This window comes from Balaenoptera acutorostrata, chromosome 5, assembly GCF_949987535.1.
Source record: "Balaenoptera acutorostrata chromosome 5, mBalAcu1.1, whole genome shotgun sequence".
In the NCBI taxonomy this organism is placed as follows: domain Eukaryota; kingdom Metazoa; phylum Chordata; class Mammalia; order Artiodactyla; family Balaenopteridae; genus Balaenoptera; species Balaenoptera acutorostrata.
Window position 1 is genome coordinate 137,576,826 of NC_080068.1, and position 144,179 is coordinate 137,721,004.

Sequence of the window (144,179 nt, forward strand, 5' to 3'; positions counted from 1 at the left end):
GGCTGGCTGCATCTCAGGATCGTTGTAAAAATAAGTTATGGTGAACTCAGGCCTGAGTCAAAGGCTATAGCCACAGAGGGCAGGATAATGGCTGAGTGCTGAGGGTCACATTCCATTCCCATCGCTATGAAAATAGAAAGCAAATATGAAGAATGAAGCTTTGGTGTTCACAGAGAATGGCAGGCAGTTCAGTCACAGAACAGAAGGTTTGCTCTTTTCTCACCAAGAAAGGATATATAAAACAGTGTATATTTTTCTTCAAATTCCTAAAACATGAATGCTACTAATAACATCATGATAATATCCTTGCCCTGTGCAATCGTTTTTTTACGTAAATGAATACAAACAGAGTGAATTACAATATTAAAAACGTTACTTCCTTGTAATATGTATTTTACAAGGCAGAAGTTCCTTTAATCTTGAATGGCCAAAGTTTGAAAATAAGTTTTAATTTGGCGATCAAATGTAATGCAACTTCCAAACAATAATCTTTAATGCATACTGTAGCTTTTCAAATCTTCAAACCTCACATAACACTTTTTTTCTAAATGTAGTTCATAACCAGTTGACTATCTCAATATAGTAATGTTCCTTTAATGTTTACATAATTTTAAAGCCTATAATTTGCTATTGGCCACTGCATTTCCTGTTTATTGGTAATTTTCTACATCAGTCTTTGAGGTTAACTTTCATTGTTTTATGAAGGCAATTTAGCTGAGAATCTAAATAAAATAAATCATGTATAGACCTCAGTACTTGAATGTAAGCCATCAATTACTAATTTCCTACTTTGAATCAAATCATTATAAATAATGTAACCATTGGAGAATTATTCTCTGGAGACTAATTTTCAACACAGAGAATCTTTAAAATGATAATATTTTAGGACCATAAAGAAATCTTACTGAAATATTGTCTAGTGTAATTCCCATGCATAGATAAGGAAACTGAACTTCAAATTACAGTAATCTGCCCAGATCACATAGTGACAGAATTAAGAGCCAAGTGGATTTCTAGCAGGTTATAAACTCTTTGAGAGAAGGGCACTTTTTTTTACCCTTTAAAGTATGCAGAGCACATAGTACAGAGCCTTGCACATATAACCACAAGGTAATATTTAATGAATGAAATATACTTTAGAGCTTTCTTCAAGCTGAAAACTGGGGATGACCTATGTATGTCTACAAAGTCAAGACTGAACATTTCATCTCACCAAAATTTAAACTTCTCAAGTATATAGATAGAGGTAATATCACATTTACTGTATATGTCTCAGAACAAAGCACAGTACCTAGTGCATAGTAAATGTTGAATAAAAAAGAGTTAGTGAATGTAAAATGTAATATTTTATTTATTGGTTGTATTAATCAATACTGATTAATTACTATTAATATCAATAGTTGAATTAATGAATATAAACATATATTATATCTAATATATCTAAAATATATCTCACTTTAAATGAAAGCAAACTATAAAAACAGATAACCAGATGTTATGGTTAGTTTTATGTATCAACTTGGCAAGACAGTAGTTTCCAATTATTTGTAGTTTCCAATTAGTATTTGATTAAATACTGATCTAGGCGGTGCCACGAAGGCATTCTGTAGACGTAGCTCACACCTACCGTCAGTGACTTTAAGTAAAGGAAATTACCCTGGGTAATATGAATGGGCCTCATCCCATCCGCTGAAGACATTAAGAGCAAAAATTGAGGTCTCTTGAAGAAGGAATTCTGCCTCAAGACTGTACCATGGAAAACCCTGTCTGAGTTTCCAGCCTGTCAGCCTGCCCTACAGATTTCAGATTTGCCAGCCCTCACAGCCACATGAGCCTAGTACTTAATATGATAATAAACACAGACACACACACACACGAGGGAGAGAGAGTATCTAGAATATCTATATATCTATATCTATATATTATTGGTTCAGTTTCTCTGGAGAACTCCAACTGATACACTGGAATTATCAATTCAACTTGGAAAATATTTAGCACCTCCTGTTACCAGTTTTGTTAGAAAATTACTGTCATTCTTAATATTAGAGTATTTAAACTGTTTACCAATACACGATCAAAATCCGGAAAATAATTTAATATTTTGCAGATTAGCTGGCCAAAAATGTGTATCTCATTTATTTATTTTCTCTTTCCTGAACAAAGCATTCAGACTCTCAGCCAGGGCTTTCTGTGAGGTCATGATTTTCACGAAGATATTAGGATCTTCTGTAAACAAATGCAGTTTAAATATTCCTACTCTGTGACCTGCTTTGTATTCAATTCCTTGAATGTAATCACCTACTTCTCTATTGTTTGGCTAAAACATGTCACATTACAAAACAATATTTTATGTTATGTTGCACCCAAATATTGAAATATCTTAAATTAACCGATTTATGTTTTTTAAAAAATAACAAATTTATAAAACCAGACACCTGAACTGGTTGGTGTACCCTGGCGGAGTGTTTTGAGAAAAGTTTAACTGAAACCATTTGTTGATGAGTCATTCACTGTTGAATCATCTAAGACATTTTTTTTACCAATTTGTACCAATGTCCAACAAAATGCCTTCCAAACTTTCTGAATTACCATTTTCCACTAAGAAAAGAAAGTCAACCAAAGAAGTAAGTAAAGAAATAAATGAATTAGTGAAGCTTTTCCTGCAATTGATATGATCATGAGAATTCCTTCATTAGTCTGTTTTTCCCTCTGTGGAGTTTTATTTTTTATTTTTTCTAGCTTTATTGAGGTACAACTGACACATAACCTTAAGTGTAAGTTTAAGATATACAAAGTGTTCATTTGATACAGTTATAAATTGTAAAATGATTACCACCATAGTATTAGCTACCACTTCCATCCCATCAGACAGCTACCATTTCTTTTTTGTAATGAGAACATTAATGATCTATTCTTTTAGCAACATTCAAATCTATGATACAGTATTATTAGCTATAATCACCATGCTGTACACTAGATTTCCCAAACTTATTAATCTTATAACTAGAAATTTGTACCCTTTGACCAGTATCTCCCCATTTCCCCCACCCCTAGCCCCTGGTAACCATCACTCTACTCTCTGTTTCTCTGAGTTTGTCATTTTTAGATTCCACATATAGGTGATAACATACAGTACTTGTCTTTCTCTGTCTGACTTATTTCACTTAGCCCAATGCCCTCAAGGTCCATCCAAATTGTCACAATGGCAACATTTCCTTCTTTATCATGGCTGAATAATATTTCACTCATATATATATATATATATATATATATATATATATCATCTTTATTCATTCATCTATTGATAGACAATTAGTTTATTTCCACATCCATACTGTTTTTGTAGCAATTGTACCAATTTACATGCCCACCAACAGTGCACTAGGGTTTCCTTTTCTCCACTTTCAGTCAGCACTTGGTATCTCTTGCCTGTTTGATGATAGCCATTCTAACTGGTATAAGGGGATATCTCATTGTGGTTATGATTTGCATTTCCTTGATGATTAGTAACGTTGAGAGATGATTAGTGATGTTGAGCACCTTTTCATATACCTGTTGGCCGTTTATATGTCTTCTTTGGAAACTGTCTATTCAGTTCCTCTGCCCATTTCTTGTCTTTTAGGTTTTTTGCTGTAAAGTTGTATGTGTTCTATATATTTTCATGGTGTTATTGCTGCTGCGGGCAGCTTTCTGTGACCATGGAGCAGCCAGAGCTGGAAGCAGCACTGGAAGGATATTGAGGCCTCGTGGGACAGGGGGGAAAAAACTGAAGCTTCAGGGACAGAGGGGAGGAAATAGAAGCCTCAGGAAACCGCAATCATGAGGTGGCAACAGAAGTAACAGATTTCAAAACTAAGGCCAGGAGCAGAGTTTTAGTAAACTATTTGGTCAATAATTTGAAGTAGATGACATTCCTTTTTCTGTAAGAGATAGAACTAATAGAAATCAAAAAGGATATAGAAGAATAAACAACACCATCAACCAACTGGAACTAATTAATATCTATAGAACATTACAGCGGGATATACAGACTTTTCAAGTGCAGGTGGAACATTCACCAAGGTAGACCATTTGGGGAGTTATAAAAACCACTTCAACAAATTGAAAAGAAATAATACCAAGTATGTCCTTTAAATACAATGGAATTAAAGTAGACTAATAACAAAAAGATAACAGAAAAATCTTCCAACATCTGAAAATTAAACAGTACATTTCTAAATAATTCATGGGTCAAAAAGGAAGTCTCAAGAAAAAAACAGAAAATACTGAGAACTGAATGAAAACAATAATATATCAAAATTTGTGACCACAGCAGTTCTTAGAGAGAAAGCACTAAAGCAATGCTAAAGCAATGCTAAGGGTGAAGTTTATAAATGCTCATGTTAGAGCAGAAGAAGTCTCAAGTTAATAGTTTAAATTTCCACCTTAAGAAAGTAAAATTTAAAAATCTAAATAAACCTAAACCAAGCAGAAGGAAAGAACTAATAAAGAGCCGAAATCAATGAAATTGAAAACAGACCTTTAGCATATACCTACATTTAGAAATGGGGTAAATCAGTGAAAGACTAAGGAGTTATAAGATAGGAAAGAAAAAAAAAAAAAGAGAGAGATAACTTTCTTTGGATTTTAGGGAGAATTTTCAAGAGAAATATGCTGGTCAGTGATGTTAATACCGCAAATATCCAGCAGGAATATCAAAAGCAGTGGATTAAGTGTGACAATTAGGGAGTCATTCCTGATTTTTAATACAATGATAAAATCAAGGTGGTGTAGAGGTGAGATTTCAATTATCTGAATGGTAAGAGATAAAGATATGGAAATAACTTTGTTGACTCTCTTGAGGAGTGAGTGGGAGCTTGATCGGGTGCAGGATGAAAGAAAGGTGTTTTAGTATATGATCGGGTGCAGGATGAAAGAAAGGTGTTTTAGTATATTTTACAACTGACCATGATTGAAGGTCTTAGCAAAGAGCCACAGAGAAGGAGTAAATAGCAGACAAATAATTAGAAGATGAAAGAATAGAAGAGGAAATGATCAATAGAACAAGATTAAGGGAATGTAGGTGTGATGGGTCATCAGAATAGGCTGGAGGTGTCATGGTTGGGGAGGGCCGGAAGAGGTTAATTTGGAAAAGGGGAATGGCAATTCATCCTTTGAAAAGAGAAATGATTAGCAAATCATGGAAAATGTAGAGAGATTTTTACAGAGATGGATAGCAACCTTAAGTTCATATTAGAGTGTTGTTATTTGTAAATTAAGAGGCGAAGTTAACTCACTCTTTTAGTGGGAGGGTCAGAATGGCCTTATGGCCTTCAGAGTGGTGAAAATGCTGCAATATCTAGAATTAAGACATGTATAAGGATTTATTTATGTATGAATAAAAAGAACACTGTTTAGCACAGAAGACCCAACTGAAGTTAGATGCAGTGAATTTTAATGAAACAAGGAAGCATGACTAAATAATTTCTCCAAAATCTAGTGGCAAAACATCTCCCCCACTTTTATGGTATAAGAGGAAAAGGATTGGAACCTGACAAGGAGATGGACTTTGGATATCAATTAATGGGTACCTGAAATTTACAACCTTTCTATGACAATAATTGAGTTATGAAAGTAATAGGAGACATTTACTATTTCTGAAAATCTAACATAATGCAAAAAATACTTTTAATACTTTCACTCGTATTATAATCTGCCATCTTAGCTCAGTTATTTTCAGTTATTTTTATTTCTCTCCTGTATTTTCCTGGACTTCTTTATTTCTTTTTCTCTCCCGTAGTTTTACCTGTCTCTTTATTCCACCACTTTCCTTTCTTTTTATTATAGATTTATAATAAAATTATAAATTTTATTTATAATTCTCTCTCTCCTCATTCCTCCATCTAACTCTCCTAGAAATCTATATTTTACCTTATTTAAATGTCGGTATTTTCTCCACACTTTAAAAAGTTGAACGCTCTAAGAAAAGAAATACTTATAAAGCTATGATTTTAAAAATTAAGCAATACTCTTTAATATTATAGCAATCTAATTATACAATATTAATTTTTAACCCATACTCAGATTTTCTGTAAAATCTAATAAAAAAAGCCAAAATCATGAGAGCAGGACAAGTTTATCAAAATAATCAATAGTAATAAGTGTCCTTTTCTCCATATTTGATTATTACTTGACATATCATTTTTATCATTTTTATCCACATCCATTAAATCTAGAACTTTTCAAGGAAAAGAGGAAAGCACTTTACTTGAAGTTTTTTTGTTTTTTTAACTTTACTTGAAGTTTTAATTTTTAATCATAAATATTGGTAGCAATGCAGTTAACAAAAAAGACAAATTCAGCCTTGCATATGAGCAGAGATAATTTCTTGTGCCACAAAGTTCTACTAGATTTTCAGAATTTTACTATTGTCTAAGGCGTGATGAATCTGATGGTAATAAGAATCCGTATCAGAACAATGTTAATACTTTGATTCCCATTTTCAATTTAATTAAAATTCTTCCCTCTCTTTAGATTGTTTTCCTTTATATCTGAAGTAAAATCCCTTTGTATCCTCTGCCTGTGAGCCCAAACTGATTTATGTAGCTGCACTGGTGGACAGTTCAAAAACATGCTTAGAATAGTTTATTCCATTTTCGCTGTTTTGATTTAAATACATGCTTCAAACATCAAGGGCAATCACTTCCTGAGGCCTATAGGAAAATTGTACAAAGTTTCTTTCTAGTTTCCTCAGTAATTGTGGTAGTACTAAACCCACTAGCATGCCTAAGCTGTTATGGAACAATTATAACTAGAAATGACATCAAACAAAGCTGAAAAGCATAGCCTGTGAGACATATTTTTCACAGAAATGAGGGCTCAGGCTTATAAAACCTTGCTGAAACTCTTGGACTTGCACTCAAGTTCAATTGAAATGAAGGTGCAAATATAACATTTTAATTTATAAATTGTATAGCCAATTCTGTTAGTAGCAGAGAAGATTACAAAAATGTCATCTCCAATTAAAAGGCAAAGAATCTGAAGGGCACACAAGAAAACAGTAATAAATATTATTCTCTTCATAATTGTATGTTGTGAAGAAGACATTTATTCCTCAAGGTCAAATCATAATCTTTGGAATCAAGTATTCCTCCATGTTCAAAATATAAGAACTAGAAATGTACAAAGATTGATAAATTGTTTAGTGTGGAAAATCTGACGTGTTCATTTAGCCTACCATGGACGATAACACTTTTATATAAAACTATATTTCTCAGTGGCCAATAATACTGCAGTTAATTATGGACTCTTTAACACAAACACACAAACACAGAACAAATGAGTAGTTTTAGAGAAGTACCCTACAAATTATATAGTGAATTCCCCAACATCAACTCCTTTATTTATTTATTAAACCCTTATCCGGTTTCCATGTGCCAAGCACTCTTTTAAGCACTTTATGAATACAGGCAGACCTCAGGGATATTGCCTGTTCAATTCCAGACCACCACAATAAACCAAATATTGCAATAAAGTGAGTCACATGAATTTTTTAGTTTCCCAGTGAATGTAAAATTTATGCTTACACTACACTGTAGTCTATTAAGTGTGCAATAGCATTATGTCTGAAAAAACAATGTATATACCTTAACTAAAAAATACTTTATTGCTAAAAATTGCTAACCAACATCTGACAATGCAGGGCTGCCACGAACCTTCAATTTTTAAAAAACATAGTATCAGCAAGATGCTATAAAGTGCAAAAAAATGAGGTATGCCTGTACAAAGTTATTTACTGTTCATAAAAATCCTAAAGTTATACACTGTTAGTGCCACAATTTTACATATGAGGAAACTGAAGCACAAAGGGGTGAGTAAATTGCTAAAGGTACTAAGTGTCAGAGCCAGATTGTAAACAGCTTCTAAGATGGGATTCAAATCCATGTACTCTATGTATTTCCTTTAGCAGTGGCTATGTCAGCTACTGCTAAAAGCAAATTTAGGGCCACAGTTCTCTACATATTATCCACATTTATCGATCTTGAATAATTAAACATTCTCATCAAGGTACCCATCATCTGCTTTTCTTCCTTCCTCCCTCTTCCACTCATCACCTTTTTCTCTTCCTTCTTTATTCTTTCAATGCTGAATGAGCAACAGGCATTTTGCCAAGGCTCTGAGGATACAAAAACAACAAGCTCTCAAAATGCTGAAAACAAATACAATGCACAGATAGGCACATAGACTAGTGTGATCTGTACATAGGTGCTCACATCATATTAAGAGGCACACAGGATGAAAAACCTTACTGCCCTGGATGTAGGACCTTACTAGATTTCCTGAAAGTGAAAACTAAAGGGGGCTTTGTAAAAAAGTGGTGATAAAATAAACAGCAGGGGGCTGGATAGCAAAGAGCAAATGATACAAAGACGAGAGCGCATGAACAGTTCTGGGAACTGCAAGTAGTATATTATAGAATCAGAAAGTTAAGCGGGAATTAGAGCATTAAGACACAAGTTGAGAAGGTAAGATTTTATTCTCCAGATTGCACAAGATATTGAAGAATTTCAATTAGGGAAGGATCTAAATTCTGTGTAGTAATAAGATCATCCTAGAAAATTCACCAGTTAAACATGAGGATACATTTAATCATTCACATGTGAAATTCCTAATGCAGACAACTTGACCAGAGCAGGAAAATGAAGAGGAACCATATGCAGAAAACACCAAAAAGTTGGTGACAAGTATAGTTTAGGATGTTTATTTTTTGAGGTAACTATCGGGCATTCAGGCAGTGGTGTAGAGTGATATTAAAATAGCAATTAAAGAAAGCCCTAGACTCAAGGTAGACCTCTTGGAGTCTCCAGCTTATGGAGGAGAGTTGAAGTCACTGGAAATGGTAAGAATTCTCAGAAAGATTGCATCTAATGGAAAGAAAAAAGGGCTAAAGATCGAACTGCAGAATGCCCTAATATTTAAAGAGTGGGCTTCAGGTGAGAAACTCAGGAAGAAGATTGAGAAAGATTGGGTAGGTAAGAGGGAAATGAGAACAGACCGGGCCATGGAAACCAAGATGACAGAGATTGTTTGAAGTATGGAGAGCTAAAAAGCTTTCAAATGATACAGCAATAATAAGAATGGACTAAGTAAATTTGGCAACAAATATGTAATAAGCAACAGAAGCAAAAATAGTTTTGGTGACTGGTCGGAGTGATAGATATTGTAGCGATGTGAATACTGAATAAGTAAAGAAGAGGAGACAAAAGCAAGTATGTCATACTTTTCCAGAAAGCTTAGCCACACAGTTCCTCGGCTTCCTCACTCCAATAAAGCTCCTCCTCCCTTCACGTTCATTCTTCCCCAAAGTCTTCCGGCCACAGCTGAGACTTACCATTAAGGGAAATTTCTTCACCCCCCCAACCACAGTGTACTATCCACAAGCTCTGTCACACACTATGTCCAGGCTTCCACTCCTGCCCTCACTGCTTCTCAACTCTGTAATGACCTTTCTCTGTCAATTCATAATCTCGCTGTATAGCTTAACGTGATCAGGCTATTCAGTGATACTCCCTTAAGTACCATAGGATTCATTTTTCTGTGCATTAGTCAGGCTCTTGGGGTTGCAAGTGACCAAAATCCAACTCAAACTGGATTCAGCATAAAAGAAAATTTATTGGCCCATGTAACTGAAAAGCCTATGTGTACACCAGCTTTAGGCACAGCTGGACTCAGGTGATCAACCCATACAATTATGAATACATCTCTCCATTTCTTGGCTCTGCTTTCTTCCGTGTTGCAGTAATTCTCAGACGGATGTTCTTAATATGTTGGTGAGGAGAAGGATTCTCAGAAGTGCCAGACCTATATAATTGTCATGGCTTGTGTGATATTGTGACATCAAAAGAAATATATATCTGGTCTTCATCCACTATTCCTGGCACAGAGCTCCTAAAACCTGTGAAAATGAGTAAAGGAAACCTCACTTAACACGGAGTCAGGAAGCCCTGAAGGGGGAGCTCTCACCCACATGACACTCACCGCAGCTTACAGACCCCCAGCAGGAGGACAGATCTTCTGATCCAACAACAATAGGCTGCCCTCCTTCTGCAGCCAGTGAAGAACCACCACAGTCCTCCCTAATTTCCTCCTTTCCTCTAGAAGAGCAAGCCCTTCTCCTCTGTTCTCTGGACTTGACTATGGTTCCTCACAGTTTGCTTGTCCTGAATCGCAATTCTCTGCCATTACCAAATAAACTCATTTTGCTGGTAAAATAACCGGCTCTTCTGTTTTTTAGAGGTCAGCAAACCCTTGGAGTTTTCAAAGTGAGAAGAAGGAGATCAATAAAGATATCTTCTGTTATGTTAATGAGGTGACTTTTGGAAAGACCCTAAGGACAGAGCATGGTTACTAGGAGAACCAACCCTGTGATTAGAGGGTTGGAACTTGCAGTACCAACCTCTGGCCTCCAAGGAGGACAGAGGTGCTGGAGGTTGAATTTAATCATTAATGGCCAATAATTTTTATCAGTCCTGCCTATGTAAGGAAGCCTGCATTAAAAACCCGAAAGGACAGGGTTTGGAGAGCCCCTGGGTTGGCAAGCACATGGAGATTCAGGGAGGCTAGTGTGTTCAGACAGGGCATGGAAGCCCCATGCCCTTTCCCCATACCTTGCCCTATGCATCTCTTCAATCTGGCTATTCCTTAGTTATATCCTATTATTATAAGCCAATAGTCTAGTAAGTAAAATGTTTCTCTGAGTTCTGTGAGCCACTCTAGCAAATTAGTCGAACCTGAGGAGGGGGTTATTAGAACCTCCAATCTATAGCCAGTCAGTCAGAAGCACACACCTGTGCTTGTGATTGGGTCTGAAGCTGGGGGTTGGGGGGTGGTACAGTTTTGTAGGACTGAACCCTTAACCTGTGATCTGATGCTGTCTCCCAGTAGATGGTGTCAGAGTGGAATTAAGTTGTAGGACACCAATCTGGTGTTGCAGAGAATTGCTTGGTGGTGTGGGGAAAAACCTCCACACACAGTGGAATTGTGATCAGAATTGTAGCTTGCAGCTCAGGTGGGTCGGGGACTTTTTATTATGATTCTGATAGGCCCACTAGCCTGTCCTTAAAGTTAGGGAATAGGATCAGTCCCTGTAATGCACATAGGATGAGAATGGGGAAAAGTGGTGTCTGAAGGAAAGAGAAACTTTAAAAAAAAAGATGGAGGGATACCACCTGGAAAATAAAGCTAAATAAAGCTAATGTCCACAGCAAAACACTAACCATACTTTCCTACTTGCCTTTTCAGTACCTAAAACTGATTTCTTCATTTCTCCAATATAGTATATTGGGAAACTCACAGGTTTGAATCAGGTATACCCAGCAAAGATTAACTTGACAACCTGAGTTCTGTCAGACAGTCTGTCATAAAACGTTTTAGCCTTATGTAAATCTCCATGGAAACGCACTAGGTCCTAGTGCCTAAGGCAGTCGTTCCGGGTCCCCGAATCCACGATCATGCCTGGGGAGATGCTGGCCTATGAGGCATTCTGTCACTACCTTGCCACATCATAAAGCTGCAATTACAAGACTTGGAATAAGCTCCCTAATCACACCAAGGAATGAGCTGATTCTCTCACAATTCATAGCCACAAATCCTGAATGGGCAGGAGAGGGCTGGAGAAAAGGTTCTGTCAAGGCCTGTTGCTCCTGTACCCTGACTGGTGATCAAGCCATGGGAGGAGCCAGCGTTTTTCAATCATGCAGTTTACAAAATCCAGAACCCATGGTCATGTTTCCTCTCCCAGAGTCTGAGCCTGAATCTGCTGGACCTCTGTGCACAGGCCTAGAACGGACAACAGGCAGTGAAGGACCCACACCCCAGTTTCTAAACTCCATGCTGTCTTCCTTGAGAAACTATGCTCCTGCAAACTTGCTATGTGTGTGGTCCTGCATTGGACTTTGTCCAACGGCAGAATATCTATTTCACATCAAAGTCATTGTTTTTCTTTAGAACGATTACTTACCCAAATGTATCCTTGATTATGGAGCAAAAGAATATTTTTTAAAGCTTAATCATTCACTTCCTTGTGTATTCTAAAATTTCCTAAATTTACTCACATTTGGCTGATTTTCCAAGATCTCAGATGAAGAAATCTCCTTTTTGCTTTCCATGCTTAAATCTCACATCTACGTTCTTGATCATATAATTGCTACAACAAAAAAAACTTTCTACAAATTTAATTTTTTGGTTTATGTTTACAACATATATTATTATTATTATGACACTCAGAAAAAAGGCACAAAACTTAAACAATGCTATGAATTAGCCAGTGTAAAAACCCAAATAACTAAAACCAAGGTCAAAAAATATAACATTGCCATAAATCTAAAAGCACCCCCAATTCTTTTCCCCAATCATCGGACTGCCCCACCACTCCACACTGGAAAACTTCTTCCCTTTTACAGTAATCATTTCCTTGTTTATTTGTATGTTTCTTTGTTAAGAATAAATAATAACAATAAAATAACAGCTGAAAATTAAACATAGTGTTTAGGTCTGTTATTATTTTGATGATTTTGCTGTTCTTATAAAAACTCAATGGTAAAATATTTCTTTGGGGCTTTGTTATTTCTTTCACAACATCTTATTTTTTTATTTAAAACATTTTTTATTAATTTTTTCCTTTTTATTTATTGAAATATAGTTTCATATAATATTATGTCAGTTTCAGGTGTACAACATAGTGATTATACATTTATATACACTGTGAACTGATCACCATGATAAGTCTAATAACCATCTGTCACCATACAAACTTATTGCAATATTATTGACTATATTCCCCATGCTTTACATTATGTACCTGGGACTTACTATTTATTTTATAACTTCAAGTTTGTACCTAATAATCGCCTTCACCTATTTTACCCAACCTTCCCAGCCCCCTCCTCTCTGGTGACCACCACTTTGTTCTCAGTATCTGAGTCAGTTTCTTTTTGTTTGTTTGTTCTGTTTTTTAGTTTCCACAAAAAAGTAAAACCATACAGTATTTATCTTTCTCTGTTTTGACTTATTTCACTTAGCATAATACCCTCTAGGTCCATCCATGTTGTCCCAGATATATATATATATATATATATACATACACATATATATCTACATCTTCTTAATCCATTCATCTATCAATGGACAGTTAGGTTGCTTCCATATCTCAGCTATTGTAAGTGCTGCTGTGAACATTATGATGCATATATCTTTTCAAATTACTGTTTTCATTTTCTCCAGGTAAATATCCAGAAATGGAATGGCTGGGTTGTATGGTCATTCCATGTGTAATTTTTGAGGAACCCTTACACTGTTTTCCATAGTGGCTGCATCAACTTACATTCCCACCAGAAGTGTACTAGGGTTCCCTTTACTCCACACCCTCTCCAGCATTTGTTATTTGTAGACTTTTTAATGATGGACATTCTGACCAGAGTGAGGTGGTACCTCATTGTAGTTTTGATCTGCATTTCTCTAATAATTAGCAATGTTGAGCATCTTTTCATGTTCCTGTTGGCCATTTGAATGTCTTCTTCTCTTCAGGTTCTCTGCCCATCTTGTAAGATTGTTTTTTTCATATTGAGTTCTGTGGGTTCTTTATATATTTTGGATATTAACCCCTTATCAGACATATCATTTGCAAATATCTTTTCCCATTCAGTAGGTTGCCTTTTTATCTTGTTGATAATTTTCTTTCACTGTGCAAATGTTTTCAGTTTGATATAGTCCCACTTGTTTATTTTTGCTTGTTGCCTTTGTCTGAGGAGACAGATCCAAAAAAAAAATAATGTTAAGAGTAATGTCAAGGAGCATACTGCTTAGGTTTTCTTCTAGGAGTTTTATGGTTTCAGGTCTTACATTTAAGTCTTTAATCCATTTTTGAGTTTACTTTTCATACAGTGTGGGAAAGTAGTCCACTTTCATTCTTTTGCATGTAGCTGTCCACTTTTCCCAACACCATTTATTTAAGAGACTGTCTCTTCCCTACTGTATATTCTTGGCTTGTTTGTCATAGATTAATTGCCCATATAAGCCTGGGTTTATTTCTGGGCTCTCTATTCTGTTTGATTAATCTATATGTCTCTTTCTGTGGCAGTAACACACTGTGTGATGGCTGTAGCTTTGTAGTATAGTTTGAAATCAGGGAGCATGATACCTCTTTCTTCTTCTCCCTTAAGATTGCTTTGGCTATTTGGGGTTTTTTGAGTTTCTATACAAATTTTAGGATTATTTGTCCTAGTTCCATGTAAAATGCCATTGGTATTTTGATAGGGATTGCATTGAATCTGTAGACTACTTTGGATACTATTAATGGACATTCTATCAATATTAATTTTTTAACACATGAGCACGGTGTATCTTTCCATTTATTTGTGTCATCTTTAATTTCTTTAACAATGTCTTATTTTTCAAAGTACAGGTCTATCCCTCCTTGGTTAAATTTATTACTAGGTATTTTATTCTTTTTGATGCATTGTAATTGGGATTGTTTTCCTTATTTCTCTTTCTGATAGTTTGTTATTAACGTATAAAAAAGAAATATATTTCTGTGCATTGATCTTGTATCCTGCAAATTTAGTGAATTCATTTATTAGTTCTAATAGTTTTTTGGTGGATTCTTTAGGGTTTTCTATATAGATAGTAGCATGTAATCTGCAAATAGTGACAGTTTTACTTCTTCCTTTCCAATTAGGATGCATTTTATCTCTTTTTCTTGTCTGATTGCCATGGCTAGGACTTCCAATACTATGTTGAATGAAAGTGGTGAGAGTGGGCATCCTTGTCTTATTCCTGATCTTAGAGGAACAGCTTTCAGCTGTTTACAATTGAGTATGGTATTGGCTGTGGGCTTATCATATATGGCCTTTATTCTGTTGAGTTATGTTCCCTCTACCCACCTTGTTGAGAATTTTTATTATGAATGGATGTTGAATTTTGTCACATGCTTTTTCTGCATTTATTCAGGTGATTATATGATGTTTATTCTTTATTTTGTTAAAATGATATATCACATTTATTGATTTGCAGATGTTGAACCATCTTTGCATCCCTGGAATAAATCCCACTTGATGATGGTATATGATCCTTTTAATGTATTGTTGAATTGGGTTTGCTAATATTTTGTTGAAGATTTTTGCATCTATGTTTATCAAAGATACCGGCCTGAATTTTTATGTGTGTGTGTGTGTGTGATATCTTTATCTTGTTTTGGTATTAGGGTAATACTGGCCTTATAGAATGAGTTCAGAAATGTTCCTTCTCCTTTAAAGGTTTGAAATAGCTTGAGAAAGGTAGGTATTAGGTCTTCTTTAAATGTTTGGTAGAATTCACTTGTGAAGCCCTCTGGTCCTGGACTTTTGTTTGTTGGGTGTTTTCTTGTGTTATTTTTTAAAATTTATTTATTTATTCATTTTTGGCTGTGTTGTGTCTTCATTGCTGTGCACGGGCTTTCTCTAGTTGTGGCAAGAGGGGGCTACTCTTTTTTGCAGTGCATGGGCTTCTCACTGCGGTGGCCTCTCTTGTTGTGGAGCATAGGCTGTAGGTGCACAGGCTTCAGTAGTTGTGGCACTCAGGCTCAGTAGTTGTGTCTCGTGGGCTCTAGAGCGCAGGCTCAGTAGTTGTGGCACACGAGCTTAGTTGCTCTGCAGCATGTGGGATCTTCCCAGAACAGGGCTCGAACCTGTGTCCCCTGCATTGGCAGGAGGATTCTTAACCACTGCGCCACCAGGGAAGTCCCTGTTGGGAGTTTTTTGATTAATTAATCAATTATATTACTAGTAATCAGCCAGTTCAGACTTTCTATTTCTCCCCAATTCAGTCTTGGGAGATAATATTTTTCTAGGAATTTATCCATTTCTTCTAGGTTGTCCAATTTGTTGGTGTATAAGTGTTCATAGTAGTCTCTTATGTCTACTTTTCCTGTGGTGTCCTCTTGTAACTTCTCTTCCATTTCTGATTTTATTTACTTGCCCCTCCCCCTCCCTTTTTTCTTAAATAGTCTGGCTAAAGGATCATCAATTTTGTTTATCTTTCCAAGGAATCAGCTTTTAGTTTCCTTGATATTTTCTTTTGATTTTTAGTCTCTATATTATTTATTTCTGCTCTGATCTTTATCATTTCCTTCCTTCTACTACCTTTGAGCTTTGTCCTTCCTTTTCTAGTTCCTTTAATTGTAAGATTAGATTTGAGATTTTTCTTATTTTCTGAGGTAGGCCTATATCTCTATAAACTTCTCTCTTTGAACTGCTTTTGTTGCATTCCATAGATTTTGGAATGTTGTGTTTCTATTTCATTTGTCCCCAAGTATTTTTTATTTCCTGTTTGATTTCTTCAGTGATCTTCAGGTTGTTTAGTAGCATGTTGGTTAGCCTCCATAGTTTGTGGTTATTTTTTCCAATTTTCTTCTTGTAATTGATTTCTAATTTCATACTGTTATGACTGGAAAAGGTAATTGATATGACTTCAATTTTTTTATATTTATTGAAATTTGTTTTGTGGCCTAATATGTGATCTATCCTGAAGAATGTTCCATATGCACTTGAAAAGGTTGTGTATTCTGCTATTTTGGGGTGGGATGTTCTGCTTATATCTATCTATTAAGTCCTTTGTTGTAGTGTCATTTAGGATTAAAATCAAAATCTTACAGATTTTCAGTCTGGATGATTTGTTTATTAATGTAAGTGTGTGTTAAAATCCCCTACTATTATTGTGTTCTGTGTCAATTTCTCCCTTTATGTTCATTAATATTTGCTTTATGTGTTTAGGTGCTCCTATGTTGGGTGCATAGATATTTATAATATTTATAGTTATATAAATAGATATTTATAGTTACATCTTCTTTTTGGATCAATCCCTTTTTTCTTATGTAATGTTTTTTTCTCGTTATGGTCTTTGTTTTAAAGACCTTAACTTCTATCTGTTTTGTCTGATATAAATATTGCTACCCCAGCTTTCTTTTCATTTCCATCTGCATGATATACCATTTTCCTTCCTTTCATTTTCAGTCTGTGTGTTTCTTTAGATCTAAAGTGAGTCTCTTGTGGGCATCATTTAGATGGGTCTTATTTTTTTTTTAATCTATTCAGCTACACTATGACTTCCTTTTTTTTTTTAGTTTTTAAATTATTTATTTATTTATTTATTTTTGGCTGTGTTGGGTCTTCGTTGCTTTGCGTGGGCTTTCTCTAGTTGCAGCAAACGGGGGCTACTCTTTGTTGCAGTGCAAGGGCTTCTCACTGCGGTGGCTTCTCTTGTTGCAGAGCACAGGCTCTAGGCTCGTGGGCTTCAGTAGTTGTGGTACACAGGCTCGGTAGTTGTGGAGCATGGGCTTTATTGTCCTGTGGCATGTGGGATCTTCCCGGACCAGGGCTTGAACCCGTGTCCCCTGTGTTGGCAGGTGTATTCTTTTTTTAATTTTTAATTTTTTTAAATTTTTGGCTGTGTTGGGTCTTCACTGCTGTGCGCGGGCTTTTTCTAGTTGTGGCTAGTGGGGGCTACTCTTCGTTGTGGTGTGCAGGCTTCTCATTGTGGTGGCTTCTCTTGTTGCAGAGCACAGGCTCTAGGCACACGGGCTTCAGTAGTTGTGGCACACGGGCTTAGTTGCTCCGCGGTATGTGGGATCTTCCCAGACCAGGGCTCGAACCGTGCCCCCTGCATTGGCAGGCAGATTCTTAACCACTGTGCCACCAGGGAAGTCCCTACCCTATGACTTTCTATTTTGGCATTTAGTCCATTTACATTTAAAGTAATTATTCACAGATACATACTTATTGCCATTTTGTTAATTGTTTTCTGGTTGTTTTGTAGTTCATCTCTGTTCCTTTCTTCTTGTCTTGTTCTCTTCCCTTGTGATTTGTTAAATTTCTTAAGTGTAATGTTTTTATTTCTTCCTATTTATTTTTTGTGTATCTATTATAGATTTTGGTTTGTGGTTACCATGAGGTTCATGTATAACAACCTACATATATAGCAGTCTATTTTAAGTTAATGGTCACTTAAGTTTGAGCACATTTTAAAAGCACTGCATTTTTTATATACTGATCCCCATTTATTATGTTTCAACATCATTTAATTTTTTTTGTATTGCATACAAATTATTTTAGATACAAATGATTTTACTACTTTTGTCTTTTAACCATCATATTAGTTGTATAGGTGGTTGATCCACTACTTTTACTATACGTTTGCCTTTACCAGTGAAATATTTTCTTCATAATTTCCTTGTGTCTGGTGATGGCAATTTATTTTCCACTTATAGAAGATTCTATAACATTTCTTGTAAGGCTGGTTTAGAGGTGATGAACTCCTTTAGGTTTTGCTTGTCTGGGAAACCCTTTATCTATCCTTCAATTCTGAAAAATAAACTTGCTGGGTAGAACATTCTTGGTTTTGATTTTTTCCTTTCCACTATTGTGACTATTATTGTGCCTATAGTGTTCCAGTCTCTTCTGGTATGTAAAGTTTCTGCTGAAAAATCAGCTGGTAGTCTTATGGGGGTTCCTTTGCATGTAACTAGGTGTTTTTCTCTTGCTGCTCTTAAGATGCTCTCTTTAACTTTTGACATTTCCATTAGAATGTGTCTTGGTGTGTTTCTCTTTGGGTTCATCTTGTTTGGGATCTCTGTGCTTCCTGGACATAGGTATCTCTTTCCTTTGCCAGGTTAGGAAAATTTTTAGCCATTATTTCTTCAAAGACAGGTTTTCTGTCTCTTTCTCTCTCTCTCTCTCTCTCTCTCTCTTCTCTTTCTGGTACCCTTATAATATGAACATTAGTCCATTTGATGTTGTCCCAGAGGTATCACAAATTATCTTCATTTAAAAAAATTTATTTTTTTCTTTTTGCTGTTCTCATGATTTCCACTACCCTGTTTTCCAGATCACTGATCTGTTCTTCTGCATCCTCTAATCTGTTGTTGATTCCCTCTGGTGTATTTTTCATTTCAGTTATTGTATTCTTCAGTTCTGATTGTTCTTTTTATATTTTCTATCGCTGTTGAAGGGCTCGCTGAGTTCATCCATTCTTCTTCCAAGTTTGGTGAACATCTTTGGGACTATTACTTTGAAATCTTTACCTGGTAAATTGCTTATCTCCGTTTCATCTAGTTATTTTACGGCACTTTTGTCTTGCTCTGTCATTTAGAAAGTATTCCTTTGTCTCTTCATTTTGTCTAACTCTCTGTGTTTGTTTCAGGCATATGAGTTACTTCTCCTGGTTTTGAAAGAGTGGCCTTATGTAGAAGATGTCCTATGGGGCCCAGTGGCACAATCCCCCCTGGTCACCAGAGCCATGTGCTCCAGGGGTGTCCTCTGTGGGGGTTGCATGCACCCTCCTTTTGTGGTTGGGCTGTGTTTGCTGTTGGCATGCTGGTGGAAGGACTGGCTTTGCCCTGCCTGTCTTTGAGGCCCAGCTGCAACTGCTGTGGTTGTACAATGTGTGTGGCTGGTCCCCTGGAACAGGAACTGATTTGGATGAGTGCCAGTGCTGGCCAGGGCCACCCACCAGGTGGGGTAAGGTAGAAGCCACTTTGAGGGGTGCCACTGCCAACCAGGGTGTCGTGGGGTGGAAAGGCAGCCACTTTGGAGTGATTGGCTAGGACCACTGGGTTGGGCAGGGCTAGTCCTCAGGGGAATGCTGTGAGGGGGTACATGGTACTATCTAGTTTAATAGATAGTGACAGAAATAGTGCCCATCACAATGGGGCCAGCTAGGTAGAAGAAGAATAAAAAATGATGGCACTTTCCAGTGCTTCCATCCTTGGAGGAAGTTCCACCAAATTCCTGCCCCTCTGGCACACACTCTAAAATTAGTCAATGAATCTCCTCATACGGCCCAAGCACTTTTAAAGCTGCTGCCTCTGCTCTGGGACTTGAAGTGAGTGAGTTCATGTTCAGGCTCTTCAAGAGCAAAGTCTTGTTTTCCCATAGCCCTATGGCTCTCCCAATGTAAACCCCACTGGTTTTCAAAGTCAGGCATTTTGGGGGCTCATCTTCCTTGGTACATGTCCCCCAGGCTGTGGAGCCTGTTGTGGGCCTCAGACCCCTCACTCTTCAGGGGAGGAACTCCACAATTGTGATATCCCATTTGTGGGTTGCTGGATTGAGGGTGTGGGTTCTAACCAGACCATGTCTCTGATCCTCTTACCATCTCAACATGGCCTTTTCTTTATATCCTTAGTTGTAGGAAATCTATTCTGCTATTCTTCAGGGTGTTCTCATAGATAGTTGTTCTATATTAGCGATAGTTTTGATGGGAGGAGGTGTGGACAGCATCTTCCTATTCCACCATCTTGACCTGGACCTCTCAACTTCTCAACATCTTCTTTTTTAGATGCATCCACGTGGTTGCAAGTATCTGTAATTAATTTACTTTCATTTAACTTTTGTATAGTAAGCCATGGGTGATGCCAAGGACCAATGATACATTCTTATAAATATCCCTTAGTGCACATGTATGTGCATTTCTGTGGGACAGAAGCCTAGGAATGAAATGGCCAGGCCTATCTTCAACCCTACTAGACAATGCAAAATAGTTTTCCAAAGTGGTGTAACAGTTTTCATTCCCACCTGCAGGGTATTAGAGTTTCTGTTACCGCACATCTTATCACTGGCATTGTCAGTCTTTTTAAAATTTATCCATTCTGGTGGTTGTCTAGTGGTATTACACTGTGGTTTTAAATTGCATTGCCTTGACTTTCATCCAGGTTGAAAAACTTTTATTATATTTATTGGGCATTTGGCAATCCCCATATGGGGTTGTCTGTTTTTTTCTTATTGACCGTTTGGAGTTCCTGGTATATTCTGTATTGATCATTTTGTTAGTTATATGCGTTACAAATATGTTAATCCCACCTGCAGCTTCCTTTACATTCTTTTAATGGTCATTTTAGTGTTTTACTAACCAACTTTGATAAAGATGAATGGCTTAGATTAAGAGTAGTGTACACCCAAGGGAAATGTGAAATATTTTACACACCAATTAACTAATACATGAAACCACAGAAACGAGTCACTCTCTAGGAAACACAATATTTAAATATAAATATTTTTAAGTTAAGCATAGACACACTAACACAAACAAATCATCAAAGTTCATTGATTAAACAATTGTGTTATCAATTTCACGGTCAAGAAATAAATATTATTAGCAATCCAGAAGCCTCTCTTGTTCTCTCCTAATTACTAGCCTTACTTCCTCTTTAGAGATCATTTCTGCTCTGAGTTCTAAACCAAAGTCTAGTTTTGGGGGTTTTTGCATTTCATTTACATAGAATCATTCCTATGTGTTTTTCTTTTTCTCTCAATTTTACATTTGTCAGATTCATCCATTTTAATACATGTAACATAGTGCCTTATTTTTGTTGCTGTACAGTGTTTCTTTGTATGAATGTGTCATGCTTTATTTACTCTTTCTAATCTTGCATTACACTTAAGTTGTTTCCAGTTTCAAGTGTTAAAAATCAAAATTCAACTGAGTAAATTTGAAGATCTAATTGGCTTTTCTTTCAGTTATTCATGAATTCATGAATGGAGGCATCCTAAGTAGAAAATAGAAAAACACACCAAAGAGCTGGAGAAAAGGAGAGGTTTTTAGATAGAAGAAAAGGAGTAGAACAAAAAAGTCATTAACAAAGAAAAGAGTATTGCAGGCAAGGTCACCTTTCATTGCAGAAAAGCAGGGGTCCATCAGGCAGCTTACCTCCCTAATGCTGACCAGGAAATTCTAGACTAACAGGTTAAGATTATGTTCCTAGGAGAGGCTGAAACTGCAATAGCTTAGGTATTAAGTCTTGGTTTGCTGACATGGGGCTTTGCATAAGTGACTCCATTTTGGACCTGTTGTCTCATTTTCAACAGGGGATATTCTAAATAACACTGCTATGAGCATTCATTATTTACATACATCACATACACACAAAATTCTGTTGGATATACACTTAGGAGTAGAATTTGCCAGGTCCTAAGGTACACATATTCTAACTTTTGCTGAAAGTGCCAATCAGATTCCCCAAATGATTGTACAAATATACATTTCCTTCAGCATTGCATAAGTGTTTCATGTGCTTGACGTCCTCATCAATACTTGGTATAATCAGTTTATTCATTTTAGCTATTCTTATTGGAACGTGGGGGTATCTATTTGTGATTTTAATGTTCATTTACCAGATGAGATTAAATATATTTCTATAAATGTATTGACCATTTGGATATTCTCTTTTCTTAAAATAAATGTTCAGTTTATTTGTCCATTTTTCTATATTTTTATTGACTTGTAGGAGTTATCTGTATGCATTTTGGATATGAGAATTTTTTTTTTTTTTGGTCACACATCTGCCTTTATTGTGAGCAGCAGGTGGGACACTTCCAACATAGCAACAACAAAAAAAATGAATTTACAAAAGCAGGGATTCAGTTAAGCCGCCTGGTTGGAACCCTTGGGAGTTCATATTGTAGATGCCAACCCAGAGCAGCAGGAAGAGGACTCCAAAGCCCATGAAGAGGGAGGCCACCAAGGAGATGAGGAGCTCCTTGTAGATATCCCGAGTGTGTTTGGTGGAGGTGACCTCATAAACGAAGAACCAGGCAGTGAAGAACATGCCAGTGGCCAACAGCCCCATGGTCAGACGTGGAAAGACAGCCGGGTTCACTGGGCTGGTGTATCTTCTCATGGCCTCAAGCTCCGTTTTGCCAGGCACAGGGTAATCCGCTGCTCCTGAGAACTTTTAATTTATTAAAAACTTTAAATTTTTATTTGGATTTGGGCCAGAGAAATCTTTTTCCACTCTCTTAATTTTCTTCAGTTTTACTCCCTTAATAATGCCTTTTGATGAAAAGAAGTCCTTAAATTTTATATGGTTCAATTCATTAGTCATTTCCTTTATGTTTAGTGCTTTATATATATTTGTCTCAGAAATCTTTCTCAACCAAAATTGCATGATGGTATTGGTTTTGATCTGTATACATTCAACAAGTATTTTATTGAGTACCTAATACTTAGCCACTACACATTAATTGATCTCTTGTAGATAATTGAATTTCTACACCTAGTTGGTAATTCAAAACCCATTAAAAACATGGAACTCCAGTAAAACCTGCTCAGTCCTACCTTTTGAATTATCTATAGTTCTGACCATTTGGGTAACTCTTTTCAATTTGATTTGCAGTATATGAATAATTATCCTTTGTTTAATCTTCTTACTTCCTCAATTCTTTTTCTCTTGCTGTGTTTTCTAAAGCTTTATTTATGGTCCCATTATGTGTCTTTCTTTGTAGTTTTGAAGTACAAAATTATTATTAGTTGATTTTGGAAGAAGTCTGATTCCCTCCATAATGCCCTGCAAAATGTTGTTTTCCTATGGCAATTATCAATGAAACACCTGCATAGCACTCTTCAGCTATGCCTCTCCAACATAATGCCATTTGTTTATGTTTACTGTCAAATACGACTCTTGAGTGTTCTGTTGTAATAGGGAAAAAAAGACTTTTAGATCCCTTTTTGGAGGTAAGAGTTACTTTCTGATGGATTCTAAGCTATAAATGACTTTGTCATATTTTCTGCATTACCTCCTCCCACAAAGAGAAAGGAATAGTCTAAGTACCATTATTATTTAATCATTCCATGCACAGTGTTATATAGATCTATAATTTCCAAAGCTGATTGATTTTTGGAATAGTTTTTTAAGAATACTGAACCCCATGATGCAACCTAGGCCTACTGAAAGAGAACTCCTGAGGATAGAACCTGACAACTTCTTGTTATAATTTTGTTTTGTTTGGGTCAAAACCCTCCTTTGATAACTGTGATAATCAGCCAGGATTGGGATCTGCTGCATTAGTCTGCTTATATCTCTCAAATCAAATCTCCTAGCCAAAAAACTTAACACTTCAGTCTTCACTTATCTCTTGCCACATCCTGGTATGTCTCTACTTAAATCCATATTTTTACTAATTATTTTACCATTCCTATCCACCTAGGACTGTAATAACAAGCCTATCATTGACTTTTGTTTCTCTCCTGCTTTTGCCTCTCCAATTTTCATCCAGTCTCCAAGACATATTGATTTTATTTCCACAATATTTCTCTCATCTGTTTTCTCGTTTACATTTCCAGTGCAACTACTCTAATTCAACTCCCATTTCTCTTGCTAAGACTTTTTAGAAAGCCTATTCTCCCTGACTCCAAGATCAATGCCACATAATCCATCCTACACCCTAGTCTCAAAGACTATACCTTGACCTTGATGTGACTTTTTCAAACATTTTTCATAGCTCTTCATTTTCTACAATGTAAAGTGCATATTTATAGGCTGGCATTCAATACCTACTATTACCTGGTCACTATATATACCATTTTACTTTGTCTCCCTTTTTCCCCTTTATGCAGCTACTTGTTTGTCTCTTTCTCCCAAACCTGCTCTATACTTTTCAGCTTTACCTGTTTGCTTTTACCTGGTTTAGTAACCCGTTCATCTGATTTGTCCTTCCTCCTTCCCTATCTGTTCAAATATAATTTATATATCAAGCTAAAGTTCAAATGCCATCTTCTTCTTCAAATCTTACTTGATTTCACATGATTGCAGTGATCCATTTATCTTCACAATCTTATTTCCTTATGTTACCATATTTTGCATGGAGGTTTTCTGCCTTCATTGTTTGTAAGCTCACTGAAAGTTGAAACTGTAAATTATTCAACTTTCTCTGCTCTAGAATGCCTGGCACAATGCCGTGCCCACAATTAGGGCTCAGTAATTTATGGAATAAAGTGGTGGGTGTATGAATAAATGGCTATACTGAGAATCACAAAATAGCAGTAAAATGACTATCCAGGCATCACTAAAATCTGCTTACAAGATTCTAATGGGAGAAATTGAGAGTAACAGAGCAATGAACATTAATATTTTCTAAGAATTATTTCCCTTTAATGAGATGAATAAGTGATTATCTCTGCCTGAACGTATGGTGACAGAGTATGTAGAAAGCTCTACTTAGTGATTATTTAAAATGAACTTATTTCCATCATAATATTTAGGTAAATGAATTTCAGGTATAAAATATTACATAGACTCAGGCAAGATATTTTTCGTTTCTATTTTTAAATAATTCTTATCTGGAAAAAATAACTATTTTTAAGATTAGGTAGTAAATATTTATAAACATTTCTGAAAGCAAATTACCCAATACATTTGTGACAGTTTCGGGCAAAAATAAGTACTTATCTCTGCATTTATTATATTAGACCACCAGTAACTTGCTCTTCAAAGTAGTTGTCATTTATTGAGGAAAAACTTGCCTCTAATGGAGTTTGGTTTTACCTATCTTAGACTATGATACTAAAGACATTTTGTTCTTTAGAGGTAGTAATATATACATGCTATTTAAATACAAACGATTTGGTTTGCATATTGTCAAGAGTTTATGTTTATCAGCAGTGAATAACAATTATTATACAAGTGCTCTGCAATAGACCTTCAGATAATAGGAAATCTATTCTAAAAAATGCAATTCATTGTTCATGGTTTAGATTTTAAGGAAATATTGTTGAATATTAGTTTAAATAAATAAATGATCTCTGAGGGTCTTCATAGAATTCATGTTAAAGTAACTTGAGGCAAATGATTACAATCTTAGATTTTCCCTTATGTTTCATTCCTTTCTGCTCATGCTCTCTTAATAACAACTCCGGTTACTATCATTCCTCCTCAGGCTGCCAGAAACTGCTAATGGACTACGCTCATTCTTTTTTGATCCCTAGATGTTGTTCCCTTGGTGTTATTAGTTTATTTGTTTGGTTTTGAAGACATTATAATATCCCTTAAAAAAAACAACTATTGATTGCTGTGAAAGGTCTGGCTTCTTTATCATGCTACTAAAGTTAGTCCCCTCCATGTCACAAAATAAACTCATTCTGTGGTGCTTCTTTTCCCTCCATTTAAAAATGTTCCCATAACTATAAAAAGAAGATATGTAATAAAGACATCAGTCCTTAGTAAAAAAATAAAGTGTTATGCTTTTATTTGTTTTTTTTTCTGACATTCTACCTATTTGATGTGCAATTACATAGCATGAACTACATGACTATATAGGGTGATAGTTTTCATGTGCCTAGGAGCAAGCAAGAATTTAATCCACTGAAACTGGAAAGACAGGTAATTTTATTCATTTTTTTGTAGGCATCAAGTTAGCTGAGATCCTTTTGTTTACAAGAAACAAAAATCTATCTCAAAATAGATTAAACACCATAAAAGGAAGTTATCGGATTATATAGCTACACTCTAGGATAGACGTGGCTTTAAGTTGGGCTGGATTCCAGGACACAAAGGATGCCATTAGGATGCCAGGTCCTTTCATTTTCTCTTTCCTATGACTAAGTTTCCTTCAGAAATGTAGCTGTAGCTCGCATTCTCTTTATGATTTGTGATCCTAGAAAACATAGTGGTATTTTCTGATAGCACCAGTAACCCAGGTACAGCTCTGGTTCAGCAAAATGTTGACAGAATGGACAGCATGATTGGTAGATTTACCAAGTGGGAGGGTAAGTTTCCAAGAATAAAACCATGCAGGGATGACAACAAGCATCTAATATTGACGATAGGTAGGTGTCAATCAGCAACTCTAAAGGTGCAATAATAGGTAAACATCTGAGGAAAGAGTCACCAAAAATGGACCACCTGCTAAAATACTCTAAATACTCTAAAATAGAACGAAGTCTTATTGGAAAGACTAGAGACATTGAGAATTAGATTTTGCCAATAAGTGCTAATTTCTTTTCTTCTCTGCGATGAAACATCAACTTCCTTGCATAATGTCTTTTTGACCAGGATATAGTTCATATTCTTTTTTTCTAATACTCCCTTTTCTTCTGAGAAAATACAGTCTTCACATGTGTTTACACTTGTATCTACAGTAATAGCTAACTGGAGGGGCTTTCTGTATCTTTTCCACCTACCTTTCTTTACTTAACTCATCTATCACTATCTTATCTTTTAAATGTGTCTTGAGTACATTATCATCACTCTACGTGTCATGACACTAATTAAGGCTGCCATCATAGAGAACCTCCACTATTGAAATTATCTCTAAAGTATTCTCAATGCCTTCATGTTTTCCCTTCTTACATATGGTCACAGGGTGAGGGTGCTAAAAAGCATATCTAAAGCATATCTAATCAAGTGACTGGCCTACCTTAAGTCTGTAGATGGATAGGTGGCTCCCATCAACTACATTCATGATTTGGCAAATACTCAATTGCAATAACTTCCCTAACCTGTTGTTATCACACTCCAGTGGTATAGAAGTACTTGTATTTCCCTCAGTACGCTATGGTATTAGGTAACTCCATGTAGTGATTGCTCCAATGCAAACATAGTTAATACCTCTCCCTTCAGTTCCACTTTCCTATATATATTTCTGTCATTGCATTTACACAGAGTAACATCTGTCTACATGCCTCACTTTCATTACCCATATTGGGCTCTGTTTCTTGTAGGTATAATCTATGACCTTGCTATTCAGAGTGGTATTCTGTGGACCAGGAATATTGGGTTCAACCTTTGAGCTGTTTAGAAATGAAGAATTTTGTGCCTCATCCTAAGCTTATTGAATCAGAATATGAATTTTAACAAAACGTTCAAGCAATTCAAATGTTCTTTAAATTTTGAGGAACACTGATTTATGACATATTCCTTGAATGTTAAAACCAAGCATCTACCAAATTGGTACTTGGTATATAGTAAATTATGTATACATTTTGGGTTTAATTGAAATAAGTTTATTTACATCATGATTTTTTTTTTTGAGCCTCAGTAAAAAATCCTCGCTCTTCCTAGGGTGTTTTGCCTCCTAAGAAAATAAAGATCCTGTGATTATGTCATATTCTCAGACTACAGATTTGATATTTGGCTACATCTCTTCCTTCAAACCCCAGAAAAATTTTCCCTATTTCCTCTAAGCTCGCCAGTTACCCCTGAAATAGAAAGCAGTGGTAAGGAAATATATTAGTAAGAGTCGAAGCTGAGGTGCAGCCCGTTGCAGGAGATGAATTGCATTACTGGCCTTCAATTTTATAGCATTTGGTCATGCCCTCCCATACTGACTCTGAGCTTGAGCACGTGATTGCTTTAGCTAATGGAACAAGGACACATTTGATGTGAGCAGAGCTTGTGCACTGCCATTTCCTTCTTACTCTTTGCCTTCATTATTAGAACAAGGAACAGAGCCCAGTAGGCATAGTTGTACCAGTCGAGGCCTAGACATGACAGGAGGCTTAGCCAAGATCAGAAAAGCCAACCTGTAGCTGATGAACAGCTGACTACAGACAGGAGTGAACCCCATGATCTCAGGTTAGGTCAGCGGGACTGTCCAGCTGACACACAGAACCATGAGCAAAAATATTTATTACAATATTGTTGCATGTCACAGAGGTTTTGTGGTTGCTTTTTTGCAACATTATTGGGATAATAGATAACTGCTACAGCAGTTGGAAGTATAACTGTTCAAGTACACTCAGTTTCCTTTGAGGTTCATTCATAACTTGAATAATTTTTATAGTGCTTAAACTTGAAAATGAACAAAAAGTGTTCTCTATACTTAAAATCTTAGTTATAAATCTCAATAACAGGAATAAAAAGAGAACTTGTTTACAGATATGATAAAACTGTTCTCAAAAGTCTTTGAATCTCTGTAGGAACTGGGGTAAGCGTTCTTTATTTTCTTCTAGTTAGAGGATCCCTACCTCTGGGTTCAGAAGGTCAGATAAGATTGCTTACCTAACTATTGGGTAAGAGTTGCTGAAAATTACAGACATATAACGTAGATACAGCAAGAAATTTGTTAAAATTGGAAATGAGGTAGTTGTATGACTAGATACTTCTACGAAAGGAAGGACAGAGGGAAGTTTTGCTATTTAAACGCATTTCTTATTAGGGGGTCTCATAATTCTTAATTGGGAAGTCTATTATTTAGATTGTACTTCTGCTAATTAATCTTTTGTCTTTCAGATGGTTTGAATTATATTTATTAAAGAAAAAAATCAAAGATTTTTGTGAAATCTAGTGGCTGTACTTGTTTCTTAATGATACTTAAGCAACAAATGGCTAAAGTATTCACACAGCAATGAGGATACAATGAAAATTACTTTTGAATAAAATTATATGTTAACTCAGTCAAAGCGTTTCAGTCAGCCATTGGCCAAAGCCTGGAGATGGGAGTAGTAAGGTGGGGTAGGCAGCAGCTGGGAGTTATCTGCCAATACTCACAGCAGCTGTGGAATGGGTTTATCACTAGTGAAGGCGATCTGGGCAGATCTGGGAGTTTCAATTTTCCTGATTATAAATCTGAAGTTTTCATTCCTGCATATTTTCCTACTCAGTCTCCTTTTATGCAATCAAGTATTCCTTGCTCCCGATGCTTCAGAGGATTGTGAACTGTGTTTACATCTCTTCCCCAGATGTAAACCAAAATATCATTATTTCCCATCCAGTCTGCCTAGGTGAGGTGCCATAAGAACAAACAAAATGAGTCTCTGATTTTCAGGCAAAATTCTACCACAGTGCCTAGGAATTACTGGTGATTTTTCGTCTCTCATATTCTTAGGCTGTTCTGTAACATGCATTGTATGGTATGCATTTATCACTTTCAGCTTGGCCTGAGTCTACTCTTTACTCCCAATTTTTCCAAAATTAGATTATAGCAATTGTAATCTAATCAGTGAAAAGTAAAGTACAGTTTTCTTCCTTAAACTAATGAAGGTTAAGTAAATTTTATTACTGGAGCTTATATAGTTTTAATTATAGAGCTACAAAATAGGTTTCATTTATCTCTTAGATATTTTTAATAACCACTTTTATAAAATAGAATAATTACGTTTTAGTTGTTCTTCTTTAATTGGATCTTCTAGTACATCTGTGTAAATAAATCAAGGAAGAAATGTGAGAGTACTTTTTACGTTTTTTGTTTCCTCTACATCCCTATAAGCTAAATATCTGTGCTGCAAGAAGCTTGCTAATATTTCAGAGGAACAATGTAAAGTGGAGGTTGATTTACTCTTTCCTTTAAATGTGATAACTATTTACTAAAGACTATGTGTCTTATGTGTAGGAGATTAGAGGTCTCAAGATTGCATTAAGCAAAATCTAAAAGAAACATAGTATTGATACTTACAAAATGACGACACCAATCATGGAATATTACCTGTTACAACTCTATTAAGTCATTACTTAGAGATTAATCCATTTTCATTCTAAAATATGTAGGCAGGGACTTCCCTGGTGCGCAGTGGTTAAGAATCCACCTACCAACGCAGGGGACACGGGTTCAAGCCCTGGTCCGTGAAGATACCACATGCTGCAGGGCAGCTAAGCCCGTGCACCACAACTACTGAGCCTGCGCTCTAGAGCCCACGAGCCACAACTCTGAGCCTGCCTGCCACAACTACAGAAGCCCGCGCACCCCCAGAGCCTGTGCTCTGCAACAAGAGAAGCCACCGCAATGAGAAGCCTGCGCAGTGAAATGAAGAGTAGCCCCCGCTCGGCGCAACTAGAGAAAGCCCGTGCGCAGCAACGAAGACCCAACACAGCCAAAAATAAATAAATTAATTAATTTAAAAAAATTATGTAGGCATATTATTAAAAGAAAAGATGTATTCTGAAAGTTGTATAGAATTAAGTATTTCAGAAATGTTGTTTTGTGTCAATACAATGGTTGACTTCTATTGTCCAATTTCAGTTTTGAGAAAACTTCTAAAAGAATCAATATTTCATTTGCTGTTTTTAGGAGTTTAGTATCTTTGACTACTTTATCACTCATATCCACTTATGTAATGTTCATCCACTGTTCAGATGAGTGGAATATCCCTAATATTCTTCCTACTTTAATAGCTGAGGAAAACCAATAAATTTCTTAGCCTATCTACAGAAGGTACACAGAGTCTTAGGCAGACCAATAGTCTAAGAACGTGAAAGTGACAGAATTCTCATCCAGTCAGTTGCTCTGCCTCTACTCAAGAATTGACCTATTTCATTACAAATTGTAAAATGCTATACCAGCCAGGTGAGTTGGATAATACAACAATTATCTTCTGATATAAAGAAAACTGGCCATCTGGAGAAATTAGGCACAAAAGCCAACCATACAACCAAAACAAACACAAAAACAAAAAATAAAACACACGCAAAAAATCAGCCTAAGTATTACACTTTCTTACCTAAAGTATTTGTTTCATTGAAGCATCAATTTTCATATATATATTATTGTATTTTCATGTATATCTCTACTTAACATGCTGATAACATAATAGTTGTGTTCATATAACAAAAAAAGGATAAATAGTATACGATTCCTGTTTTTCCCTTGAAATGTTTATGCAACTATGGAAACTAAACAATACATTTCAAATATATTGTTAATCTTGGTCCCAAATAAGTAACAGCTAAATATAGAGTATCAACACAATCACTTAAGATGTCACTAATAAAAATTTATTGAATATTTTATGCTAGCCATTGTTTTCACAGAATTTGCTTCATCTTGCATCTTTGTGTTTCATAATTTCAGAAATCAATACGATAAATCTACAAAATAAAATTTTACCTTTTGATAGAAATTAAATGCTTGACTCCCCCAAATAAAAGTGTTTTGAAAGAAATGGCCAAAAAGTGCTAGTATGCTGAGGATATATATTAAGACTCAAAATAATCTGTTCATAGTTTTAAAAAAAGTTGTTCCTGGAATTTTCTTCATAACAAGATGAACAGAATATAAAGTCCAACAGCGCCTCTTACTCATAAAAAAAAGTGCATCAGGAGGTGAAAAATGAAGTTATTCTCACACCATTATTTCTGGCATACTACATAATGCATATGCATTAGTGACAAAAATTGTTATGCTTCTTTCACACATGAATAAAAATACAAATAATTTTTCCAAATAAATTAGGTCAAAAGGAGAATGGCAAAAATATTATCTTATGCCTGAAAGATAAACAATCAAGGGATTGATGAAACAGGAAAATAAAGAGCTTTTAAAGGCCAACCACACAACTCTCCCTGCCAATAATCCTCTATTATCCAAGCTCAGGATCATGAGTTAGAATTGTCCTGCCAGTACAAAGATAAATTGTAGTCCAAAATTTCTATGCCAAGAAATATCCAGAGCTGAAATTGGAAATATCCCAGGAGGTTAAAAGAAGAACGCTTTCAAAGGCTTTTAAGCAGAGCAGCTGGTGTCATCACATGGTCAGAGAAATCTTAGGCGGCATGGTTGATACAACTTCATTGTTGGGTTCACCTGCTTCAGGGTTGATGGAATCTCTATCCTTAATGCTCCTTGTCTAGACTTCAATATATTAAAAAGTATTCTAACAATTCCAGTCAAAATCTTAGGTCTCTAAAAGAGATATACTAAAATATTTTACCAGTTTGTCAAACATCATTTTGCCATCATCTCACAGAAAGCAAATGTTCCAGTTATTCAATTCCTTTATTTTGGAATTTTCTTTATCCTTCACGTTTATGTTTTTCAAAGAGAAAATCAACAACTTAGGAGTTTAGATTCTCAGTTGACTAAAATGCTGTATTGCAGGGTCCTGCAGCTTGTGCCATTCCAAATCGGGTAGTAGATTTAGATAGTGAACTGCAAAGCTGCCACCTGTGATCTGATAAGTAGAGTAAATAATAACCACCTATCTAATCTAGAATGAGTAAGTATACATTTATAAGGTGTATCCTTATATATCATTACAAAAACAGAATAATGCTGACATGGAAATGAATTCTATTGGTAGCACAGGTAGATGGATGCCAAAATGGAGACCGTTTATTCTAGTGGGTAAGAACTCTTAATCCTGGCTTTACACCCAGTTCCATAGTTAGCATTAACCATGAGACCATGGAAAAGTTAATATCTCTAGGCTTTAAATTCCTCATATTTAAAATTAGGTTAATTTAAAATATTTAAAAATTTTAAATAATATTTAAATAATTTTAAATATCCCCTGACTCAGAGGATTGTTGAGAATATTAAAGAAGTTCCTGTGAGTTTAACATGCAGCACAATGCCTGGTGTATTATAGTATCATGCCAAAAAATAGACTATGCTCTATATCTGTTATATTTTATCATTTAGTGAGTACCTAATATATTCCAGACAAACTATTTTGTTCTTGAATTATTCCAAATCATTACAACAGTCCTATAGTTTGATATAATTAGCCCCATTATATAGATGTGGATCTTGAGGTCCAGAAAGGGTTTTATTGAACAAATTTATATGATTATTAAGTAGTTTCATGACAATCGGACCTATATCTGTCCAATTATTTTTTGTTCCACAGGTGTAACTGGAAGCAAGAGTTCTGATAGTAAAATACATCTCAATTGTATGTGACCTCAATAGAATGTGACCTTTTCAGACCTAGTTGGAACCTAGTTGTGGATCTGGTACCTCCTAAAGGCACCAGATGTGTAAAGGACATCTGCCTCTCGCTTCCAAATATTATTCCTATTTACAAGACACAATAAATTTTGCATCAGAAAATGTGATTCCTCTAAGTTAAACACGTGTTCTACAAATGTGTTTCTCTTTTAAAATACAAATATTCCCAAGGAGAGATAAGAGCTATAAGAAATTAAGAGATCTTAGTGTCTGTATTTTTTGTTTGTTTGTTTGTTTAAGAATTTTTTTCCTTGTTTTCATAATTTCCAGAGAAGATTTACAGCAATGGAAACCATACTGGGTGCCTAAAACAGTGAAAATGAAAACAACTTACATCACCAAAGATAAATTTCTAGTTTTAAAATGATATTCAATATCTGGCTTGTCTTTTAAAGCAATTCTGTATTACTCCAAATCCCTGTTGAGTCTTTGCTTCCTGAACATGAACTATTTAAAAATTTGTCTAGGGGGCAGGGGAGGGATAATTTAGGATTGTGGGATTTGCAGATACAAACTACTATACATAAAATAGATAAACAAGGTCCTACTGTATAGCACAGAGAACTATATTCAATATCTTGTAATAAACCATAATGGAAAAGAATGTGAAAAAGTTTATATATATATATATATATATAGACACACACACACACACACACACACACACACATATATGTATAGAACTGAATCACTTTGCACTATACCAAAAACTAACACAACATTGTAAATCAACTATACTTCAATTAAAGAAAATTTTTTTTGTCATGAAGGCAGCCAGAAAACTCTTAGACTCAAAGTGCTGCAGCAACCTTGAAGTCAATCAATACTCTACACCTCAAAACAACTTTCTATGCAACTCTTTTTATAAAAGAATACAAAGGATGCTTTTAAAGAATGTTCTGGTAAACACCAGATTTATCATCTCAAGTAGTTATGTCCCAAAGGATCATCTTATCTATCATAATGTATATTTAAATTTGTGGTGATGTAGATAAAAGCCCAGACTTTTAAACAGAGAGTATAGATACATAAAGAGATTTTCTGAAAAGGTTATGACAATAATAGTATTTAACCATTTCAAAATGGTTACCAGATAACCAAAGTATAAATTCAAAAGTGAGATATTCACAATCAGATATTTTACTAAAATTTTTAATCTTTTCCTAATAATATGTAATTATTAAAGATAATTCCATATTTTTCACTTGGAAGTCATTACAATCATAATTTTTCAAATAAAAATGCAGTTTTTAATAATATTCAGATGAAATCATAGTAAAATAAATAAACTAGGAAGTTTGCATCACTAAGGAATGGAAGCAGATTTTCAGAACTCTAGAAACTTTCAGTGACAAGCCTAGGATTTTAACTAGTTTAGCTGTTGAGAAGCTTGTTTCCTTCTTTACATCTTCTTGTCATCTCATTGAAAATGAGGCAGAAAAAATTTTAAGTCTCAAAACATCATACAAGGTAAGATTTTTATGACTCCTGTTGGGACCATACAAACCATCAAGTCATTATAGTACATTCTCCACAGATCAAGTAATGAGGTGAGAAGCAGCTTCATTTCTGCTTCCTCCAAGTTGGAAAACATGGAACAAAAATTGGACAGACACAAAGTGAGCCATGAGCCACATGCCGTTGTCTGAACTCTGAGAAAAAGAAGCATTACACATGCGCACATCTGCATAAGACCGTATGCTCCCCAGATTCCTGCTAAAGAAGAAACTAATTCTTCATGATTCAGGGGAACACAGCCGATCCCTAAGTACAGCTGCAGAGTGCGAACCATAGAGAAGGACCTACAGAGAATAAAGTCACAAAGAATTGCTAATAGCAATTGCACATTTCAAACGTGAAATTCTTTTTAATATATTTGCATTGTTTGAGAACAGTCACTCTTTCTACACCCCTGTATTTTTATTTCAGGTAGTATAATCCTTTCTTGAGCTTCATAATTGTAAACCACAGGGCCAAATGCCATGTGGTCTTAATAAAAATTAATCTGACCTTAAGCAGAAAAACCAGAGAAGACTGTTTGCTTTTAAATTCCTTTCTAATATCTTTCTCTCCTAAATATTTATAGTTATAAGTATCTGTTGCTTAAAATATATAATATTATGTTAATAATATTATATATATTATATAAATAGAACTCTTAGCTAGCCATTTAAAATTCTTAAATACTGTCTCCTCTGAAAACTTCATACAGGCTCAAAACTAACCTGCCTGCTGGCTGTAGTCAACAAAACACCTCGCCCATAGACCCGTGTAACAAGTGAGGACCGGATCTTCTTCCAACATCCAGATGCCAAGATGAATTTACACACTCAATTTCTTTCCTCCTGAAATAATGCAACTTGAAACTGACAAATATTTTTACAAATCATACAACTGGTTTCTCAAAAAAAAGTCACCAAGGAATTACCAAAAAGACAGAGCAGCACAGAATCTCTTGGAGTAATTTCCTTTGGACATCAGAAGATTTTTAGAGCAGCACTAATTCTTTTTTTTAAATTTTATTTATTTATTTATTTTTGGCTGCCTTGGGTCTTTGTGCTGCTCACGGGCTCTCTCTAGTTGCAGCGAGCGGGAGCTACTCTTTGTTGCAGTATGCGGGCCTCTCATTGCGGTGGCTTCTCTTGCTGCAGAGCATGGGCTCTAGGCCCACGGGCTTCAGTAGCTGTGGCACGTGGGCTCAGTAGTTGTGGCTCGTGGGCTCTAGAGCACAGGCTCAGTAGTTGTGGTGCACGGGCTTAGTTGCTCCGTGGCATGTAGGATCTTCCTGGACCAGGGCTCGAACCCGTGTCCCCTGCATTGGCAGGCAGATTCTTAACCACTGAGCCACCAGGGAAGTCCCAAGCAGCACTAATTTTATCTATTTAAATGCAAAGCTTTGCAGCAAGATTTTTTTAAAATACAGGGATATATATATTTCTTAAATTTTGGAAAATGCTGAGACATAAAAAACAACAAAACAACAAACACAGTCAGAGGACATTAAATGACTCGCCAAAGTCAAACAATGTATTAGTGATAGAGCTAAACTTACAACTCTACCCCACTGTCATGTAGACCACTCACATGTATCCATCTTTCTGACTTTTATCTACATTTTAAACATCCAAATAAAAAGATATAGTCTTATAGAATAATATTTTAGAGTTCAAATATACCTTGTTCTTAAAGTTTAAATATTTCAATTTAACAAATTGTTCAGAGATATGACTGTCTTTTCAAATATATTTCCTCCATTAATTTGTGTTTTTTTAGCACTGTTGTCACGTCTTTACAGCATGACAAAATGTCATTTCAAAACCCGTCCTTTAGATATATTCTAACTAGGCATTTAAAGCAATTTAGAAGAGTGCTATAACTGCCTCAATTGAGAAGCTTAAAGCAGAAGAACTAAAATAAAGTGATTTACAGACAAGAATTATTTGCAAAGTTTCAGAGTAAGATAAACTTCTAGAAAGCTGATGTCCCATACATATTTTAAGGTTCTGAAGTATTTTGTCCAATTAAAACTAAAGTACACTAGCAAACTGGACAGTCAGTTTACTTAAGCTTGAAAATTCCATGTCATTCAAATTGGATACAGTAGTTAAGTAAAACAATGGGCCTTCTATTTTCTGCCACATGTTATTTTTTTTAAAAACATATACAAGAGCTGTCATATGAGCAGCCGGTTTGCCTGCTCAGTGCAAGGTTTTATGTTTCTGAAAGGGCTCTACCCCCATCTCTTAATGCCGAAAATAAATCAATTTCATCTGTTGGTTGTTTTATTTCTAGGCTTTTTTTTTTTTTCCTGCTTCCTTTTAGGCCAGTTTCCACAAAGCCATATGGCAGCTGAGAGAAGGAAAGCAATGAGCTGTATTTTCAGACCTGAACAAAGGATCTGTGGTGTCAGAGCGACCCATGAATGCATGAGACACAGCCGTGAAGGGCCTCCAGCCCTGTCAGTGAGGACTAAAGGAAAGGCTGATGGAGCTGCCACTGCTTAAACAGAGAAATAGTGAGTGCTTTCCTTGCTCATGTCATCTGCTTTCATCTACCCGCACCTTTACCACATCCCTTCCCCGGCATTCTGGTGCCAAAATCCCATTAGCTATATTAATGACATATGGTTGGGGGAAGAAGTGTGTGGCTGGACAAGAAAGGCACAAGTTGAACATTCTTTCTATTTATTTCTGATATTTGTATCACAAGATGCAAGAATCCCAACAAAGATTGTACCCATCAAGTACTTAAGAGCTCAGAATGCACTACAGAAAAGAGCCCGTAAAGCACTGACTTGTCTCTCATCTACTCCAGTTGAACTCTTCTGTTCTCTCGTGATAGAAAAGATTAGGCAGACCTCTAAACATTGAAATAATATAGCACGTTTTTAGGCTTAAAGCTTTAAGTCATAAGTTTTGATATAGGATATTAGAAATTCCTGATCTCACTGAGTACCTACACACATACCCTCACTCACTTGCTTACTCATACATCTATGCTTTTGTAGTTTTAGACTATATATTTGTGTGTACATATATATACATATGTAAATATTAAAGCTACAAACTTTTTAAACAGTTAACTTCAAACCTTTTTAGACAACTTCATTGGTTAGCATTTAGAATAACAAGTCATTATGCACATAAGACAATGAACGAACATTTTCAAAGGAGTAAATAAATATATATGTTGTTCCCTCTCACACCAATCCCTTATACAGAACTTTACATTCGTATCAGCAGATGGTTAATAAGACAGAGAAAAGTTGGGTATGCATAATACTTATCCTTTCTAAAGTGAGAACATTGAAAGAGAGGAAAGGAAGAGAAGAAGAATAGCTTCTACCCATGGGTAGTATTCCTTTCATTTCTGTCATTTTATTTTTTTGTTTTTAATTTTTTTATTGAAGTACAGTTAACTTACTTTTTTTTTTTTTTCAATTTTTTTGGCCACGCTGCTCGGCATGTGGGATCTTAGTTCCCTGACCAGGGATCAAACCCACACCCCCTGCAGTGGAACGGCAGCGTCTTAACCACTGGACTGCCAGGGAAGTCCTCATTTCTGTCATTTTAAGACCACAACCAGACAAATTGGAATGTACAACTGCAACTGCTTCTAATTCTGCCCAGCCTCTCTGAATTCTTTACTCAGTAATTGGATATTAGAATTATTATTTAAAGAAGTAATACACATTGAGATATTTAGGTCATAAAAAATTAGACATATGGAGGGAGAGGTTAACGGATAATTAATTATCTACTACTAGAAAATATATGATGGCTGAGGGCAGGGAAAACTACCGGTCCTGGAACTTGAGCAATGATAATGATAATGATAATGTAAATAAAATGGCTCAGGATAAGTGCTTCAAAGTGGTACTCCACCTTAGATAGTTTGGGACAGGTGGACAAGTATATTGTGCTACACCAAATACACAAGTGAGATTATGAAATCATCCTAAAAGAAAAATGTACAAACATAGGTAACAATGCTAGTATAACTTGCAAAGAAATGGAAATTAGAGTGATGAAAAATGTATTGGGGGCTTCTGATACTGACAGTGTGAAGAGGGCTGGCAATTCCACCTAAAGGTAATAATTATACAAACTTCACCAAATCATTGCAAACAACCAAAATCAGGCAACAAATTGAGAAAACTTTTATTGAAAAAATACTACCCTATTGGGTAAGAGATGTGAGCATGTAGCTTTTAGCCGGGGTTCATTTTCCAACTCCAGTTCTGGTGAAGGAAACCCACTGCTTTACCAGTTCAAGGTGACAGATAAATTCAGGGAAGGCAAAGAAAAGCCACAGAATGGCTAAAATCAAAAATTGAATATAAACTATTTTCACATCTCTGGCTGACTAATGACTACACAGGCATGTGGTAAGTCCTTGACAGCATGATGTACAAGCCTGTAGAAACTAGGGAGAGTTCTACCCTTGAAAGACATACTTGCTCCCGGTGAGATTTCAGAGTTTGCTGCAACTTTGAGCATGTTCCTTACCTGAACACAGCATAGACATCAGCAAGCTAAAGCCTTTCTGGCTTGAGGTTAAGAAGCTGAACTCTGGGGTGACTGAGCAACCAGGAATTTAAAGGGGAACTATAGAATAAAGAGAATCACAGGAAAAGTCATCCTCAAAATCTGAGTACAAATTCTACCCAAATCCATGCCTGATCTCTAAACTATGCAAGCAGAGGGATGCCACCAGGTAGCCAGGCTAAAAATTAAGATGCAAAAATCTAAAAAAAAGTGGGCAGAGGTATCATTATGGACCACTGTGGGTAAACAAATTTCACATTTTAAATTCAGTCATCTGGGAGTTCCCTGGTCATGCAGTGGTTAAGAATCCGTCTGCCAATGCAGGGGACACGGGTTCGAGCCTTTGTCCGGGAAGATCCCACATGCTGCGGGGTAACTAAGCCCGTGAGCCACAACTACTGAGCCTGCGCTCTAGAGCCCTCGAGCCACAACTACTGAGCCTGGGCTCTAGAGCTCGCGAGCCACAACTACTGAAGCTTGCATGCCGTAACTACTGAAGCCCGCATGCCTAGAGCCTGTGCTCCGCAACAAGAGAAGCCACCGCAATGAGAAGCCTGCGCACTGCAGCGAAGAGTGGCCCCTGCTCGCCACAACTAAAGAAAGCCCGCGTGCATCAACGAAAACCCAACACAGCCAAAAATAAAAAGATTAATTAATTAATTAATTAAAAATAAATAAATTCAGTCATCTGCCTACTAGAATAAAAGTTAAACAGTCTCAGAAGAAAAAGTGAAAATCCACAGTCAAAAAACATATGTTGTAAAATGTCCAATTTTCAACAAAAAACTAATAGACATGTAAAGGAACAGACAAATATAACTCATACTTTAGGGAGGAAAAAAGAAGTTAATAGAAACTGACTCCAACTGGGTTAGATATTACATTTAGTCAACAGGACTTCAAATTAACTAGTAAAAATATGCCCCCAAATTGTAGAAAATCACATTAAAAAAAAATTATAGGACAGTGTGAGATCAATGAGTGAACAGAAACTCAACAACAACAAATAAAAACTGTTAAATAATAGAAAAATCCAGAGCTTAAAATTGAATAACTGAAAAATTTACTAGAGGATTCAACAGAATATTTAATATGACAGAAGAATACATTGAAAAAAGGCAAATAAAAATACATAAAGCTTAAAAAAATGAAAAACAGTGAAAATAAACTGCATCTAAGACACACTTAAAACATAAAGTGTAACAGATATAATGGAAGAAAATTGTAGATACATGAATATATGTCAAAGAAAAATGTGTATGTATACACATAATTGCTTAAATGACAAAGTTTATTGTTGGTCTTCAAAGTTCATTATGATTCTCCCCAATGTATTTTCCCCAATATTACCCCCAAATATCCTATCAATAAACTGTGCCACAAATATATACAGTACATTCTGTCCTACTTGAAATGTCATAGGTCCTCAGACCAGGTTCAGAATCCCTAGTACATGCTCACATGGGATTTTACAGTTGTTTTTTTTTTTCAGGACACTGATGACAGCTGCCCATTCAGCGTCCCTTTTTCTCTGTTACTACTAAGTCTCCGACACTCTTTAATATGGAATTTCACCCGTTTAAAAATATGTGATTCAGTTTTGGCAAAGGGGAGGTGAGAGGAATGCTACAAATTAGGGCTTTCATAAAAAAGCTTTCATATTGTTTTTCTGATCAGAAGAATAGATGCATCAGGCATACACTTTTTTTCTTCTTCTTTTAAATAAACACTTTTATAGTATTCATGTTTCTGGCATGATTCCAAATGCTTTGTCCTTATTCATATATTTCATACCTATAAGAACTCTATGAGGTAGCTACTATCATTAACCTCATTTAACTAATTTTGAAACTGAAACAAGACAGTCTAAATAACTCATGCAACATTTGCCCTTGATTTTATCCTCCCTCCTTTGTAGAGTGGGATGCATTCTAGAAATACAACAGCCACCTTATGAATATGAGCATAGAATCAACATGCTTAAAGTGGCAAAGCAAAAAGACAAGCAGCTCTAGAGAGTTAGTGTTTTTTTTTTAATTGTTTTTTGTTTGTTTTTGGTTTTTTTTGGTTATCTACGCCAGGTACAGTCCTCTGGATTTGATATTTGGTCGAAAATCATGTCTTAATGTTAGCATCTTTTTTTCTATCTAATCAGGCAGGAAATGAGAAACGACTACATTTTTTGAACCCAGCAAGTCCTGGTTCACTTTTATCTAATGGTTCTTTCTTTAGCCTAAAATTTTACTTTCTCATTTTATTACAGGCAGCTTGAAGGAGCTAGGTAGCATCTTCAACATTTTGCCTGGCTAAGGTCATTCAACAAATATGCTATTTTTCATGTTACTGTAGGTGACAGAATATCTAAACTTTCTACTACTACATAACAAGTGGTAGTAGAAAGTTTCCCCCTTTCCTCCCACTTACAATGATATTTTTCTTACTTTCCTTAAAGTTCCCACTGACAGCCTTTTAAGGGCCATGAGGCTTCTATTAATAGTCCCTCCCTTTCTGGCTTTTATTAACTCTCACTTCAAGATTTTTCAAGCTTCCTTTTGTCCACTTTCCACTAATTCCCAAAGATATATAAATACGTGTGTGTGTATATATAAATGTATACATATATATGTATACATTTATATATATAAATTTTGCTAGCTCCCCACTTAAAGGTATCAAAGTCTGTTCAAACAATTCCAAAACTTAGTGGTTTACACAATATTAATTCTAATTTCACTCACAAATCTGTAGTTTGGCCAGGGTCTGCCAGGGATGGCTCATCTCTGATCCATTTAGTGTCAGCTGGAGAGTTTGAAGACAGTATTGGAATCATCTGAAGACTCACTCAAATACCAGATGTTGATACCTACTGTTGACTGAGACTTCAGCTGGACCTGGGGCTGGGGCTGGCATGCCTACACATGGTTCTACATAGCATGGTAGCGGTTTTACAAAAGCAAGTGTAACCATAGGATGAGGCAAAAGTTTTATTTCCTTTTAAAATTTAGTCATGGAAGTCCCATGGTGTCATATTTACCATAGTAGAACCCTACCAAATTCAAAAGGAGAAAATATAAGATCTACCTCTAAATTGTAGGAAGAGCACTGAAGATAGAATATATTGGTGTGACCTTCTTTGAAAATTACAGTCTGTCACAACAGAACTTCCTTAATGTGAGACAATAAATCGCTATTTGATTAAGCCGTTAAAGTCAAATTCTTGTAACATGCATACATTGTTATGAATGCATATTGTATATGTTTTTGTTCCACGTTTAATATGTTTCTCCTACTAGACTATAAATTCCAGAAGAGCAGAGATTATTTCTATTATGTTTCCTGTTCTGTTCACACTGGCTGTTAATTTTAATAATCATTTGTTGAGATGAATAAATGGATTACACTGAGGCAATAAAGAGAAGGCTGAGAGCTTTGGGAGTTAAATGTTTTTCACTGAGGTTGAGTATGAAGTTCTATGTTGTGCTACACTCTGACTCACAGTGGCTTCAGGGCAAAGCCTCATGGACCCTATCTACTCTTGAGCCTTGAGGGTGAGCTTTGCTCTTAGAATGTTCAGGAATTCCAAGTAATTTGTGTGTGTGTGTGTGTGTGTGTGTGTGTGTGTGTGTGAGCAAAGACCCTGAAAACAAACAACAGAAAAATGAACAGAGTTCCTTGGCAATACCTTTCTAAGGACATTTTATTGGCAAGCAAGGTCTGCTCTAAAATTTTCTAATAGAAGCAATTTTTAAGTAACCTTGAACTTATACAGTACAACAAATTGGAAGAGGTGAGAATGTTTCTAATTCAAGAAGTATGGCATGAAAATGTTTGAATTTTACATGAGAGAGCATAAAAAACAATGTCAAACCTCTGAAATAATACACACAGAAAGCATGAAAAGAAATAGTAGCAGTAAGGTCATTCATTAGTCATTCTACGTTCACTAGAAATAAGACACTGTTACCACAATTATTAAATGTATTGTTTAAAGTAGTTTTGTACGATTTCGTGCATTGGTCTGCATAATATTTATATTCATGCTTCTCTCAAAGCTTAAATTCAGTGACTGGGGAAAAAAGTGTCTCACAGAAAAAATGGAAACTTCTTTTCTTCCCCTGTGACATATGTGATTACCTCACGCTCTAAGGAATGTATGTTGTAAATACTGGATTTATAGCAACACCTCAGGTAATTACACAGTTTTGAGCAAAGAAAGAATTGCTGACTGCCCAGACAATACCCTCTTTTATTCAGTATGAGCCTCAGAAGAATGTGACGGTATAGGTTAACTACGTTTATGTTGTCCTTAAGGAGAAGAAAGTTTATATTATTTTAGTGGGCAATATTCTTTTAACAAGCTAAGCCAGCCCATAGGAAAGAAATAAAGCCTTATAAAAATTGGAATAAATGTCTTCAAACCAATATGTTATTTGAAACACTATTTTACATGGTATGTTCATTTTTGTCTCACCCTCACATAACTCTGCAAATAGCTATTGAATTCAAGCTGTCTCAAGGGTAAAAGCATAAAGCTGAATGTTTCTGTTGGATTTAGTTGAGCTCAAAGAGCGTCTGGATTTGTTGGTCATGGCATTCCCTCTTAAACCCTTAAGTGTCTGTTCGAGCCCAGTTATACTAGAACAATTCAACAATTCAGGGTTTCCTTTTCTGTGTAAAAACATCTATTTACATGGTTTATATGTGAATGAATATGAGCATGTTATCATTTACTGAAAACAATGACAAGATGGTATACAGCTTTTGTACCTAGTAATCGCTATTCAAGTCATGCTTCAATACTTTCATAAATTGCAGGATGTGGTCTAACTCTCTTTGCTTTGAACTATTTCTAGTAGTAAATAGTTAACCAGAAGACATAGATTCAAAACCAATCTTTATGAAAACATTTTTAAAAAACCACTATTTGTTCTTTCTATTTAGTGTTAACATAAAATGTAAAGGAAAATACCTTATCAGAAACATTAGCATTGTTCATCCACTCGTGTATAGATCTACATAAAATTCAAATGGATAGAGAAAACAGATCATAAGATAATAACTTACTAGGTAGGTATATTTCTCTTTACTCAAAGGTTGTGCAACAATAACCATAACTACATAAACAGAAGAATGGAGTGTCAACAAATAGAGTAGGTTTAAAAAAAGAGGGAGATGTAGTTGATTTTTCTGTTTCCTCGGTATCTACCACTCCTTCTCCTACTTTGCAAATTCAGAGTTTGACCTTTCCAAAGTTGATGGATATAAAAGAAAGGAAGCAGGAAAGAACTGGAAAGTACTTACTTCACTTATACTGCTATGGTGTTAGAGCATTAGCAATATCTGGTTTTCAAAGGTATCTACGCCAAAAAAAAAAAAAATTAGCAAGACAACATCACTGCATTCTTGAGGTAGAGATATTTTGTGCAATCTGAATGCAAAAATAAACTGTCTTAAACTAATAATGTATCCTAGAGAGATGAACTCCTCTTCACTTGAGAGCACTACAAACAGCATGTCTACATAAACTGAAGAATGTAACAAGATGAAGCAATTCTGCTTCTGGACAGTTTTTGTGTGTTCTTTGGAAACTCTCTAACTCTGGGGATATCTGGCCTACAATTCCCTTGTTAAGGGTGCAAGAAATTTCATGGCTGGTCATTTGCAACCCCTTGGTAATCCCTTGGGCATCTTGTAGTTCAACCAGTTCTTTGGCCCAAGGTATTTTCACCCTTTCAGTTGACTGTGATAGAATCAAAGATGATCCTTTTATGGTTATCTTTCGTGAGTGAACCCATTTGGAGGATGTGGACTCACACACTGTTTTTTTTCTCTGCCGACACTGGAGTGCATGCTTACCTCCCAGGCAGCCATCACTTCTTCCCTTCTATTGTGAGGTCTCAATTCTGCTTTTGAGTGAATCCCAGGGGACATACATCAAGCTCTCTTCCTGGTCACTTTGAAGACTTCCTCTCTTTCCTTGAAGTGAGGGGCAAGGGCTTGCCTGTTCCAGCCCCTAATGCAGGAGTGGGGATGGGGGAGGGCAGCTCAGGACACAGAGTTCCTCATGTAAAATCTCTTTCTCACATTTAGCAAGACTTCTTTCTGCCTCATAATCTCTTCTATAAGCTGTTAAAGATAAAAGCCACTTTATTCAACTTAGTATTATCTAGACACTTCAGCTGAAGCTGAAAGTAAAAAATTGTATTTATAATCTTGTCGCATAATTACAAACACCCTATTTATGCTCTGATATAAACTAGGAGTTCTAGATAATCCACTGAGCGAAAGTGACTTGTCCAAAATAACAGAACATGAGATTATATTCCTACACTGACAATGGAGGAATTTTGCTGAGTCTTGAGTACACAACTGCTTTTATCTGTATATGGAAGGCAGAGTAACATTCATTGGACAGGGAAAGTAATATTTCTTGAGTATGTATTATATGGCAAATCCTGTGATAGGTACATCAGCACAATTTAATTGTATTTAATTACATCCTAATACCAATACAGGAGATAGTTAATATTTTTCTTATTTTACAAAGAAGTAAATTGACACATGGAAAGCTGATTTTTATTCCCAGAATGAGTTATTAAGTAACAGGGCAAAACTGTTTTATCCAAAGCTTATTGTTTCAGGGGACAGCTTGCTGCCTCTTCATGAAGTAGGAAGTTTTTATTTCCTACTACTATTTACTATGGTTTTAGAAATTTAGAATCGAGTCCTTTGGTACAAAAATGTGTGCCCACTGAACACTCTATTTTTCCACTAAAGCGTGTATTACATATCTACTTTGGCTATGCTCTTGCTAATATGCATATAATTTAGAATTTGCAGCAATAAATGGTAAAAGCAATTTTGGAAATCATGTAGCTAGGAACTCAGGGAAAATAAAACAGATAAAGAAGGAAAAAACCTGGAGTACAGTATTTCTAAATTATGTATTTTTGGTTAATCTAAAATAATTGTGCCAAAAATGTTCCAGTTAGGGGCTGGAGAAACAATCAGTTTCCAATGTAATAATAGGGCATGTTAAACAGTGGTCACAATGGAAAGGGTGGGAATGAAGAGACGAGTTTCCTACATCACAGGCCTGGTGATCAACTTTGGCCTGGTGAGCAATCTTTTGTTGTTTGAAAAACCTTCGATTTTAGAAATTACTAATCGTTTCTTATGATTTGATTTTGCTTAGTTGACATCTTTAGTAGCAAGCAGCAAAGACAGAATTTAGTGAGATGATTAGACTGAGTTTACACTTGAAATCTACAAAAAAATTATATTATTTTGTGGTTCATTTTATCCCACCGTTATCACTGTGGTCTGATGTGTCCCTTCAAATGTGTACATTGAAATGCCCAATATGATGTTAATAAGAGATGGGGCCTTTGGTAGATGGTTAGGCCATGAAGGTAGAGCCCTCATGAATGGGATCAATACCCTTACAAGAGACACTACAGAACTTCCTAGCCCCTTCCACCATGCGAGATCACAATGAGAAGTCTGCAACATGGAAGAGGGCCCTCACTTGACTATTCTGGCATTCTGATCTCAGACTTCCAGTCTCCAGAACTTTGAGAAGTAAATTTCTGCTGTTTATAAGCTACCTAGCCTGTAGTATTTTGTTATAGCAGCCTGAATGGACTAATACAGTTATAAACGTGAAAAAAAATTGTGCACTTTTTAATATGAAACTGTGAACATGGACTTCAACTTCTCATTATTTTCCCTAATGTCTTTTGTTGGCTTTAGTGTGTAAATGACACACTTCCTCATTTACGGTCAAATGCTACCTTTGGTTCTCCAAATTTTTCTTGCCTACAGCAGTTTCACCTGAATATATAACTTAAACTATAACTGATTTAGTTTAAAAATAAATTCCTAAATTATAAGTGATCTACAGTGACTTTTAAGTTGGTGATTGGTCTCAGTCAGTTATTCTGAATTGAGACCCGATCAATTTAGTGTTTTTAACCAAAGATCAATTTTTAAATTTAGTTTCTCAGGATAAAGATTTCATCAAAGAAAATAGTCCATGTGTCTGTCTTCCTTTCATCATTTGGATTAGCTAGGGAAGGGGAAGGTATTACTGTGAAGTGACATGCAAGTGAAGTTCATTGCCAGGGTTAAAAATAACTATTTTCTGAAAAAAAGAAATGGTACAATTCACAGGGGTATAAGTTTCTGTTAAAAAATAATAATAAAACTTTCTTTCAATGTATTTCCCTTCTCCTAGGTCCTAATTTCATAGACCATAATCAAAACTGCAAGTTTGGCATTTTAAGTCTCTGTGGCTGTAACAATTTTTCCCAGCTAGTAACAGATTCATTTCTGCTAAAATTCTATTACTCTAAGCAATTTCTCCCAAGGATTGTAACAATTCTTCTGAAAACAGATCAGCAGCTTTCAGTATAATCTTACTTCATCTAACTGGAACAAGGTCCACTTCTGGTAAATCCTGCAACTGGATGTGACAGGAATAGAAAAGTCTATTTCAGTACCTTGCAGAGTGTGGTGAAAGGCATTTGGAAGGTGGTTTGGATTGTTTTTTGTTTTGTGTTGTTTTCAATTCTTCTCTTAGAATTAGCTTTTGTTCTACTTTATTTTCAGTAATGCTTTAAAATGACAGTTTTTGTATTTTAAGAGAAATAAAGGGATAAGGTAGGGCTCTCTTTCAACTGTTCACTGAACATATAAAACAATGTAAACAAAGACTTTTTGGAAATATTTTGAAATTATTACATTATTACTTTACAACAGGTTCAGAAATAAACTGCTGAATTCTACACTCAGTTATACTCATTCATAAATAATTATACATACTTAAAGGCTGGTACTGAAGATACTGAAATTGAAAAGAAACAGAAACCAACTTTACTGAATGCATATTTGAGAAAGAAGAGGAAAGAGAGGGGAGAACATAAAGAAAACAAAAAGGGAGAAAGAAAGCAGCAGAGAGGGGAGAAAGAAAGAAATAGTGGAACTAAAATCATTTGAATTGTACTTTGACAATCTACAATAGCTTGATGAAAATATTTAAAGCTTAATTTGGTCAAGGAAGTTAATTTAAAGAAAGTTTAAGTGAAAGCTTAATTTAAATGAAAAAAACCTTGTGAAGAACATCTAAACCTTAAGATAGTTAAATTGGAGAGAGGTATGAATTATCACTTTGTAAAGAATCTAAATGATCTGCCCAAGGCTATAGAGCCAGAAAGGGATACAACCAGGTCTGTGGCAAATTAAAAAAAAAAAAGAAAGAAAGAAAGAAAAGAAACCCTATACTATATAATAGTCTAACATCTAAAGTTTCTGTTGATTGAAATGATACCAATTTTCTCAAATTCTTTAACATGTTTAACAATTCCTGAAGAAAAAAAAAAACCCTTTCTGGATGTATTCAAAATAACTCACTATAGCATTCATAATAAACTTTGTAAGGATTGCAGAGCGGTGAATATCCAGGTCTCTGGAGGCTTTTTGTGCCTTTCTCCTATTTCCTTTTTCCTCTTCCCTTTCCCCTTTTCCCCTTTTGCTGCGTCCATCTTCTCTTCCTCCTCCTCCTCAAAACAGCTAAATAAAAACCATTTATTTAGTACTTAGTAGCTTTACAAATGTTCTTCTCCAGTACTGAGTATTTACATATGCTATCGGGTCTCATCTCCAAAGCTATTCTATACTGTAACTTTTATTACTCGCGTTTATAAACAAGAACATTGGGACTGAGTTTGGAGAGCTAACTTCATTGCTGTGCTCTTTATGCCACATATTATCTTACAATATTTCACAACTGGAGTGAATGATTGCACAGAAGTCAATACATATAGTGTGCCAGAATAAACTAATGTTGATTTTTGTTTTAACTCTGAAAATTAGAGCTTGAGTTTGATAGTACACATGGCTAGGGTTTTACAAGGTAACAGGAGAAAAAAGTACAGGGTATTCCCTACACTACTTTAGCATCTGAGTAGGCAAATGTTATTTTGACTCTACAGATGGCTTCAAAATTGTGTTTTAATCATTTCCACTGACATAGTAAGAGGATAGATGAAAACCATGGTGGTTTGAAAGACTAATCAAAAGTGCTCTCTTTGCTTAGAATAATTGTGCTATATTAATCAGCAATATTTTATATGAATTAGCACCACACTGCATGAAGTTAAAATAAAAATGAACAATATGGGGATATTTAGAAAATCAATCTGAACAATTCCTGTCTCCAAACTGGGAGTTTTGAAAAATACATGTTAGGACATTAACTTTATTTTTTATTTTTATTTTATTTTTTTAGTCCTCAGAACAATATCTGTAAAGAAGGAGTTTTTTTTTTAATTTCTTTTAATTGAAGTATAGTTGATTTGCAATATTGTGTTAGGTTCTGGTATACAGGAAAGTGATTCAGATATACATATATATTATTTTTCATATTCTTTTCCATTATGGTTTATTATAGGAAATTGAATATAGTTCCCTGTGCTATACAGTAGGACCTCACTGTTTATCTATTTTATATATAGTTTTGTGTATCTGCTAATCCCAAACTCCTAACTTATCCCTCCCCAACCACCTTTCCCCTTTGGTAACCGCAAGTTTGTTTTCTAGAACATTAAATATTTTTACGCTCTATAAAAGTTAAAGGGGGAGTTTAAAATTATATACATATATGTATTTTTAGTTTCTGTTCAAATCTTTTATATTAGCTGCAAAAATGTTAACTCTCATAAAGTTTAATGGTTATAAAAATAACCAATTAGCAACGTGTAGCAAAAATATTTAAAGATACAATATATGGCCAATTAAACAAAATAGTCATAAAATAATAAGCCAGAAATGGAAGAAATCACTGGAGCTATGAAAGTCATCTGCTTTGTGTTGTTTGTTAAAGGACAGATCAGCCTGGGAGTGGGATATCGGAAGGTACTCCAGAGAGAAAAATAGCTTTGTTAAAGTGAGGTCTTCTGTAATGAAAGGCTGTGCAAACAGAGTTGGAAATCAGAACCAGGAACAGAAAACAACAAAGGGATCCCTATTAAAACCATGGACCAGGTACATGGAAGATAGTCCAGAACCAAGGGGTCATAAACTAAGAGAGCACAGAAGTAGAGGATTCAAAATTTCCAGATATGAAACCCATACAGTATTTCAGAGAAGACATGACGTAAGGAACCAGGGAGAACATTAACACCTAATTTAGGCAAGGAAAAGTGACAACAGCCAACAGGCAAGACTCAAGTAATAAATGGAAATTTTCAATTAAGTCAAGATAAAGTGCTTTAAGAACCAGGCAGGGCTTCCCTGGTGGCGCGGTGGTTGGGGGTCTACTGCCAATTCAGGGGACGCGGGTTCGAGCCCTGGTCTGGGAAGATCCCACATGCTGCGGAGCGACTGGGCCCCGTGAGCCACAACTGCTGAGCCTGCGCGTCTGGAGCCTGTGCTCCGCAGCGGGAGAGGCCGCGACAGTGAGAGGCCCGCGCACCGCGATGAAGAGTGGCCCCCGCTTGCCACAACTGGGGAAGGCCCTCGCGCAGCAATGAAGACCCAACACAGCCATAAATAAAATAAATTAAAAAAAAAAATTCACCTATACTGACTCCTGTCCCTTCCCTTCTTTCTTTAAGAAAAAAAAAAAAAAAAAAGAACCAGGCAAATACACAGTATTCAGAAATACACAAGTAGCGTTGAAGTAGGGTAGGAAAAAAGAGAAATCTAATAAGCAATTAGGGTAGGACACCAAAGCACTGGGCAGAATTAGACTTTGAATGTTAGATAAGCTCCATCTCAAAGATACGATTCCTGCTGGTGCAAGAGACAGTCTCTGGGTGAAGATAGGTCACTGTTTTTTTATTATTTATTTATTTATTTATTTGGTCATTGTTTTTTAGATCAGAAAAACATATTGTAGAGATTAGTAAGTGGGCACCACTGGGGGCAGTGAAAAATATGGGTCAGAACTTGTTAGATGTCAGCAAAAGCACATAACTGCAACTACAAAAGAGAATTGCAGGCTGAGAAGAAGCATCACCTAAAATAAATGAACTTCTATTACAAACAGACTCTAAAATGTAGATTGCTCGAACGCAACAGAAGTTTCTTTCTCACATAATGGCAGTGGGAAGCGCCACCCTCCATGCACTCCCTCAGGAACTCAGGCTGACAGAGTTTCTGCCATTTTCAACACGTGCCTTCCAAAGGGTTTATCTTCCTTCCAAAGAGGAGAAAAGCATTTCGGACTCTAGCAGTCAAGAAAATGCTCCTCCCCAATCTCTGACTACAGGGAGTGAAACTGACAGATGGTCCCAGCTGCCGTGCTCTGAAACCCAACACTGCCATTTGTGCCCAAGTCACACTTCCCGTAGCCAGGGACTGAGTGTAGCTAAAATACTAAGGCAGGCCTGTTCCTGGGAGACAAGCAGTCTTCCCATGTGCTTGGCTTGAAGTCTCCCCATCTGCCTTGAGGCAACTGTCTTAGAACCGCACTACAGTCTAAGCCTTTTCCTACACCATTTTCTTTGCTTTCTCCTTTCCTTCATAGGAATCAGACCTACATCAAGGTCTGAGTACTCTACCGACGTCTTCTGACTCCCCATTTTCCTCACAGATGATTTTCCACAAACAATGACTTGCATTTGTAAATCTGTTTAACATCTGTTTTCTCAGAGAACCCAAACTAATGCCAGGGGTGCCAGAAAGCAGGCAGTAAAATGGGATCAGGGACTAGGTCACTCACTGACTGGCAGGCAAAGAGCATGCTATTTTGAAGAATGCAGGGCACCGGTAATCCCTGGCACGTGGTATACTCTCATCACTAATGATTTCACCAGAGGTGACCTGGGAAACTATCCCGGTGGAGAGAAATTCCTTTACAGATTTCATAATTCAGGCATTTGAAAAATATCAGGGCAACACTGCTTAGATGGCATTGGAGCTTATTACTGCAAAGTCGAATTACTGTCCTGCAGAAGCATAATGTGAAGTTCAGGACTTAAAGACTATGTTTGAGAGCCAGAGGGCCTCTATGGAAGTTTACAGATAGCCCCTTATCCTGCAGTGGAAGAGGGGACACAGCTAAGCATCCAACTCCAATAATTAGAGCTGCAGAGTTACAGACATGTTTAAATGCTCCATTAAGGTGGGTATGCCATGCAAAAAATCAGGGCCTGGATTGGGACCCTAAAACCTGGAATGAGGACTTCTGAATGGACTCCTGTGAAGGAACTGTCTCTACAGACATTTGTGTGTCAAACCGTTAGAGTTCACACAGCTGACTACTTCTTAGTAAGAGTTAGCTGTCTTGCTGGAAGATGCAGAAGAGGCCCAACCCCTGCAAGATTACAGGGCTCCTCTCCGGAGTTGCCCTCAAATCCCTCTCTTGGCTACTAAGCCAATTACAAGGGTTAAATCCCAGGAGAGCTGGGCTGGGGAAACGCTCAGCTGAGAAGGAAGGAAAGGAATTATACCTAGAAGGAAACATAACAATTACTTACATGCCAGTAACATGAGCCAGGAGACTGCCCTTAGGATTGGATTTTCAGGGAACTTGATCAAAGGGACTAATATATATGACTGGATAAGCAATATTTCTTTGACCTCAGGGAACATTCTAGGATTGCAGGGATTTATCAGCCTAGCAAGGACCCCAGGGACTGGGACACTCTACTCACCACTAGAGTGACTATGACAGGCCTAAAAAAAGGGCTCTGACCAATGCTGAACAAAGTGGAAAAGCTTAAGCTGCTGTGAATGATGGCAGAGAAAGGAATAACAGGACCAGGTAAAGAGGGCGTGCTGGAATGGATAGATTATGTGAGGCCAAAAAAATCACCAGGTTATGCTCTCTGCGAAGCTCCAAAAATATGGTTTCAAGGCCATCAGGAACGTGCCGGCGAGAGGGGAACCAGTGCCACACAGAAAGTTCAGTCCAGGCCCTCCTCTGCGGTCACAGAGCTGCCTCTTTAACGTTCATAATAATGATGTACCGTGAAGTAATAGAGGTCAGGTGGCGGTATTTCACTGCTGGAAATCAAGAGGCCAAAAGTACCACATAAACAACAAGATTGGAGGAGCAGACAAAACGTTGACTGTCACGGCGCTTGGAGATAGCTCACAGACAACGGCATCCCTAGCGGCCAACAGACTAGTGGCTAATAAGGGTGTTGGTCAAATTTTACAATCCGAAAAAGGCAAAAATGGAGGGAAAGGAGGCTGAGAGCATTGTCCCACTGGGAAGTCATAATTACTCGCTCCGTTCTCAAACTTGAACCAATTTTCAGATCCAGAACTCACCAACTGAAGAAGTGGCCAGGTGTCTGAAAGGAAGTACTCTGCCATACTCTGGCAATGATCGCCCCAGTCCTTCCCCAGAAGGACCTACAGCCATTTATTCTGATGAGTACACAGGGAAAAGTGGAATAGCCAAACATTTCCTGGATCACCGAGCACCGGTCTGAGTTGACAGTGATACCCAGTGACCTAAAATACAGCATATGCAATAAATTAGAGATCTTGAGGTGGTGCTCTGTCTTCAATGGGAAGAATACGTGGGCCCAGAAACTAAGTAGTAAAACCAGGAGCAGCCCAATTACCATCTGTGGTGGTTAATTTCACGTGTCAACTTGGCTGCACCACAGTGTCCAGATATGTTGTCGAACATTATTCAGGATATCTCTGCAAAGGTGTTTTTCTTTTTCTTAAAATTAATTCTATAACCGTTCCTACCGTCCGTCCGTTCCCTCAGGAACTTGCACTCGTCCTGGACCACGAACTTGCAGAGGTGCAGCGGCGCGCAGACCCCCGCGCAGCCCGCCTTCCGGCGCCGGTGCGCGCGACTGCGCAGGAGCAGCATCCGGGCGGCCTTCAGCACGCGCTCGCTCGCCGGCCTCCCACCCCGCCTCCCAGCGCGAAGCCCCGGCGCCCCTGCAGCTGCGCAGCCAGCATGTCCCCGCAGACACCTGCCCGCAGGTGGCGCCGCAGCTCCTCCAGCCCCAGGGCGCCCCGGGCCTTGCACAGCGCCGTGGTCACTTCGCGGAGGAGCGCGGCCGGCGCCATGGCCCTCAGGCCGGGGACTGCAGGAAAGCCGCCCGCTCCCGCGGTGTCTGTAGATGAGATTAACCTTTACATTCATGGACCTCGAGTGGATTATCCTCCATTACCCTCCATGATGGGGATGGGCCTCATTCCATCAGTTGAAGGCCTTAAAAACAAAAGAGTTCCCCCCGAGCAAGGAGGAATTCTGCAGCAAACTCCCTTTGGACGCAAAAAGCAACTCTTCCCAGGGTCGGTCTCCAGCCTGCTAGCCTACCTCGTCAGATTGTGGACTCGCCGAGCCTCCAGAATCAGGTGAGCCAGGTCTTTAAAATAAATCTCTCTGTATATGTGCTCACACCCTATTGGTTCTGTGTCCCTGAGGAGCCCTGATTCATCCACCATCTTTCCCAAAGACCCACGGAGGGGCTCTGCTTCCACTCTACGCAACTCTGGTCTTTGCAGGGTTAGAGGGTTTCGTCCCCAAAGAGGGTGCCCTAAAGGCAAACAATAAGGGTTCTGTTGAAGTATGAACTATAGAGCATTCTACATCCTTACATCAGGGGACCAACAGGCGACAGACGGCGTCACCATGCTCTGTACTGTAGGCATAGGGAGGAATGTGTAACGCAGGTGATCCGTTTTGGTGCTCCTGGGGAATTTCATGTCGCGTTGTAACTGGCTCAGCTTGCTGTATTCCACAGCATGTGTTCTAGTTTGTTGCTACAAACTTCTGCAAGTATTTAATTTTTAAAAATTCTCTCTTCTGCTCACCAAATGTGCTATGCACGAGGGCGGGAACATTGTTGTTTTGTTTAATAAATTATCCACGGCATAGTAATCATCGCATAACAAGTATTCAATAAATGTCAGTTTAATCTATGATCAAATTTGCTTTTTGACAGTTTCTAATGAAACAGAGTTTTGCATGCTTTCTTAAATTTTTAATCTATTTAAGAAATGCCATTTTATATGTGGAAACGTGTTTTAAATTAATTTGTGTGAGGTCTTTCTTTAGTAGGGAAGTTGGCTTGTTGAGATATTCAGTACAAAATATTTCCTTACGACGTGTTATTTCATGTTGTAAAGTATTGTTTAAGGAGATTGTTCAGTTGGCCAGATACATGAAGAAATCTGTGGTTAATAGGTAATATATTTGACATCACAATGTAGGGATGTTATGTACATGAGTGTGACATTGTATTGTCTTCCAAAAGTGTAAATGGTCAAACTAAGAAGCTCAGTGGTAGTAAACGTCATTGGGAATGGAGTTTGTTTTTAATAAAACAGATTAGACAGTGAATAATCATGACAGGGGAGTAACCACAGGGTAAAGTTAAACAGATACATTGTAAATAAAGGTATAGAAAAGAATAGGCAAGCCTAGTGATGTGTTAAATGATGGGCAAAAAATTTACTTCCTCTCAAGAAACAAATAAATCAGGCAACCCTGTGTTGGCAATGTTATCTTATGCTCCTCCCCTTTATCTGTTTGAAGCTTATGTCGTTTGAAGGCGGGTGAATTTCATAGGCTGTAGACTAGTGTCATTGTGCTTCTGCTAAAAGTAGTTTTGAGTCTTTGTATAATATTGTATGGAAGTAACATTTTTAAACCTATAACTAAGGCAATACTTTGTTTTATCCACATATTAAAAATTCCTCAGTTGCCCAGAGTAGATATTTCCTGGGTTAATTTTATCTATATAGTTCTTCAAAGCTTGGAGAAATCTGATTGGTTGAAGAAAAAAATCAAATCAACTTAATAGAAATTGTCTATTTATACATCTATTTTCATCAACCAACCAAGTACCACTTGGAGTGTTCCTGGCATTGAGCTTCTGTTTGTGTGGCATGTGTCAGTTTAAAAGGTGAACTAGTCTCAGTCTTTGCTCTCAAAAGATTTAATAAGGATGGGAAAGGAAATACATTTTCATTTTTAACTCTGCTAAATGAGCACACTAAGCCTTGTATGTGCTTAGTGCCATTAGCAAGACATGAGCAAAATGCTGGAGGATCAATTAGAGCAAAATGCACCTCTAAGGTTTGTGAGTATCAAAAAAACAGACTCCAGGTGGTGGAGTATTTTGAGTACAACCTTCAGTGATGGGTGGAATTTCAAGACTTTTATATGAAAAGAAAAGAAATATGTTCCAAAAGAAGGAATAACATGATCAAAAGTTCAGATATGAAAAACAGAAGGCATGTGCATTGAAAGAGGAAGTTATTTGCTGGAATCTACTGGAGATGGAGGAGGTACATGGGAGGACAAACGGTTGCCCTAATTCTCTGAAGGGCAGCTGAGAGCTCTTGCTCAATTGTGAATCGGGGACTATGTTGATATGAGCTGTACTGCATCTAGGCTCACAATGATGTAGGATGTGTCTGAGTTGAGAGTAGTATGAAGGAAGAAAAAGATTTATTAAAATAGACTTGGATTAGTCTGAAATAAGGAGGAGTCAACATTGAAAAGAAATTTCTAACTGTGCAAAGCACTTTTCAAGTTAAATGTAGAATTTAGCAGCATATTGCTTAAGTGGACATTGTGTAGAAAGAGAAACACAAAAAAAGACAAAGTTGACCCAAAAGTTTGTAACCAAGTGAACCAGTGACATGCAGAGAAGTGGAGGAGGAAAGAGAAGGAGCTGATTGGTCCTTAAATAATTTTATCCATGTTTTAATAATCAGTAACCGAATCTACTGTGTGTCAGCTACTAGTTTATGTCAGCTACCCTGGATCCTGGAATGCTGTAGATTAAAAATGAAAATATAAAAAGTACAAGATTTGGTTTATAATCACATTGAATTTTAATCGTATGTCAGGCCCTGGTAGAGATGTCCAGATGGCAGGTGGAAATAAGACCTTGAAACTGGAAATTACACACTGAATATTTGTGTCCACGCAAAATTCATACATTGAAGCCCTAACCCCTAATGTAATCAAATTAGGAGGTGGGGGCCTTTGGGAGGTAATTAGGTTTATATGAGGTCACGAGGGTAGAACCCCCATGATGGGATTAGTGGCCTTACAAGTAGGTGAAGAGACACCAGAGCTGCTTCTCTCTGTCATAAGAGATATAGCTAGAAGGCAGCCGTCTGCAAGCCAGGAAGAGGGCCCTCACCAAGAACTGAATCTGCTGGGACTAGAATATAGGACTTCCCAGCCTCTAGAAATGTGAGAGATAAATGCCTATTGTTTAAGCACCCAATATATGGTATTTTGTTATAGCTGCCCAAGTGGACTAAAACACTGGGTTTGAGAAGGCTAGGCATCAGCAACAGCTAAAAATCCATGGATGTGACAAAGAATAAAATTTTAGGGGATGCCCACATTTAAGGGATCACAGAACAAAAGAGTGAGGAAAATGATAAACTTACTGGGTAAACAGTAATACTAGAAACTATGGACTCAGTAGTGTCATATCCCATTTCAGAGGTAAAGTACAAAGAAGGCTGAGAAAACTAAATAAACTTAGAAAAATGTTTGTCTTAAAAGAAAGTGGGAGAGATAAAGTGATTCCATAAGATACCAAACGTTTTTATTTAATTCAACATGCGTTAACGCAACTATCTTTAAGATGTTCTGAAAATCACTACAGATTCAGAAACAATGGAACAAGGTAGACACCATCTTCCCTTGTACAGGAGAAAATCAAAATAGTAAAATAATTTAAAAAATATAAATTGTAAAAGAAACACACAAGCTTTGTGATGGATAATAACAGAGCATCTACATTGTGTTCAGGAAAGAATATTTAAACTGAAATTTGAAGTATAAGTAGGAATCAACCATGAGAAGATTGGAGGGCTGAGCACCCCAGGCAGAGAAAAACACAATGTGCAAGGGCCCTCTGTGGGAATTTATTCAATTCCAGTAACTGAAAGAAAGCCAGTAAGACTGGAGCATAAAGAATAAGGAAGAGAGTAGATGGATGTGAGACGGGAGACGTAGGAAGGGGAAAGATCATGCAGTGCTTATTTATCAACAATAAGGAGTTTAAGATTTCTTTTCCTTTAAACAAATAATGTTTAATAGCCAAGGAGGCTCTCAGTTAAAAATGCATGGATATAACAACATTTGTGCCATGTACTATATTGTGACATTAATCTCCAATCATTCTTAAAGAGCCTCAAATTTACAGTATATAAAATATAAGTGTTGCAGGTCAAGGTGCCTGGGAAAAAGATTCTGAATCTTTGAGTTAATGAGGAAAGACTCAGAATCAACAATTGTGGCAGAGGAAAGGAAGCAGGATTGAGCATTTATATAGGATTGAAACCAATTTAGGGTAACAAAAGTAATTTTCAAAACAAGAACTAATTTGGAGAATGTACATTATCTGATTTCAAGACATGAAACTACAGTAATCAAAATGATATTAGTGAAAGCATAAACATATAGATCAATGGAATAGAATAGAGTCAGAAAATATACATCTATCCTCCTTGCTTTTAAATAAAAGTTCTAAGCAATTCAGTGAGGGAGAAAAAGTCTTCCAACATACAGTGCTGGAACAACTAAATATCTATATCTGTATAAGAGGAAAGTGAACATCAACACGTATCTCACACAATACACAAAAATGAAATTAAAATGGATCATGGATCTAAATGTGAACGTTAATAATATAGAACTTCTAGAAGAAAACTTCATAGAAAATGTGTAACATTTTGGAGTAGAGAAAGGTTTCTTAAACAGGACACCAAAAGCATGAGCCTGTATAAAATGAACAGAATTTTCTCAAAATTAAAAGCTTTACCTCTTTAAAGAGCACCATTATGAAAACTAAAAAAAAAAAAAATCAAGTTACAGAATGCAAATTAATATTTGCAATATATATTTCTCATAAAAGACTTGTGTTCAGATTATATAAAGAACGCTCATACCTCAATAATATGAAACCAACAGTGCTACAGGCAAAGAGTTCAACAGGCACTTCACCAAAGGATGCTAATGATCAATAAGTGCACGAGAAGATGTACTATATCACTAACTACCAGGGAAATCCAGAGTTCAAACACAATAAGATACCACTTCACACAAACTGTAATGGGGAAAATTAAAAAGACTTAACGTTGCCAAGTGTTGGAAAGGATTTTAAATGACTGTAATGCCAAAATGGTGTTTCTACGTCTCTGGGTGACATAGACCAAAGTTCAGTGAACAGAGGAGTCTAAGGTTCCTCTCCAGCTATAGCAAAGGAACTTATTTCAGGTCAGCTCTCCCTCTGAGATCTGAGAACCCCAAAGATGCACACCCTGGAAGTAGGGCTAACAGGAAATAAAATTCCTTCCAGGTACTGAATCTCAGTTTTAAAGCATCTTAGTCATTTATTAGATTAAATTTTTCTGCTCTTAATTAAACTATCTGCCAGAAATGAAACCACATGTCCTCAGGAGGAATATAAATTATACTGAGCATCAAATTAAGTCTAAATTTTTTTATTTACACCATCTGGCATTTGAGCAAAATTAACCTAGCATAAAAGTATGCAATAGCTGACAATAATCAAGATAAAAATTAGACAATAGAAACAGAGGCACAAGAGAGCCATATATTGGAGTTGTTTGAAGGAGGCTTTAAAATAATTGTGATTAAAATGTTCAAATTATTAAATGAAAACCAGGAAATTTCATCAGAGAACTAGAATTTATAAATATATCATACAGAAATTCTAGAACTGAAGAATCGCATACTAAAACGAATTAATAATTCAACAGATAGCACACAGACTAAAGAATAGAGACTGAAGGGCGGCATGTATGAAAAAAACATCAAAAACACACAGTAAAAGACATGTATTTACTAACAAGTATAATACTGATAGAAGAAATTTTCATATATTGAGCTATGGAGAAGACATTCTGGCTTATACATGATTTAACTAAAACTTTAGGCTAACCAAAACAGCCTGTTTATGGTCTATTAAACATGCCTTCTACATCTGCTTTAACCATTAAAGAAAAGAATGCATTTTTTTAAAAGTCAAAATGGAGTGACTGTGGTTTAGGCATTCAAATGGAGCTGATTGGCCATTGTGGACCTGGTTTCAGGTATGTTCCTGTATTACTGAGAACTTGAACTTTCTGAACTGTATCACAGTCAGGGACACCACCAGCCTTTCTCAAAATGATATCTGCTAGCTGCCGGCTGCAGCCTTATAGTCTCAAGGTCTCCCCTTGTAACTATGCAGTCATTTCAGACCCCAACCAATCCTTGCTTAATAAGCACCCTTAATTCTTGCCAGCTCCAGTTATAATCCTTAACAAACAATTTACATAATTTTGTGTTTTTTGCCTTTATAAGCCTCCCCCATTTTGTAGTCAGGCAGAATTCAAATGCTTCTTGAATCTCTGTCTCCCAGGCTATAGTCCTCAGTTTGGGCAAAATAAGACGCTTTTCTGTTCGTATTATAGATTGGTTTATTGCTTATTTCTGTTAACACTACACATTTAATTTGCAGTCCTGGAAGGATATGAGAAACTCAATTGTACAGAATCAATATTTGAAGTGTTAAGAGAATTCTCTATTATCAATGGAATTTAAGTAACAGATGTAAGAAACACTGTGAACCCCAAGTTTTAAGAGTGGTATTTCATGATAATGAAAGAGACGGTCCACCAAGAATATATAACAATTCCAAATTTGTGTGTACCTAGTAACCTAGCCTCAAAATATATAAAGCAAAAATTTATAGAACTAGTAGGAGAAACAGACATTTCTAAAATCAAAGTGGGAAATTTTAACATACCTCTATTAGTTATTGATAGGACATGCAGACAAAATATTAATTAGAATACAGGAGATTTAATATTATTCGTACAAGTTTGATCTGATTGATCTAATTTGATATATACATATATACATAGCCTTGCACCAAACAATTGCAGAAAGGAACATTTACCAGAGCAATCTCCTCTTCCAATTTATATAAAACCAATTACATTTGAGAAACGAATATTTTAAGCTTGTGGTTGATTATCTTCTTGATTCCTTATTTTTGGTTTCTGAGGCCATTTCAAACAACTACATAGTAAATAATATATATTGTTTTAATAAATTACAGACTTAAAACCGGAATTTTACCAGGAACAACATTTGCTTACTTGAGGGTACATGGACACAAACTTTCATTGTTTAAATATTGGCTTTCTGATTATTTTGACTCCAGATCAGAATCATGTCTTAACTTACCTCACACTCTTTCACCTATCTTTTAAAACTTTTTTAATTTTCATAAAGAAATTTTTAAAGTCAATAATCATATCAGTTTCTTTTGTATCAATATCTTTATTGAAATATAGTTGACTTACAATGTTGTGTTAATTTCTGCTGTACAGCAAAGTGATTCAGTTATACATATGTATACATTCTTTTTTTACATTTTGTCATTATGATTTATCATAAGGTATTGAATATAGTTCTCTGTACTATACTGTAGGATCTTGTTGTTTATCCATTCTATATATAAAAGCTTACATCTGCTAACCCCAACCTCCTACTTCATCCCTCCCCCACCCCCCTCCCTCTTGGCAACCACCAGTCTGTTCTCTATGTCCAGGATTCTGTTTCTATTTCATAGATAGGTTCATTTGTGTAGTATTTTAGATTCCACATATAAGTGAAATCACATGATATTTGTTTTTGTCTTTCTGACTTTCTCTTTCTGACTTCCTTCACTTAGTATGATAATCTCTAGTTGCATCCATGTTGCTGCAAATGGCATTATTTCGTTCTTATTTTGTCTGAGTAGTAGTCCATTGTATTCCACACACTCTCACCATACACAAAAATAAACTCAAAGTGGCTTAAAGACTTAAACATAAGACATGACCCCATAAAACTCCTAGAGGAGATCATAGGCAAAACATTCTCTGACATAAACTGTACCAATGTTTTCTTAGTCAGTTTCCTGAGGCAACAGAAATAAAAACAAAAATAAACAAACGGGACCTAATCAAACTTACAAGCTTTTGCACAGCAAAGGAAACCATAAACAAAATGAAAAGACAACCCACAGAATGGGAAAAAATATTTGCCAACAATTTGACCGACAAGGGCTTAATTTCCAAAATATACAAACAGCTCATACAACTCAACAACAAAAAGACAAACAACCCAATCAAACCATGGGCAGAAGACCTAAATAGACATTTCTCCACAGAAGAAATACAGATGGCCAATAGGCACATGAAAAGATGCTCAACATCGCTAATTATTAGAGAAATGCAAATCAAACTAAAATGAGGTACCACCTCACACCAGTCAGAATGGCCATCATTAAAAAGTCTACAGATAACAAATGCTGAAAAGGGTGTGGAGAAAAGGGAACGCTTCTACACTGTAGTTGGGAATGTAAGTTGGTGCAGCCGTTTTGTGGAAAACAGTATGGAGGTTCCTTAGAAAACTAAATATAGAATTACCATATGATCCAGCAATCCTACTCCTAGGCACATGTCTAGACAAAACTCTAAGTTAAAAAGATACATGTACCCCTATGTTCATAGCAGCGCTCTTCACAATAGCCAGGACATGGAAACAATCTAAATGTCCATCAACAGATGAATGGATAAAGAAGATGTGGTGCATATAAATAATCATATAAATTTCTGTGTTCCCAATAATACTGAACAGTTATATGTATCAGGGATTAGCAAACTACAGTGGGTATCCTGTTTTTGTAAATAAAGTTTTATTAGGACATAGCCATACCTCTTTATTTACATAGTGACTGTAGTGGCTTTCACACTGCAAAGGAAGATAGAAGTAGATATGAACAAGACCTTAATGCCCACGAGCCTGAAAAATTTACTTTCAGGCCCTTTAAGAAAAAAAGTTTGCCAATTCCTGATCCCTGATTTACATGTTTGAACAAGCAGAGGGTAATTTGAAGAAATTAAAACCATATGGCTATCCTAAGTCTATTACTCATTTATGTTTAAATATTTGCAAAAAGGTCAATTGTTGCATTGTTCTGATTGTTCAAGTATGAACCCTTCATATTAGAAATTGCTATATGTCTGTATGTAAGGCCCTGTGAACCTGTACTGGGAACTTTAATAATTGAGAACTAATATTACAAATATTTTAATATGGTATGAAAAATTTGTGTAAATGTATAGACTTATCACATCCTTCTTCGCAAATTGGAGTTAATTTGGGGGCAAGGGAATTTATTGAAATCTCAATACAAATATTCAGTACACTCTCAGGACCACCACACCATGAATTGGATAAATAACATTTTTAAAGCAGATAGAAAAGTGACACCTTATCATCTATAACTGTCTTCTGTCTTCCTCAGCATGTGCTTTTTTGTTGTTGTTCAATTTCTTTAGGAATATCATATGCATCCCAGACTCACTCCACCATATAGTTGTAACAAAAGAAAGGGGAGGGAAAAAAGAGGAAATGAAATCACATCTCTACCCTTCTGGAAAGAATCATGCTGTGTGAGTCAGACAGAGAGTCCGTGCTGTTTTGCCAGAATACCATGGTGTAACTCTACTGAAAAGCCGAACCAACACAAAAAGTAGTAAAAAGGAAAAACAAAAGGATAAGCGGTCAAAGTATATGCAGCCTCTATAGTTTGTTGCTGTGTGGATGGTCTTCATTTATGGCCAGGTATTGGAAGATCTGTTACGAAGAGTAGTGATTATACCTTGAAAATAAAAGACTGGCAGTAATTCCAGGACAGATATTATAACAACTCTGTGATTTAAAGGGAATCTTTAAAGCTTTAAGGCCACCTAGTGCCTGTCCTTCAAGATGTGGAACCATAGATTGTTTTTCAGTTTAATCACACCTATATTTTGTGCTCCAAGTATCCTGTAATAATTATAAATAATACTGTCCTAGGGATGCATATTGCTAAATTTTACATCCAACATATCTATTTTAATTCCACTATGCATTTTGTTAGTTTTTTTGCTTAACCATTAGACAAACATACTGATCAGGATAGAATAGATCTGAAAAACATGAGGTTATGGGTACATTTCTGGATATAAGCAATTTCTTTTATTTTATTGCTCCTCATTTTTGTCTAGTGGTGATAATATATCCTTGTTATATATGTATGTGTGTTTATACATAATTATTTATAATTATAATTTTATAAAAAAAGTAAGCAATGTGTCAGGCATTGTTGGAATACGTTTCTTTTTCTCTATGAAACCAGTGAGAAAAAAGTAACAAATTAGTGAAAAATATTGACAATTTGATATCTCATGTCAGATTAAGTTGTTCAGAGTTTCTGTAGTCTTCTTTAAGTCCATATGAAGAAAAACAGTGTATAGTTACGGCTATAAGTACTATCAAAATGAATAGCATAGGTGGATAGATAGATAGATAGGTGATAGATGATAGGTAGATGATAGATACGTGCATACATATATATTACCACATTACACACACACACACACACACACACAAACATGCACATATATATACACTATTGCACAACTTGAGACCACTTGGAATTTATGGTGATGGTCAGTAATGGATGTTTGCACAAGGCCTCTGAAAATTCTATTTTATTAATTTGATATTGTTCAACAAAATTGAGAATGACTTAAGTACTCAGTAAAGACATTAACGTTTTTCCTTTTAATAACACAGCAATTTCTATTATCTTTCAAATCAAAGAAAATCAAAGTTTAGTCTGACCAAATGACTAAACTAAGTTTTAGCAACATGCCATTTTATCTCTGTAAAGTCTGCAACATGATTAATTATATAGCCCCCATATTTCTTCTTCACCCCAAAGACTATGGATTATATAATAGTATTTGTACATATATTGATATCATTAACAATATATTGAAAAATTTATTCAGTTAAAAGAAGTTAACACATGTATAAATAAAATACCAAAGAATTGTGGGAGAACCAGACCAATTCCATTGTAATTTTGTTTATAAATGAAAGTAAAACATTTAATAATAATTCTTTATTGTTTTGAGAATTAATAGATTAGTTAAGACAAACATCAACTAAGTATATTTTTGACAAAATTATTTCTGTTATTTGAAATTTATTTAATTTTTCAATAATAGCACAAAGTAATATTGACAGGTGTCTATTGATAAAACTGATAAAAGGAGTTCATTCATTTATCAAATTTTCATTGTCTCCATATTAAGCTTCAAACAGTCTGTTAAATACTTAGAGCACGTAAATGAATGAAGCATTATCCCTACCTTAGCAGACTCCAGTCTAATGGGAAATGGTGACTTGAAAATATTCAACATTATGCATTAAGTGCTAAAAATAAAGACATATCCAAAGAGCCACATAACCCATAAAAATTTGTTTTCTCATACATTTTCTCCATTTACAAGTGTAAGGAATTTTTTAATGTTTCTTCTTTAGTATTACAAAGTCTTTGTCTTCCTGTCCTTAACTGTTGCTTTCTTTTGCAGTGTCTCCAGTAAATGCATTCTTATATCAACTGTCTGTCTGTTTGCTTTGTTTATGTCTAGAACAAGACAACCAAAATGAAATACTAAAGGTATTAGCCAAGTTATTTACATGAAATTTATTTTACCAAATGAAGTGTTCTGAAAATTGAAGATTTCTATATTTTGTTTTTCTAGTATGACTTACATAATTTTAGATACTCTGAAGAATAAATTCTAAAGCTTTGAATTTAACTACTGTATGAAAATATCAATACTTAATTCAAAATTTGAGCTAAAATTTGCTTTATCTTTATGTCATTTACCAGTGTTATAATAAAATAGTGGTAAGGGAACTAGGTTTGTCGTGGAAGCCCAGATAGTTTATTATCATGTTAGTATGGAAATTTTCTAACTTTCAATATGTACTTTTAAAAAAAGCATTAATCCTTCAAGAACAAGATAAAATCTATTGAAAAAGCTGTTAATGTGGAAATCATTTTGTTCTAGGAGCAAATGTGAAAAACGATGTAATCTTCAGACAATGAAACTGTGGTTGTTTTGAGGTCAAAATGATCAGTATTATTTCCTCTTGCGCAACACAGGAAGTAAAGGGGCTTTTTTGTTCATTCCATCTGGCTCACAGATGTCATTTATTGTGAAAATTGGTCATGTATGAAAACCTTATGGCAAATCTGTTTTGAAACAGATTCATTTTTATGGTGAGATAAAAGGCCTAGTACATACATATTGTAGACATGTTTAAAGAGAATATATTTACATATTAAAATCTAAAAAAACTATGTTACTAAATGGTAATGTTTTTTAACTCATGATTCTCATCAAAAATAATATTCAGCATTTTTGTCACTAGTCCAAAGAATGACTTTTGAATATAATATTTTTAAAGAAGTTTACTTCTGTTACTAAAGGATATATGGATATATGTAGTAAATATATTAGGGGAAAACTCTTATTCTTTTAATAATGTTCTTGGTAAGTTTTGGCTTATGAATCATTTCTTTGAAAATTCTGCTGCATTCTTTGTTTCCATTTAAATTTGATTTCTACGAAAACATTAGTTAATTTACAGTTATCTTTTAGAATGTATATACAATATAACATTTTAAAGATTTGGTTCTAAAAATACAGAAATAAGCCTTTAAAATGATGTCCATTGTCATAGTGCTAAATGTGTTAAAATATATATATATATAAATGGTTTTTATTCTGAATCCAGCTTTCTCACTAGGACTGTCTTATGCATTAAAAACAATCTGGCTGATAACATGGTGTGTATGTGAACTTTAATGTGGTACCTGATATTCTTCTGATACAGTCAATTATCATCCTGTGCCTGAATTACTGAATCTTACTTCCCTACTGTTCTTCCCACCGGGGCATAAATTCTCAAATGTGTCTAGAGTCCATGCAATTATAAAGTCATACTTCCTCCTGTGGGTCAGCTAAGAGGGAAGGGTTACAAGTTCAGAAAATACTGCTGAACCAAGCAGCTTATGCATTCACCTATAAGCTTATAGGCACACAAATATATTTTCTCAATATCACATAGAAAGACGTGAACCATTGCCTGTAGTTTCGGGTCACGCGTCTGTGCTGAGATGATAACACTAAAAGCCCAGTGAACACAGCATTACTGTGATATACAGGTTTCTTTTTAAACCAACAACAAGATTACACTTAATTATGGCCTCATCGAAGCTAAGTTAGATATGCCAATAGGCAAAAATAGAAGTGCGAAGGAAGAGTTAGAGGAGATGAATGCATGATAAAGAAAATGGTTATCTGTGCCTTTCCTGTGCCTTTACGACATGCGAAAACAACGTGAAATTTTGATTCCGTGAATACAGCCTACATTCTTTTCATTTCTTTACCAATATGTACTATATTTCCTAGACAAGGTGCATATCGCTGAAATGGCATCAGGAATTTCATTATTGGGTTTAGATTGGAGTAATTTAAATATGATGTCATAAAACTAAATGATAATTCGATGCAACCAGGATAACTTAATAGCTTCTCTGAGCATTTTGGTGCACACTTTAGGCAACAGCAGTCGCTTTTCCCATATATGAACACGGCTTTTGGAAAAAATGGATGGAAAGTAAGCAAACAGAATAGTAACCAAATGTATCCAAATTGCCTACCAAATCCATTCAGCTGAGGTTTAGAAGACCTTTGAAGTTACATGCAAGCTTTAAAGCTGTTCACATTACTACTTACCCAATGAGGCACTCTAAAAGCTAACAGTGCAAATGACTGCAATACTCAATACAACTTTCTGATATAATTACTTGGGGCTTCAGGCTCAGGAGAATTTTGAAACTAATTTTGAAACTAACAACTATGAAACTATTATAGTTGAAACTATAGTTGAAACTATTTCAACTATTTTGAAACTAACAACTTTGTTAACAACTAACAACAACTATGCAATCAACTTAAAATCAATAACAGTATTTGATTTTAGAATTCTGATAGGTACCATAATTTTGTAGTATTGATCAATATGCTATGCTCCATATCAATATAAAAAACACAAACATCAATTTCAGTTACTTGGAAAAGTTTATGAGAACTCATGAAAGCATTTCATCCATTTTAACATTCTCCACTACAGGAGTTAGCAAATCTATACTTTCTTTTGAGCATGTGGCTTTGCCTAGGAAGATCAAGTAATCAGGTACTATTCAAGTAAAATCACCCAGTTGGAAAAATGCCTGTTTAAGGGTTTTGTTGTTGTTTGCTTGTTTTCCAGTTTCTTGGCTGATCAGGGTATATTTATAATGGAAAATCTTTTGAATAAAATATGATTTGTTATTCAAAATGTGGATCTGGAGCAGATTTATCAGCTGTTTTTCAGTGTACACCTGCATAGTGCAATGGAATTATAGGTTTTAAAAAGAATACAGCATTAATTTTCTTCCATGTGGTGCGGGTCCTCACTTTTCCTGGTGTGTGTGTTCAGCTGGTTCTCCAAACCTTGGTCACAGTCTTGCTGACCTTGGTTGCCTAGTTACAAAATCCTCTTTGTGATTTGTGAGATTCTTGTCTTAATGGAGAGCAATGGATTTTTTTTTTTTTTCCTAAAGTAAACTTAAGAGAGTTTCTATTTCAGAGTAGAACATATTAAAACCAGTATATCTTGCCAAATTTAGAACTTGTACTTCTTAGGGACTAAAATTATGAACTGGAATTTTTCATGTCCAAATTCTATTTAATATTGCCAACATTTATTCCTGGTTCTAGAGAATAGCATCTCAGACAGCTAGAGTGGCAATATAAGCTCCTTAAAAAATGAGGCAACTTTATAAAACATGAAGTATAAATATAAGAATATGTTACAAGGGGCTTCCCTGGTGGCACAGTGGTTGAGAGGCTGCCTGCTAATGCAGGGGACACGGGTTCGAGCCCTGGTCTGGGAAGATCCCACATGCCGTGGAGCGGCTGGGCCCGTGAGCCACAACTACTGAGCCTGCGTGTCTGGAGCCTGTGCTCCGCAACAAGAGAGGACGCGATAGTAAGAGGCCCGCGCACCGCGATGAAGAGTGGCCCCCGCTTGCCGCAACTAGAGAAAGCCCTAGCACAGAAACGAAGACCCAACATAGCAATCAATCAATCAATAAATCTTTAAAAAAAAAAAAAAAGAATATGTTACAAAATGTCATTGTATGTTTTCGGAAGACAAATATTTTAAATGAATCAATAATGCAGTAGTATTGATCAATATGCTATGCTCCATATCAATATAAAAAACACTTAGTTTTTCCATCCTTTCTGTAAGTGAACTTGAGAAGAACTGTATTTCTAACAATCTTCGATGCTAGAAAAAATAATGTGATGTACATTTCATTATGTTCATTATCAAAGTATTTTTCTCTTTATAAAATTCCATATCCCTATGCTAGTGTCAAAATATAGTATGACTTGTCAGACAAATACTTGTTCAAGCTTTTATATCCAGTTTTCTGGGTTTTTTTCTCCAGAAAATAAGATCCACTGGTGTGTATATACAATTAGACAGTAATTTTATGAGCTTATAAAAAGCACACAAAAATAATAACGCTTGTTGTGAGAGTGTAGCTGTATAATTCTGGAGATTACTTTTAATAGAAGGCAGTGGGCAAACTGAGCACCAGCACCATGGTCAAGTTAGGAAATAACAAATTCATTATATCATAGATCCAGTTTGCTACTTGGACACTTGAGCGTGAAGTCCCACTGAAGTTAGGATAATTGGTACCAGCTGTTTAACTGTTGCTTTTTTTGGTTTTGTTTTGGACACAAGCCAACTTGACTTGAAAGCAATGCCACTAAAAAGAAGAGACTAAAGACTGATGCCAGTGTATATGTATGTATTTCTTTCAAGCCATTTTCCTCAAGTAGTTCATCTCGAGGCCATGATGATTCAAACACAATAATAGTGATAATGGGTTGCTTGACTGCTAAAAGGCAGCTGGACAGATTGAAGGCAAGATGAGTGGGGGAAAAATATTTCCCTTTTAAACTTTTTCCTTATGAAAGAATAATTTCCCCTCAACAATGTGGCAGAAGATTTATTTTCATCCTCCGAATGTTTTCTGTTACATAATCTCCCATAAGACTTATTTGTAACGAAGGTAACAAATGGGCCCTGAATCTCCAAATTTTTGTTTCTTCATAATTATTTTCCTTCATGAAAGTATTGAGCAAAAAGTATTTTTTGCTAGAATCCAACTATCAGATAATATTCTTTCTTCCCTCTAAATCACAGTGACATAAATCACTGTCTAAATGAGACATCTCTCAGATATACTCTAAGAGGTTTATCAAAATTCACACTATTTAATGTTAAAACCTGGGTTATCACTTAAAGTCTCTTAATTCCTAGCTAATGACAGTTCTACTCTATGACATACTAACATTCTTCCCTATTTTGCCAAATAGTGATTTTTTAAAATATGTAATAGTTTAAATAAAATGTAGAATTCCAAGCTAATTAGTGAAATCAAATTGATGAAACATAATTTGTAAAACTAAAAAGGTGAAAGTTTCATTTTTGACAACAGAACACCTTTAGGTGTGCTGAAAGTAGTAGAAAGTACACAGAGAGGCATGTTTAAAAGGAGTAATTTGGCGGCAAGTGGGTCAAACGAATGTTAATGTTAAAGACATGAGAAACAATCAGGAAACCAAGTCAAGGATGAATGTGTCTTCCTCAGAGTCACATTCAGAAGAGAAAGGAAGAAAAGAATGTGAGAAAAGCTATGAAGAAAGAAAAGCCTGGGCTTGAAACAATGGGATAAAAGAAAGGAGGGGTATTAATGCATTAAGGGAGAGTTCATGTTTTGGATGATGAACCATTTATTCATCTGACCAACCATTTACTGAGCACCTGCTAGCTGCCAAACACTCTTCTTTTTACTGTGATTAATGAAAGGATAGTCTGTCCCTGACAGAAGTGGACAAGACTGTAGTTACCATCTTTACCATTGCTCAACATCTTCGTCCTGAAACATATTTGTTTAGATGACCTTTTCACATTTCTTATGTCTGTGGAAGAACGTGGAGAGGAGTAAGTACCTAGTGTATAGAGTGATAACTAGAAGGGCCTCGTATTATAACACAGCGCTGTGCAAATAAGTAATTTGACACAACTGAAGGTAAAAATGGATGGCCCTGCATAGTTTATGAATTACTCTCTCTCCACTCTTCCCAGACTTCCTATAGCCACCTTCTACTTTCTCCACTATTGAGGATCTTAACGTCTTCTCTACTCATTCTGAAGGAACCCTGGGTCAACATTTGATTTATGGGTGGAGAGAACATAATGACTTGGTCACCTGAATACACTCCCATGAGTTAACTGAGCATTCTTGCCAAAACACTGTTAAAATAGAGAATAAGTTAGCTTCACAAAAAAGATGTATTTGCATTTGCTCATGTATCCTACGTCTAACTTCTCCCCCGTACTACTAAAGGAGGATATTTTTAAGGCCAGGTGAGAGTCGACTAGTGCTAGATACAATTAGGCTTTTCTTGGACCATAATTTTATCGGTAGGTGGGACCTCAACCTCAACTCGTTGTCAACTGGGAGAATACAATGGATCCGCTCAAAGTTCCACTCCCTTGGCACTATTGACATTTTGGGCCAGATAATTTTTTGTTGTGAGGGACTGTCTTATGCACAATAGGATTTTTAGCAGCATCCCTGGTCTCTACTCACTAGATACCAGTAGCATGCCCCTTCTCCCCTCAAACTGTGACAATCGCATGGCTCCAGACATTTCCAGTGTCCCCTGGAGGGAGCAAAAATCACCCCCAGTTGAGAGTCACTGGTCTAGCTGGACCACAGTCCATCATGCAAATACGCAGAAACAGTTCAGTTTATAGGGGTCATACCAAGTGACCTGTGCTCTCAGAACTCATACAGTGCCCGCCTCCATCTGTGGATCAAAAGCATGCCTTAAGGTCTTATATCAGAAATAAGTTCTTTCTTCTCTGTGGCTAAAATACTTTTAAGTCTATTCATTGGAAGCAGGGGCTGTATTCTTATTGGTTCTTACTTAATAAGATGAAGTTTATTAACACTAGAAACCAAAATACTTTCATAGTCAGTATTTGTCTGCCAGTAAGATGATTTTACTCCTTCTCTGTGATCCCACTGTATAAATTTTATAAAACAAACATAGGCTTGCTCTTTCATTCTCATATTCCAAATCCAGGTAATCACAAAGAGAACTTTAAATCAGTTGATCGGATTTACTTTGAAGGCTCAGAGTTATCAACCTGCTGACCCACACTTCTCACATATGCCCGTATCAATTTGGGGTTCTGTTTTGAACAACTCAGACTTTAATATTACGACGATCTCTGTATGTGTGCTTTATTAAATAATTGCTTGTGCATTTCACACAGTAGGTAAACATATTAAGCATAACTTTTAATTCTTTGGCCACAAGAGATAATATTTATGTTTTTCCATAAACATGTAAAATATCTGTTTAATGAAAAGAGTCCCATATATCATGTCTGCTCATCCTCAATCACCATTTAACAGGAACATGCATTCTCATCTGATCTTTATGTATGTTTAGATTTAATCAGGAAGAGAGCAAATTAAACCAAGTACTTAGGATAATTGGGACTATAAACAGAAGCAAAAACACTTGCCTGTTTTTTTTCCGTAAGCACTGAATAAACAGACATAAATCTCCTATTCTTTAATATGTTTCAGTGCTCTAATGCTTATCAAAGTCATTTTAATGCCATGACAACTCTGAAATTATTCTTTTGTAACAATGATTGGGTTTTAAGCTATAAAATAACTCATTGCCTATGTTATCAAGGGCCAAATTTGAATCATCTGTATTGTTTGTTTTTTCTCTTCCTTAACCTTTCTTCACTCAATTAGTCAATAACATGCACTGAATTTGCAGAGTAAAGCCTACAACTGATCAGTTTCTAATTGGAATTCATCCTTTGAAAATAATGTCCTAATAGCTAATGTTTAGAACAGAAAGAAAAGTTTTAAAGGCTTTTCAGTTTATAGTATTCTCTCATTTACTTGATATCCTTTTAAATGCTCTAACGATCCTGTTTGAAATTTATATAAATATTTTCACATAGTTTTGGAAGCCTGTATTGCCAAAAAGAACCTAACAGACTCCATGTATATGTCTTTTTCACCAACTATAAATATTATAATATTCGAGGTCATGAACTATCTCTTTGTATCCTGTATGGGACCTTGTGCACAGTAGGTGCTCAATTAATATTTGTTGATGGGTTACAACAAATTTGTGATTCATACATGTGACGGTTTTAAGACTCTAGCATTTGATTTTATGTTTCTCTAACACTGAATGACAGAAAAATGGAGAACTTACAGTAGTGAGATCAAGAGGTTTTATACTGTAGATGACCTAATTGCACCCATAGTTTCTAGGTACAAGGTATTCTTATATATTAATGTTAAATTTTAAGTGTGATGTATGTTACGTGGTAGGTAAACTGAAATCTCAAATGTGTTTAAGGTCCAACTTGGCATATGTTGAGCTTATTTATCCTATTTAATTAAGAAGTATATCAGGAAATATAAACATTTAATTCAGGAAATATAACCATTTCAAAATTTGGAAAACACACAAGAAGGAAATAGTTTTGCTTATGTTTTTGGCAATTGAAAATGAATTACATACCAATAATTTCCTCTAATTAGTTGACTTTAATATTTTAAGAAAATTGCCTTGAGTATTTCATAGTTTTATAAGATAGTTTGACTTCCAATTTAAAGCTATATTTGAGGAAGAAGAAAATGTATTATTTTATTTTCTCTGAAGATAATCTTTAATTTTTCATTGCTATAATTCTGCTATATGTGACTCCTTGCCCATTTCCACATAACACCATCCCTTTTTTAACTCCCTTGGTGAGACTTTGGTATTTCATCTAAAATGTTAGTAGAAGATTATTATCAATGTCAGAAATGACTCCTTATAAAGACCATATTGAAATTTGTGTAGATGGGTCCAACCTATTGTCAGAGAACCTGACACAAGCCCCAGTTAAGACCCCTTTAGTCATCCTGTGTCTGTGCTTCTGATTAATCATGTGGGCACAATGAAGAGTCAGGCATTTGTTTATTGACTCCTACTCAAAACTATAAGCATTTCAAATATAGGTGCATAGTCACAAATTAAAATTATTTCTAAGGGTACATTATTATTTATGTTAAATTATGTATTTTAACGCAAGAAAAAAGTTAGGAATCCTAACATTTACTGTACACTCATAATTTATAAAGTGCAATTAAAAAATAGGTATGAATGATTTTAAGCCTGTATCCTAGTAGTCACTTGGGAGTTTATAGTGCCAATCCTGTGATAGTCCCATCTTTTCAGGCATTCTGGAAAACCTCTTTAGGAAGTAGCTTTTTGTTTGTGGTCTATTTTATTGACTCATCTGGTAGTGCTGGACTTTTATACTTTAAATTAGGATTTCATGTGAGAAAAAAGATGGAGCTTATTTGGAACCAAAACTCATGAAAAATGTAAGTGATGGAATCAGGCCATGCCATTTTTAGCCCCCAAATAGTCTGTGTTTTTCATAGTTCTAAGATTGATTTTTGTTTCTGCATGACTCACATATTTGCAAGAAAATACAGTAAAAGAGGTTTTCCAAATTTTTTGGTGATGGAATAAATAGACCCTCTCCCAAGATATCCATTTTATAGAGCAGCTCTCCTTTGATGGAGTAAATTTAGGCATGTTTATTAAAAAAGCAATTATTGATAGTTACATTTTGTATTTTCACATAGGAAAAATAAGAGGCTATCAGATCGGGCTGGGGCATAATCTGGCTTCGAGGATTCCCCAGGGCTTGTCAGAGTTCTGCAAGACAACCAGAGGTGTTACCACAAAATTGTGGTTATCAATAGCCTTATTTATTTATTTTTTTTGGAAGCTATCTCTTGTGCTTTATTTCTGTACTATTTGTTTTAAAATTTTTATTGGAGTATAGTTGCTTTACAATGTTGTGTTAGTTTCTGCTGTACAACTAAGTGAATCAGCTATATGTAAACATATATCTCCTCCCTCTTGGACCGCCCTCCCCCCCATCCCCCATCCCACCCATCTAGGTCATCACAGAGCACTGAGCTGAGCTCCCTGTGCTATACAGTAGGTCCCCACTAGCTGTGTATTTTACACATGGTAGTATATTTATGTCAATCCTAATCTCCCAATTCGTCCCACGCTCCCCATCCCCCCTGTGTCCACATGTCTGTTTGTACTTCTGTGTCTCGTTCAGCTGTACCAAACCCTCTTGCACTGTTGGTGGGAATGTAAATTGATACAGCCACTATGGAGAACAGTATGGACATTCATTAAAAAACTAAATATAGAACTTCCATATCCATAGCTTTTAAAAAATTTTTTGGAAAGACAAAGTGCCTTTCCCTGTGATCTTCTAACTTGGTTCTTACCCTTATTAAATGAACTTTTACATTGTTACTTGGATTTTTTAGCCTGGGCTTAAACAATCAACATAAGCTAATAATTCCCTGTTTCCCTTACTATTTTAGTAGGCAAGAACTGGGCATTTGTCCAACAAAGAAAATGCTGATTATAAATCAAAAAACTGAAGAAATATGTCCCAATTTTTCAGTTGCTGTCTTAAATTGGGAGGGGGAACAACAAAAGTGACATCTTAAAATTGAGTCTAAATGTTTGTAGAACAAAAAGTGAGTTCCTCCTAGAGAGCCTGTGAAACCAGCTATAACTGGACAGCTATAATTTTGTGGAGTTTATTTCCATGGAAAGTTGGAACTTCTCTCGAAACCCTTTTTAATTACATGTCTTCAGGAAGGGCTTCTTTGTCTCTTGGGGCTGGGCCCATACAGACTTGAACTTGGAAGTTTCGAGTCATAGTTCCTTTTTAAGTGTTACTTAAGGTAGTTACTGATCCCCGTGTTTCTTTCTCTTTCTAAACTAATGTTTTAGTATAATAATTGAGGCTTCATGTAATGCATATGTTGTTAAAATCCTTAATAAATAAAATCAAATAAATGAGGCATCATTTCCAAATTCATACATTCGTTTAATATATATTTACTGAGTGTCTTTTTGGTTTGGACACAATGCTAAAAGTTAGAGCTATAACTGTAAAACAAAAATGAACAGACTTCATGCCCTGGTGGATCTCATAGTTTATCAAAGTCAAGAAATTATTTCAGAGAATTATGATCCTAGTGTAAGACATACATCTCAGGTTTACCTAAATTGTCATATATAGATAAAGAAAGCCAATGGTATTATCATCGATATTACCGTCTTTGAAATAGAAAAGCATACATGTAAAAATTAATTTTGAAGAATGATTTTCATTATCATTGTATATTATGATTGGATAACACTGTATGTAGTTTCGATAGGAACCAGCTCTATGACTTATCATTTCAGAAATTTAATTCATACCCGTAGTTTTTGCTTCTTTAAGCAAAAGAAAAAATACCTAGAGTATCGCCCATTTGTTTGTTTTGTTTTTCCCAATAGAAACAGGAAAAACTTTATTTTTACAAAATTGAAGCCAGCAGTTTACACTTAATTAATTGCTTCTTTGATAATCAAGATTCTAATTAATTACTTTTATTAACATTGTATGTGCATAGATACTACTTTTATTCCTACTGATATGCTCTATACTTCAGGCAAATATATTTTTCTTAACCATGTCTCTTGAAAACTAAGGATCCAGAAACCTCTGAAGCAAATCCAATTTTTAAACACCATAAGCATTAAGGATTAGGGAAGGTATCTAGTGAAACTGACTTGACCACTTTATTTATTTATTTTTATTTTTTTAGATTTTGTTTTATTATTGATTGATTTTATTTATTTTTGGCTGTGTCGGGTCTTTAGTTGTGGCACGTGGGATCTTTCATTGCAGTGCACTGGCTCTTCGTTTCCGCACGCAGGCTTCTCTCTAGGTGTGGAGTGAGGTTTTTTTCTCTTCTCTAGTTGTGGCAAAAAGGCTCCAGGGTGCGTGGGCTCTGCAGTTGTGGCGCGGGTTCCAGAACACGTGGGCTCTGTAGTTTGCAGCACTCAAGCTCTCTTGTTGAGGCGTGTGAGCTCAGTAGTTGTGGTGTATGGGCTTAGTTCCCCCGCGGCGTGTGGGATCTTAGTTCCCCGACTAGGGATGGAACCCACGTCCCCTGCATTGTAAGGTGGATTGTTTACCAATGGACCACCAGGGAAGTCCTTTGACCATTTTAAACAATAGATTAATATAAAATTATTGTGTTTAATAAAACCAGTTAGAACCTCATGTGAATTCCTTGTTTAATTTAACCAATGAAAAATATTTAACTGATAAGGAATATTTTTCTCATTGTACTTCCGATTTCATACAAACATAAAATTATAGTTTTTTTCCACACATTTTGTGTTTTAATCTGAATATGTTATGAGTTGTTTTTAGAAAGGAGCAAAGTTTTTGTAAAAATAAATCTTTTATCTTTTACACTTAAATCAGGGATTAGAGTTGATTTCAATATATAATGTTAAATATATTAAAGTTTATGAAGTTAGCAGTATATATAACATTTGTTAAATGAAAACATTTTTTGTTTGGCTTAATAAACAAAAAACATTTTTGTTTAGTTATTAGAACCACATTTAAACCACATTTAACCACATTTTAAATAAGATTTTTCAATTTAAAATAAATACTTCCTTATTTAATAATGTTATCTATGTATAGAGTTTCTTTCTTCAGTATCTATGAAAGCACTTTACTAATAATCTTTACATGCCAGAAAAATATCTAAAATGAAGATAGAGATCAGAAGAATATCATGATGAATGCCACGGAGCAACTAAGCCCGTGCACCACAACTTCTGAGCCTGCACTCTGGAGCCCGCGAGCCACAACTACTGAGCCCGTGTGCCACAACTACTGAAGCCTGCGTGCCTAGAGCCTGTGCTCCACAGCAAGAGAAGCCACCGCCATGAGAAGCCCGCGCACTGCAACAAAGAGTAGCCCCCGCTCGCCGCAACTAGAGAAAGCCCGCGTGCAGCAGCAAAAACCCAATGCAGCCAAAAATAAATAAATAAATAAATTTATTTTAAAAAATATCATGATGAATATTTTATGGAATATAGACTTGAGAAGCAGTATGTCACATCCAAATTTGTTTGACTTTATATGTATAGTTAGAAGTAGCATGACATTGACCATCAATACAAGAAGTATTGTGTGCTATTAGGTTCTTTAAGTGAAAATGCAATTTTTTTAGTTTTTATGAATGGCAGTGTAAGGGCTGATAAATACGAAACATGCTGATAGTGAATCATAAGCTCATGATGAAGGAATTATATGTTATGAATAGAAAATAAATATATTATTCTAGGAAATAAATGGTAATTCTAGATATGGCATTGTAGAAATAAATAGAAAAATAGATTATTTCCCCTGAAAAATTTGACTGATGAAAAAATAGATATGCTTTATCTCAAAATTATTTGATTATATAAATGGGATGACTGCTTTTCGTGAAAAGAAACAAGCACAACAAACCCATGTAAATAATGAATGGCAGTTAAAATGTATAATGTCTTTTTTTCCCTTGAATATATGATTCTAGAATAGTCAAAGGTATTTTCAGTGGTGATCTTGTGGATATAATTAGCATGTTGATAACTGACAAAATCCATCATCAAATCTACATTTTAGTTTTCATTGGTAACTATAATTAATAAATATATTTGCTAGGTTTTATGGAACTTCTTCTGTCAAGACATTTCCGAGGTGCCAACCTGGTATGATAGTGGTCATTGGATTAATAATTATGTCTGATTAAAAATGATTTGGGCCTGGATTCTGATTTACACAGTCGATATCTGGAAACGGATTAGGGTAAAACTGAAAAACATCATGAGAAAAATAAGATACTAGAAGATTTAAAGGAGGAAAGTTTGTTGTTATGGTTTGCTAATAAAAGTTATGATTCGGGGTATAGTATTTGCTTTGTCTTTGAAGAATAAAAAAGTATGCAATTGAAAATATGAAGCTAGAAATACACTTTTGAGAGTTGTCTTCGTTGAAGGCATAGTTAAAATCCCATGATTAGGAAATAATGGACCAAGAAGGGATAAAGGCAACTCTATCCAGGGTATGCAGCTTGCCTGCTGTATACAAGGCATGAAACTTGCCTTATTCCATTTCATTTTATCAGCTGGACTATGATAAAATGGTTCTATTTCCACTTATTACAGATGAGTAACCTGAGGCTCACACAGGCTATGTAATCTGTCAAAAATTCCAGTATTTATAATAGAGTGTAGATCAAGGAATTGATCTGATGGGACTGATTTTGAAAGTCCATACACTTAGGAAGAAGAGAAAACATGTATGTGGAAGATATAATAACAAGCAGGGCAAAAGCAGGGCCAAAGAAGATGCAGAAGATGCTACATATCTGCTATGTTCTGAACTTAATTATTTCCTTTTCTTGGGTAAATCTCATTTGCTACCAAGGAAGTATTTATTACAGGGACAAATATGACAGCCTAAAATTGAATCGTTTTCTTGAAGAGTAAGATCATTGCCCTTAGATTATATAGCATGAGTTAATCCTGTAGTATTGATAAATAGGAGCACCCACCTTGTTATTTACTAGTAATGATACCCTCAGTGAGTCATTCCTAACTCATTTCATGTTCTCCTTTCCCTTCAAACACCTCAGGTGAAACATTATATCAGCCATGTTTGTAGCATCGCCATGTCTGTGTTTGCAGGTAGGAGAAAACATGCTCCCTTTTAAGATAAAGGCACAAGAAGATCTCTAGGGAGAACTTTATCCTGAAGGGCAGAGTAGATGGTGATTAAGTCATGAGGCTTTGTACTACAGATTCAAATCTTTGTCAGCACTTACCAGAGAAATGACTTGGGAAATGGCTAACAGTTACATAATGATAGCTACCACTTACTGAGTTCCTGCTACTTGCTAAGCAATCCCATGCATACTGTACTCTGATTTTCTCGAATCCATACAACAACCCTTTAAAGTAGCTATTACACCTTTCATTTTGCAATGAGGGAAACTGATATTAACCAAAGTTTAAAGTAGGTCTGTTCAACTCCAGATTACTTACTGTTACTCACTGTTTCTGTCTTTTCTCCAAACTACGGCAAATTTGTTTCTTGATCCTTCTCATTCACTTACATTCCTTCCATCTTTATGAGAACCTGGCTCAATGGAATATCTGTCTCACCACTCTCGTGACCTCAGCATCTCCTTCTGGTTGCTTCCCGTCAACATCTAAGACTCAAGTCTTTTCTATCTCAGATGTTTCCTTTCATTCTTAGGCAAACTTTGTCGCTGTGTAGATTCCCTCAAAACTTGTTTACTCCTCAGACCTCAGTTGAATACAATCTGGTGTCTGCCCCCATCACTCCAGCTTATGCAAATTTCAAACAATGAGTTTTTACTAAATCATATAAACCCTAGAGTTTATTTCACTTGAATATTCTTCTTAGCGCATTTCACATTTTTGACCACACTCTTATCAATCTACACAGAACACTGGTTTACAGATGGGCATTGAATTTAGTTTACATGTGTTTGAATCTCTGTTCCATCTCTTAATTGTAAAATTCTGGACTATGTTTTAAATTTTTTTTTTCGGAAAATTCATAAGGATCTATTTGGAAGAGACAAAACGTATATACACAAAAATATGTTGGCACACGTGGAATTACAAATAAGAAGCAGTGGAAAGTGACTGGTGTCTACTTCAGATTGGATTCACAGGGAGGACTTTCCTGAAGAGGATGTACTTAGGCTGATACATGATAAGGAACCCTGGGGTGATAATCGCAGGCCAGTTAGAAGGAACAAGCTTGCTGTTTCTGAGGAATCAAAAGGCCTGTGTGTCTAGAGAAGACCCAGCAAATAAGAGAGTGATATGACATGAGTGGGAGAGATAAGCTGGTGTTAGAAGATGTAGGGCTTTCTAAACAAAGGTAAGGAGTCCATATTTTAGTCTAAATGTAAAAGAAAAAGAGTGCAGAGTTTTAAACAGAATAAAGAGCCTTAATTAGAGTTTTAAATGCTTGCCTTTGCTATGTATCTAACCAACTCTGTAGGAGCAGTTGATCAAAAAGACTCAGTAGGAAGCTGGGTTTCATTTGGTTATAAATCTGAAATTCTTGGGGGAGAGCAAGACTGGATATAGAGATCTCTATTTTATATCAAGGGAAAATCAAACAAAAAACACTTAGCTCAACCGTGAGTGAGCAACTAAAGCATTCAGTCCTGATGAATTCTGCTCTATCTACTATCTGCACTTATGAATTAAGATTGGAAGGTTGTAACCAGTTCCCCTGACCCAATGTTGGTGGGGATCCTCACCCCATTCATTGATGAAATTCTTTGAAATTCACCAATATTGGTGAATTCATTAATAAACAATTCAAAAAGTTTTCATGAATAGTTAAAAGGATTTTTCTCATAGTGATTTATGGTTGTTATAAGGATTAACATGAAAGCAGCTAGTGCAACATTTAGAACATAGTAGGTGCTTCTGGTATGGATAGATATAGATATAGACATATATTTATATCAATATTTATATATAGGTATATATTAGGTATATAAGATAGATATGTATTAGATATATATATTTATGTACATATAGATGATATAGATATACAGACATAACCATAGGCATAGACATATGCATAAAATAGAGATGGCCCAGGATTTTTTTTTTTTAATTTTTAAAATTTATTTATTTATTTATTTATTTTTGGCTGTGTTGGGTCTTCGTTTCTGTGAGGGCTTTCTCTAGTTGCGACAAGCGGGGGCCGCTCTTCATCGCGGTGTGCGGGCCTCTCACTATCGCGGCCTCTCTTGTTGCGGAGCACAGGCTCCAGACGCGCAGGCTCAGCAGTTGTGGCTCACGGGCCTAGTTGCTCCGCGGCATGTGGGATCCTCCCAGACCAGGGCCGGCACCCGTGTCCCCTGCATTGGCAGGCAGACTCTCAACCACTGCGCCACCAGGGAAGCCCCATGGCCCAGGATTTTAATTGAGATTCTTTTGCATTTTTTTCCATCTTTATTCTATCATAATTCAAGTTAGTTTTAGATCTCAACTTTATATAAGCTGAGAATTTGATCATAATTCTTGAAATTTCATATTGATTCATAGTGTTCACTTACCCAATCTTTTATCTCCAATAATACATGAAAATCTTACTATTTGTGTGCATTAATCCCATTTCACAGATAGCTTCTTATCTTGAAAAATCAAGGCCCTTGAAAGATGTGAAGATGTATGAATATGTCATTAGGGCTTTCTCTTGGCTGAAAAGGACCCTAACCAAGGAGAAAATGTAATATTGAATTTCCAGAATATGAACATGCTTTGTCTATTGTCAATCCAAAGTTCTGGAAAAATAAGTACAAGAAAGGGAGTTACAAAGTGGCTCTGAAACTTCCCCAAATTCACACAGCTGCACAGTGCTAACTCTAGAGCACACAAACATTTTTACAAATCTGATTGCCTCATATTTATAATGTTACAAGCATTTATTAAAAACCTTGAAAGATTAGAGATGGGTAAATCATTCAATGCAATATAGGTATCTCAGCTTCCATAAGCAAACTGGAAGGCATATGGCACTACATATATTTGTTTAATTGTATGGCAAAAAATACCCCAAACTAGTATATATATAGAAAAAGGTTAACTTGGGAAATACTTGCACAATGATAGACAAAGAATTAATGCTTACCATAAAAATAACAAATATGCACTTATGCTTATCATAAAAATAACAAATGCAAACTAATTAAAAGACAAATAACCAGTAATGTTGGCTAAAGTACATGGTGTTTCAAACAAGGGGAGTCTAAATGGCCAGCAGCATATGAAAAGATGCTTAATCTTAGTAATCAGAGAAATACAAATTAAATAAACTAATATAGCACGTTAGTTTGACAAAAATTTTAAAAAGGAATAACATGTACTGATGGGAGAATTCTCATTCTGATGGATGGAGTAGAAATTTGGGAGATCTTTGGAAGTAAACTGGGAATTGGCATAAAAAAATCTGTCAATAGCTTTTAAAATTTAAAATACCATAATATTTGACCCAGAAATCCCATATTTTAAAACGACCTTATAGAAATAAATAGCCAAAGCATAACATATATGCAATAATTTTTACTGCAAGGATTTTTATGTGTATGGATTTTGTTATATTTATAGCAGCAAAAAGAAAAAAATAACAATCATCAATGGCAGAGTTTAGTAATTATATCAAATCTGAATTAGATGCATATTAATTTAATGAGAAAAAAGGCCATTATATTTTTAAGCTCAGAAATTTATATAAATTATAAAAATTTATTCATAAATGTGTATAACAGCCTTTATTGTAAACAACTGTAACAATAAAGCATGCATACATGTGTACACATTTTTATGTATATCCATATGAGAATTCATAAAAGTATGGAAAAATACACTTCATGCTGTTATTGTTGGTTAATTCAGTATGGTGGAAGGAGATTAAGAACATTTGCCTTACACTTTGAATGAATTTGCTAGCTATATAAACGTGCTACTAAATAAACATGCTAAATAAACATGTGCTACTTTCATAATTTATATAGATAATACATTTTTAAAATAAAATATAAATTGTTTTTTAATGGAATAAATGCAGTAGTGTTACTCAATTTTTAGAAGAAATATTTTGGTATTGTTTTCTGTCTTTTCTAGCTGCAGCCTAAATTTCCAGTCTTGCTTTTTCAAACTCACTTTCATCATAAATTTTTTTTTGGATATTTCTCTGATCCATGGTATCTCGTTTCTAATTCAAGGTTAAAACAACTGAAGTATAGAGTTTATGCTCCACAGAGCCCTAATATGGCTTAGAATTAGAATATGTAGCCATTGGGCAGATGAAACAAACGCAAGCCTACTTTCTTTTTAAGAAATGAGAATTGTATCATTTCAATAGAAGACTTTTTTTTTTCTTTCAAGTTTCTCTGCTTTCTCTGAATATTACAAAACACTGCAACATAATCAAACAACCAAACAATGCTTTTTTATCTTCTTAATATACCAGTGCTCTACTAGCCAATGTACCAGAGAAATTAGGCAGCCATTATCACTTTATCCCTGCTGCTCAGAAACTAATAAAAACACATTAATAATAAAGTATAATTAAATATAAAGGGTCATGTAACAAGATAAAGCAATAGAAAAAGTAAACCCTATACAATTAAATACACACCTTCATAAATTCTCATCATTGAGACTGGTCTGGCTGCAGAAAGAGCCAAAGTTATGATTAGGGAAAAGAGAATGAATGAAGTTAAAATACAGCAAAGACATCTAGATTATATGGAGCTATGTAAGGATCTTCTATAAAATGATTGATTTTTTCTTTTTAATAAATTTATTTTTTTATTTTTGGTCTTCATTGCTGCGCGTGGGCTTTCTCTAGTTGCAGTGAGCAGGGGCTACTCTTCATTGCTGTGCGTGGGCTTCTCATTTTGGTGGCTTCTTTTCTTGCAGAGCATGGGCTCTAGGCGTGTGGGCTCAGTAGTTGTGGCTCGCAGGGTCTAGAGCGCAGGTTCAGTAGTTGTGGCGCATGGGCTTAGTTACTCCGCGGCATGTGGGATCTTCCTGGACCAGAGCTCGAACCCGTGTCCCCTGCATTGGCAGGAGGATTCTTAACCACTGTGCCACCAGGGAAGTCCCTAAATGATTGATTCTTACATAAAGAAATACGCTGAGGATGTCAACTCTTTAAAAAAACAAAGCAAAATAACCCACACACAAAAACTTCAGAAAGTAAATATATAAACAACACCTACATTCTCTGCGGGACAGAGTCAAGTAAACAGAATTAACCATTGTCTAAAAGTGTCCTAGTTGCCCTAGATTTTATAGATGGATGTATCCCTTGACAGCAAAAAAGACATATAACAGTAGGTAAGACCCCTTCTCTTGAGGTTAAAGGACTTGGAACCCTACGTTCAGTTAGAGGAATAAGGCAGGATGGCAAAAATCCCAGTCAGCTAGCAATTATTTGAAAATATCCAAGTCAAAATCCCACTGTTGTGAACCAATTCTCAATGGGTCTCACCTTTTTTTACATTTCTGTGAGCAGAATTGTTGATTGCTTTTGTTCCTCCCATTTTAAGTATGTTTGTATAGCAAAAAAGTCTTGAAGTTAAAGATAGTGTCTCCCTCTAGAGCAAAGAACAGGCATGCTTATTGTCTGGGATAATAAAGATAATAACTCCCATAAGAGGAAGTAAAGACTATTCCCTATTAAAGATTATTCCCTATTATGAAAGATCTCAGTTCCCTAAGTGTAGTGTTCCTTCCTCTAAGGACACCCATCGGGGTCCATTTATGTTTCCCTGTGGGACCTGGGACAAGGGAAACTGAGGCAGATATGCTGCTCTGCTGCTTGCTGTGCTCTGAGTAATAAGTCCTTTGTCTTTGACCCAGGAGTCTCATGTCTTCCCCCAGCCTCTATGAAATTTGGCAGGTTAACTTGTGAGCTTGCAAGGGTAAAATCTCCGACTCTTCACAGATTTTGATACTATTGGTGACAAGGACGGGGCAGTTACAGACATGGCTTTTTGAAAGAGGAAGGATGAGGGCATTGTCACACAAATAAGGGGATTCGATAGAAATTGGTGGGAATCAGTAGTGAACATCTTGTATTTTACAGAAGTATTTGTTTACAGTGGGTTGGAAACTTTAGAAAGAAAGAGAGAGAAAAGGGTGGGGGAAGAGAGGGTGGGAAGGAAGGAAGGGGGGAAGAGATGGAGGGAGAGAGGGTGGAGAGCCCTTTACCATTATGGTTTTTGATTCACAGCTTTAAGGAAGTCTTTTAAATTCGAAAATGTACGTAGATTGTTATAACAAGAAGATTTGGGGGTTTGATAAATCCAGTGCTGTTATAATTTTGGTTAATAAGTGGTTTGCTTAACGTATATGGTTTTAAGATTGTCTTTGCTTAAAATATTTTGACTCTACCAATTGATAGATGTGTAAGTTCAGCTTTAGGCTTTTCATTATTTCTAATTAACTGATTGACCTTGATAACCCTTCCCAACAAAATTTGACTTTTTATTTTACAATGTGTTAGCAAAGCCATTCAGTCTCTCAGCATATCATTTCAAATCTATATGATTTGCAGCCAACTCATATTATGTGGGCCCTTCTATGATCTTCTTTCTCTTTCTCTATAGGAAGTCCCAAATCAAGAGATTTATGGTAAGTTTAGGATGATAATTTAAAATAAATGGTGAAGAAGTCCTGACTTACTTAAGTAACAAATATATATGGAAAACTTGTTAATGTAAGCAATATTATTATAATTTTGCAGACCTTCTGTGACTTTATTGATTAAAGACTGGGAAATATCTTAAATGAGACATTTTGGTTCTTATAGTGTCAAAGGCTACATTTTAAAGGGGTCTCAGCAAAATCTGTCAAAAAAGTAAAGTACATGATTGAAAAGAACAGTGAACATATTAATGTGCTGGGTTTCATACTGAGTCTTTTCAAATTCTGTGACTTATTTGAGCTTCCTTTTTTTAAAAAGTGTTCTTTGGTTAAGATTCATTAGCTGTACCCTGCTGATAACAAGAAATAAATTTAATAGGCAGCTGGGTGAGTATGAATGTAGCAGAGTTGAAATTGCCCTGACTAGTGATCCAAAGACTTATTTTTCTATAGCACCACTACTTATTAAACATGTTACCAAATAAAGTGTATATTAAAATTCTCTTCAAATTCTTTTGTATTGTTATTGGGAGTCCAGTATCCCTGTGCACTGAAGTATTGGTTGGTAATACGTGTGTATACATATATATGCATGTATCTATACATATATTGTATATATGTGTGCATATAAATATACACATACATATACATGTATATAATGCACATACAAACACACAAAATCATTTATAACATTAATCGTTGGAGCTCAGTATTCAATCCATCAGCACTGAATTGATCTTAATCCATAATCTTATACTGGAAAAAATTGAGTGACATGGGAAAAAGTAAGTGTATTTAAAAACATGGTTTAAATAAAAATGCATGGTTTCCTAGCTTAGTTGAATTCATAGTACTATTTGTCAGTCCTCTCTGGTCAACATCAGGTCCCGTACTCTTTAGAGACTTTTCCAAACATTTGTTTCCTTATTAAAAAATTCTACAAATCTATCCACTTCATTCTTAAATCTGCATCTATATAATACTTTCCTCTTCTAATATCCTATAGTGAAGACTGAGGTGTATGTACACCATCCAATTCCCAGCTCACGAAAAGTATTCTATTTATCATATCCTCTTTTTCCTCTAATGGAATCACTACCTCTCTACCAGTTTCTTTCTGTTATACTGTAACCTATTCAAGTCTCTGGCTCTTAAATGATTTCTGATGCCTTTTTTCTTTCCATCTCAGGCACACATCTTGGAAGAATAGTTTTCATGTCCCCACCCACAATTCACAGGTCATTGCAGTCTAGCAACTACACCAACTCTTCTGGCACAGGCAGACAATGATCTGATTGCTAACTTCAGTGGGAAGTTCTCTTTGTCTTACTTGAAGTTTCAAGTGAGTTTGACACTCTTTCTTTTTAAATATTCTGAAGCCACAGATGCCATAACAGTATGTTCTGATTCTTCTCCTACTTCTCTTTTTATTCTCTCAGTTAAAAAAAAATTGATCCTCTTTGTCTTTCTCTTAGACATCAACGTCTTTGTGACCAATCCTTCAAAATATTTTTTATTTAGCATTAACAACCCTTCTATAATTTTGACCCAACCTTTTCAGTAATAGCTACTACATCTCTTTTTCTAACCCAGACCACTCATATTAATGTTTATGGAGCTTAGTAGGTACATATTAAATAATTCACTAAATATTGACCTAGATTTCTGAGAAACGTTTCAAGTACATCATTTTATGAATTCAACTAATCATATTTTCCCTGAATTTGTTATTTTTCTTGAGTGTTCTTTTCAGTGGCTCTTTCTAATTCCCAAACAGAAGCTTAAGAGTCATGTCAGAACCTTCCCCAATTAGTTTCCCTATGTCAAATTAATTATCGAGTCCTGTCAGTGACTCTTCCTTGCTATTTATCAAGTCTATTATTCTTTTCTTTTAAACGTTAACTCAGTCTCTCATCAACTGTCTTGCAAACTGTTTCATACCCTCCTGCTTCTAGCCTTGCCCTTTCCTTCTGCTTTATTCTTTCCATTGCCACCAAAGTGATTCCTCTAAACTACAAACCTTAGCCTGATTCTCCTACTTACAATGCCTATGACCCCTGATTTCTTACACTGTAAAAGCCTAAGTTAGCTTACAAAACCTGTTTTTGTTATGATCTCTATCTAAATCTCTTGCTTCATCTCTTTTAAACTTATTTTGTGTTTTAGTAGATATTTTATATACCCATTCCTTTCATCTAGGAATAGTTTCACACACACACACACACACACACACACACACACACACACACACTTTGTATTCCTCATCTGCCTGGCATGGATAGCTTGAAAAGCTTCTCCATATTCATCCATGGAGTTAATTATTACCATATTTGTGACAGTGCTATACACTGTACGTGTTTCTTACTATTGAATTTACTCTGTTGAACTGCCATGTATTTGTGGCCATATTTGTTTGATTACCATAGTGTTCTAGAAGCTGCTTCATGCAAAGAGCATCTTATTCTGTCATGCATCTTCAGTGACTGGTATGAAGGGACTCAAGAAATGTATGGTGAATAAATAAGTGGATAAGCCTTTATGTTTGTGAGGAATGATATGATACTTTACTAATGTAGGAAGGTGATGAATCATCATCCAAATATACACTAATACGATTTCATGAAGAGTTGTGAGCATACTCCAAAGAACCTGAACTCTCTTTGCTTCCAAATTAGTGTGTAGACATGCTTCCCAGTTGGCTCTGTCATATTATCTATGACAAAAATATCACATAAGACTCTCTGTAAATTAAAATATAAGGTGTCATTGAACACATAGACAATCCCCATATTATGAAAGGATTTTATTAAATTTTTTTCTTTTAATTCAGCCGTTTAGAACTCAGGAGCTTTTTACTATGGAAGTACTATTGTGAACTGTTAATTTTTCCAAGCTGGTCTCCAAAGGCAATTCTACCCATAAAATCTCTGATTATAATGGCGAGTTCTTTTTCAATTGTACTTAACCATTATTCTGAAACAAGTATGTTCAAAAACACACATTTCCCCCTTCTGAAGACTCTCCATCTCCCACCAAAGTGTTCTTTAATCAGAATACTGAATCTTAGGCAAAAAACAGGATGTGGATTTGAGGTTTTCATGTTTCAATAGATTATCTACATTTTTGTAATAGTGTTTTCATGCACTTGAAAAGGTAACCATCTAGCCTTAGCCCATGACATTTATACTGCCATTATATCCTGTACACTGCGGTAGATACTGTAGAAGAAACACAAAGGTCTAAGACACTGGCTAGGTTTTAAGGACATTAGAAAAAATAGGGAACTCAATATCCCCACTTTCCTGTCACATAAAAAACTCAGTAAGTATGGCTGGGGAAATGTGGGCTGAGGGTATTTCATATGGGTTCTTGAATGTCATGCTAAGAGGTTTACCCCCAAGTAGGATGCATTAAGATGTCATTAAAACCTTTGGATATGCACTTTAGGAGGTTTGGGATTGACATGTACACACTGTTATATTTAAAATGGATAACCAACAAGGACCTACTGTATAGCACAGGGAACTTTGCTCAATATTATCTAACAACCTAAATGGGAAAAGAATTTGAAAAAGAATAGATACAAGTATATGTGTAACTGAATCACTTTGCTGTACACCTGAAACTAACACAACATTGTTAATCAACTATACTCCAATGTAAATTAAAAAGTTAAAAAAAACCTGGCATATTATAAAACAATGTGCTTATAATGTATAAAGATATAATTTGTATAACAATATTATCATAAAGGAGGAAGGAATAAAGGGAGTTATATTGAAGCAAAAAAAAAGAAGCTTTGGACGCACACTTTAGGAAGTTTAGGAAGCAACAGGTTTGAAAGCTTAGTAGGAAGAGTGACTATTAGAGGACCAATTATGCTACTGCAGTGGTTCAGTCTCTTTCCTTAAAATTGAAGAACAGTGATCAAATGTCTCCAGTGTAGAGAAAAAAGCCTACATAGGCACAAAACTGCTCTGTGAAACTTTATGTATAACGATTTCATAAGATGAGTGTTACTAATTCTTAAAACATCAACACTTACAGGAATTATTACATTTAAGGTACGTAAGAAAGCACAAATATTTCACATTAGGTACCTTTATATTAGACACCTAACAGTAAATGACTATCATTTGAGAAAATATCTCCTTTTCTTAGTCTGTCACAATGGTGTATAATCAGGTTGTATGGAAATGTGCATCATGAGGGTGAAGTTGCTTTGAAATAATATCTGGTTTCCCATCTGTTATACAGAAAACATGAGTAATTGCATAAAATATTGTAGGTATGTCAACTCTGAAAGTCTGAAAATAATGCTCCCAACTAATAAGAAATTAAATTAACAAGAAAAGTAAAGTTCAAAAAACTGAAACTTTAACAGACGCTTAAAGAAATTCTGATATTAAGCATCTTGAGGCAACTCAAATTTTTTGGATCGCTGAGATCCCACTCTGCAGTGGCTGCTTACAAGAAAATACTAAGCTCCATGAAGAAATGTGATAATTAAAGAATTTAGTGGCAACATATATGCCATCACGCCCTGGCACATTCCTTTTCAAGATTCCACAGCAGAAGAAATTCAAGCATGTAATGGTTTATGACAACTGTCTTTTTCGATCAAAAGGAGAAAAACACTTTTTTTTTCTTCTTACATACACGTGCACACACACACAAGAAAAATGCCACCATTTATAGCTAGAACGTTATATTATACTTAAAGATATATATTTTAAAATCCAAACTGAAAACTTTGAAATTTTTTAAGGGAAATTTCTTTCGACATTGAGAAAACTCTCTGAATATGATGAGCTTACTAGGTCTCCCTTTCTTCACGAGTTGAAAGCTTGGATACTTAATCCTTGGTAAAGTATAACATTGAGATGTCTGCCGTTCCAATAATTTTCCTTTCAGGCCCTTGACCAGACAGTCAAGCCATTGGTCACTGCCAAAAATCTACACGTATTCGTACCTTAAGCCACTTTTTCTTCCACATAAACTAGATGGCCAAGTACACTACTCACGGTTCTGCCCAGTGGGAAGATATTTCCTGAATGTCTTTCAAAATCACCCCTGAATGTGACTGTCATGTAGCCTTCATTCATTCTTCACGTTTGCCTTCAAATCAAACTATCCTGTCCATAAATCAGAAATCGGGAATTTTCCATCTCTGTTAGCTACTGGTATGGACTTCCTACCCCCCAGTATGGGGAAGAGGCTCTGGTCCACTCTAGTGGGTGACCTGGGGTGTCTGGAATCCCTGCTCACTCAGCTCATCCACGTCCACTCTTCCTGCTCAATCTCAGCTATATCATTACTATTTCCATTTGAGGATGGACTGCTCTTTGGGCCCACCCAACCTTAATGACTTGGAGGGTGTCGAGTCTGTTGGAGCTGCTGTAACAAAATACCACTGGCTGGGTAGCTTATAAACAACAGAACTTTATTTATCGTAGTTCTGGAGACTGGAAGTCTGAGATCAGGGTGCCAGCATGGTTGGGTGAGGGCCCTCTTCCAGGTTACAGACCTCTCATCATATCCTTACATGGTTGAAGGGGCTGGGATCTCTCTGAAGCCTCTTTTATAAGATCACTAATCCCATTCATGAGGGTTCCACCCTCACGACCTAATCATCTCCCAAAGGCCTCACCTTGTAATATCATAACTTTCAGGAGTTAGGATTGTGACCTACGAATTCGGGGGAGACACAAACATGCAGACCATAGTAGAGGGTCTGACATAAACCAGATTATAGGAGCAGTCCTGTATACATGGTCAGTTTTTGGCCTATCATCTAGTGATCCGTCTCTACAAAATCCCAGCAACATGCCAAGAGCTACTTCTAGAAAGGTGAATACGTATCTGCTGAGGATGGGTTGGCTTTGTTCCAGAATCCCAGGGGACTTTGTTGTGATTTTTTTCACAGGGGCTTGACAAATATAACATACTGTATATTTTCCAATCACTGACATCTCTAGCACCGTAGGGCTTAAGGTGTCACATTGACCCAGTGGCAGAAAAGCTTGCCTTACAGCCAAGACCTGCTGTACAGTCCTTTTGTGCTTCAGGTGCCACTCAAAATTGGATAGCCTCTGGCACTCAGATCTGTGTCACCCAGCATGTCAGGCTGGAGCAGTATTCCCAGGTCTGGAACATGTTGCCTCAGGAACTCAAAGAGGCTATCAAGAGCCATGCTTCATTCATTTTGGTTAGGGGTTGACATGACCCTGAATAAAAACTGACTGAAGTGGCAGGTCATTGAATTTTAATAGAGTTTATTTTCCACAGCCTGGAACATATATATGGTACACCAAGGCTCTAAATAACTTAGCCACCTCTTGCTTATCCTGGCTGATCATCCCGATGTCATCGCTTTAATGGATCAATGTGAAATCCTGTGGACTAAGGTGGCCCACTGTGAGCTGGGCTTCAGCCAGGACTCCATTTACTACCTGGCCCCATAAATCTCCATTCTAAGAGTGGGAGCATGATGATACTTTTGAGTCTCCGGGTATCATTGCCAACTCGGACTTTATGTCCAATAATTATCAAAATGTATAGGAACCACTTTCTCCAGTGTCCCTGAGTAAATTGGCCATCATTTCCTTTGGGCAAGACCTAGAGGAATCATTAGTATCTATATTCACTGCAGTGTTGTAAGTTCCTCTGTAGAGGCCAGTTAGACCAATTAGAAACATAGAGACCAGTTTAGTCAATAGATTTCAAGTTTAAAAATTGGCTCAGGATGGAAACCTAAGCAGAAAATCATATTTTCAGTTTCTAGCTCCTCTAATTCTTGCCTTATTCTGAGTGTAGATGTTAAGTAATATCCTTTTTGGCTGCCCATCTGTTTTGTTTTCCAGAACACCCTATTTTGTGAACCATTTCCACAGTTCTTTGTGGGTCAGTCCTTTTTCTACCACTCCAACCACCTTGCTGCTTAAGACAATTTTAGATTCCTGGTCTAGTTTGTGGTTAAGTGATGCCACCTGGCCTCTGCTAATTCAGGGCCCAGTCATCCCCATGTGGAACTCAGCTCCGAGACTGACCTCCTTTCCTACTCTTAGTCCTTGTCTGCAGAACAAATGAACTTGATATTGATGCTGGTGCTCCTCCCAGCAACTCACTCCTCATGTGTCCTCTAGGCTCTCATGCCCAACAGAATCTTGCAGTGCTTTTTTTGACTTTACATAATGTATCCATTGCCACAAGCCCACTTCCTTAGACCTCTTTATGCTTTGCTCTACTCTCTGCCAGGTCAACTCAGTCATTTTGACCCCACTCAGCACTGACCGTTGCTTTTTCCAGGTCTCTAAAAGCCCCATCAGCAGTGAGTTTACCCCAGGGTGTTAGATCCTGTGTCCCAGGAAGTGCCCCAAAGTCACTGAATTCTTCCTTATCCTCTCTTATGTTCTGGATTACTTGATCAAATTCCAGTCTCAGAGGTAGTCTTCTGAATCTTGGACATGGTAGCTATTTTTTAAAGCTCCTTGGGCCTATACTCTCCTTCCTCCCCTGTCACCTATTGGTCCAGTGTCCAGGAGAGGAGGTGGGGACAGCTCCTTAGGAAGCTCCTCTACCTGTTGTCCTGAGAGGAGGAAACTTCTTCGGTGTCTTTAGCACAGATATGCCCTTACGAGGGAAGGGTGAGCACCTAGGCAAACCCTGAAGGCTCAGGAGGGTCTCCAGAGACAACATCCTTGGGACAAAAACTCAGATATTTCCACCTCATATCTCAGGGTCCAGAGTTCTTCCAACCAGGATTCTGACCATAGTGTAATAGATCTTTGGCAGAGCATTTAAATGTTCCTAGAGCTCTGTAACCTTCAGTTTTCTGCTCAGTTGTGGCTGTTCTTCCTCTGCAAGAAATAAAAGCCACTTTTTAAGCCACCAGAAAGCCACTCTGACTCTTAACTCTAGCCGTTAATTGCTGGTCTTCAGCTTCGCATTATCCCTCTGCAGGCTCTCAAGACAACTTGACAGTACTCAGCCAACTTCTCTGTTTTTGTAGGCTTTGTTCCCCTGTATCTTTCAAATGTCTAAATTATCTCACGTTCAAGACCTTTCCCCTTCACTGAAGCATTTTCCAAAGTCATTATTGGTGAATGCTTGGCAGTTGTGACCAACTTGTTCCAGGTACTATCTGTGCCTCACCTACCATTCAGATGGCCTTCACTTTGCCCACCAGATATTTGCTTGCACATTTTATGTGTAAATTCAACTACATCACAATGAGAAGATCTTACATCCCAGGTGTCCTCATTTAAATCTGTGTTCTGGGTATTCAAGGTCTTCTGTGATTCCATAAAAATTGTAGGATTGTTTTTCAATTTCTGTGAAAAATGCCTTTTGAATTTTGATAGGGATTATGTTGTACCTGTAGACTGCTTTGGGTAATATGAGCAATTTAACAATATTAATTTCTCCATTCCATGAACATGGGATATCTTTCCATTTATTTGTTTTGTCTTCAGTTTCTTTCATCATCAATATATTGTGGTCTTCAGTGAACAGGTCTTTCACTTCCTTGATTAAATTTATTTCTAGGTATTTTATTCTTTTTGATACTATTGTAAATGGGATTGTTTTCTTCATTTCTCTTTCTGATAGTTTGTTGCTGGTGTATAGAAACACAAGTAGTTTTTATATGTTGATTTGGTATCCTAAAACTTTACTGAAATTTTTTATTGGTTCTAACAGTTTTTGGTTTTCTATGTATAATTATATGTCACTTGCAAATGGAGGCAACTTTACTTCTTCCTTTCTGATTTGGAACAAAGCTGGAGGCATCAAACTTCCTGATTTAAAACTATATTACAAAGCTATAGTTATCAAAACAGTATAGTATTGGCATAAAAAACAGACACATAGATCAATGGAAAAGAATGGAGAGCTCAGAACTAAACCCATGCATATATAGTCAATTAATATTTGACAAAGGAGCCAAGAATATGCAATGGGGAAAGGATAGTCTCTTCAATAAATGGTATCAGGAAAACTGGATAGCCACAAGAAAAAATATGAAGCTGGACCTCCATCTTACACAAAAATCAAGTAAAATGGATTAAATACTTGAACATAAGAGCTGAATCCATAAAAATCCTATAAGAAAGCATGGGAAAACTCCTTGACATTGGCTTTGGCAATGATTATGTGGATTTGACACCAAAAGCAAAGGTAACAAAAGTGAAAATAAGGTGGGACTATATAGAACTGAAAAGCTTCTGCACAGCAAAGGAAGCCATCAACAAAATGAAAAATCAACTTATGGAATGGAAGAAAATATTTCCAAACCACATATCCAATAAAGGGTTAATATCTAAAATATACAAGGAACTCATTCAACTCAATAACATAAAAACAAATAACTCAATGAAAAAATGGGCAAAAGACCAAAGCAGACATTTTTCCAAGGAAGACATACAGGTGGCCAACAAGTACATGGAAGGTGTTCAGTATCAGTAATCATCAGGGAAATTTCAAACCAAAACCACAGTGAGATGTCACCTCACACCTGTTAGGATGTCTGTTATCAAAAGCTCCTAGAGATGGGCTTCCCTGGTGGCGCAGTGGTTAAGAATCTGCCTGCCAATGCAAGGGACACAGATTCGTGCCCTGGCCCCGGAAGATCCCACATGCTGCGGAGCAACTAAGCACGTGTGCCACAACTACTGAGCCTGAGCTCTACAGCCTGCAAGCCACAACTACTGAAGCATGCACGCCTAGAGCCCATGCTCCGCAACAAGAGAAGCCACGACAATGAGAAGCCCGTGCACTGCAACAAAGAGTAGCCCCCACTCACTGCAACTAGAGAAAGCCCACGCACAGCAATGAAGACCCAACACAGCCAAAAGATAAATTAATTAATTAATTAATTTAAAAAAATAAATAAAGTCCTAGAGATAACAAATGCTGAAGAGTATGTGGAGAAAGGGAACCCTTGTGTACTGTTGATGGGACTGTAAACTGGTACAGCCACTATGAAAAACACTGTGGTTCCTTAAGATATTAAAAATAGAACTACCATATGATCCAGCAATTCCACTTCTGGGTATTTATCGAAAGAAAACAAAAACACTAACTTGAAAGGCTGTATGCATATGTATGTTCATTGTAGCATTATTTACAATAACCAAGAAATGGAAGCAGTCTAAGCGGTGTTCATCAAAGGATGAATGGATAAAGAAAATGTGATATATATGAATATTATATGAATATTACTCAGCCATAACAATGAAGGAAACCTTGCCATTTTCAACAACATGGATGGACCTTGAGGGCATTATGCTAAGTGAGATAAGTCAGACAGAGAAAGGTAAATACGGTATGATCGCAATTATACGTGGAATTTAAAATGACAACAACGACAACAAAATGAACACACAGTTGCAGGGAACAGATTGATGGTTTCCAGAGGCAGAGAGTAGGGGATGGGTAAAACGGGCAAATGTGGTCAAAAGGAACAAACTTCCAGTTTTAAAATAAATAAGTCATGGTGATGTAACATAGAGCATGGTGACAAGACTTAATAATACTGTACAGTGTATTGTATATTTGCAAGTTGCTAAGAGAGTAGCTCTTAAAAGTTCTTATCAGAAGAAAAAAAATTTTGTTAACTATGTGTGGTGATCATTTCTCAATACTGTATATACAAGTATTATGTTGTATACCCAAAGCTAATATAATGTTATATGTCAATTAAATCTCAATTTAAAACAAGGAGAAATAGAACTACCATATGATCCAGCAATCCCAGTTTTGGGTATATATCCAAAGGAAAATAAGTCACTTTCTTGAAGAGATATCTGTACTCCCATGTTCATAGCGTCACTATTCACAACAGCCAAGGTATGGAAACAACTTATGTGTCTGTTGATGGATGAATGGATAAAGGAAATAGAATATATATACAATGAAATATTATTCAGCATTAAAAAAAGAAGGAAATTCTGTTATATCCTACAACACAAATGGACCTTAAGGGCATTATGTTAAGTGAAATAAGCCAGGCAGGGAAAGACAAATACTGCATGGTATCACTTGTATGTGGAAACTGGAAAAAGAAAAAGTATTAAAGTCACAGAAACACAGAGTAGAAAAGTGGTTGCTAGGAGCTTGGGGGAAATAGGAGAGATTGGCAAAAGGGTATAAATTTTCATTTATAAGTTGAATAGGGTCTGAGAGTTTAATGTATAACATTGTGACTGTAGTTGATAACACTGCATTGCATAGCTGATTAACTCGGAGGAATCCTTTCACAATGTATACATATATCAAATTATCAAATCATCATGTTATATACTTTAAATATCTTATAATTTTGTCAGTTATATCTCAGTAAAACTGGGAAAAAAACAATAATTAAAGTAAGTACCAGGAAATGCCAAAAGCAAAAGCAAAACACAAAACCTGTGATCTGGGCATTTTTGTTAATAGCACCCTCTTTCATTCTCAAGAGCCTACCTTGCGTGATAAATTTTATGGTCTTCCTGATTAGAGCGCAACTCGTCTGTATTTTACCCACATAACAGATGTACACACTTAACTCTGTTGGTGGTAAAGCTATAATTTGTTGAGCATTCTATGCCAGGGATAAATCCTTATCTTATTTAATCCAATAAATTATCATCTCTCGTTTCTGAAATGAGGAAACTAAATCTGAGAGAGATTAAATGAATTGCCAGATATTACCTAGCTGATAAGGAGTAGAAGCAGAATGTGAAACCGATGAGTCTGATTCCATAGCTTCTGTATTGTGACCCTTTCTATTCATCTCTATTGACACGTTCTTATAATAATTAACTGAAAATAGTTCCATTTCTGTCACTAATTTCATTGGGCCTTAGTTTTCTCATCTTTAAAAGGAAGAGGTTGGCTATATCATTTCAAATGTTTCTCTTAAATCTAAAATTCTATGATCTCAATTAAGAAGCTGGCTTTGTTACTATGGCTGTCAAAGCAGTTACAGTGGCCTGAATTTTGCAACCACGGGAGAAACATTCCCAATTAAAAATACAGTTGTATAGGATTCTTTTAAAAGCAGCAGCCAAACTTCCTGGAAAATTCAATTATTCTTTGAAAAATGACACTTCCGTAAGGGCAGCACCTTAGAGATAACCTAATACTGTTCGGTAATATCAAATATTGAGGCATAGCCATTCTTTTTCTTTAATTTAATTTTTACTTTTAACATAGTTTTCAGCAATCAAATAGATCTCTAAAGCCTGTTAAGAGCAATGGCAGTCACATGCCCTTATCCCATTCTTCCAGCTCTTTCTTTAGACATTTATCTTCATATCTATAAATAATATGCTTACAGTGGTACTCTGAAATTTTTAAGCCAACATATATTGGCTTCCTCCTATGAAAATTAAGGACTAAATTCTCTCTTGTTCTCCATGTTTCAAACCACTGTCTGCATGCACTCACACACACTAACTTCACACTTCTCCTCACCTCCTTCTCAAAATATGTTTATATTTAATTTCATTAGTTTAATTGATATTCATGGTTTAAATTACAGCAAATAAAGTTGTGAAGACTATGTAGCAGGATGGTGTTTATCTTTTCTTATAATTTGCTTAGCAATCTGAGAATTTATCAGTAACTTATTCTAAAATCTCTTCTGTTAGTATCAACCTCTCCTTAATACCCTCAAACACATCAGTTGACTGACTTGATCTCGTAGAGAAATCTCAGGGTGGCCAGAAGTCTCCAATCTGGGCTGACTGCTCTTGAGGCTTGTGACTCAAAGTTGTCCCACTTCAAGCACGTTTCTCTCTCATCCTCGAGATTCCTTTCTCCTCTTTTTGCATTAAATCTGCTTCCTACGCCACACAGGTTTCTTTTTTTCTCTCTTGATTTACTTCTTTATTTTGGTGGAGTCCCTCAACCCATCCACTTCCTGAGAAAAGAGATGATGAAGATAATTTTGAGATTATGCATGTCTGAAAAAAATGTTTTTCTACCATCATATTTGATTGATAGTTGATTGAATATACAATTATATTTTAGAAACAATTTCCTTCAGGACTTTGAAAGTGTTGCTTTCTATTTTCTCCTGGCTGCCTGTGCCACTATTGAGATATCTGCTGCCTTTCTGATTCCTGATCTTTTTCATGTGACCTCTACCTTCTTTCTCTCTGGAAGCTTTTAGGACCCTTTCTTTGTCAGACTTCAGTTTTCCAGTATTTCAGTGTGATATGCTTTGGTAGAGGTGGCACCGGACACCAGGTGGTTTCTTTGCATCTAGGAAACATGTTCTACTGTTTTGAGACATTTTCTTGAATGATTTCTTTGGTATTTTACACCTCTCCTTTTCTCTCTGTTTCATTTTGGAATACTGTTTTCAGGTAATGGAATACTGATCCTCTAATTTTCTTAACTTCTCTCAGCTATTTCTCATCAATTTTTAAATTTTCCAACTTTCTAGGAGAGTTCTTCCATTTTATTTTCCAACCTTTTAAATGAGTTTTTAAAAAAAATTTCTGAACATACACATACATACACACATATTTATGTTTTTTCCCCAACAGTTCTTTTTAGCTCTTTGAACACTCATTTTGTTTCATGGCTTATAATATCTTCTCTTATTTCGCTGAGTACATTAATAAATTATTTGAAATTTTTTTATCCCTGAATTGTTTCTGTTTTCTTAAAGATCCTTTTTACTTTTCCTGTTGTGTATTTTGGTCTCTAACTTTCCCGTGAGAGCGTTCCTCAAATTAATGATTCCTAATTATTCACTAATATTTATGATTAGTGCACTAAAAGGAGGATTGGAAATTCTCTAGGCATGGGGGCAACTTATGTACCTATGGGCTGGCAGAGCCTCCAGGAAAATTTCTCTCTCCTGTCTCTGAGAATTAAATTTATTCGCGAACATTCTGATGGCCAAGAGAAGAAGGAATCAGGAAGTCACAAGTCTTAGTATATGAACTTTCATGTAATCCTCTGTTTTTAAATGAAAGATAGATAGAAAATTTATCCTATTTCCTGTTTATTCAGATTATGCTCAAATTGTTAGGTATTTATCTAAAAGTTAAATATAAATGTCTTTTAGATAAGCATACTCAACATACAAATAAAAATATAAGGAAAATACTTTAGGATTTGTAGATAAAGATGTAAAGGCATACAACAAAAGATATAGTGTAGTTCATATAGAACATACCAAGTCATATTAGACAAAGTGTTCCAGTGAGTATCAGGATGGAGCACAAGACAACCATAGTTCTCCCAGGTACTGGGAGATGATACTCATCTGATGATGATGATACTATCCATCATTCTATTCTATAGCAGAGATGCCGTTAAACATCTTCAATCTGATTCTGGAGAAGAATTAGAATTCCTTAATAATTATATTCATTTGTACATGGACTCTACTGTGCATGGGGAACCATTGTTGATTTCTTCATGATAATAACATGAAGAGTCTTCACTAAGAATTAGAATTCTAGTCTCTGCCTCTTTATTTGGTAGTAAGCATATAATATCAAAATAGCTGTCTGTATTATTTCTTTTCTTATTACTCTTCAAGACTGAGATCAGAGATAAATCCTCACATAAAAAGATTCCCATCAGTATAATCATTTCAAATTTTCAGTGAAGATTGAGCTTTCAGGTTTGATTCTCTCCTCTCTTTAGATAAAATTCACAGATACTGTCATAGGATGTATGATGGGTGATGGGAGGAAGAGTTGGTGAATTTTAAAAGCTTTTTCAAGTTGGGGGAGGGTGGTTTATTATGTATATAAATCTTTATAGTGTTCTCCCTTGAGCCAGGGGTGGCATATGACAATGCCTACTTCTGTGCAGGTATCAGACCTCATAAAACCACATCTCATAAAATTCAGCAAGCCAGAGTATTTCTACCTTCTCTAAATTACGTGGGAATTTCATACAATGGAGTGATTGGGGCAATCCATGTAGCAGTAACTTTTGCTTCACCAATCAGTTGCAAATCTGCTACTATAATACAGGTTTTCTGATTCTACTAAACTTAATGGAATATACCTGAGCCCTAAAGCTGTGTGCTTTCACTGTAACACAAACGGTGAGATTTTAGAAAGTTTTGGTATGTGAGACAGCCCCTCATGACTGCATATGGCAGAGAAAATCTTTTTCTAGTCTTTCCCTACAGAGCCAACAGGCATTTGACTTCCATTATGTTCAGTACTTCAGAAGACTCCTTAGTATTCATCAACAGATGTACTCCTTTGTTTTCCCTAACTAGGCAGGGATATTTTACTACATATAGAAAATAACCTAACTTGTTTATCTCATCAGTTAATGCTGTACAGCAAGGAAAGATCCAGGTAGTAGGTGGATGAGGGGAACACTCTGAGTTCACTCCCCAAGGGCCCCAGCATCAATTGAGACTCTTCTTTTAAAACCTTTAGACTGATATAAACTACTGCATTTTTTACGAGGTGTCATTTGGGACAGCTTCTCTGTGAATATGAGAAATTAAACTATTTGTGTTTATACTATACTTGTCTGACATTAGTGTATTTACCACATCAAAATTCACTTTTATGGTCCAGGAAGATGTCTGCTGAAACTTATTACCACGTATAAAATAGCAACAACAACAACAATAAAAATTTTACTCATAAATGACGTTACCCAAAAAATTCATCAGCAGTATACATAGGAAAATAAGTTAAAACACACTTAATATTGATTTATATTGCAATAGTTCAGGCACTGATACTTAACCGAACTGAAAATTTTTAACACTGCATTTATTAATACTGATTTTGATACTTTAAGACAGGCTATAAAAAATGTTATGCACTTTGGCAACAATCTCTCCTGACAGAGGAGTAAAGTGAAAAGGAATAAATAACCAAATAAATAAAAGAGTGCATAAATAAGCCGGTACAGTCTACTGTAATATAAATTCTCCAAAATAGTTAAGCTTGGGGGAAAAAAAGTTTGTTCAATTTCCATAATTTTTTGCATCATACTTTTGCTGCAGTTTTTTTCTTAAGTTTATAAGGGACTGTGTTGGCAGTGATATCGAGTAGACAGAATCCTCCCTCAGTGGTTACACATTATCTGTTCACTTTGATATTTAAAGGTTATTACAGAAATGCACATTTTCCTTTAACCTCATTTTTTTAACTTATAGCACATTTCCAGAATTAAATGGAAGGATCCATATATCCTAAGTCAAAGTATATTTGAGAATCTATAATAGGTTGTATTTGGAAATACTCTAATTCTCTAATTGGTTTTACCTAAACTAATTTGGATTTGCTAAAATGCAAATAAGGTTAATTCAGTCACTTCTGCATTATTCAGTGTTATTGTCATAAAAAAACATTTATTAAAAATATATTTTCACTTAATCTAGTTTTGGTTGCTATGCATAAAATTTAATTAGATATAATTATTGGCTATTAATGACAAACTCTATGATAGTAATATACAGTAAATCAGAAATTTGTATTGCAGTTTTCCAATGGTTTATCAATGCAGGAAGATTATTTACACCAAAGTACTTATCCTCACATATGTAAAGCAAGGTTATTAAATTGTTGAATATTTGTTTTTATTCTTAATTCATATTTAACACAAATAATTCAAATAATCTATAAAGAATTAGAGTGTCGGGGTTCATTTGCCTCTCATTTATGTATTGTCGTATGTAGAAATGCTCTTATAAAAACAGGTGTCTAAAATCAGAATGTGATCTTGTGAAGAGATTTTTTAATTAGATCTAACATTCTACATTGCTTCCTACATTTTGAGATGCCTTTACAAATCCTCTGCCAACACCGTCACTTAGAGCATTTCAAATGAGAGATTTTCAAAATTAGCAAAGCAATAGTATAAAGAGAAATTTTTCTCCCTGAAAATAACTGAGTTTGTGAAAACTAATATGGAATGAGAAATACAAATAAAGCTCAAGGTAGGGAAAGGTTTTTAAATGAACATGAACTCAGAGAGAGGTCGTAATGTGATATATATACTCTGTGAACCCCCAGAGAGAAACAGCAATGTGGAATTACCATTAGTTTTCTGAGAATGTGGAAACTTTATTTCTCATGCCAGGATATGTGAAGCAAAGCCGAGTTCCCAAATGTGAAACTGTCTGGCAGGCAGAGTTTTATTTTTTTAAAATTTTACAACTGTTGGTTAAAACTTTAGCCATTTCGAGATACTGGATAGATTTTTTAAAAATCCTGTAACAAAAGTATTGATTTGTATTTATTCAAAGTTTGATACTATCCAGAAAAGTTAAAGAGAACCAAATTGCTAGATAACTCAGGAAAACACATTTGCTTTTGACAGGAAAACAAACAATAAAACCATTTGGTTTTTACATTTAAGTATATTTCAGTGCTCTTACTGAGTAAGCAATGAAATGACATTCTCAGAATAAGAATAGGGGTAGAAGAGGAGACAAATGCCTCAAGTAAACAATAAAACATCAGTGAACAATTTTGGCTGCAAATGTACCATCTTCTTAAATGAATATGCTAGTTTCCTTTTTTCCCCCCCCAAAACAATCAGTTTTTCCTGTTATAAAAATGAAAATATTTTCAAATGAACTGAAACATTACTCTCATAGAAATGTAATCTTCAGATTCCGCCATCATACATAGAAGATTTGAATGTGGAACAGTGTTTTAAAATAATAATCCTGCTCATATGGTCATTCCATTTTTATGTTTTAAAAAGCATTATATTAATTACAATGTTATTTTGAATATTTTTAACTCATTCTTATTTTTCCATATTTTATCCAGTTTGCCTTCATTTGTTTTTTCACATTAAATTTTTAAATATAGTAATCACAGAAAATATAATATTTTAAGAAATGATTATCAGTATGGAATCTATGATAATGAGGAGATTGTATTGACAATCAATGAGCAAAACAAGATGCACAGGGCTTCCCTGGTGGCGCAGTGGTTGAGAGTCTGCCTGCTAATGCAGGGGACACGGGTTCGAGCCCTGGTCTGGGAGGATCCCACATGCCGCGGAGCAACTAAGCCCGTGAGCCACAATTGCTGAGCCTGCGCGTCTGGAGCCTGTGCTCCGCAACAAGAGAGGCCGCGATAGTGAGAGGCCCGCGCACCGTGATGAAGAGTGGCCCCCGCTTGCCACAACTAGAGAGGGAGGGCCCTCGCACAGAAACGAAGACCCAACACAGCCATAAATAATAAATAAATAAATAAATAAAAATTAAAAAAAAAAAACCAAGATGCACAGAAGGTTTAGAAAATATAGAGTATTTTATTCTTGAATGCATTTATTCTTTGTGTTTATAATTTTATTTTAATGTCCGTATTTGGTCTTTAGAATGAAAAGACTCACTGCTAATATAGCTGGCATAATCAAGCATTTATGCAATTAATAGTCTCATAATCTCAGAAGTCACACATCACATATTCAAGAAACAAAGTTGGATTTTCCCCAAGATATGGAAATTCTTATGAAACAAACATACAGAAACACATTTTCATTGTTACTTAGATACCTGAAATTCTCTCATCTTTGGAATTTACCGGGATCTTTTCCCATTTGTAACTTCAACTCATTCAATTGCTGATACTGCTTTTAACTTTTTGTATGATCTGTTTCTATTATTTTATTTAATTTTATTTTTTCCTCTTTATGTCTTCATTTACCTCCAGGTCTGAAATTTCTTTCTTCCTTTCTTTCTTTTTTTAAATTAAGTTCTCATTTAGGAAACCAATCATTTTAAAATCAGCACTCTGCTCTGTAAACCTTGTCCTTGGCGTTCACCTCAGTGTTAGATACGTACTCTTTGGACTTCACAGTTTTTTATCCATGGGCAGTTGAACATATTCCTAACCTTGACTCATCCTGGGGCCCTTGCTCTACACACCAGTATCCTTGGATTCCTGCTTCGAGGCTTTCCTAGTGCCATCCTTTGTCTGCCATTCAAAAACTGAGATTTTCAAGTTTCACCTCCATGATACCATTAGCTAATCTCATCTCCAGATTAAATATGTAACACAAATCAAAAAAGACTTCTGCAGCATTCTTTAAACCTATGCAGCACAAAAGATAACATTGCTTTTAATATCTTTTTTCTCTCTTGTTGACCAATAAAACTCAATTGAGAGCTTATATGTCAGTGTTAATATCCACAATTATGGTATTTGGGAATTCTTCTTAAAATTTGGGTTCTTTTCACAAAATTAATCAGCGCTATTAAAAGCCTCTGTAAATACTACACAGTATCTTTATATTGTACACAGACCTTTATATCAGAAGCCTCCCCAGTTTGTGTGTAAACCAGTCATGTTAACTTCTATCTTCAAATTGTACTGCTCTATAAGCTCCACTGCACAGCCCCGGGGAGTCCAGTGTATTCCAACGAACTCCTTCCTACATACTTGCACGTGTCCAATATGCAACATTATTGTCCACAGACTCGGCTAGTGTATGGCTTAGTTTTGCTGCTGCTGCACTGGGACAGCTGAAGCCTGACCAGTCTACCAGGAAGCTGCCTAGAAATGGCAGTTCTACTCCTAACTTTTTTTTGCCTCCACTGCAGTTGCTGTGGCAGTTGGAATTCCACTTCATTCTTCTGAACTGAGAGGAAGGTGTCATTATCCATGATGGGGGAAGGGAGAAGATCTCATAATAAGGCTCTTCAAGACTCAGAAATCTATATTGCTGAGTTTTGCCCTCTCCGTTATGGCCAGCTAAGATGTCTTTCAAAGCCTGGGTTTTAACAAACAGGCTCTGAAAAAAATTTCTGCTGATAGAGATTTTACCGTGACAACTCTATCTGGCCACCATTGTCAGTGTTCTCACTGCCATTATTATTTCTGCCACTTCAGATATAACGAGAGAGCCTCTGAAATTACAATTGAGGATGCAATCTATGCTAGAAGTTTGCAGCAGGGACCGTACTCCGCTTTCTGCCTTCTTTTCATTGCTCTCCACTGCATTCAGAGTTGTTTGCTGTATTTGGTCCAATGTTTATAATTACTGTCCAAGGGAGGGGTAGTACAATGGAAGGTACAGTATCATTACTGGAAGAGGATCCTATATTGTATTTTGAATCTTCCTTCCCATTATGCTGTCATACACGTTCAGTAGATTATGCCATATTTAAGCTTATTGTGGGAAAATTCCTTTAGACTTAATACTTTTAAAGAGATCCAAGACTTATTTCCAATTGTTTTGCATGAAATGGTCTCAGTCTCTTTTTTATCTTTACAGTTTTTTGTTATTTCTGTTCAGTATGTTCTTACATCTCATTAATTTTCACACTAGCTGCATTCCTCCACTATTAAGAGCTGTCCAAGATTTTTTTTTCCTGTCTTAATTCTCGATACAAAGAGCATAAAAGAAGCACACATACAAGGGCAGGAACGACTGCATAGAACCACAATCCTAGTATGTTTTATACCATCTATTTCCAACTCTAAAATAACTGACTTTATTTCATATCAAATCTTTTTGAAACATGAATTGTATAAATAAATACCAGGAATGCAGTCTTAATTTTTCCATTTTCAACTCTCTCTTTGAAAAATTAAATATTTTAGACTTTCTTTTATTTTATCCAGATTAAAAATTCTATAACTTTATCTTTTTTGCTTCTTTCCTCCAATTATTCTACCCAATTTTAATACCATGCTTTATTTTTCTTTTCTTCCTTAGCTCATTTCCTCTACTGAAGTAGATTATACCAAAAACAGTGTATCGTTTAATCATGGAATTTTATGGGATTTTTCAAAGTTCCATTGTACTGTCTGTCTGTCCTTGACATGCACCACTCAGATCTCCCTTTGAGAAGACCCCTGTTTTAAGAAGACTGATACCCTCCAACTGGAACACCTTCAGATTCTCTACGGGGCTCAAGCTGAGACTATACTTTCTCCAGGCTGCCACCAGAGCATGACTGAGTATGTCAGGGGTCCTAAAGGTAGACCGTTTCTGCCCAATATGTCACTCCTTTAATGAGAAACCATCCTCAGGATCTCTCCATCAACTTGCTCAGAGCAGTTCTACAACATGAGCCGTTCCTATCTCATCCGTTTTCTTTCCCTCTCTCCTTTCACAGATGTCAGACCCGCCAGCATGTTGTAAAGCCTCTTTCCACCCCTCTTAAGCCCTCCTCCTTTACTTTAACAACCATTTACCACAATGAGTCTCTTTTATGTCTAATCGTATATTGATGTCTTCTTCTTAGATGACATGACAGAGAGAGTTGGTACTGAGAGCAGTTCAAGAAAAGAAGCATAAAGGTGGATTTGGGGACTGGTTCACTTGTTGCCTGGCTGGTAAAGAGAACCCAATCCTAAGAAAAAAAATGGAACAAAAAGTGGTGACCCAATTGCTTAATATTTCACTGGTAGTGACTTGGGGGAATTCCTTAGTGGAAGGGACTACCTCTGCTGGTGTGATGATCCAATAATTTGAATGATGGCTGTAGGGGTGGGGATTGGGATTGGGGCAATGCTATAAGGACAATGGGTTTACATGGGTATTCCTAAGTTCTATTGATGTACTGCAGAGGGAAAATGGTAAAGTGATGGACAATGAAAGTTAATTTGGCCATGTATAGTACAGAAAGTAAGAGTCAGATTGCTTCATTTTTGCATCCCCTATCACAAAAAAAAGAAGCATAATGTCTGGAAAGCCTCATAGAACTCTAAAGGCAACACATTCCACACTTAGAATTACTGCTTTGGCCCACATACTTGGAGACTCAGAAGACTGTTAGGCTTGAGTGGGTTTCTGAAAAAAATGAAAAAGAAAGAAAGAAAAAAGTGCTTCACAGCAGGTCCTGGCTGCCGTACAAGAAGCCCGTGACTTGTATCACAGTATCTGGCAGACTCTATGGGGCTGGAGATTTCAGTGTTGAAAAGATACAAGTGTTTACAAGATTCAGTGAGAATCATAGTGCAGTTCCTTGAGGCTTGAGTGCAGTGCAAGGCCATGTGATCTGCACTAGAAAATCATATACCTTTCAAGAAACAGCTCCTGAGGCGTTATTGAGCCTTGGTAGAGAGGGAAGGCTAAGGCTGTCTATGGGCAACAAATGAACATGCATCCATAAGTACCATAAGTACCCGTTATGCACAGGGTCTATCAGACAGGTCCAGTCATAAAGTCCGACAGGGCCAGCGGCAGTCCATTACTAGTTTAGGTCTAAGTGGGACATCAAGGATCAGTTCAAGAAGGATACGTGGGCATGAGTAAGCAGATAGCAGATAGCCCAGATTTCCATACCACCCACCCAGACTGCATCTGCACTCAACCTCAACCTGTACCTATGACCATATGGGCTGTACTTACGACTAGCTGAAAAGGAAGGGGAAAACCCTACCTTATCTTGGTGTGTGGATACAAGCAAGACTGGATGGTGGCTGCATTACAACTATTTTCAGGGAGCGAGTTGAAAGAGGACAGGGAAAATCTTCCAATAGGCAAATCTGCAAGTGATGCACCTGTCACACTTTCAGTGGAAGCAGAAGTAACCCTAGGTAAGACTATATTTAGATTCTTGTACAGTGGCAATGACCTCATTAGTTGGCCAGAATCTTGGAAGGAAAAAACTGTAAGATTGAATGAGGAAGTCTGGCATAGAGCCAAGTTGGTGGATGGATGGATATAGGCTCAAAGTGGGAAGATTTTTGTACACACATTAACACCTACCAGAGTGCATCCCTCATGGAAGAGGTAGAAAAACCAAGGAGAAAAATGACTTAGTAGATGTTAGCCAGATTTTGTCGATGGCCAACCCCAGAACTGGCCCAGTGGGCACCCGTACAGAGTGGACATGGTGGCGGAATTGGAGACTACACGTGGCCCAACAGTAAGTTCTCCTACTTACCCAGGCCTATTTGACACTGTCATCTATGAATTTCCTACCTGCCAGTAAAAGAGATCAAAATAGACCACCCCCACCAATATGTTATGATTTTTCAAGGAAACCGACTGGCCACTTGGTTGCAAGTTGAATACATTGGACCCTTTCTGTCTTGGAAGTACGGGTCTTATATTCCTACCTGCAGAGCCTCATCCAGCACCTCTAACTGGAGGCTGATGGAATGCCTGATCTATGGGTAAAGCAGTGGCTCTTTTCACATTTTCTTAGCCTCTTTCTTGCCAGCTTTAAAATTCAGCAAATGCTGATAAAATGTAAACAGTAACAACAATGTCCAGTTCACTTCCCTGTGCCTACCCTCTCTCTAGGATCTTGCCCCTCAAATCTCTGATGCTTTGGCAGCCCTGAGCTCAGATTTTTGTCTCTCCAGCCATTTGGCATTTCCAGTTGTTCTTCTAGCTTCTCTGTTTCTTGCCTATGGCCCTTTGCCTGTGTTTTCTTCTCACACAAAGGCAAGGATTGGCAAATGCCCTAAGAAGAAAAGCAGCTTGAAGAATGATGACTAATTTCCCCACAGTGTCCTTCTCATTGGAAACTTAACCTCTCTAGGCATGATTGTCTTGGCATCTTCCAAAAGTTTTCAAACAGGATATTGTGGTACTTCACTCAGATCTGGTTTTTCTCAGGGAGGGACATTATGATGCCACAAGATACGTCTTCCTAGCTGGAAGTAGGAGTGCTTTATAAGTGCTTAAAGGAAACCCCAAGGACCAAATGTCAACAGTTATTGCTGTACAGATTAACTATTTAGAAATGACATTTTTGATTTTTATAATATACCAATATCAGTATTCAGTTATCTACTAAATATTTCTTTTAATCATTTTACTTTTATACTTCCATAAATGAGAAACCAGTACCACCTGAAATCAACACAAAGTAATATGAGAAAAAAGTTTCAGTAATTAGCAATTTTGAGCTTATAATATTATGTGACATAACTTTTTGAGATTCTTTACATGAATAAATATTATCTCATTATAGTCTAATACCCTCAAAAGTAGGTATTATCATATATGAAGAAAACTGAAGCACAGAGAGGTTGAGAAAGTTACCTAAGGTCACCAAACCAGTAAGTAGTAGAGCCAGCAGCTGGACAAAGGTAGTCTGGCTTCAGAGCCCAAAGACTTAACAGATTTATTTGATTACAACAGTGAAAATATTTCAGTAGTACTAAATTTTAGTTAAATTCTGTCTCATGCCAAGAGAGAATGGAAGGTGTTAGAACAATGTTCAAGCATACTAGCAACAAACTGATTTTTCTCCTTGATGCATTAAAAAAGATTGAAAGAAAATTGCTAAAGAAATAGTTGTATGATTCAATGCTACTTTGTTCTATGCCTGTCTACCAGCTAAAACCATCTTATGTATACATTCTGGAAAACACTGTTCTAACCCATAAGTTTTAGCAAAAATGGTTGTAGCATTTGATTTGTCTAAGAAAATCAAGGGATGGTATGCTTTGTATAAAAAACTATTGTTAAAGTTCTATTAGATTCACTCAGATAAATTTATTATGTACTAAAAACTATAGAATATGAGCTTCCCACTATAAAAGTCTTCAAGGTTATTTGGTCAAAATGAACAAATTCTGATCTTTGTGGTTTTCAGAATGATGAGGATTGCCAATACAAGAAAAACTAACCAATTTTTAAATGTATCTGAATAATTGAGGCAAAATGGTAAAAAACGGAAGGGGTTGTTTTATATTTATTTTAGTTGAATTGTCTAGGTTGTATATAGTAATCAAAATAATTAGATAATTTATCAGATTTTCCAAATTTTTTTTCAGTGCCCCTTGTCCCCTCAGAAAAGTTGCCCTAAGACCATATTGGTTGAGTGCTACTAGATGCTGATTAAGAGCACCAATTAGTTAATATTCCTTTCTGACACACATCAGCTGACATATTGATTAGTTTTTTATTCATTTTCAGTGAAAGCAAATGATTGCAGCTCATTTCTCTTGAAATAAATTTTCTTGAAATCATTTATTCCCTTAATTTCCGCTACTCCAAAAAAGTCTTTACCCAGACATATCAAGTAACTGTTACTTATACCCGTTTCTTTTTCACTTAGAGGTGCTGTTTTTAGCCAGCTGCACACAGAACGGTTTGAGAAAATTAAAATATCAGTTAAGTTTTTGTATAAAATGCTGGAGAAGTATCATGTACTTTGTAATCTTGGGGCTAATGTTTTGGATCATTCAAGTAATGGGAAAATATCTGACATATAACCTAATTCCCAAAGCCAGGCCTGCTGTTAAACAAAATAGCAAGATCATGTTTACTTCCTGTTAGAAAAAGCCTGCCTTTTTTTTCCAATTTAAATAAACGCATCAACAACAATCTAACTTCGAATTCTAACGTTGGGATGCATAGATGATTAAATGATATTAGGTAGGTGACTGATAGATACATGGATAGATAAAGCACGGGGCCTTGCTGTGAGTTTGATGCCTAATGGCACAATGCTTTTTTTCCTCTGGGACAATGTATTATTTGACGAGAATTGAACCATGAATAAGTCGAGATCATTAAATGAAAGTCATTGCAGCAAAATCCAGAATTTATAACAGATTTACCTTTCTTTTGTAAGATGAGAGCATGGCAACTGTGAGAAGGGAGGTGGGAAAGAAGATGCCTGGTCAACCATCTCACCTGTTGGAAAGAATACAGGTGCCTCTACCTAGGAGATATTGCAGGTTCAGTTCCGGACTACCACAGTAAAGGGAATGTCTCATAAAATAAAGCAAGCCACACAATTTTTTTGGTTTCCCAGTGCATGCAGAAGTAATGTTTACACTATACTGTAGTCTATTGTGTGGAAGAGCCTTATGTCTGAAAACAATATACATCTTAAAGAAAAAATACTTTATTGCTAAAAAATGCTAAGCATCATCTGAGTCTTCAGCGAGTAATCATCTTTTTGCTCGTGTTGATGGCTGCTGACTAATTAGGGTGGTGGGTGCTGAGGCTGGGGTGGCCGTGGCACTTTATTAGGTTAAGACAACAGTGAAATCTGCCACATCAATTGCCTCTTCACATATTTCTCTGTGGCAGCCATGCTGTTCGGTAGCATTTTACTTAAAATAGAACTTTCAACATTGGAGTCAGTCCTCTCAAACCCTGCCATTGTTTCATCAGCTAAGTTTATATAATATTCTGAATCCTTTGTTGTCCTTTCAGCAGTCTTCAGAACATCTCCTCCAGGAGTAGTTTCCATCTCAAGAAACCATTTTCTTTGTTCATCCATTGGAAACAACTCCTCATCTGTTCAAGTTTTCTCATGAGATTGCAATAATTCGGTCACATCTTCAGGCTCCACTTCCAATTCTAGTTCTCTTGCTATTCCCACCACATCTGCAGATACTTCCTCCACTGAAGTCTTGAGCTCCTTAAAGTCATCCATTAGGGTTAGAATCAACTTCTTCCAACCTCCTGTGTACATTGATACTTTGACCTCTTTCCATGAATCATCAGTGTTCTTAATGGCATCTAGAATAGTGAATTCTTTCCAGAGGGTTTTTGATTGACTTTTTGCCCAGATCCATCAGAGAAACCACTATCTATAACAGCTATAGTCTTATGAAATTTATTTCTTAAATAAAAGCAACATTAATCTTATTGTACATCTTTATCAGAGATCTTGAGTAACCAGGTGCACTGTCAATGAGCAGTTATATTTGAAGGAAAAAACAAATTTTTTTTTGAGCAGTAGGTCCTAAGAGTGGGCTTAAAATGTTCACTAAACCTTGTTGTGCTCTCATTTAGGCTTTGTTGATGCTTTCGGAACACAGGCAGAGTAGATTTAGCATAATTCTTAAGGGTTCTAAGATTTTTGGAATGGTAAACGAGCATTGGCTTCAATATAAAGTCACCAACTGCATTAGCCCCTAACAAGAGAGTCAGCCTGTCCTTTGATTTGAAGCCAGGCATTGACTTCTCTCTAGCTATGAAAGTCCCAGATGGCATCTTTTTCCAATAGAAGGCTGTTTCATCTGCATTGGAAATCTGTTGTTTAGTGTAGCCACCTTCATTAATTATTTTGGCTACGTCTTCTGCATAACTTGCTGCAGCTTCTGCATTAGCACTGGCTACTCCACCTGGCACTTTAATGTTGTGGAGATGGTTTCTTTTCTTAAACCTCATGAACCAACCTCTGCTAGTTTCAGACTTTACTTCTGCAGCTTCCTCACCTCTCTCAGGCTTTATAGGATTGAAGAGAGTTAGGGCCTTGCTCTGGATTAGGCTTTGGCTGAAGGAATGTTATGGTTGGTTTGATCTTCTCTCCAGACCACTCAAAGTTTCTCCATATCAGCAACAAGGCTGTTTCACTTTCTTATCGTTCATGTTTTCACTAGAGTAGCACTTCTAATTTCCCCCTAGAACTTCTCCTTTGCATTCACACCTTGGCTGTTTGGCACAAGAGGCCTAGCTTTCTTCCCATTTTGGCTTCTGATATACCTTCCTCATTAAATTTAATAATCTCTATCTAGCTTTTGATTTAAAGTGAGAGACGTGCGACTCTTCCTTTCACTTGAACACATAGCATCCTTTGTAGGCTTATTAATTGGTCTAATTTCAATATTCTTGTGACTCAGGGAATAGGGAGGCCCAAGGAGAGGGAGAGAGACAGGGGAATGGCTGGTCAGTGTAGCAGTCAGAACATGCACAATATTTGTGGATTAAGTCTTATATGGGCTCATTTTGTGATGCCCCAAAATCATTATGATAGTAACATCGAAGATCACTGATCACAGATCACCATAACAAATAGAAAAATAATGAAAAAGTTTGAAATACCATGAGAATTACCAAAATCTAATTACGGAGACGTGAAGTGAGCAAATGCTGTTGGAAAAATGGCACAGATAGACTTGCTCGAATCAAGGTTGCCACAAACCTTCAATTTGTAAAAAACGCAATAGCTCTGAAGCACCATAAAGTGAAGCACAATAAAATGAGATATGCCAATACATACAGCGATTGAAAATCTGGAAACTGATTTCCTTAAAACTATCTGTCCCCATTTAGCATTTGGAAAATCTTCCTGACCCCCCAAGGGTATTCATATCCCAGTTTGATGATTGTTACTATAGATATTTTATATAACTTGTTTATACTTCAACTCTTTTGAGTAGTTTATATAATTAATTTAATTGTTTTAGGGAAAATCTTAAACACTGCATCCTATCATCAGGTATTATTTTTCATTTTGAGTTTAAAGTTGACTAACTGTATTTTCAGATACCCTAAAAACACCATCACATTTAGGACAACATTGAAGACATGCATTTATATAAGAAACCAGTCAGACAGCAGCAGCAGTCCCATTTCCCCAGCACACATGGGTGTTGTTTTCATTGTCTCTTTCAATTTTAAATATTTCCTTAGTGTAGTTAGTATGATATATCAGATATATTCAGATCTGTTTGTAGAATAATAGAATAAGTTATAACGTACCATCACTCCAAATTTGCTAAATGATTAATTTTATTTCACATAATAGAACAAAACAAGAGGAGACGTAGGCATAATTAAAATGGTGTTTTGAATATCGCTACACATGCCCAGCAATAGATTTTCAAGTGCATAGCAAACAGCCCTTTTATACTTTTTCTTTAAAAATTCCAAAGAGAACACATTTTCATTAGAATGTTTAATACATACAGGTTTTTCTGAAGAAGCCATTCAGTTTGACTCACAACAGGAGGAAAACATTCTAGATCAATGTTCCTACTTGGGATAGGACTCCTGTATTGTTTCTAAAATCCAAATAGGTCTTTAAGAGAGGTTACTAAAAATGAGATTGTATGGTAGTGGAGAAAATAAGGGACAGGAAACTTTAAAAAGCCATGAGCGGCGGAGTCCCAGGTATATGATGTTATAGCTAGGAGCACAGTTTTTAACTATGGTAAAGCTTTCCATGCGAGAGAGAATAACAATAGCAATGTTTTCAGGCCCCTTATAATGAAGTGGAATTTTAAGGAAAGTCTTTCTGGCTCTTGTTTTAACAAGGAAATTTTATAGAAATTCAAGAAATAGAAGTTAAAATTAAGTCCCCTAGACAGGTTTCAGGTGTATTGAACCCTATTTCATTGTTGCTGACTAGTTTCAGTATGGCTTTGAATAATTCATTTCTAGATTTATTTTTCAGGAAGCAGACTCGGTAAAGAAGCCTGTCCTGTTGCATTGCTGACTCACTTTATTCCTTCTTCCTTCCCACCTGACAAGTATATTTCTAATTGAAATGCATAGTAACATTTGCCTGCTCAGGAAAAGAAATGGAGAAAAATAGTTTATAGTTAATCTTATTTTAGTTTGGCTGCTTACATTCAAAATTAAATCCTTTTGAAGTCTTGAATAAAGGAAAAAAAATAAGGTCACATTTGTCAAACAACATACTTTGTAGACTTATTTAGAGCAAAAAATAGATTATTATTTCTGAAATAAATGCTTTCCATAATAGCACACTTTGTTTTATATCCCAGATGGATGGGTGAAAGAGCAACGCATTCTGTGTAGAATGCTAATAAAACCACATTGGGCATGCTGTACTATTAAGGAAACTCATATACTTCTTCATTATTTATAATGAAAAAATTGAAAAGTTCAAACAAATTCATTAAAACTCATTGCCAAGTGGTACAAGCTTTTGGAGTTTTCAGTGTTGTTCACAGTTTAATGGCACTGCTCCTCACACTGTACAGCTTTCCTCCGTTAACTGGCTTTTTCCATTACAGTTAATCATCTTCATTCCCCAAATAGCCTTTTTTTTAACATGCCTATTTCTGTCCGTGGCACCGTCAGCCTTCCAGTGACTGGGTCTCAACTCTCAGTATAATTTTTAACTCCTTTTCCTTCTTTGCCACCCACATGCATTGAGATAAGTGCTGTGTATGCCACTGCTATGATCTCCTTACAGCTATCCCTTCTTTTCCGTTGGCACTGCTATCAGTCATTTCAGACCTTTGTTAACTTTCACCTAACAAACTGTGGTCTCCAAGAAAAGCCCAGGCTTCTGTCTATTTTTTAAATAAGGCTTTATTGGAGCACAACCACATTCATTCATTTCACATCATCTATGGCTGCTTTCGCTCTTCGCCAACAGAGTTGAGTAGTTGTGACAGAGACCCTGTGGCCCTGCCAAGATGAAAATGTTTACTGTTTGGCCTTTCATAGAAAACTTTGTCATCCCCTGACCTAGAATATTGTTCTATGCATTCTAACTAGTCTCCTCATGCCCAGACTCTTCTAAAGTCAGTCCTGTTGGTTGAATCTTTTTAAAACATTAGCATTCATGACAGTTTCATGCTCACATCCCTCCAGGCTTCATCCATACTCATAGAAAAGACATATAATTCTGAATCTGCAAATAAAAGTCATACCTCTGCACCACATATACTGGTGTAAACTTTGTCTCCTGGGGAAATATACCCTTGCACATCCCAGTTCCACATGGAATACCCATCTGTCTTCTGTAGAAATACTGTGTGACATTACAAGCCCATCTAAAATAATACCTACTCTAGGAATCTCCCAATTAATCCAGCCACATGTGAACTTTCAAACTTTTCTCAAAGGATTTTCCTTAATCTTCTTTTTGCTATAGTGATTTGTTTTTCACTAAATTGCAGGCTTATCGAGGAATGGAACTTTGCCCTACTTCTCCTTTATCTGCTGTTGGTCATGGTTTGGTTCTTTGCATTTGTTTATTTATTTAATAGGCATTTGTTTTGCAACTTACTATATTCCAGGCACAATGCTAGTGAACGAGGATACAAAGAAAAGACAAATAGTCTCATCCCTCACAGAGTTTACTCTTTAATATTCGATTTTTAGAAGTAAAGAAAAAGTGTAATGAATTTAAAATAAGGGTATGCCCAAGAGGAAAATGAGACTCCTTAAGTCTGATTGCAAGATAAGGGAAGGAATCTCAGTGAACTTGGCAACTGATTGTCTGGAATAGAGGCTAGCCAAGTACAAAATAACAGAGGAGCATTTTGAAGAAAAACATATTCTGAAATAGCATAGGGGAAGTTCAGGGAACTATGACCATTTCTACAGATCTGTAGTTGAGCATGTGTTGTGAGTGAAAATATAAAGGGAAGAAGGAAACAAGTCCTAAAATTAGAGCCCTGAATGCCTTATTGGGGCAGTTAGACTTCATGCTGTAGGCAATGATTCAAAAGTAAGTTCTGAAGAATATTGGTATTGAAGGATGTTAGTAATTCTTAATAGGAGAAAAGAGAAGACTTGAAACCGAGCAGGACCCTGTGGGGCCTTCCGAGGGACAGCCCACCCCCCATATCCCCCGCCTTTTTTTTTTTTTTTTTTGTAGAAAACTTTGCCTCCTAAGCCTTCCCTGAGTTCCAAAGAGCAGATTTAATCAGTGAAGTGAGAAAATGCAGAAGCAAAGGAAAACAGTCAAGCAAGACAAAATAATAATAGTTTAGTTGTAAATCAAAGTCAAGGACCTTTAGTTCCTCCTCAAGGGTTATAGACAATATCTGGAGCCATATTCTTAAGTTGTTTTGCGGATACTGAAGTCCACACCAGGTGCAGGAAGTTGACTGAATGCTGACCACCACCATTTAGACCACAGACCAGTTGGAACCAGCAGGTTGATGATTGAGATTCCCAAAACATCATCCTGTTACCTCACCATTAACCAGTCAGAGAATTGAGTACGAGCTGATTATGCAGCCCACAACCCTCTTTCTAACACTGTCTTTTAAAACCCTTTCCTGAAAGCCATCAGGGAGTTAGAGTCTTTGAGCATGAGCTGCCCATTCTCCTTGCTTGGCCTTAAGATAAACATTGTACTTTTCTTTGCCACCATCTGGTGTCAGTAGATTGGCTTTGCTGCATGTACGGCAAGCAGACCCGAAATTGGTTTGGTAACAGACCAAGGTCAATTGACCTTGGGAAATACCTGATTAAACAAAAGTAATTAAAGTCTTTTCTGCAGGATTTGCACTGTTAAATACCAAATGGGGGATAGATTACAGAGTACTTCCCAAATTCATGTTGACCATGAAATCCTTTCTTCTCAAAACATCTCCATGGATTGATATACTTTAGGAAAATTTATAAACACTGCTGTGTGTAACAGAACAACGTTTAGTCATTTCCCCAAGGACAATGAGGAGATGCGTTCACAGAGGCAGAACAAAGGTAGGATACTGTTGCAGCAATTCATGTAAAAATGAGAAGGACAATGACAAAGAAAGAGGGGGAGAAATTCAAGGGATATTTAAGTGTTAATAGAGATAGATGTAATCGTTAACTATATGGAGGATGTTTTTAAAAACATTGATTATATCACCTCCTTGCCTAAAACCCAGAGATAGTTTACTGTTCCTCATAGAATCTTTATAGGGTCTCTTAGGATATGCATGTTCTGCTCCTTTATTCTCCTCCACCTTATCTGTCATCACACTTCCCCAGGCTTCTTTCCCTCCAGCAGCTCTGCCTTCCTTTAGCTGCTCTCACTAGCTGTGCTTTCTCTGACCTGACAGCCTTTATGCTTACAGCTCCCTACCTGGAAGTCTCTCTTTCCATCCCACAAATCAGTTAACTTCATACTTATAGTTCCGATCTTGGCTCAGGTTTCCCTTCCTCTAAGAAGCCTTCCCTGATCCTCCCTATTAGGTTGAGTGTTTCATTAGATGCTATCCAGGAATCTAGTACCTCTCATTCTAAGTTTTGTTTTGGTTTGGTTTGGTTTTTTATGGAAAGACATTTTATTTTAAATATAGCAGTCTAATATTTTAACATAGCTGTATTTTCATGGGATTTGTGTGTGTGTGAGAGAGAGAAAAAGAGAGAGAGAGGAAGGGGGGGAGAGAGAGAGAGAAAGAGGGAGAGCTTATCTGTTTAATATCTGCCTCATCACCTGGAGCAACATCTCCAGGAAGGCAGGGAGTGTTACGACTGAACCCTTAATGCAGAGAAGAGTTGCTGTTATATTAAAAACTCTATGATACTAATTTAGTATAATAAGGAAATAATTAATAAATGGGAAAGGAAGAAGTCAAAGATATCTCTAAGATGTGTGACTTGGCAGTGAGCACATGGTTGTATGTTTATTGAGTAGGAAACACAAAAGCATAAGAAACTATGGAAGATATGATTACACTTGGCTTTTGACATAATATTTTTGATATCCCTAAGCAGTTAGAATGTGAATCTGGAGATGAGGAGTAAAAGTCTGAGTTAGCAGTAGGCATTTGGAATCCCTCATTGTAGTTAATAAGATAACCCAAGAAGAATATGTCTAATGAAGTCTAATGAAGTGGGAAGTTCAAGAATGGCACCTTGAGAAATAACAGTGTACTGGTAAGACTACACAAGAGAGGTCTCTGAAAGAGATTTGATGGTACAGAGTGGTGGGAAGAAAACTAGGAAAGAGTATTTAGAAACCGGTAGGAGAACAAGTTTCCAATAAGGAGGAAACTTCACTGATGGACACTAGAGTGCTCCAAGTCTAACCAAACTCACTTGTGAGTTACATGTTTCAAAGGATGTACAGATGGAGATAAACAAGGTTGCGTTCATGGGTAGTATATACTATTTGGATATAATATAAGATTCTAGAACTTCTCCTCTAGAGAAGAGAAAAAAATTCAAGTCATCTGTTAATCACTGGGCTTCATTAAAGATGAGGATAGGAGCTCATACAGATTCAGGAGGTGGTTAGGGTGTAATGAACTTGGACTAGTAAGATCAAACCTTTTTAATTTTACTTCTATGACTCTGACTATATTCCTTTGGGTTCCACACATATACATTGGAGGTAATAATATATATTTTCAGAGTTATATGGTTTAAATAAAATATAAATGAAGATAGCTATTTCATAGTTTGGTCTATATTAGATATTTGTATGGAAACTAAATCTACTCTAATACTTTAAAGATTAAGAAAGGTAAAAATGCTGGCCTAACTTTTCCCTAACAGTAATATCCTAAAAACTGTTTAATGTACTTCTTAACAAAAAATACAGTTGGGGTACATTCCAAAAATATCCCATAGCCTTGGCAAAAATCTATGTAAAAAGTTCAACAGGGCTTCCCTGGTGGCGCAGTGGTTGAGAGTCTGCCTGCCAATGCAGGGTACACGGGTTCGAGCCCGGGTCTGGGAAGATCTCACATGCCGCGGAGCAACTGGGCCCGTGAGCCACAATTACTGAGCCTGCGCGTCTGGAGCCTGTGCTACGCAACGGGAGAGGCCGCGATAGTGAGAGGCCCGCGCACTGCGATGAAGAGTGGCCCCCGCTCGCCACAGCTGGAGAAAGCCCTCACACAGAAACGAAGACCCAACACACCCAAAAATGAATCAATTAATAAATAAATTTATTAAAAAAAAAAAAAAGTTCAACAGAATTCAGAAAATCCATTCTATAAGCTCTTTCATCTGCAGTATAAAAAAGTATTATAAAAAGAATCCAAATTCAAGTTAAATTCTAGATATTTAATTTCCTATAGCCATCCTAAAATAATGTGAATAATCGTTATCATCTAGCCCTATTTAAATCAGTCAATATTGTTTGTAAACAGCAGAAAATAAGACTCAAACTTACGGATGTCTGATAATTCTACTCAGCATTACAATATATCTACAGTAAAGTGTTTCATCTACTTCAGAATCATCCATAACACAATTTTTGCTTAATGAATAAATAATTTCTAGAAAGTTTTAAAAACTGGTTCTGCTCCAAAGAAATGTTTGTCAAATAGCATTTAGACAGTCAGTTCTTTCTTGTGGTGTTTGTTATGTGTTATCCTAGGACCAACTTGAAGAACTTAATCAAAAGTCATTGTAGATATGGAGTATGAGATAAATATATTAATAGAAAATCTATCCTGTCTTCTTCTTGAAACTACTCAATTTCCCAGTGTAATTCTGTATGCTTCCATATTTGATTTTACTCTAATATTTTCAATGCTACTTGATTATATACATAACATTATTTGAATTTCTTTCTTAAAAAGTTTTATAAATTACCATAATCATTTTAAAACATATATTAAGCTGGTTAAGGTCATGTATAAAGATCTGTGCAAAAAGTGAAATTTTCTTCACATTGTGTTTCTATCATAAGTGAAATGATTGATATTGTCCTTGAAAATTAAATGTTAAATTGTCTAGAAAAATAACATGCAGAAAATATTCAAACTGTCTTAAATTCTAGTTCCCAAGTTAAATAATATTTAAGTAATTTCTAACTACTTTTTAAATTCTATTTCAATGCCCTATATTTTACCTATTAATATAAATCTGATGGAATGCAGTAATTGTAATAGATATTTGCACATCAAATATATCTCCATTTCATTGTTAATAAAGATCTATCATTTTAAGATACATCTTTAATCATCATAAATTCTACAGAAGAAAATTTTTAAAAAATACACTCTTTAATAGCAAAAACACAGTCTACAAAAGATAATTTACTTTCTGAGAACGCTAAAACTGGGATGTTTTCTCATGAAGTAACAGAGTGGCAATGTCTCTATGTAATCTGATTAATAGTGTTAGCCAAAATGGATGATTCAGAACTTTATCCTATTGTCATTGTCTAGTACTAGTATATTCCTTTCAAACTTTTCCATGGATGATATACAAACATTTGTGAAAGTACTTTAAATAGGTTTATATAGTTTAATATACTCACTTTATATTTTTACTAATTAAATAAGATATATGATAAAGAAAATACACTAAGAAGATCATAAAAGTTAAGGAGAGGCAAGAATGGAATTGTAAGAAATGTATGCAATCATTTTGATTTAAGGACATGGTGCTAAAATAATCTAAATTTCAGTATTTTAAGGAAACATACATCAATGAAGCCTTTGGAAAATTTACCTTAGGGGAGTGTAATGGAAAGTGATAATGATGAAATATTTATGTTTAAAACCAAATATTTTTTTAGGGTGAGTATTGCCCAAAGTAATGGTGGCTGGCCAATTTTGATGTATGACACACTTTTCATCCATACAGAAACCAAAAAGAAAAGTCAAGTACAAAAATGTGATATTGGAATCATTTTGCTCAGTTTTGAAAGGAATGTGATTTTAGTATATCATACAGCAACTGGTGAATAACTGCATAGCAACAGAATCTGTCTCTGTCATTTCTCAATATTTCCAATACTGACAATAACTAAATGGTCATTAGCAAAAAGTCACATTCATTGTCACCCCTAAATAAGACATGAAATAAACAATTCGGAGGCCTTCAGCATGACAGATAATATCTATATGTGCGTTCAGAACCCAACAAATAGGTTACTCGGGATCCTAAAGAGACTTATGTTGCCATCAGACGAATTATTGTTCTACTGAAAAACATTAAGAACACAATCTCTTTAAAATAAAGTTTCCATTTAGGTGCAATCAGCAAGGCTTAATTAGAAAACATGAATAATTGAATGTGCTCCTGCCCTCTCTGAGCAACAAATGAAAGAGTGATGGAGAAGCAGATTCTTGTTAGACAAAAGGGCATGTTGTACTGAATCATTCTCTAATGTTTTCCCTGCTCTGACGGCAACCTTTTCAGTGATAATTCAAGTGAATACCCTCGGAGCAAACACTATAAATATGGGTCTTCAGTTGAAATAGAAAAAAACGAAACAAAACAAAAATTCCTGCAATCTCTACATAAGGCCAAGTTTCTGAAAATATAATAGGAAGAGAAGGGGGAGAGGAAAAGGGTATGGATTGAAAATCACTTAAAATATTGAAGTCTTCATAGAATTAATCTTCTGGCAACAGTATTAAAGACCAGGCTCCCAAGTATTCTCTACTGAAGCGCAATTTGAATTTAGGCACCTATTTCTCATTGTGTGTGAGTCCCTCCCTCATTGTTTGCTAATAGAGCAAATGCTCAATGCTTGCTTACTATCCCTGGTGGCTATTTCAGGTTCAGTATGTTTAGGGTCTCTTTAAAAAATCACAGAAGAATTAGTTGAGGTGATTAAGAATATATCCATTGTTAAGCAGTATATGAGTGAACTCAAAAGATGTGTAGGCACAAATATACGACAAAATCCAAATACCTAAAAACATTAACAAAAACAAAACCAACCAAATAAAATTAAAAAAATAAAACAGAAAGACAGGTGTTTAACTACCTAGCTAACCCCAGTAAGCACTGATTTCCCTGGGGCCATGCCCAACACTGCTCCGTTCTACGTCTTACTTTTGTTTTTATTCTCTTTTCCTGTTCAAAGCGATGTGTCGTCTTGTTGGATCCCCTGTTGATTTGGGAGAACTGGCCAGTGGAGCCTCACCTCTTTCTGTGTTTATTAGTTTGACTACTGTAATAAGGAATTACAACCCACTCCCTGAAAGATACAGCCACTGCTTCTGCTCTTGTGCATGCCCTCTCTGTAACCTTCCATATTACCTTTGCCTCTCTCAACTTAACTTCTCTTTCCATGTTCTGTGCTATGCCTCTGGACTCCTGGACCTGAAGAAGGAGACATCAAAGTACACCTTAAAAGACCAAGATTCAGGGAGGTCACAGGGCAGTTTTTTTCTCTTTGGTGATACTAACTTTGACCGAGCCCATCACAGTGAGACTAGTACACACTGACTGGTTCTTCTAGTTTTGCTTCCTTGGCTCTCTCAGCCCTTCCACTAGCTTCTCTCAGCATCCCCAGAACAGCCAACACAATATCTCCATTTGAAATAACTTTCCAGGGGCTTTGGTTTAGAAGGTAGCTCCTCACACAAGCCTCAGAGACCTACCCCTATCTCTGCAACTTGGTCTTCAAACTCTAGGATGCCAGGACTGTGCATTTCCACAAAGTTACTGCCTCGAAAAGACCTTGAAACATCTTTAAATTCCTATCCCAGAAATTTGAACCACACAAAAAAAATTCCTTAGCCCACTCCCATTTACTTACTGCCATCCTTAAACATTTTAAGCATGAAATTTAAAGAAGGATCATCCAAAATACCTCAATTTGGAGAGACAGAATACTGCAGGAGTTCAGAATGCCTACTGACCAGACTGCCCGAGATTCCAAACTCAAGGCTGCTACTTCCTCCCTAGATAACTATCATCAAGTCACTTTACCTCTCAATGCCTCAAGTTCTGCATTTGTAAATGGGACAATATTTCTCTTGAGGTTAGTGGGAGAAATAAATGTGCTAAATTATGTAACGTGCTTAGAAAATGCCTGCCACATAATAAGCACTATATCAAGTGTTAGCTATTATTATTATGACAGGTATTAATGGGAGACAGTTGGATGTTAATCTTTTCTTTTTTTGCTAATTCACTGAATAATTTTATAAGCATTTTAAGCTCTTTGCAGTGTATTTTACTATTTAAAAAAGAATTCCCAGCTCATATCGAAGATCTTTGCCAACATTAAATGTATAAATTACTCAGGAATTTGCTTGGGTAACTATAGTTTTGAAACTGAAGCAAAGTTTTTCTTAAAATATTTACGATTAAGAGTACTTAGGACTACCTTGTCCTTGAATTACCTACTGTCACAAGACAACCTCTTAGATATTATAGAATAAATACTTTTTAAAAAACTTTACTAACTATATGCATATTTTATAATGTCATTTCATTTTAAAACTATGTGAATAGATATTTTTCTCACATTACTTTTTTTTGGCCCTATTACTGCTACATGCAATGTTTATCTTGGAAAACTATTTACAGTTATTTCTCGGAAGAAGAAGAAAATGTTGAAATTTGTTGTTTCCTTTTTCACTAATGAAATTCTGTGTGGGTAGATGGATCTGAGATTTCTTCTCACTTCAATTCATTTCGCATGTAATATTACATAGCCTGAAGTTCAAATAAAAGCTAAAAATAAGAACACATATTCCTTAGCTTGTAAAAACCATGACATGTTTCCTGTAAAGAACAAATAACCCTACCAAGACAGCAGTTTCAGAAAGCAACCCCTCAAAAAGAAATTATTTAGAAAAAATACAATCTTAGATTTGGAAAAGAACTGAGAACGTCAAATATTCCACTCAGTATATCAACACCTGTAAAGCATCCTTTTTTTCTAACAGTCATTGACCTTGCTCAAAAATAGCTGGGGTTGGGAGCTCATTATTTAACAACGCACCCTATACCATTGCATTTCTGAAACATCCAAATTGAGTCAAAACTCACCTCTATGTCATTTCCCTCCACAAATCCTGCTTCTACCATCTGGAATAAGAAACAAGTGCATTATCTTAAGATACATCTTATGATGTCTAATTTTTCACTATTGTAATTCTCTAATCATATAATTCTTTGCTAGTTTCCCTCTGAAAATCTCAAAGCAATTTCACAATCCTTTCTCATTTTAGACATAAAACATATAAATTTAAATTTAATGAAACACACAAATGTGTTTAGGGCAGGGGGAAAATTTATTTTTTATCTTCCTATTTGGCTTCTTCCTATTCTGCTTCTTCAGCAGTTTCTTTAGAAAATAGTAGCAACAAATACATACATTTAGTCCAGAATTGAGAATGACCTGTTCTAGTATATCTTCCTATCTAAAGCAGACCATGAATCTCTTTGTTTTCCCTACTACCATCAAACACTATGTTACCAGTTTTGAAGTTCAGTCCACTACTTATCTATATTTATTTGTGGCTAAAATTAAATTCTCTGGACTTCCCATTATTGGGCAAATCAGTTCTAAACAGAGCAGTGAAAGTATTATGCCTTATTGTAAGATTAAGAAATAGGAAATGAACCCGATTAAACACATTTCTCAAAGTTGCAAATAACTAATAAACACAAAAGATTCTTGGCAACTTGTGAGAAATGGAGCATATATCTTTTCAAGGATAAAAAGAAGAAAAACTTCCTACAGTGACTCATCTCTGAATGGATAGGTGCATATCTGCTATCTTTATTCATCCTTAGTGGAATCCCAAGAGTAGATCGTATAAGTATAGGGATAAATATTTAAGAGATGATGTCACAAAGGCTGTCCCACTCAGGATTTCAGGTGATTGCTTTGTATCTGAGAGCATAATAATAGGGGCTACTCATCGACTTGTGGGGATTAGAGAGAAAGTGAAGAATGATTATAACCAAGAGGGAAAAGAAAATGTAAATATATGGCTTTTCAGAATTTGAAATAATTCATGAGCTAGCCAAGTTGATTTTTACAAAAATTGCATGAAAACACCAAAAATCAAATGGTATGAAGTTGCTGAACTGCTGCTAGCAATGGTGCTGGTGGGATTTGGGGGGAGGACGTGTTGTGTTTAAATAAAGTTAATATTGGTGAATCACAAAAATATGGGAAGAGAAATTGGCACTCTAATAATTTTGTACTTTGAAGTACATATTCTATGCATTTTTGAAAATGCATCCATAAATTAAACAATATATTAAAGCATGAGAGAAAAAGCAAACATTTTATTCAAACCAGTTGTGTTTCATTTCCCAGTTTTATTGTATACCATGGAAAAGTGATTTAAAATTCATAACTAAATCCTGTCTTGCATCAGAAAACAATGTTCTATTCCATTTTTTTTTTTTTTTTTTTAAAGCTAGTCTTTTTTTTTTAAGGATTTTCTTTTTAATTAATTAATTTATTTATTTTTGTCTGTATTGGGTCTTCGGTTCGTGCGAGGGCTTTCTCCAGTTGCGGCAAGCGGGGGCCACTCTTCATCGCGGTGCGGGGACCGCTCTTCATCGCGGTGCGCGGGCCTTTCACTATCGCGGCCCCTCCCGTTGCGGGGCACAGGCTCCAGACGCGCAGGCTCAGCAATTGTGGCTCACGGGCCCAGCTGCTCCGTGGCATGTGGGATCTTCCCAGACCAGGGCTCGAACCCGTGTCCCCTGCATTAGCAGGCAGATTCTCAACCACTGCGCCACCAGGGAAGCCCTCTATTCCATTTTTAAACTTATTTTTAAAGGGAAAAATGTGTATTTTACTGAGAGTGATTTTACATCTTGAATTAAACTTTGGCTCTTTATATAAACATTTTGGCCAGAGATCTTGAGCTTTATTCTGTGTACTTTCACTTATCTGATGCAACCTCACAATAATTCTGCAACAATTTAGGCAATACCAGTTAAAAAAAAAAAAAAAAAATTCAGTTGAAGCAAAAGCAAAGCTCTGCTGAGGGTTGTGACATCATTTGCAGTAATTTCCAAGTGAAACAGGCGAGTGCTAATGTTACCAACTCAAAGATGGTCAGGTACTGTACTCAATCAAGGCAACTATCACATGCAACTTGAAAACAATCCTAGGATTTAGTCTAGAATTTTCATGAGACCTGGGAGAGAATTTGATTCTAGCTTATGTCTGGGCACCTAGGAACAGATAAATAATTTAATTGCATATCTTAGAATTAGAGCTCAAAACTCTAATTCATGTGCTAGGAAAACACAACTGACTCAAAAAATAAATGGATATTTTAAACTTACATTGTATATGATATTGAATTGATCATCCTTTGCTAGTCATTGTCTATTTAGTATGCCATTCTGGTCAACTGAGTGTAATAACACTAAATTTGGCACTTTCAGGAGAAGTGTAATATGGCTTTTACTTTCTTCAATAAATAGCTGTCTTCCAAGAGGATCATTCAAAGCTGCCCTCGTGGTCTATAAATATAGCCCAGGTGTCCAATCACTAATAACCCTTATTCTCTGAACACTGTGAATGTGCAGTTTGCAATTTTTATCCTTATCTGTGCATTAGGTCTCTAGAATTTTGTATGAGCTATTATTTAACTTCTTCAGATAGAGACTGTTGATGTCTAACAAACACGTGGTGGAAAGAATACCACTAATCACTCACTCTGGGGAATTCATCTAAAGAAAATAATTCAACAAAGGAAAATTAAATTTATAAATATTAATTGCATATTGTTTATAATTGCAAGCCACTGTAAATATCCTGTGTCCAGCAACAGAGAAATACTTAAAGATTTTTGAACATCTATTTAGATAAATATTTTTAGCCATAAAATTGTATTTTTGAAGATAATTTGATGATAATTATGAAAATATATATGAAATAATGTGAACTGATAAAGGTACAACATGATAATGATACAAGAAATAAGTAGGCATGTGAAATTGGTTAGAAGGACAAATGGACTTAGTCTTGAGAGGATTTTTGTAATTGTAAATAGAATTTTTTCTTTAAAAATGTTCTGTACTAACATTACTGTTACATAGACATATGTATTTATATGATTTTATATTGCATAAATTCAGTCCGATCATCTGATTTGCAGTAAGACAAACTGCAGAATCCTAGCTTTATTGGAAAACTGTCCATGTCCTGTGCATGTCTAATTAAAATGATAAGAGTGATATATATTTGAATTTACTCTCTTCTAGGTAAGTATTGCACGGTATCAACTAGGAAATGAGATCTCTTGTGATATATGGAGGGAAAAGAGTCAAAAAATATATAAACAATGACATTCTATTCGAAACTGAGACATAAATGCTCACATAAATAATATTAATACTATTTTTGAGCCTGTAGATGCCCTTCACTATGCCTTACATTAATTATGTCACTTAATTGCCGACATTATGTTATATGATTGCCATTTATTATCAACTCTATTTCATAGATGAGGAAATCAGTTCCTGAAGAAATTAAATGACTAGCCTGAAATCATAGAGCAAGTAAATGGCCTAATCCAATTTAAAGCCAGCTCTGTCCAACCCAAGAGCCTTTGACTTTAATCCCCATATTGTACTGCCTCAACATTTACTCATTTACGCCGCAGAAAACCTGGATGTGTTGGGAGGTGGAGAGCCATAGTGGTTACAGTGTAGTTTTGTTGTCAGGTTCAAGTTGCTCTTTGTGAGCATAAGCCAGATGGTTTACTTCTGTCAGTTTCACTTTCCTCTTGGTAAAGTGAAAACAATAGGAATACTTTTCTTCCCCCAAAGGATTGTTGTGAGGTTTAAAGATATAAAACTTGTCATTTGCTCAGTTTATTCAGCCAATACTCATTAAACAGCTACTTTGAACCAAGCCTTCAGGGAGGGCCTAAAGATACAAAGATGAATCAGTGTAGGAAGAGAGAAAAACATTAATTAATACTTATGTAAATACTTATGTAAATCAGTGCATGATTACCAAAAGTGTTAAGTACCATGAAAAGGAAAATAAAAAGGGGGGAGGATCTTAAATAGTTCAGGGGGTAGAGAAGTCCTCCCCAAGAAAGTATTGCATCATCTGGTAATCTGAATTATGAGTAGATAATTAATAAACAGAACGTGTGAGGGAGATCTCCTGGCAAAGAGCAGCATGGGTTAAGACCCAGAAGCAGGAAGAAGTGTGTTTGAGGAATCAAAATAAGGCAAATAAGTGACATTTTGCCCCTGAAGCTGAGTAAAATGATACTTGAGAGAGAAGCAAGGGTTAGTTAATGAGGAGTCCTTTAGACCCTTTAAAAGATGTTGTTCTTTTGCCTAAGAGTAATGATAAGCTATTCAAAGGTTTTGAGTAGAGGAGGGACCTAATCAGAATTGGGTTTAAGAAGAGTTGAGAACTGTGGGAGATGGATATAGGGAGCTAAAATTGCAGACACAGGCGTTGAAATAAGAGATACAAGTAGCTTGGATTAAGGCTAAATTCTGAGGATTTCCAATATTTAAATGTTGGCTAGAGGAGAATGAGCCAAACAAGCCCCTTGACAAAGAGCAGCTGAGAGGTGAAGGAGCTTCAAGGCTGGCCAGGGTAGTGAAGCCAAGGGCAGGGTTTCAAGGAAGCAGTGGTTCATGCTGCCAACTGCAGTTTAAATGTCAAGTGAGATTGGAAATAAAAAGTGCCATTGGATTTAGGGATGTTGAACTTATTATAATGGAAGATGACTTCTTTGTTTTTATTATTCCCAAGGATTTAGGTTTTGGTTCTGTTAAAAGGTAAATGGATGCATAAAAAGTTTTAAATGTCTATTTCAGCAAACATCGATTCCAATCAGGCAGTGCCAAACTGTAAGTGGTTCGCAGCTCTCCAGCAACCAGAGTCAGGGGCAAGGTGTTTTAGAGAAGATGCAAAAGCAAAGAGAGGAAATTATTTGATTGGTTTTAGCTTAAGGAGTTGCATGATTCGGGAAAGCCTAGTGGGCTACTTGTGATTGGTTGTCCTTCTCAGCCTTGAGGCTTTTACAGGAATTGACTCTGGTTTAGGTTTCAGTTTGCTTACTCAGGGTACCAAAGTACTAGAGCCACCTCAGTCTAATGGCCTCCTTGTTAGATTACTTCAACAGTTCTGCTTCTGATCTAAGTTGTTTATTTCTTCCACACTTGTATTTTCCTTGTTAAATAACACTGGACTATCACCACTGAACTTTGGAGTAATTTACAAGGGCATTCCTTTTTGAGAACTTTTAAGCCTTTCAAGAAGTAATGAAAATAAAAGGCATTTGGCATTAGGAAAGGCAAATCAATTTCTACTGAGAGTTTGGATTTTCCCTGTATTTTGCCAGTTGGACACATTATTATTTTCAAGGATGACTAGCTATTTACTACTGTGGAAAGGGAATGTTGCCTGTCATTCCAGTAAATGAAGAATTTTGCCAGCCATTCCAGTCCTCCAATGATCAAGCCACCAGCCCCTGCAGCCTCCCCACTACTTCCCCAGGAGGGGCCCTGAGAGAAATTCAGAATGGAGAAAAACAGGAAGCATTCTGTGTTTTGGATACTGGCCCTAGATAGTTGAGATGCGTATCTAAGGAATAATTTCAGTGAACCCAGACTCTTGCATCTTCCCGTACATAGATAAAACCTTAAATCAGTAACTTGAGATGTCTGCTCCTTGTGATTAGCAGAAATCTTTTGATGTTCAACTACATTTTTTTTTTCCCCAGCAAAAAACTCCTATAAATCCTGGCTTCTCCCTTAACCCTGCAGAGCAGTTCCCCAAGACACCCCAAGACACATATTAATCAAACTATCAAAAATTAAACACAAAGAAAAAATATTAAAAGCAGCAAGGAAAAAAGAATAAATAACATATAAGGGAATCCCCATAAGGTTAACAGCTAATATTTTGGCAGAAACTCTGCAAGCCAGAAGGGAGTGGCAAGACATATATAGATGATAAAAGGGAAAAACCTACAACCGAGATTACTCTAACCAGCAAGGATCTCATTCAGATTAGGTGGAGAAATTAAAACCTTTACAGACAAGCAAAAGCTGAGAGAGTTAGGCACCACCAAACCAGCTTTACAACAAATGCTAAAGGAACTTCTCTAGGCAGGAAACACAGGAGAAGGAAAAGACCTACAATAACAAGCTCAAAACAATTAAGAAAACGGTAATAAGAACATACATATAGATAATTACCTTAAATGTAAATAGATTAAATGCTCCAACCATGAGACATAGACTGGCTGAATGGATATAAAAACAAGACCCATATATATGCTGTCTACAAGACACCCGCTTCAGACCTAGGGACACATACAGACTGAAAGTGAGGGGTGGTAAAAAGATATTCCATGCAAATGGAAATCAAAAGAAAGCTGGAGGAGCAATTCTCATATCAGACAAAATAGAGTTTAAAATAAAGAGTATTACAAGAGACAAAGAAAGACACTACATAATGATCAAGGGATCAATCCAAGAAGAAGATATAACAATTATAAATATTTATGCACCCAACGTAGGAGCACCTCAATACATAAGGCAAATGCTAACAGCCATAAAAGGGGAAATCGACAGTAACACAATCATAGTAGGGGACTTTAACATGCCACTTTCACCAATGGACAGATTATCCAAAATGAAAATAAATAAGGAAACACAAGCTTTAAATGATACATTAAACAAGATGGACTTAATTGATATTTATAGGACATTCCATCTAAAGACAACAGAATACAATTTCTTCTCAAGTGCTCATGGAACATTCTCCAGGATAGATCATATCTTGTGTCACAAATCAAGCCTTGGTAAATTTAAGAAAATTGAAAACGTATCAAGTATCTTTTCCGACCACAATGCTATGAGACTAGATATCAATTACAGGAAAAAATATGTAAAAAATATAAACACATGGAGGCTACACAATACACTACTTAATAACCAAGAGATCACTGAAGAAATCTAAGAGGAAATCAAATAATGCCTAGAAACAAATGACAATGAAAACACAATGACCCAAAACCTATGGGATGCAAAAGCAGTTCTAAGAGGGAAGTTTATAGCAATACAATCCTACCTCAAGAAACAGGAAACATCTCAAATAAACAACCTAACCTTACACCTAAAGCAATTAGAGAAAGAAGAACAAAAAAAAACCCCAAAAGGTAGCAGAAGGAAAGAAATCATAAAGATCAGGTCAGAAATAAATGAAAAAGAAATGAAGGAAACAATAACAAAGATCAGTAAAACTAAAAGTTGGCTCTTTGAGAAGATAAACAAAATTGATAAACCATTAACCAGACTCATCAAGGAAAAAGGGAGAAGACTCAAATCAATAGAATTAGAAATGAAAAAGGAGAAGTAACAACTGACACTGCAGAAATACAAAGGATCATGAGAGATTACTACAAGCAACTATATGCCAGTAAAATGGACAACCTGGAAGAAATGGACAAATTCTTAGAAAAGCACAATGCTCCGAGACTGAACCAGGAAGAAATAGAAAATATAAACAGACCAATCACAAGCACTGAAATTAAGACTGTGATTAAAAATCTTCGAACAAACAAAAGCCCAGGACCAGATGGCTTCACAGGCAAATTCTATCAAATATTTAGAGAAGAACTAACACCTATCCTTCTCAAACTCTTCCAAAATATAGCAGAGGGAGGAACACTCCCATACTCATTCTACGAGGCCACCATCACCCTGATACCAAAACCAGATAAAGATGTCACAAAGAAAGAAAACTACAGGCCAATATCACTGATGAACATAGATGCAAAAATCCTCAACAAAATACTAGCAAACAGAATCCAACAGCATATTAAAAGGATCATACACCATGATCAAGTGGGGTTTATCCCAGGAATGCAAGGATTCTTCAATATACGGACATCAATCAATGTGATAAACCATATTAACTAATTGAAGGAGAAAAACCGTATGATCATCTCGATAGATGCCGAAAAAGCTTTCAACAAAATTCAACACCCATTTATGATAAAAACCCTCCAGAAAGTAGGCATAGAGGGAACTTACCTCAACATAATAAAGGCCATATATGACAAACCCACAGCCAACATCGTTCTCAATGGGGAAAAACTGAAACCATTTCCACTAAGATCAGGAACAAGACAAGGTTGCCCACTCTCACCACTATTATTCAACATAGTTTTGGAAGTTTTAGCCACAGCAATCCGTGAAGGCAAAGAAATAAAAGGAATCCAAATCAGAAAAGAAGAAGTAAAGCTGTCACTGTTTGCAGATGACATGATACTATACATAGAGAATCCTAAAGACACTACCAGAAAACTACTAGAGGTAATCAATGAATTTGGTAAAGTAGCAGGATACAAAATTAATGCACAGAAATCCCTTGCATTCCTATACACTAATGATGAAAAATCTGAAAGAGAAACTAAGGAAACACTCCCATTTACCACTGCATCAAAAAGAATAAAATACCTAGGAAAACACCTACCTAAGGAGACAAAAGATGTATATGCAGAAAACTATAAGACACTGATGAAAGAAATTAAAGATGACACAAACAGATGGAGAGATATACCAGGTTCTTGGATTGGAGGAATGAACATTGTGAAAATGACTGTATTACCCAAAACAATCTACAGATTCAATGCTTTCCTATCAAACTACCACTGGCATTTTTCACAGAACAAGAACAAAAAATTTCAGAATTTGTATGGAAACACAAAAGACCCCGAATAGCCAAAGCAATCTTGAGAAAGAAGAGCAGAGCTGGAGGAATCAGGCTCCTGGACTTCAGACTATACTACAAAGCTACAGTAATCAAGACAGTATGATACTGGCACAAAAACAGAAATATAGTTCAACGGAACAGGATAGAAAGCCCAGAGATAAACCCACACACATATGGTCACCTTATTTTTGATAAAGGAGGCAAGAATATACAATGGAGAAAAACAGCCTCTTTAATAAGTGGTGCTGGGAAAACTGGACAGCTACATGTAAAAGAATGATATTAGAACACTCCTGAACACCATACACAAAAATAAACTCAAAATGGATTAAAAACCTAAATGTATGGCCAGACACTGTAAAACTCTTAGAGGGAAAACACAGGCAGAACACTCTTTGACATAAGTCACAGCAAGATCCTTTTTGACCCGCCTTCTAGAGAAATGGAAATAAAAACAAAAATAAACAAATGGGACCTTATGAAACTTAAAAGCTTTTGCACAGCAAAGGAAACCATAAACAAGACGAAAAGACAACCCTCAGAATATGAGAAAATATTTGCAAATGAAGCAACTGTCAAAGGATTAATCTCCAAAATTTATAAGCAGCTCATGCAGCTCAATATCAAAAAAAACAAACAACCCAATCCAAAAATGGGCTGAAGACCTAAATAGACGTTTCTCCAAAGAAGATATACAGATTGCCAACAAGCACATGAAAGGATGCTCAACATCCTTAATCATTAGAGAAATGCAAATCAAAGCTACAATGAGGTATCACTTCACACCAGTCAGAATGGCCATCATCAAAAAATCTACAAACAATAAATGCTGGAGAGGGTGTGGAGGAAAGGGAACTCTCTTGCACTGTTCGTGGGAATGTATACTGATACAGCCACTATGGAGAACAGTATGGAGGTTCCTTAAAAATCTAAAAATAGAACTACCATATGACCCAGCAATCCCACTACTGGGCATATACCCTGAGAAAACCATAATTCAAAATGAGTCATGTACCACAATGTTCATTGCAGCTGTATTTACAATAGCCAGGACATGGAAGCAACCTAAGTGTCCATCAACAGATGTATAGATAAATAAGATGTGGCACATGTATACAATGGAATATTACTCAGCCATAAAAAGAAACGAAACTGAGTTATTTGTAGTGAGGTAGATGGACCTAGAGTCTGTCATACAGAGTGAAGTAATTCAGAAAGAGAAAAACAAATACCGTATGCTAACACATGTATATGGAATCTAAAAAAAAAAGAAAAAAAAAAAAAGGTTCTGAAGAACCTAGGAGTAGAACAGGAATAAAGACGCAGATGGTAGAGAATGGACTTGAGGACATGGGGAGGGGGAAGGGTAAGCTGGGACGAAGTGAGAGAGTGGCATGGACATATATATACTACCAAATGTAAAATAGATAGCTAGTGGGAAGCAGCTGCATAGCACAGGGAGATCAGCTCGGTGCTTTGTGTCCACCTAGGAGGGTGGGAGGGAGACACAAGAGGGAGGAGATATGGGGATATATGTATATGTATAGCTGATTCACTTTGTTATGCAGCAGAAACTAACACACCATTGTAAAACATTTACATTCCAACAAAGATGATTAATAAATAAATAAATAAATAAAACAAAAAAAACATTTTAACATCCGAACTATACTCTCAAACCTTTGAATATATTCTCATGGCCAGTCATCATCCTATGGGCAAGTAGTAGTTATTAGGATTTGTGAGCAAATAAAGGTATAATGAACATTGTAGCAAGAGGTTTCCGATTTCAAAGTAGTTTGACCTTGTATCTTCTATATAATGTCACATGTTAAAGAATAAACTGCTAAAGTAGAAAGAAAACAACAAAAAGAGGGGACATGAATTTAATCATTCAGACGTTTTTGTGCCTTGAGGAGCTAAACTGTCTCATCCTTCGTGAACTGAATGATATTTATTAAAGTGCTGCTCTTTCTTTGGGTCCTAACGCTGTTTTTCCTCATCAGCTTTCCAAGTCTTGCAGAAACTGGTGCTTTTGTTGTTGTTGTTGTTGCTGTTATTGTTCCAAAGAAGATGCTGTCACATGTTATGTGATAGACATTAACTGAGACTAACACATTCTTTTACAAATTAGTTTCCAGTTTAATGATACTTGCAAAGGACTAAGCAGAGCTCTTCCAAAGTTTATAAAGTACTGAAAACTAAAAGCGAGGGCATATTAAAATCTATCCTCATGTGAAAGTATGCTAATATTTATGCCCATGTATTATAGGTGTAGAACCTGTATAATTAGAAATGGAACATCAACATAATGTCAACTTAATTATCAATAAACAGCACAATTGTGAGCTATATTAAAATTTTTTTGTATTTGTACAAAGAGGATACTACTTCATGAAGAAAAAAAGATAACCAAAGGAGAGAAAATACCTGCTGTGTCAGTTGTTAAAACCGATATTTGGGATAAATTTCTTCAATTTTGTCCTTCTTATCCTTCCTTTTCCCACTTATTCTAATTCTGAATTTCTTCATTTATGTAGTTTACTTTTGGGAGGTTGAGCCTGCTGTTTCATTTACTATTTTTTTTTTCCAACAAATACTTACCGTGTAGTATTTGTCAGGTCTTCTCCTAGGCTCTGGGGACACAACAGTGAACAAAAACAAACATTGGCTGTACCTTCATGGCACTTACAGTCAGGTTGTAAAGAAAGAACCAATCAAATCACCTCTGAAATAAACTGCAAATTGTACTTTTGCAATTGTTGTAGAGGAAAGGTACATATGGGAACTTGATGTGTCCAAAGAAGTCAGGTAATGCAGATCAGCTATACTAAGGAATCTACTAAGAAGGGGTGGAAATCATATCTGATGGAGCAGTTGCTACAAAGGAGTAGAGTAAGCACAAGAAATCTAAATAATTCTGCTTTGACTGGAGCAGAAAAAAAAAAAAGAGAGAGCAAAAATCAAGCCGAAGAGGTGATTAAGCATAGACTGTGTAGAGTCTCTTGGGTGAGGTTAAGGGTATTGGTTTTATGCTAAGAGAAATTGCAAGGCTTTGAAATATGTTGAGCAGCTGATAGTTTTGAAAGGCTTTGTGACTACCTAGTGGAGAGTGAATTTTAAGAGGACAACGTAGGTATGGATAAGCCAGTGGAGGTCAGTGTTACATGTTATCCAGGTGAAATGTAATGGTAACTAATCAGGGTGATGGAGAGATCTTTAAGGGATATAACAGAGAGGGTGATGGATTAGATAGAAAAGCTTTCGGTAAATATCAATGGTTCCAGGGTTACACAATTGTTTGGGGCTCTGTTATTCAGTGAGATAAATTAGTCTAGCTTTCTAAGGTTGGGTACGTTAGTTGGATTTTGTACATATGGAGCTTGTTTAGCATCAGGGAAAGCAACTGTTCTCAAGAGCAGGGGTCAGAAAACTATCAATGCATCCAAATCCAGACCACTGCCTGTTTTCGTAAATATAATTTATTGTATCACAGCACCATCCATCCATTCATTTATGCATCGTCTGTGGCTGCTTTCGCACAATGTTAAAGTTGCGTAATTGCAGCAAAGATAATATGGCCCACAAAGCATATAACATTTACCACCTGGCCCTTTACAGAAAAAGTTTACCAAATCCTGCTCTAGAAGATGGAGAGGGTTTTATTGTATTTTTGTTTTTCTTGTTATACATCCTATTAATATTTGTGGCCAAAAAGGCAATTCTTCCTTCTAATCAGTCACATTAATTGGTTTGTTTGTTCATGTCAAAGTTAATTCTTAAATTTCCTACTACTTGGAGGCACTGGTGGTGTTTGGGATCCTGCTCCTAGTTTAAGGCAACTCACAATTGCATCCAGTCAGGATGAAAATGCTACGTGATGCGGCGGATCCCTTTACAACGCATCTTTGCCCAAGGAATATTCCCCCAAAGCAAAACAAACAAACACACAAAGAGTCCAATTTTTTTATAACTTTTAATCTTTTAGGAAATTACTGAAGCATAATAATTTTATTTTTTTGCTTTAGTATCTTTTGTGTTTCAATAGTATCTTTTTCTCCACCTTGTAAGATAAACTGAGGCATGAAATATGCCCGTGGTCACACATCCTGACAGAGCCAGGATTCTAACCCACAGTGTGTATTAAGAAGCTGTTGTCTTGAACCCAGTCTATTTCATGTACTAGAAAGACGACTGTAGTAAAATTCTAAATAAAGGTTTAACCATGTATGAGCCTTGTAACGCTGTTGCCTCATTCAGTCCAAACAATAATTAGGATAATAATTTGAAAATATTTAAAAACCTAGTACATACAATAAAGCACTAGCTCTCACTTCTCCCAGAAATAAAGATTTTTTTTGAAGGCATAAACCATTAAAACTGTTTTTGAATTCTCTATAGCAAAGATTGCATTTCTAAAGTAAGATTTTCAAATGATTAAGGAATGAAAAAAATTGCAGACTCATTTATTGATGACAGCTAGTTCAGTATGGCTTCCTAAATAGTCAAAGGGGTGAATTAAATTACCTTTCATGTAGTACTTTTCAATAAACCTTTATCAGTGCCATGCTGCTTCCCTGGGGTGCAAATGTGTATCAAACACAGGGAAGAGAGTTGTGTGAATAATATTGTGTGGGATATTTTCAGCATTATCCTCTTGTATAAACAAAACATGTAATTGAATACAATTACATAAACAAACAACCACTTATTCTGGAAACAACTGGAAGGAAATACACCAAAATATTAATTTGGTGCATTGTTTGTTCTTATCTAATTTCTCTGTCTTCCAAATGCACATTAGTGAAAATTGCATTGCCTTTTCAATAAAAATACACTTCATATAAAAAAGGGTAAAATATATGATTAGATTTTTTTCAGAGATTTGTACACATTAAATTTAATCTCCACTGCATGTCTATGATGTTGTTAGAAAATAAAATGATCAATTTGTAAATTATAAAGAAAGTACACTTTCAAGGCTAGTAGCTAGAGGCAAAAAATAAATATTAGCAGAACCCAAATCTTCTGATTTTTAATCCATGAATCCAATGATATTAACTCTCCTTGATAATATAGCATAGTGTTGTACACTTCATTTAATTGTAAATAAGTAATTATTAAATTATGCTCACCAGCCTATTAGTGACGAATGGCATTATGAAGCATGTTTCTGAGCATGAAAATGTGTTCATGACAAACCATCATTGTCCCTCATTTGTATCTTAACTGGGAGGTTAAATGATCTTAGAAAGAGCATTCTCACAGAGTGGTTTGGAGTAAACTAGATCTCTTTATTTCTCTCTTGTTATTCCCAAACATTGTCCTGGCTTCTTCATCTTTAAAAGTGGGTTTAAAATCTTTTACATTACTCACTAAGTATTAATTTGTAACAACAATGGCTAAATTTTGCTAAATGTTTCCCATGAGACAGGTACCTTACATCTACTAAAATTACCTATTCAAAGTGGATCCTTGTTTACAGGTGAGATCGTTGAGGATCGGAGTGATTCAGTAACTAGGTGGGGGTCTTATAAATACTAGGAGCGTAGCTGGGAATCACACCCAGACAGTCTCATATTTGATTTCAAGCTCCTAACCACTATAGATAACGTCCTCCTTTTCTCAGAGAAACTTGGTTTGGCTTTCATCTCAACTGATCTGCCAATGCTAATACTTTGGTTTCACTAATGTCACCAGGTTTTGATTAACTCTAGTTTCTTTTCTATCAAAAAATGTCTTTAGGCTTTCAGATGCAAAGAGATTCATAAATTCAGCCAGTCTTCCACTTTTGATTACAAGTATTTCTCTTTGACTTAGCTACAAAGAAATCCCACAAATGATTTTGTAGCAAAACTCTGTTATTTGTTTGCCGATAATTTGATTTGAAACAAAGCAAAAAAGAAGGAAAGCTTTTTTTGTTTTTATTTTTTTGACTTATTAATCCTCACAAAGTACATCCTGCTAGGAAGCTGCAGGGTACTTTAAACCAGGTCATTTTGACTAAACATAAATACAGCACAAATTGGATGTCCCCTCAGGCCTTTGGATTGACTTGAAGCTAAGACTGTACCCAGACCTTGGGCTTTTTATCTATGCATGTCCTTGGAGTAGAGCCCAATTCTCAGCAGAAACACACGTTTGCGGGAATAGGACCAGCTGCAGTAGGTTTTGAAGCTCTCAGCATTAGCACTTTCTAAAGGCTGAAAATTACAGACCATCTCTGAACTTTAATTACTTGACTTCTCCAAAGGCACATGTAGAGACTCCTGATGTCTTTGCCTTTTAAACTATTCATTGCTGTGGGGTATGATGGGGGAAAAAAATGGCTTTGGAGCTTGACTGGCTTTGCAATCCTGGTTTACCACTTAGTTGTAGCAAATCACTGAAGTTTTATCCTCAGTTTTATCATACCTTAATGGGTTTTTTTGTGTGAATTCTTGGAATAGAGAGGAATATCAACAAATGGTTTTATCACTGTTATGTCGAAGCTGACCACTTTGCATTACCAGCACCCTGAAGTGTGTCCCTTTAGATATTCATAAATTTAATATAGTTTAAAACATCTCTCTCCTCCTATAGCTTTCTTTTGTTTCCCAGTGGAAAACAGTCTTCCACCGTAGCCATCTTTCTAATGACTATATCATTTTGTACCATCATTGTATGGAAGGCTCATCTTTTAAAGCCAATAAAACGCTCAGATTTGTTGAGCATTCATGAAATAATCTTTCAAACTTATTTAATCTGAAGTGCTATGGCCTCAAGTACCAAATTCCTAAAAAAGACTTGAAAGATTCTGGAGTTAAATGGGAGGAAAGAGTGCTTCCCAAGTCTTATGAAAAGAAGTGCATATAAACATTTCAGTTAGGAAAGACAAAATAGATTTGCTCTTTGAAGTATGACAGTGGAAAGAGGCATCTTGCCAGGTGATGTCTTCTGAATTCAGGCACATTTATTGATTTTTTTCAAGATTAGCTCATCTTACTGAATCCTGCAACTATATCCTATTATATCAATATGCTGCCCCAGTTTAATGGCATCGTGGATGTGTTCCCTTTCCTTAGGAAAGGATGAATAGGCTGGAGGGGGTTGTCATTGCCCTGTGTCCAGAGGCTGAGGAAGGACCAGGTCCTGCTGCAGCAATGTGTACAAGTAAAAATGACAAATATTGACTTTGGAAGAATACAAAAGGAATGAATTTGTAGTAAACTATAGAAAGCTGTTTTCTTTTTCTGGGTCCTTTCTTATTTAACAATAAGGTGCTAAACATGCCCTTCTAAGTCTCCTGAAGGCCTTTCAAATTAGTCCAATAATTTACAGTCACTTAATAACTTAAGATACCTGAACAGTTATTGATTAAAAACATTGGTTTCCAGCTGTGCTCAGTGTTCTGGGGTTAACAGAACTTTCTAGCATATACAAAAGACATTCACAGCTGAAACTCTGGGACATAGAAAAGAAGACCTTCAAAGTCTGATGAATGATATGCCAAACCAAGGCCCTTATAGCAGCAGACTAGCTCACACTCTGAGAGATAAATCAAAGCATTAATTGGTCTTGTCAGTAAAGCAGGTGTTTTGATGGCCTTTATGGTTCATTTTCATGCAAAAAGGTTGAGGGATACAGAAATCACAGGGGATTGCCAATAAATGGCACTGACAGGATTGATCCCACCAGGCGAGGGGGCCCAAATCGGCCTGTCTTTTCATATTATGAAATATACCTAATAGCAGTGCCTCCTTAAGCTTGAATTCTACAACAGCCTGTTTGTGAGCTCAGGATTTTTCGTCTTTTTTTTTTTTTTTTTTTTTGATATGCCGAAAGCATTTCTTTTCTTTTCATGATAAACCATTCCAGCAGCTATAGCAGGTTTAGAATGTTAAAGAACTGGGGCGCACATGACTTGACAAAAGGATTTTTGTTTTCAAAAGATTTTAAGACGGATATACATACTGTGTAATCTGGTTCCACGATGAAAGGTGAGAGGAGGAGAGGCAAACCCTCTGTCCCACTCCCACTTCAAAATTCAATAACAGAAATATTATCAAAAAAGTCCAGGAACTTAGACAACTCTCATGATACTGGTTTATTGGAAATTCCATATCATAAAGTGTGGCTAAAATTGGAAAAATAATTTAAAACAGAAAATTTCAAGTAAATTTATGGTCAATCTGGCATCTTGTAGAAAGACAATTTGATTTATTATTTTGGGATTTTGCTAGACTTGTTAAGTGAACAGTCATCGATGTAGTAGAATATAAGTTGAAAAACATAACTAAAATTACATTTGTAAATTCTCTAGTAGGTTTCATCATTTTTCTTCTATAGAGTAGTATACTTCTGGATAAATCCCAAAATTACATGTCAACTAGTTAATAGGCAAGTGTTGAGTACTTACTATGTCCTGGAAATTATTCTAAGTACTTTATATGTGCAGTACTCGTAAGTGTATGTGGCAAATAATATTATTATCTCCAGAAGGAAACATAAACACAGAGAAGGTAAGTAATTTGTTCTAGGTCGTATAGCTTCTAGGCTGGAATTTAAACATAGTTCATCTCCGGAGCCCTGTCGTAACACTCTTCGGCCCGTAGAACATAACTCATTAGATTCGTTGTTCTCAATAATACTAATATTCATATTTTGAATTGTTACACTAAATATATAGGTCTTTTGCAATGCAGATTTCTTTTATTAAAAAAACAAAGAAGTGAATTCCTTAAGCCAAATTATGTTTTCCACATGATTTTACATAGAACCTTTAGTTCATAATATAGAATAAAATCTTGCTGGAGAGTTCATACTATCTAATAACAACGTTAAAGAAAACCTAATAATTTCCTCATTTTCCTGAGTGTTCTAGAACCTAGGATTTAGGAACAGGAAATGGCTGTGGGTGACAAAGAGGCTGAAAGGTGGCTTGGAGAAAACATGACCTCAATTTACAATCCGATATAAAGCTTGTTTAATCTCTGTGTTGTGAAACTGGCAAGAACTATCCGAATAAGATTTATTCGCAGACTTCTAGAACTGTACATTTCCAAGGGAATGGAATTGGTCACATCATCTGGCAAGTGCATTAGTGCCATGCAGACAGTCTTCATGAGGTATCTGCTCAAAGCCAAGAATTTGTTTGTTGACCATAGATTCCCAGAGCAAGAGTAAAGTTGCCTAATAACATAAGTGTGTTGTGACACCAGGTTAAGAATACCCCATACATCCATCACCACAGAAGGGAAATGGAATTCTTCAGTAAGAGTGATTTCTTTTAGTGTTTAGTGTTTCCTGGGTGATTCACCTTTCCTTACAATCTGAGGTTAAACCGCTGTGATCGATATTACTTTTAGAGTTGTAACCACAGCGTGTACAATCAGAAAGCAGTCACAGCTTACTGGCCTAGACACATTTTTGTGTCCTTTGGAAAGAATTCTTAATACAAACATTCATGGTTAGATCTTGAAGGCCCTCTGTTGAAATTGCATACTGATTAAATTTAAATATTGAATTTGAATATTAAGTTAAGAGCTTATGAACTTGTGCGCTTTTCTGAGAATATGATCGATAAATTGCATTATATTTTCAGAGAATATATGTTTCCAAAAAACTAAGGAAACCTAATGCAGTAATTCTGTAAAATTCTGCTCTTATTCATTCGTTCGGTGTTGCCAAAATATTGCAACAACCGTGAGGACAAACTGTGATCCACTGAGAAGA

The 144,179-nt window shown here is 36.0% G+C and overlaps 1 protein-coding gene across 1 annotated transcript; it reads right to left on the minus strand.

Moving 5' to 3' along the window:
• Positions 1–22,408: 22,408 nt before the first annotated feature.
• Positions 22,409–22,690, minus strand: LOC130708208 (transmembrane protein 258-like). The gene has a single exon (XM_057546329.1). The coding sequence runs from the start codon at positions 22,682–22,684 to the stop codon at positions 22,409–22,411; it is 276 nt and encodes a 91-aa protein (XP_057402312.1). The 5' UTR covers positions 22,685–22,690.
• Positions 22,691–144,179: the final 121,489 nt, after the last annotated feature.

What these genes read in the sequence shown, in the direction of transcription:
- LOC130708208 (XM_057546329.1), bottom strand. Translation starts at nt 22,684, where the DNA reads ATGAGAAGATACACCAGCCCAGTGAACCCGGCTGTCTTTCCACGTCTG.